Below are 144,179 nucleotides of genomic sequence, written 5' to 3' on the forward strand. Positions count from 1 at the left end.
TTGGAAAAATCTCGATTTGCAGATTCCAACCCAAAAATGATTGGTATTAGCGATGATTTTTAACATGCTTTATTTTGAAAACCTCCAGACCAAATCACTGATCACTTGATTTCACTGTTCAGCTGGTTACACCAGCCCCAGGGGGTTCCCTTGAAATTTAAAAAATGTGGCAGTCTGATAGGTTCTTAAAGCAAACCAAACATCTACAGATGTATTGTCCAATCTGGCTGGTTGGAACAAAAACCTGGTAATGGAGGAGACAGTGACAGTTGCCCATTTGTTTCAAATGCTGGAAAACTGACAATGTCATTCCGATATATCCAGGTTTTTGTTTTAACCAGCCAGATCTGACAAATCTGTAGATGTATCGCCAGCTTTAGTGTTATAGGAAGAAAAAGGTCCAAATCAGCCATAGCTAATATTTGACTCAGGCAGCATGGGCAATACTGACCGATTAATAATTGGACATGACTGTGAAACAACAGTTGAAAACGTAACACATGGAAACATATGTAATAATGTCCCAGTTTGCCGAAGATGTGCTATGCCAGCCAAACTCTGTCTTTTTTAAAGCGAACAGATTAGACAGATGTGATGTTAATTTACTTCATTGTTCAATGTCATGTTTAGCTAAAAACAAAAAAGTATCACTGCAAAACCTCAAAGACCATAAAGTGGATGCCTCACCATCAGTACCCCATGTACTCCTGTTGCATATAGCAGTGGTTCCCAACCCTGGTCCTCAAGTACCCCCAAAAGTGCACGTTTTCTAGGTCACCTGGCAGGTGCACTCATTATTCAGGCACATTTGAAACAATCCACAGGTGGAGCTAATTATAGCGCTAATTATAGCACTTGTGATTCTGGAGTCCTGCAAAACATGCACTGTTGGGGGTACTTAAGGACCAGGGTTGGGAACCACTGGCATATATGGTAATCTGTAATGGCCTGTGAGATGCAGATTGTTCAGGAATTTCTGTGAGCCTGGTCGTATTTTTTAAGTGGAAATCATTTACAAGGCAAAATTGATCTGGTTTTGCATTGTAAAATGATTTCCGCTTTAAAAATAGGCAGACTTACAGAAATTCACAAATAGCATGCATCTTGCAGGCCAGTACATATTGCCCATAGAGTATTCTATAGAAAAATCTGAAGCCATGTGTATGCCAGTTTGTATAGAATATAAAAGTAGGTACAGTACTTGCCACTTTTCCATTGGCCGGTGAGCATTCTAGAACACATGCAATAAAGACATCAGAAAAGCATACTCTTGGATAAATTTATTTCATAATTTTTTATATAAACAGTTAATTCTTGAATAATTTACACTCCGCATGTTTCCTTTGAATAGTCAAAGATATTTTCTGTACATGAAGGTTTTAGCTCTAATATGAAAACATTGAAAAAATAAACCGCTTTTCTTCCCCATTTTCAATCATTTTAATATTTTTTTCTATTATTTATGTCTAGGATTTTTGAAATTTCCTCTCTCAAACATGGCACATAGATATATATATATTATCCTTAAATTTAATTTTAACAGTTCCTCTGCCAGACTGGGAGGGGTTAGACCATACATGCCTCCTCTGGCAGCCTAGGAAAAGTTAAAATGAGGTATTTGATGGGAACAAGTAAAGAGCATAAAAAGCATTTTTCAGGGGTTGAGTACAAAAAATAAAATAAAAGTACAAAAAGCAGCAAACAATAATAACCTACTAAAAAAGTGAAAAGGTTAAACAAAGTGACATACAAATGTGTGATTAGCAGGAACATTGCAGAGTTATTTTAAAGTAATGAATTCAATGTCAAATTACCATAGGCTCTTAACACTGAACACATTAGTGAGCACATTTCCCCCACTCTAATTCACATAAACAGATTACATAAAAAGAGCAATAAAAAGGCAGAATTAGGGGAGGCAGTGAGTGAAATGAGGCAGAAAGCCCTCATTCACAAAGCAGATAAATTCCAAGTTAACATCAAAGTATAAATATACATATTATGTATGGATGGGTACTAGTGACTGGTAGCAGCACATGGACAATACCATAGACCAGACAAGGAACAGTAGTGATGAATCAGCACAATTGATATACAGACTGCAAGAGATTGGAGGTAACTACACTAGCCACACACGGCAGATAGTGTTAGCCAAGGTAATGGCATGTATGCAATATCAAAAACACCAGATCTGCCCTATGAAAATGTGAATACGTTCATTGTGCAGTCATCAAATGTGGCTTATTGCAATTACTTGCCAAAAAGCCTCATGTCCACAATATGTATTTCCATCTCCATTTAATTTGTACAACAATTTGACAGAACTGCCCTATGAGGAAGGGGGTTCTTGGAGAACTTTAAAAAACAGAAATGGCATATGGTAATTGTGTAATGAGTCAGCGTGCACACAATGCCAAATGAGTTGAACATCTATGGAAAAGGACAACCGCTTATTAAAAGCATTCCAAAATTGCCTAGCCTTAGAGGCCATGCTATAGTTGTTCATATAAGAACAGTTAGCTATATGCTAAATTAAAACAAGTGTCTAGAGATATGCCCAAATTTGGCCACACACAAATAGCTAGGTTCTAGAATGACCACAAACCATTACTGACCTCATTTACGTTCTGTTCCATTCAACTGGACATTCCCAGTTGGAATCAGTAGTCATTTTGTATCCATGCATTGATTTACTGCCATTCAAATGTTAAATATTCTTATTAGCCATTAAAATCTCAGTGTATTGAGTACAGGAATACGATCATCTCTCTAGAGTCTTTAATCTGACACACGTTTTGATATTTAAAAATAGTTCAGGGTTAGTGGCACCTCCCTTTGATATACATATACTGATGTAACTTATTTACTAGGGGGGGGGGGGAGGGGATTGCAGAAGAAAGAGAGAAAGCAACACATTTCCCATAAGGTGCATCTTTAAATATTTAGGGGGTATTCAAACACTGTCGTGCTCCCGCAGCCATCTCCCGACGGGGGAGATGGCTGCGGGGCCCTATTCAATGCTGTCTTCCCCGACAGCATTGAACAGGGTTTCTCCGCAGAACGAGCCCGACATCACAAGCTGTCGGGCTCGCTCTGCCAAGAAAAGCCGGAAATAGGCGAGCTCCTGGCTGGAGCTTGTCTATTTCCACACTCAACTCGCGGCCATGCCCCCTTTCTCGCCGCTCGGCGGCCGGGACATTGAATCCCGACCGCCGAGCTCCAGACGAGCAAAGCGAGAACGGAACAGGGGCACGGCTGTCGAGCTTGCTCAACAGCCTTACCCCTGACATTGAATATCCCCCATAGACTCATGGAAAGAAGGGGAAGCATTTAATTAATTAAAACACAACGTTGCACAGGACATAGTTCTGCTCTCTGACATGGACAGCACAAAAATTCGGAATTTTAAAAACATCCTGACATTACTATTAATTACACGCATATACAGTGCACTCCTTGGAAAAAAAAGCATAGCTTGGAGCCACCTTTACACATTTTTGGACTCTATATATAGAAGAAAAAGCTTGGTTCGACAATAATAGATCTGTTATAAAGGAGCAACAGGTAACAGAAATTAATAGAGCAGAGAATAGGTCAAAACCAGCCAAGTGCTTTATTTTCATAAGAGCAAAAAAGGGATCTATCAAGTTAGAGGAGACCTCCACTTGACAACAGAAAATGCAGGAGTAGCAACACCTTGCTGTAGATTTGATTAAAGATCCAAGAGGTAATCAGTTTTTTTTTTTTTTACTCTTTTCTAATAAGCTAATATCAACCGGCGCAAACATTTTTAAAATAATTATAATTACATTCACATTAATTATACCGCAACAACACAAGCACTTAACATAACTCTGCAAGACATTTTCTTCCGGGTACCATACGCAAACAACTAAAAAGCAGCAGTACTGCCAAAGAAACACTTCTTGCATCCATCACCAAATTATTGTGGATTGTAGCTTGAACAACAAAGTTGGTTGAAATTGTTGCTGTGGTAACTTTGAAGACAAGCTTCAGAGAATACATGTTGATATTCAAAAAAATAAACGTTCAAAACTGTTTTATATCCTAATAGAAGTGTTGATGCTTTCTCAAAGCAGTCCTTGAGAGAACATCTGCACTGTAATAGAATGACATGAAGTTACAATCCATGGATGTACTGCTGCTTTGCAAAATTGTATACATTAATTTCAATGGAGGCAGCAGGATGCAGCTCATGCAACAACCTAACCATCCCCATTCATTATTCCATCCTTGCCCAGGTGCACTCACAGATTTTAGGGAGCAGAGCTCAACAAGATATACGGCATGTAAAAAAAGAAAAAAAGAAAAAAAAGTAAGACAAACCTTTATAATAAAACACAGAAAAAAAAAATGAGAACCAAATCCTGACTCACAGCTATTAAATCGAAACGGTGTGCTTAAATGTGTCTTTAAAGGGAAACTAACTTGTATTTTATTTAATTGCTTTCCCCTAAGTAGCAAACTGGTAAGGATGCCGAGACGTGGGTGAAGTCTCTTCTCAGAATAATTTACCAGAGTGCAGTCAAATACCCAAAATGGATCTGCAGGATAATTATAAAATTCTCCAAGTGAAGGTGACTAGAGAATACAAGTTTGGAAAGGCTGCAGCTCTTGAACTGAAAGCAAATTCAAAGATGCCCGGGGGATAAGAAAATAAATGACAGAAAATACAATGATACTTTCCCTTTAATGTTTTGCTGTTCTTTGCAGTAAGACCCTCGTTAGCACCTAAGGGGTCTCACACAAACACACACATACATAATGGAACTGCTGGATGTAACATAAAAATAAAAAAATAAAATCACCACCTCTGTTTCTCACAATCATTGACCACTCACTTCCTCATGTAGGATTTTCAACCACAAAATCCTGACTATCAGAGCACTTCTAAATAAACTACTTCTGCATGGCTTCATTTCTAGCCCGGTAGTGTACATTTCTCACAAACCGTATATGATGAACACTTACTCTTCACATGATCAAATCAACATAGTGGTTTCCAACATAGTACTAAATTTAAATTATCTAGAAATCCTAAAATAATCTCAGCTGGATGAATCGGATTAACAAAAATGGTTACATTAGTGCTATTTAGAAAGATGTAACATACATACTTTAGGAAAGATCAAGGATTTAAGATTGTAATTCACTGATTTTGAATTGGCAAGCAGTCCTGAAAATCTGAAATGATGTAATTTAATTTACTGTAATTATTCTGGCAATGCCCACACAAATAGGGTTATACCTTCTCATTTCCATTTAGAAGTAATGGAAGAAACATGGAAAGGTACGGATTTAGAAAAAAAATTTAAATTGTAATACTGTTTAGGAGATCAAAAATCAGTGAGTAAAAGGTCAAAAATACAAAAAGGTCAACAGAGGTATAATATTAAAATACTCAACCTGAAAAGGTCCTTTTTTTAAATAATAAACTCATTAAAAGGGGAAATTCTTTCACATATATCTATCTTTTATGGGTCAAAATTATAGCATAGCATTTTGGAGATGCCATTGGTCTTGATTTGTGCAGATGCAGCTCCATTTCAGAGAAATGACATGGGTTTGTACATAAAGATGCTGTTTGCAGAAAAGCGCAAACTTTTGTCTGGAACCCATATTTAAAAAATAAAGAAAAACTATTAAAAAAAATAGTGAATACAGGGTACAGTACAAAAGTATTTAAGTTGTTAAATTCATACCATTTATTTCATTATACCTAAACTTTAAAAAGTAACACTAAAAATCAGACAAAAATGAACTCCACTGTTTATGAATTTGCAAAAGCGATGGTCAGTACTTAATGCAAATGTTTAGCTACTGTATGCTACAATATCTCCTTTAAATTTTTAGGTAGAGTTTGGGGACGTATTAGGAACTGACAGCTACATGTATGCACAATATGCTCTTTAGCAACCATCTATGGAATGCATACTTGTGATTCCACAGGAAACAGATCTCTACTAAATATCTGGATGTGCAACATTGTATCCCCCCAAAGGAATGAAGACCAGTCCTGCGCCCAGTCACATTAGTAGACACATTATTTTAATCGATAGAAGAGCTAAAACCCAATTAGTGTAAAAAAAAAAAAAATGGAATCCGTGTTTACTCAACAAAAACAGTATAATACAATCCAACCCATCCACCAATAAGATTATTAAAAACTCATGGTGCAATATATTGGGGAGCGGTTTGTTTTTTACTACAGAAGGTGCGTTGTTTAACGGCATCTCTTTGATGCCTACTTTTTTAATGTACCTTTCGGTGCCAAGTGAATTTGTCAAAATTGGTGTGAAAATTGCCAAGCAAATGTTTTTATTCACCATAATGACCGTTAATGTTTACCTTATATAGGAAATATAATCTTTTTTTACACAATATTTTTATTTGAACTTATATAACAAATGTGAGCGATGCTGGCATTTTTAGCGGATATTTTACACATCTCTCACAGAGATGTTTGCACTCAAAGGGTTAATGATAAGATCACCTGCCTCATAATGATAACCTCCAAATGTCCAAAATAAAAAATGTTGCTAAACGTAGAGAATCATACCTTCAGAAACAAGAGAATTAAAAAAAAATAATACATAATTCTATTCATCCAAACATGAGATTGTTATTAAGATTTCCAGAGAAGGCATTACAACATGGTGGAGTGCTCGTAACCTAAACCGATTCATTCAACTCTTTATTCAGTCCCACCTGGTAAGGGGCATTTATTGTGAAAAACTTGAGGTGCAAGAATATAACCCCTGGTCTTCCAGCACAGCAGGGGTTCATTTTATCCATTTACAATATACTGAGGTAGATAGTGTGCTAACAAAAAACAGATTAAAAATAAAAATCAATCCTCCTGCGCCTCATATCGATTAATAAAAAATGTACATGATATATATATATATATATATATATATACACATATACACACACACACACACATACATAATATATATATATATATATATATATATATATATATATTATACATACAAACAAACATACATACATCATACAAATACAAACAAACATACATACATACATATGTTATCAGGGCTGCCCACCCTCCTGGCCCCAGAAATGTGGGCAAACCTCCCGGAATGTGGCCAGTCTCCCACGAAACAGCCACCCCTCACCCTTCCCGCGTCTTTGTAGCCCTGCGCACCCCCGCTATGCAAAGCCTGAAATACCGGCATTGCACGACGGGGGCGTGGCCACCAGGAAGAGATCGTGCTGACCACGCCCCCACTCTGGATGATCCGCCGGCCGCCCCGTCCCTCCTGCCTCACTGAACTGGCTGCCCATTCCCGAAGGGGGCAGCCAGAAAGTAGGCAACCCTAATATATATAGGCAGCCAGAAAGTAGGCAACCCTGATAGATATATATATATTTGATAGAAAGAGAAATGATATATATATATATATTTACTATGAACGCTAATTACGTGTCTGTACAGTGATCTTCATTATATTAAAATAAATACAATTTTCTCTTAAGAAAAATCTCTTGAATTACAAAAAGGTAACCTGCCAATATATACTTTTGTATTTTTTTTCTCCCATTTTCACTAAACATGTAGTGTTTTGTTTTATTTTATTTTTTTCTTATTTTTTATCTTTTTTTTCCTCCAGAGACTACAAAGGTATTTTCCAACTTTCTATAGGCCAGGGAGAGTTAAATTAAAGGAGAGATTAGGACTTTGAAGTATAGTTTTGTAGGCACTATGAAATAGTATGACAGAGGTTGTGAAATACTGGGACTTGCATATAAAAAGACTGTCATGGAGCAGTGGAATATTAATTTAAAATTAGGGTGCAAGAAAAAGTGTCCATAAGGGGCATTGAGAATGGCTCCAACGCAAACCCCTTGTGGACTAACTGCTAGATTGTCATTTATATGGTTCATAAACTATATTGTTGGGAGCAAAGGTGGTAGTGTTAACACATACAATCTGCAAAATGTGTACTAGATGTGTAATAAAAACCATACAAAGGAAAGGATACCGTTGTTTTGTCAGTTAACCCTTCAGCTTTTTCATCACCCATGGTTGGTTGAGGCAACAGCAAGATGCAGTACTGTGCTCATTCTAACCTCTTTAGCTTTTGGGACCAATCCGTATAAACTTATTATGAAATTCACTTACGCACCTAAAAAATTCCTCATGTTTTCCAAAACGAAAATTAGTTAGTGTAAAAGTATATCAAGTGACCTAAAGTATAAATCTTATATGCAAGCATATGTATTAATAAAATAAAGGATTTTAAATAAATGGGATATGAGTGATAAAGCAAGATAACAGAACAGAGGTAGTTATGTCATCAGGTCAGAAATTATGGAACTGAAAAGATGTCAGCAGTTTGACACAAAATGTAATATGGCAATCAGTCATAATGCAAAACCAGCCTCATAACGTATTGGAGCTTTACATTGAGTGGTGAACTTGCTGAAATCTCTTAGGTTTCATAGTAAAACAAAGGTTTGTGGCTTAAACAGCTGGAAGATCATTATGCACAAGATAACGGTTTGTATGGTGTTATACGGATCTATAGAATATACCGTTCTGTTTAAATAGTAGGATAAAATTATAAGGTTCAGAATTTTAGGATGAAAGATATACGTACAAGCTATATACACCAATAATTAATGGCACATAATAGAAGATTAATGGAGAAAAGCTTAACTGGGAGATAGTACAATGATCAACAGAAGGATCTACAGTAGGATTTTATACAGTGCAGCACAGAAAGCTGAATGGAGATGTCGGGGGGGGGGGGGGGGGGGGGGGGGATTATGCATCCCAACCATAGTCCACAAAGTTATAGAAAGTGGTTTTGTACTATGTGGATAAAATCCCATCTAGTGTATAGAATATACATATAGAATAATTGTATAACCTACAATTGCACTTTGTGAGATACAATTAAAATGCCATAAATGCAAAAAAAAAGGAGTTTTGTTGGATTTTCCCTTTGTTACACTGCATAATATGTTTCATGGGAATAACAAGGTTTTCTAATGTGGGCTTCGATAATGAACAAAAAAAAATATATATATATAAATATATTTTTCATAAATCTGGATTTTGAAATAAAAAAAAGTTTGACCACCGATTAGAGCTTGTATAGGGATATTACAACCAACAAAGAGCGTATTAAAAAGTATATCAAATACATATGAGAATTAAAGCAATGGCTATATATGAGCCGTAATGGTTATAGAAAGCATTCCAGGCAAGAAACACATTTTTTTTAAACTTTACATAAACCACAGACACAGTTAGTGACTAGTAACCTCCCTTACTTATATGGGGAGAATAACTACTCCACAAGTTTTACATTATTAAATGTATATCACTTGTAGGAGTACTGGTATTCTCTTAAAAAAAAAAGAAAAAATCAATTTGTTTGCCAAATCCCAGTTACAACAATAAAAAAAATAAAAGAAATCATAGTACATAAGTAGTTTAGGTTTTAGGTGGAGAGAAGTAAATGGCCAGATTGCCCTTTTTGGTCTGATTAAAAATATTCCTGACAAACTAAATATCAACCATTTCAAACTTTTGTTTCCGTTTTTACGAGCAAAACTCGCTCCATCATCATCATCATCATCTTTGAGATCCATAACCACTTGGTGACTAACAGGAAAATCAAACGCTATCGTCGTAGAGGGAACATGATTAAACTAGCACAGTTTATGCATCTCAAGTCGAAGTTCAACAAGTGTTATGTTTCTGGTGGGAAAACTCAGCAGTTCATGACAATGATTAGACAGTGGGGCAACATGTCGGCCACATGTACTTCAACTTATGAAACAGTCCACATGTGGTACCCTTGCTGGCTTTTTTTTTTATATATAAGAATATCTTCATTTCTGCAAGTTGTTTTCCCAATCACGTTATAGTAAAGCTCCTTATGCTCTCTCTTAACCAGAACAGCTCCACAAATATCAAGGTTCACATTAAACCTTAATCCATTACACATATAAAAAGGGATAGCTTTAAATTTTGCCTTCTTCAAGAGCAATAGTTTTATTATGTTTTGTTACGCACGTGTGCTTTAAAGTAATCCAGATGTATCTGCTCCTCATCCTCTTGTAAGCATTGCACACCTTTACTTTTGCTAGTAAAAAGCCACTGGAAATAAATAGGCAATAAAGTGTAGGTGAGTAGAATGGAGTTTCCTCCCTTGCTATGTATGTTCACAGTTTCACCCTATAGTCAGCTTGTCAAAAACAAAACAAAACTAAAGAAAAAAAACACAAAAGACTATATAAAGTCAAGAACCCGATGGGACAACGAAACATTCAAAACCTGAAGAGGGTGTTGGCGGTTTGATGGTCAACCCATGGGTATTAGTTCTGTCCTGAGATTTGACGGAGGATAGTTATATTTTCAGAGGGGTGGGCTGTGTGTGTTAGGATGGGCTGGAACGAGGCAAAGATAGAATGCGTCCGTTTTTCCTACTCCCGTTCATGTGAGTGTAGGGTATGTGTTCCTCATAGAGGTTTCCTCGTCCATCCTCCCGAAGTGAACAGGAAGATGGGTCAAGAGGGGTGCTTTCCATGTTTTCAAAATCTATCTCCAGATCATCTGTCTCAGGTGGTTTGTTTTCATCACTGTAGTAGAAGGACAACTCATGGAAACTTGGATGGATGTCATCCTTTAGCATATCGATGATCTCCAAGAAAGTAGGCCGCATTTTGGGATTATATTGCCAGCACATCTGCATCAGACTATGACTAACAGATAAAGACAAAAGGTTCAAGTATCAGATATATATCCCAGTGATGTAGAAGTTATTTATAGCTTTTTAGGCTTTGAAACTTACAGTCTATGGTGACAGTTCTCTGGCTGTTCAAGGGAACCACCATCCATAACAAACTTGAGCACTTGCTCATTCGATAACCCCTGATACGGTTGTTCAGCCAAACTTGTTATTTCCCAGAGCACTACGCCAAAAGACCTGATAAAAAGTGGAAAGACAGATCTTAAAGTAATGTACATTTATGTCAATCATTTTTTCTTATTCAGGTTATATTGTATAAGCACATTTGTTTACACCTGCCCACAGTAAATAACAATAGTTTCAAGATTTTATCGAAAGTTTTATTGTTAATTAGTAATCAGTTTATTTTCTAAGAAAGGTGTTGCAACATTTTAAACAAACAAACAATATATATATATATATATATATTCTTAATTACTAATATAATTATAATATAATTATATTAGATCAATTTTCTTTAATTTGTCTTATTGTGCATTCTCTCATGCACCGTGTTTTAACCTATAGCTTAACTTCGTAGCTTATTTTAACCACTTCCCTAGATGATTAGCGACTGGTGTGTTGGGAACTGCTCACTTTAAAAGCACAGTCTGCTGTGAGCTTTAGACCAGATAGCATACCTAGAATAAAACATTAATATGATAGCTTGGTTTATTGTAATGATTTTGAGCAATAGTGTTAGGACCTTAAAGCTGGTCTCCCTCTTACCTACATAAAACTTGCTGCAGGGACAAAAATAATATAGATGACAAACTTAAGCGTTACAAGAGAGATAGTGATTGATGGGAAGCTTTAAGGAAAGGATGGCAAATCACAGGAGTGCCATTAAGAAAGCTATATTGAAAGGTCACAGCGACCAACCAGTGGCACGCCACTTCCTTGAGGTGCGTCATCCGTTGACCACCTTGAGGTATCGTATCATTGATCAGGTACCTCATAATACTAGAGGGGGAGATAGGGCTCGTAAACTATTGCAGCTAGAATCCAAATGGATTTTCCAGTTAAAGACCCTAGCACCAATGGGTTTAAATGAAAATTTGGGTGTCAGCTCCTTCTTATGAATGATACTGTTTAGCATTACATGTCTCTTTGTTCTAATATACATCTAATGTTATTTTCTCACCTTAGCGGCAGTGCCGGTTAGGTACATATAAATAAAGTTTTTCTGCAATTCTGAGGAACATAGATCCCACTTCTCTCTACTGAACACTAGAGGTAGTTATCCTCCTGGATTGTTTTACCGATATATTGGATTTCATCACCAGGAGTCTAAAGAATTTCAATACCTGTTTTCAGTACATGTAACCTTTCGATGTTGTATGTATATGTATGTGAATTTTTTGTACACGGTTTTGCACATATATATATATATATATATATATATATATATATATATATATACACACACACATATATATATATATATATATATATATATATATATATATATATATACACACACACACACACACACACACACACATATATATATATATATATATACACATATATATATATATATATATATACACATACATACATACATACACACACACACACACACACACACATATATATATTGCTATTTTATATGTATTCTTTTGGACATAATATTTGTTATTATGCTGTTGCATTTAAGAAACCACGTTCTGATAGCTGACCACCTCCAGCTGTGTCTGGTGGGTGGAGTCGGCTGATCAGCTTACACATGGGTTGGGGCTATATAAGGTCTGCCTTTTGTCTATTCTGTATCCTGATGAAGAGAATTAAATTCTCGAAACGTTGATAAGTAACAGGTCTACATTTATTCAAAGACGCTGGAGTGCCGCCTTATTTCTTTGTTGCATATTGGAACCTTGTGGGGTTACCAAGCGAAGGCACCTGGTGCCATTACCAGGAACTGGGCTGTGGAGTGCGCCCTGCTGCAAGCTAACAATCTATAGGGACATAGGAGGGAAACACAAGGACAGGCATCAGTAATAGCATAGCAGTCCCACCAAGTTACAAGTCCAGAAGGGAAGCTATATAATACATACAGTAAGTGCCTCAGAGGGTTATGTGTATGGAATTTAAATATGATAAGCTTGCCTGAAGAGGTGAGTTTTCAGGGAACACTTGAAAATTTGGAGGCTAGTGGAGAGTCTTATTGTAGGTGGAAGGACATTCCATAGGATGGGAGCAGCCCGATGAAAGTCCTGTAATAGTGAATGGGAGCTGGTGATCCGTGCAGAAGAGAGACGCAGATCTTGTGCAGAGCAGAGTGGTCGAGATGGGAGATATTTTGTGATAAGTAAAGAGATATATGCTGGTGCAGTATAGTTAATAGCTTTATACAGTATGCAAGTAGAAGTGTTTTATATTGAATATGGTAAGATACAGGCAACCAATGGAGGAATTGGCAGAGCGGATCAGCAGACGATGAGCGTCTTGCAAGGAAGATCAGCCTAGCAGCAGCATTTAAAATGGATTGCAGTGGCGAGAGTCTGTTCTTGGGAAGACCAGTTAGGAGACTACTGCAATAATCAATGCGGAATATAATGAGTGCATGGATAAGAGATTTAGTAGTGTATTGTGTGAGATACGGTCCTATTTCGGATATGTTTTTTAGATGCATGTAACATGATTTAACAGATTAAATGTGGCGAAAAAGGACAGTTCACAGTCGACAATGACCCCTAGGCAACTAGCTTGTGGGATAGGGTAGATCAGTGGTAGCCAACCCTAGCCCTCGAGAGCTATCAACAGTTCACATTTTCCAGACAACCTAGCTGCTGCACAGCTGCACTCATTAATCACTGACACATTTTAAAAGATACACAGATGGAGCTAATTAGCTCACTTGTGATTCTGTAAGGAGACCTGCAAAACATGAACTGTTGGTAGCTCTCGAGGACTAGGGTTGGCTACCCCAGGGGTAGATCGTCAAGTTGTCAAGAGTTATGGAGATATCAGGGTGGTAACTGTTCTTGGTTGGTGGGAGTATAAGTAATTCCGTTTTGGAAATATTGAGTTTAAGTTGGCGAGAAGACATCCAATTTGAGATGGCAGAGACATTCAGAGACTCGCCCCAAAACCACTGGTGACAACAACTCTGCGGTTGATAGATAGATTTGAGTATCATCCGCATATAAGTGATACTGAAATCCGAAAGAGCTGATTAGTTTGCCAAGAGAGGAAGTATAGATTGAAAAATGCAGAGGACCTAAGACTGAGCCTTGCGGAACTCCAACTGACAGAGGTAGTGAATAGGAAGTAGAGTAAATATTCTTATTCAATACTTTGTTCTTTACATAGTCGAATGTGCTGACAACAAAATCACACAAATTATCAATGGAAATCAAATGTATTAACCCACAGAGGTCTGCATTTGGAGTCACACTCAAAATTAAAGTGGAAAAACACACTACAGGCTGATCCAACTTTGATGTAATGTCCTTAAAACAAGTCAAAATGAGGCTCAGTAGTGTGTGGGGCCTCCACGTGCCTCTATGACCTCCCTACAATGCCTGGGCATGCTCCTGATGAGGTGGCGGATGGTCTCCTGAGGGATCACCTCCCAGACCTGGACTAAAGCATCCGCCAACTCCTGGACAGTCAGTGGTACAACGTGGCGTTGGTGGATGGAGCGAGACATGATGTCCCAGATGTGCTCAATTGGATTCAGGTCTGGGGAACGGGCGGGCCAGTCCATACCATCAATGCCTTCGTCTTGCAGGAACTGCTGACACACTCCAGCCACATGAGGTCTAGCATTAGGAGGAACCCAGGGCCAACCGCACTGGCATATGATCTCACAAGGGGTCTGAGGATCTCATCTCGGTACCTTATGGCAGTCAGGCTACCTCTGGCGAGCATATGGAGGGCTGTGCCGCCCCCCAAAGAAATGCCACCCCACACCATTACTGACCCACTGCCAAACTGGTCATGCTGGAGGATGTTGCAGGCAGCAGAACAGTCTCCTTGGTGTCTCCAGACTCTGTCACGTCTGTCATGTGCTCAGTGTGAACCTGCTTTCATCTGTGAAGAGCACATGGAGCCAGTAGCGAATTTCCCAATCTTGGTGTCCTCTGGCAAATGCCTAACGACCTGCACAGTGTTGGACTGTAAGCACAACACCCATCTGTGGACGTCGGGCCCTCATACCACCCTCATGGAGTCTGTTTCTGACTTTTTGAGACTTTCAGTAGACACCTGTACATATGTGGCCTGCTGGAGGTCATTTTGCAGGGCTCTGGCAGTGCTCCTTCTGTTCCTCCTTGCACAAAGGCGGAGGTAGCGGTCCTGCTGCTGGGTTGTTGCCCTCCTACAGCCTCCTCCACGTCTCCTGATGTACTGGCCTGTCTCCTGGTTTAAGTCTTCCCTTTATTTTTTGGAGCAGTGCATATAATTAATTAGAATACTTTCTAAACTTTAGTAAATGAAACAAAAAAAAAAAACACTACATTTTCTGAGCTGTTTTACGGGAAAATATGTCTGTGAACCAGGTGGTTAACCGGGGCATGTGACTGGTGCTGTCACTCTATGGGCAACACTGTTGCTACTTGATGGCTACTGCATCTGACTAGGTCTTAACAGTTAATGAGTGTGGCACTTGCAGAGTGCCATTTTTGATTAGCATACTGAAGCAGCTAATGGCTGCTTGGGCAGGGAGATTTTAACAAAGGAGTAGACTCTAGGCCATGGGTGGCCAAACCGGTCCACGTTTTCCAGATCACCTAACTGGTGCGCAGCTGTAGACATTACTAACTGTCACATATTCAAAAATGCTGCATTCATTCCTACTATAGAGCCACAGGTTACCTGAGATACATTAACTGCTGGTAGATCATGAGGACAGGTTTGGCCACCCCTGCTCTAGGCAGTCTGCTCTGTGCAAAATAATGCCTTTGGAGCCCACCATTTTACAGTGAGTAATCAGTACTGTGCATGAATGGCAGCCATTTTATTAATATTATTATTTATTAATATGGCACAAGGGTTCTGCAGCACCTAACAATACACAAATAAGCAAAAAAATAAAATAAATAAAAATCGCTACAAGTGAATTTTGGAAAAGCACATATTAAGTAAAGAGAACTGCATCATTTGACAGGACACTGATGCAATTATCAGGGTGGCAGAGAAATATATATTCTAAGAAAGGCACATGAGGAGAGAGGGCCCTGCTCATGAGTTTACCGGTGGGTTTTGCTATGGTTGCCAACTTGGGACTCTAGTAAGGTAATGTAAGGTGAGGTGAGAAGCGAACACTGAAAGAGCGATCAGATTGGTAAGATGAGAACCAGGAAAGGGTTTGCATCATTAAGACCTAATAGTGTTTGTAAGAGAAGAGTGTGATCCACAGTGTCAAATGCAGCAGAAAGATCTAGAAGAATAAGTAGTGATTAATGGTTTTTAGACTTAGCAGTTACCAGATCTTCACCACTTTAGTCAGTGCTGTCTCAGTGGAGTGTTGGTAACGAAAGCCTGACTGAAGTGGGTCTAATAGGGCGTGAGAGTTAAAGTGTGTGAGGCGAGAGTAGACCAGTCTCTCGAGTAGCTTGGAGAGGCAAGGGAGCTAAATGATAGGACGGTAGTTAGAGAGAGAGTTAGGGTCAAAATTGTGTTAGAATGGGAGTAATCACTGCATGTTTAAACAGAGAAGAAAAAGTACCAACAGAGAGATTGCAGATTTTAGTTAAGGTTGGAATAAGAAGAGGAGATAGAGTTTTAATGACTTGTGTAGGTATATGATCAAGAGGAGACGTAGCAGAGTAAGAGTTTAAGAAGAGTGTGGATACTTCCTTTTCATTTGTGGGCTCCAATGAAGAGAAAGTGCCAGAGGGTTCAGCTGGGGAAAAAAGGTTGAGGAAGAGCATACCAATACATCTTGGATGTTATCAATCTTGTCCTTAAAGTAAAAGGTAGCTAGTCTTATATGTGAGGAAATCAGTCATACAGATGTGGCCACATACATCTTTTTTTTTTTCTCAATTTTGTCACAACATGTAAAACACGGCTTAGCTGTTTTTCCAAATGTAGCAAGTAGATAGAGTCTAAAAAATTTCTGAGGCAGTAGAACGTATAAAGTAATAGATTAGAGAAGCAAATTTTTTGAAAAATCACAAAGCGTGACTTTTGCAGAGTCCAAGGTGTGCCATATTGTGCCATACATGGTGCAGTACGTGGACACATCTGTATTACGAGATTTACGCCATGGCCGTTCTAATTTATGTGACTGATTTCGTAGTTGTCCTGTTGTTTTGGAGTGCCACGGTTGGCACCAAAGCCTACGTGGGGTGTAATGGGAGGCTGGAGCCACTTTATCAAGGGCTGTTTCAAGAGTCTGGTAGAGGTGGGAAACAGCAGAGCCAAGAGAGGTAAATGTAGAAATTAGTGAGAGCTATTGTTAAAGGGAGGTGGAAAGTTGTGGAAAATTAATAGCATTAGTATTTCTGAGGGTCAGAGTAGGCTTGCAATATTTCATTGTCAGTGAGCTTGGGGTAATGGAGGAGAGCAAGAGGGTAATGAGATTATGATCAGAGAGAGGGAAGGGAGATTTTATATATATATATATATATATATATATATATATATATATATATATATATATATATATATATATATACACACATACACGTAGAAATCGCACACTGACTGAGATTATTGTTGTGGGTGCCAGACCAGGGTTGTATTAATAAGAAAACTGTATCCACAACGGTACAGATAGGGCCGCACTCCACTTTATAGATGAAATGGAAAAAGCCTTCTCTTTATTTAAAGCCACCAGCGTCACAAAGTCAGCATACGAATAGTGGGACACAATATATTCACCCATCCATATTCTGGCTGTATGGCAGTCGACGAATCCGTTTCGACACGCTTTGCCTTCTTCCGGACTGACTCCAACACACACACTGCAGTGTATATAACGTTGGTGGTTTTTGCACAATACAGTGTTTATTTAAAAAAAATTCCTCTGGGTGCCCCTTCCTTTCCATGGAATATATATATATATATATATATATGTATGCAGGCTTAGACCGGCACTTGGTACATTTACTCATATTATATATAATGCATGTAAAGTCCGGCACTGCCCCTCTCGCTCTTAAGTAGTCAGCTGGCCCAGGTGCCCATCGAAGGTGGAAACAGTTCCACTAGTATAGCGTAAGGAAAGCGATGTCACTCCAGGTCTTTTTCAAAAACAAAAGCGTTTACTGATTACAGTACACGCTTTTGTTTTTCAAAAAGACCTGGAGTGACATCGCTTTCCTTACGCTATATTATATATATATATATATATATATATATATATATATATATATATTTTATATTATATTATATTATATATATATATATATAAAATATATATACATATTATATTATATATACACACATATTATAATATATATATATATATATATATATATATATATATATATATATATATAAATATATATATATGCAGTGCTCTGTGTAGGTTTGGAGGAGATGATTTCATTCTGTGTGGAATGTATGTGTATTGAAAATTAACGACACTGTAGACAAAACTGATTGGACATCTAAAAAAAAATATATATATATATATATATATATATATATATATATATCTAGGAAATTTTATGGACATCAGTACTTTGCAGACAACAGGTGGTATGTGTGGCCAACTGTGACATTGAAGATGGACTTGGCCTAGAACGCACTTGTCTATCCAATGGGGTTAAAATCAGGGGCAGGATGTAATGTACAATTAGTTATAAAAATTAAATAAAAAAAACCACTGGTATATTCAATTCCTCCTCCTACGCGGCACAGAAGCCGTGTGATAATTTAAACACACGGTCCCCTAATCCACATATATAAGGGGAAAAGAATCACCAAATGATCGTAAATAAAGTAGTTAAGTAAATAAGTAGATGGTGTCAATTCTTTTAAGGTATCATCTGCAGCTCTCAAATGAGGACCTCTGTGTCTCTCAAAGAAATCAAAGTTATACAGATATAAACAATATATTGTTTAAGAGAGCGCACATATGACACCTATTGAATTTTTAATTACCAATAATAATTTATTAATAGATCACATAAAAAATCCAAAACATGGATACATATCACATATAAAAAAATATAAGAAAAGGCCATATAGGGTAATAGTATTCTGGAATATATTGCAAATATGCTGTAGTTTAGAGCCAAGTCTCTAAATAGTGACAAATGGTTTATAATATTAACAGTTGAATGGTCCATATAGTTAATCACTCAGGTATAGCCGATTCCATGAAATTAACCATTAATAATATTTGTATTCCAAATCTGATATAATTCTGTTATAACTGGCGACTCCGTTTGTGCTGTAACTTTAAACATGCACAGTTACTTCTGTAAGCCACAGACACAGTCTTGTATCAACTTGATTAGAGATTGGTGATAATAATCATTTATGATGGTAAAGATCACTTTTAAAGGCTGCTGACATACTGAACCTGGGTTGCAGAAAGCCACGGGGGGGATACATGCTGGCAGTGGGTTTGCTGTAGAGATGATCAGACCGCAGCGTGAGACCAGCTCACTTCCAACTGCGTCTGCGAGTAGTCCGCTCGCACTCAGCCGGGGGCGGACACTCGTGAATGCAGTCTTATTACCACTATTACCAGCACTCTCCTGCTCCTCCTCCGCGGCACTTTCAGGCAAACTCCATTGTTATTTAGCAGGTATTTTGCCGGAACCAGGGCATGGACACAGATGATGCAGGTGTATTATTTGTATTCCGTACCCGATGGTACCAGTTATAACAGAATTATATCAGATTGGAATACAAATATTATTAATGGTTAATTTCATGGAATCGGCTATACCTGAGTGATTAACTATATGGACCATTCAACTGTTAATATTATAAACCATTTGGTCACTATTTAGAGACTTGGCTCTAAACTACAGCCTATTTGCAATATATTCCAGAATACTATTACCCTATATGGCCTTTTCTTATGTTTTTTTATATGTGATATGTATCCATGTTTTGGATTTTTATATGTGATCTATTAATAAATTATAATTGGTAATTAAAAATACGATAGGTGTCATATGTGCGCTCTCTTGAACAATATATTGTTTATATTTGTATAAAAATAAAATCACTGATTTACCCTTTTAAATACAGATAGATAGAGTTTTTTTCAAAACATTTGAATTTGATCAACTTTGAGGACTGCATTTAAAATGGCAGCAGCAATACACACATACGCGCTGTGATTAGTAAGTTTAACAGTTCGTACCAGACGTCTGAAAATGTAGTGAAGACTCCATCTTTCAGAGATTCAGGGGACATCCACCTCACAGGTAGCAGCCCCTTCCCTCCCTTCCGGTAATAATCTGTCTCATAGATATCACGGGTCATCCCAAAATCTAAGTAAAAAGACATAATGGTTGGCAAACTGGGGTTAGTGGTTCAGTAAAACAATACCCTGTATACAATTTAGAGGAATGAGCAATAAAAGTGAAATCAAAAGTTAAACATGAAAGTTTCAAAGGATAAAAAAAAAGGGTACTTATATGTTAGTTGGCCGCCCACTATAGTTACTATGCTCATACCCCCACTATCCATGTCCGCGTGGAGTTGATTTTATATAGTGTGGCGAGAGCAGCGAGCCGCCGAGCCCGAAGAGTGGCAAGCCCCGCGAGGGGATGGAAAACTAAGCAAATGGCTTAGTGGGCGCCCCACTAACATATAAGTATAAAAAAAAAATCTTTAACCCTTTGAGTGCCACGTGAATTTGTCAATATAGGTGTGAAAATTGGAAAGCTAATATTTTTTTTGATTTAAATTATAACAAAGATAATTATATCATAGTAGCAACTAGGTCCTTAAATTTCAGAAAAGCAAACTTTGGAAAGTTTAAGGAGTCCTTAAAGTATATAAACCGGAAGGAATAATTTAGAGGTATGGATACTACGAAAAGGTGGCAAATTTTAAAAAAAAACTGCTGGAGGGCACGGATAAAAGAACAAATGTCAAAAGGAAACTGATGTGGCTTAACAGCAAAGTCAAATTCGAAATAGCTAAAAAAAAGCGTTTTAAAAAAGATGGGACACCTAAATCATTTACTGCATAAAAATAATGTAATAAGAAATGTAAAAATACAATCAAGATGGCTAAATTAGAGACTGAACGTAAAATAGCCGCAGATAGCAAATCTAATCCCCAAAAATTCTACAGTTATATAAACGGGAAGCGGTTAAGGAAGGAAAATATTGGCCCACAAAAAATAAGCAGGGTACCCTGGTAATCGAAGGAATTATTCAATGAACTTTTTGCTTCAGTATTTAAAAGGGAAGGATCTTCAGAAGATCTCCCACAGATTAAATACTCGGCTCTTGATTGCTCCCAAACTGTATGCTCCCAAACTGTATGTTTGAGTGAGGAAATAGTCAAAAATAGATTACAGAACCTAAATAGTAACAAATCTCCTGGCCCGGACTAAATACACCCTAGGATACTAAAAGAATTGAGTTATGTCATAGCACTACCATTATATCGGATATTCGAGGAATCAATAAACTCGGAGATGGTACCAAGGGACTGGCGCATAGCTAACATAGTACCAATATGGAAGAAAGGTAGCAAAACTAACTTTGAAAATTATAGACCGGTCACCCTTACATCCATTGTGGGGAAAATATTAGAAGGAATAACAAGAGATACAGTAGTATCCAAAATTTCTCAGAACAGGAGAAAGTGAGAAGTAAGGCTCAGCATGGATTCGTCAAAAATAGATCCTCATAGAAGCTAATTAAATTACTCTGACATGAAGTCAGTAGGGGGCTGGACTTAGGGAAATCTGTTGATGTAATACTGCTTGATTTCGCTAAAGCTTTTGACATGGTGCCTCATAAAAGGTTATTACTGAAACAGAGTAATTTAGGGTTAGAAGATAAAATTTGTAATTGGATTAAAAACTGGTTGCACAATCGGGGACAGAGAGTGGTGGTAAATGGCATACATTTCAGCTGGGGCAAGGTCCAAAGTGGAGTCCCACAAGGTTCAATATTAGGACCTACCTTGTTTAATATATTCATTAATGATATTGGAAGTGACATAGTCAGTTAAATTGCAATATTTGTGGACGACATGAAATTGAGTAAGGAAATTAACTCAGGAGAGGATGTGGAAACACTACAAAGTGACCTAAATAAACCGGAAAGGTGGAAAACCCAGTTTACTGTTGCAAAATGTAAAGTAATTAATTATAGGAACAAAAATGAACAAGCTACCTATAGGCTAAATGGAGTTATTATAGGGAATTCTGCTGTAGAGAAGGACTTGGGGGCCATCATAGATGAGAAATTGGGTAATAGTGCACACTGCTCAAGTGCAGCAGCAAAAGCAAACAATACACTGGCATGCATTAAAAGGGGTATGGATTCGAAAAGCCGTGCCGCACACTGTAGTTAATAATGGACACAACGGTGTCCAGTCACACGGGACGGCCACGGCCCGGCCGCCCGGTTGCAGCCGGATCCCACCACTGAAAGAGACGGCTGCCGGGCTGTGGCCATCCCCACCATTCTAAACTCCTGAGTGCGGCACGGCTTCTCGGCCGTGCAGGGTTTCACCGCCCAGCAGAAGCCGGAGCGTGTGAATTAGGATTCAGTAAGGAATCCCGGCGGTCGGAATCCTGGCGTTCAAAATCCCGACAAGGGGGGGGGGGGACGTGGGACGCTGAAGCTGCGCTCGCCATGCAGCGGGCCCAGTGCCTTGCTACGCTTGCTAATTTATTCTCCCTCTATGGTAGTCGTGGATACCCACGGAGGGAGAAAGTTTCGGGATTTCGGCGGTGGGATTCTGAACGCCGGGATTCCGACCGCCGGGAAATTGACTGCATCCCATGAAATAGCCCTTAGAGCAGTAACATTCTGGAACTCATTGCCGGTGGGGGTGATTACACCAACTACTGTTTCTGAATTTAAATCAAAACTGGATACATGTTTGGCCACTAAGGGAATCCTATAGTTACAGTATGACTTACTCCTCAAGTCAGTAGTTACAAGTTAGACAGGTTGAACTCGATGGACTAACGTCTTTTTTCAGCCTTAATTACTATTTTAATCATCATAATGACCTGTAATGTTTAACTTATATAGGAAAACATTATTTATTTATTTTTTTACACAACATTTACTTTCATTTATATAACAAATGTGAGTGACACTGGTATTTTTAGTGGATATTTTGAATATCGCTCACAGAGATGTTGGCACTCAAAGGGTTAATAGTCAAAATAAAAAGTCTGCCTTCTCAGGAAACAGCTAAATTAAGTTTAAACTGTGTGACTGTCAGTAGACAGGAAACTTTCTCTTCTTACGCTGAAGAGACTCAAATGAAAAGATCACATGCATATGTTTATTCACATATGAAGTGTAAATAAGGAGCACCTCATTGTTAAGGTTTAAATAGCCAACCTACTACTATTACCAGCTTTATTCATGCCACTTTACACATGTCTTTATGCCACTTAATGAAATGGAGAGAAAATAGTCAAAGAGAAAATGATAAATCTCCAATTCCAGAGATAGTAATAATTGTAGCACAGCAAGGAAATGCATATTGCTTCCCACCTACCTCCAATTTTCACTGTGAAATCCTCTGCCACCATACAGTTACGGGCAGCCAAATCACGGTGTACAAATTTCTTGGCAGTGAGATAAGCCATGCCATCAGAAATCTCTGCAGACATCTGAATCATTTCCTGTATGGTAGGAGCTGGCCGGCCTGGGTTATTCTGTAAAGGAGAAAATAAACAAAGGGATATGCAATAAATAAAGTGTTCTGCATATGTTGTTTTTCCCCAAGTGCTGAAAAATATTTGTACTGAAATGGTCCAATCCTCTCCTTTTCTAAAGTTTCTCAAACACAACTTTATGGATTGGATTATACCAGGGCCGGATTAAGGTCTGTGGGGCAACCTTCCCCCCACATGGCCACAGTGCAACCACCCCCAGTGTCATCTGGGTACGCCCCTCCTGTGGCAGACTGCTTCCTGCTCTGTATGCAAGGCAGAGCAGCTCTCAGGTGCACTTATCAGCTGTACAAACATGAGGAGTCATGTGCCGCTGATGAAAGAACTCGGGAACTGCTCTGTATGCAGTCTGTGCATGTATGACACAGAGCAGCAGTGGCCACTGTCTGGGAACAAGCGCGGCCAAGTCACTCTTAATTCAGCCCCGACTTATCCCCAAGGGTAGGTTTTACGGGGCTCACCTCTGCATCAGGGCGCAGTGAGCGCAAGTAACTTTTTAGGTCTCCATGCCCCATTAGCTCCATAATGACCAGTGTAGGTTGACCTTTAGAGACAACACCTAAGAGACGAACCTGTAAATAAAAAAAAAAAGCACACAGATCTTTAGTAACTAAGCAAAGTTATTTAGTGTTAGAGAAAGCTGTGTTCACCTAGGTGAACAGATACAGGCGCTAAAGGAATGGGATGTGAAGCCAGCTGCTCACACCTTGGTGGGGGGGGGGGGGGGGGGGGGGGTGTCAGTCCCCTGATATCAAATGACAAGGAAAAAAAATAAGAAAGTGGTGGAGTGCTTTAACTATAAATTAACACACATTGATCAATTGGGTATCACTTTAAAATAAAGATTTATTATTAAGCAGTATATACTCACGGCAATTAAAATATGCACAAATAAAGTTAATGCTTTAAGCGCTCCACCACTTTCTTCTTTTTTTCCTTGTCAGTTATTTAGTGTGTTTGTATGTCTCTACACTCAGCAAGAACACTGCAATCCACACACTTCCTCCCTTCACAGATGCCCCCATCCTTTCCACACAAACAGACTCCGCAGTGGAAGACTACGGGCAGGTGTACATGATTAACAAATTGTAATGCAAAAACAAATCTAACAGAAAAGTATATCAGGTCTGTTTTGTCTAGCCACCTATACAGAACAATGTATGTAGCACTTTGCATGGGTACAGATCATCTTTGCTAGGCCTTGCCCTTACTGTCTGCTTTCCACAATAGTATCATTGATCCAACAGCACCATTTTAATGGACTAGCAATGCTATTTGTGCTATTCAGCTCAAACTTGATAATGCAGGATTTAGGATGCTCCATCTGTGACCCAAGAATAGGCAGATACCTAAATACATATGAGCCACTAAAGATGGACTTGTAATAGGATAAGAAAGTGCAAGGGTGACTCTTATTACCAAAAAAAAAAAAATTTATATATTTATATATATATATATATATATAAAAAATATATATATATATATATATATATATATATATATATATATATATATATATATATATATATATATATATATATATATATATATATAAATAAAATAATAATAAAAAAGTCCCTTTAATGAGCATACTATTAACAAAAAACACAAAAAAAAAGGTGGCTGCGATGCAAACAAACATACTTTGGGTTCTAAGAGAATGATTAAGTTATGAAAATGAATCTATGTAAGTTTTCTTTATTCAATTTCCTACCACATGGTGGCAGTTGAATCCCTTCATGACGGAGGCCTCATTCAGGAACTCAATTCTCTCTCGAAGACTTGCTGACTCGTTCACGGTTTTCACAGCCACGCGCACCTCAGCCTCTCCTTTTATAATGTCCTTGGCAATCCCTTCATACACCATACCAAAAGAACCCTGTCCCAGCTCTCGGAGTAATGCGATCTTATCTCGTGGTACTTCCCACTCGTCCGGAATGTACACTAAGAAAATGACATCAGGTGACCTGGGTGCCATGCATGCTTGTCAACAAACCAAATTGTGTAGTTCTCATAAGAAATAAAAGTCATTACTGTGTACAAATAATGCCAAATATAACATACAATATATATTTACACACATAGTATTTACACACATTATATATATATATATATATATATATATATATATATATATATATATATATATATATATATATATATATATATATATATATATATTCACAGTTCCCACAACGTGAGATAAACCAGCACCAGTCCATGTAAGCAAAAAATTCAATACATATTTATTGTCCACAGACAGCAAAAAGGACCAAACATGGTCATGTCAGAATCAGCACCCAATAGGCAATATAAATGATACTTAGCATTCCTGCATCAAGTATAGGCAGCGTCTCCTCGACGGCCGTTTCGGTGCCCAAGCACCTTTTTCAAGAGGGTCACCCTATACTTTATGCAGGAATGCTAAGTATCATTTATATTGCCTATTGGGTGCTGATTCTGACATGACCATGTTTGGTCCTTTTTGCTGTCTGTGGACAATAAATATGTATTGAATTTTTTGCTTACATGGACTGGTGCTGGTTTATCTCACGTTGTGGGAACTGTGAATGTACTTAACCGGACCTGGCACAGTCAACTATACATAAGTGAAGCTTGTATATATATATCTCCAATAATGAAGGCACACGACACAGGCAATAGTTTCACAGCAAGTGTATTGGGCTGTATTGGGCTAGTTAACATCATGATGTTAACTAGCCCAATACAGCCCAATACACTTGCTGTGAAACTATTGCCTGTGTCGTGTGCCTTCATTATTGGAGTACTACATGCATCGTGGGAAGTGCACCGACCAAGTTGGATCAAGAGTGGAGATTGGAGTGCCAGCATATTTGGAGGAATATATAAATATATATATATAGACCAGTCCAATAAGGGGGCACCCGTCGGCTTTTACAGCTGTAGTAATTCACAGGAACGCCAAGTTTTGGCTAATTGGATCTATATATATATATATATATATATATTTTATTTATTTTTTTCTTGAAGGATACAGTTTATCAAATGATACACCTCATTAACAGTATGATTAAATACCTACATACAAAATAAGAAATAAATCAGAATCTTCTCAATCTAAAGCAAAATGTATCAAATCTTCTAAAGTGCGGAAAATTGGGCACATTGCAAGTAATGAGCGTCTAACCAGCCTTTATTATATACATTCTACAACATGTAGGAAGCATCTGATTGGATGCCATGGGCAAGATCTGAATTTGTTACTTTACAATTTTTTATACATTTCCCCCTTCTGAATCTTATCACAATGTATTTATGTGCAAAATTGTAACACATTTATGGGTGTTACTAGTCCCAGTTTTAAACAGTATTAAATGAAAAGTAGCAGCAACTGTACGGATGACCCTTATGGTGTGTACACACGTTAGATGTGCCTTAAGATCCTATCCATGATCTGATCAGATAGGCTCTTAAGGCACATCCGATTTGCATCCTATCTTGACTATATAGTGCAGATCTGCACTATATAGACAAGGCAGCCAAGACTTTCTGGCTTCCGATACGTGAATTCGGGATCGGATCGGGATCGCAAGGGTTAAAACCCTTGCGATCTGCATCCGATGCTGATCCGATGTTGACTATATCGTCAACATCGGAAAGGAAATCGGACCGTGTGTACACAGCATTAGAATTCATGCAATAAATCATAGGTCTCAACAAATCATCATTACATTTAGCTTGTATTTACATAGTGCCAAATGTTACCATACTAACTAGTAAAGCCAATTTTCTTAAAAATATGTTCAATTGCATTCATCAGCTAAACTACCCTATAGTTTTATATGAATTCTTGCACTTTTAAGCATACTTGCCTACCTACCCCTTTCCATGAGGGAGAACATGCTCTGTTCCTGGCCTTCCCTGGTAGTGTATGATTGCCATCACCTGGGATGAAACACCTTTCTTATCAATTACCTAGCTCCCCACAGGTGATGGCAATCCTGCATTACCAGAGATGTCCAGGAACAGAGCATTCTCTCCCTCATGGAGAGGCTCAGGTAGGTTATAGTTATACTGCCTTTTGCACATATTTTTCGGGCAGAAGGGGGGGGGGGGGGGGTATAAAGCCAAGGTTGGAAGGCCAAATATTGGGTGACTAACCATTTGGGAAGTTGGAGGGTGGCTATAAATCTGTGACATTTTCTTGTACGTAAAGTGAATGTTTTTGATTATGAGGCAAATGAGAAAATGATTTTGCCATTATTCTCTGGTTACCAATACTGTGGAGTCTAAAGTGGATCTAAAAGCAGTTTAGTATAAAGGTGCGTACACACGTACAGATTTTCTGTCTGATCTATCTGGTGGGAACAAAAACCTGGAAATGTATGGGAGCGTATGAAAATCAAAAATTTCCACCCAAATGCAGGAAAACAGAAAAAAAATGGGTACTTGTTTCCTAGCACGGCCACAATCTTATGGATCGTGTACCTTTAAGTTAAGGTACACGATCCATAAGATGGACCCGATTTCCTTTGAAATCAGGTCCATTTTGCCGGCTAGGACACAATATCGGGGGCATCGCATCGGTCGGGACCATTAACATTGGTCCCGACGCGACCGACGCGATGCCCCCGATATTTCCATAGGCTTCAAAGTTAAAAAAAATTTTAACATTGAAATCGTGTCGGGAAAGGTAAAATATCGGGGGCATCACGTCGGTCGGGACCATTAACATTGGTCCCGACGCGATGCCCCCGATTTTTCCATAGGCTTCAATGTTAAAATATTTTTTAACATTGAAATCGTGAAAAAATGTGAAAAATGTGAAATGGGCCAATATGACCCATTTCACATTATAGATGTCCCCGTCGTCACCCCACGATAGACGCCAACCCGAAGCGTGGCGAGCGCAGCGAGCCCGCGAGGGGCGGCGGTGCGCGTCCTCCGACCTTTTCATTCCCCTACTATCCACGTCGGCGTGGAGTTGAGAATAGAATAGTGTGGCGAGCGCAGCGAGCCACCGAGTCCGAAGCGTGGCGAGCGCAGCGAGCCCCGCGAGGGGACGCGTATAACTTCACAGGTATACGCGTGCGCTCGCCACGCTTCAGGCTCGGTGGCTCGCTGCGCTCGCCACACTATTCTATTCTCAACTCCACGCCGACGTGGATAGTAGGGGAATGAAAAGGTCGGAGGACGCGCACCGCCGCCCCTCGCGGGCTCGCTGCGCTCGCCACGCTTCGGGTTGGCATCTATCGTGGGGTGGGGTGTACGCCGTTAAATTTGGGGGGGTTGGGAATATTTTACATTGAATCCAATGTAAAATAGGGTCCCAGGGACCCGATTTACATTTCATTCAATGAAAAAATCGGGTCGAAAATCGGTCGGTCGCGTCGATCACATCGCATGTTATATCAGAATGATTTAAATAATTTGTCTGACTGATCACTGTCTGTTTTCAAGTGTTTGGGGACAATTTTTTGATTTTCAGTTGCTCCCATACATTTCCAGGTTTTTGTTCCCGCCAGATAGATCAGACAGAAAATCTGTACATGTGTACGCACCTTAAGCTCCCAAGACCATGCATAGAATGTGAGCACAGATACAGCTACTGTACACTGCAGGTGGTCAGAAACTGGTTAAAATCAAAAGTACTCACCTTCACTGGCGCTTAGGTATTCAGGATTAGGTGATGCATACAACGGACCTGTAGGGCCTTCTGCATCTCTGAGTAAAATATGCAGATAGGAAAATTGGTCACAAGGAAATCTACAAGACAGCACTGTACATATCCTATTATATTAACATGATTTAAAAAAAAAAAAAAGTTCTTTAGAGATTGTTTTGTTGTACTTTTGTATACTTGGTAACTAGTAATGAAGACATGTTAAAACGAAATCCAGGGAATCCCAAGTACACACCCTGATAAAGCCCTAATTGACAGAAAAGTGTGTGATGACACCAACAAATATGGCTAATCCTTGCACAGACCAACTGCTACATTCTTGTCAACTTTTGGGGTATCCTTCCCAGGAAAAGCCTGGCAAAGAGATGCTGCTGGTCAGGACAGGGCTCTAGTGTCATTAGGCCGCAAACTATCTTGGCAAAATGATGCTAGCTGCTGATCTGGAGGGAGGAGGCGGAGCTTTATTATACAAATTTTATTTAGCCCAGTCCATCCAAACAGCACCACAATCCCCATCATTACTTCCCCATCCTGCTTGTATACTCTTTCGGGGTTTGGGGGCCTACTTCCAAGAGAAAAGGCAAGTATAAACTGCTGCATTCTACCACCATCTGATCAGGACAAACGACGCTGGAGAATGAGGAAAATCTCTGCAGCCACAAGATACTGAACCAGTAGCCAACATACGTGCTAGCAATTGTTCATTTTATCCCAACTTCTATATCGTACATCTTGACTTTTATTGCTTATTCGTTTGGTAATTGATGTATGGTCTAAAGCTGCCCATACACGGCCCAAAGCGGGCGTGCGTTGTGGGCTTAAATAGCACAGATCACATCACATTGCATTGCATGTGCATGCAATGTGATGAGAACTAAGTACAAAAAGTATGTGCAAGCACATACTTTTTGTACTGTGCGATGAGCTGCGCGGGAGCGCGCACCTCAAAGCAAGGAATGCACAGCCCGGCATCGGGCCGTGTATGGGCAGATATATGCCTTTTTAAATCAATATTTACAGCCAAATATTAGTTAATGGTTTTAACAATTTCAAAAACACTATATTGCTCAATATCCCAATTTCGTCAGCGACCAGACTTGGTCGCTGATAAAAAGGAGACACTGCCGGGGGAAACAGCTGACCACAGGAGCATGCTTCTCTGACCAGCGACCACACCAAGGCTGGTCGTGGGAGCGCGCTCCGGCGACAGTCACCCCACACACTTAACGACCATATCCCCGGTGATATAGGCTAGAATTGCACCGTGTGTATGGGGATTTATATAGATCAGTACGAGAAGAATGTTTCACTAATCTATTCACAGGTATGTTGTATCGGTGCATGGCTTATGTAATATATTCTGGAGAACAAAACATTTTACTATGACAATGGAACCAATACACAAGGACACCACAAATACACCATTGAGGTAACTTCTTCCCTCAACAGCATTAAAGGGGTGTATACACTGAGATTTTGGCAGGAGATTTTGACTAGTCAAAATTTCCTAGAAGGTTAGCAAAAATCTCCTAGAAGGTTAGCAAAAATCTCCCAGTTATTCTAATGCTTAGTCAATATTGTCTAGCATAAATTGGTTAGCATAGATTGACCATGCAGACAAGGCAATTTTGACTACATCATAAACCATCATTACTTAGACAAAAATCGCTTAATCAAAATGTCTCTTGCATCGAGTCAAAATTGCTTAATCAAATTGCCCATTAGCCAATATCTCATCATGTGTATGGGGCTAAAAAGATATTACAGCAACCAGACCCACTGACACCAGAGTGTGTTTCAGAGGTGGGGCATACAGGATGGGTCACCACTTCACTAGACTGAGCACCCCCAGATACAATCAGGGTCCTGGCATGAGTCTACCATTAAACATTCCACCCAGTGGAACTAATCACACCTTGCCTGTGGTGCAGTGTGTCCCAGGACCGACCACCCCAGCGATCCCTTTATCCCATCTACATACTCATCTCCGGACAGTGGATTTCTCACTACACATCCCCTATTGTAATCATTACATATTATGTTTTCTAGCATGCATCTGTATTACATATCCAATGCACAGGTACAGAGTAGATTACAAACAGACCTTTAGTAGATGTCACATTTACATAATTATATTTATATTATCACTGCGACAAAGACATACCTTATGCCTAATTAGATTGCGGTTCTGTGTAACTCACTTTAAAACTAAAAAGAACTTGTTGACATTAATGATAATGGTTCTACAGAATGGGTGTCTTGTGAAGTTTATTCATAAGGCTGCGAATTTGCAGACTTGCGTGTCCACTAAACCCCGCCTTCCGAATGGTGGCCTGGCCGCCACCCATTCGTAGCGTGAGTTCGCATGCACTGGCTGCGAATGGATGCACCTGTCACCATGGACGCACGTACCGGCGTATACACGTGCGCAGAAATGACCCTGCGCATGCGCAAACACCCACCATCGATGCCCTTGCAAAGATTCTGGTCCGTGCAAAATGACCAAAACAAGGGCCTATGTAAAAAGATAAAGAGCAACCCATAATTAAAAGCAGCTGTTATGCTAGTCTAATGGCAATTCTGGCTTTTGCTGGTTGTACACTTGTTTGTAAGTTTACACAATATAAACTATAGTCCATACAGTGGTCTTTGGAAAACATCTGTAGCAACTTTTGAAAATCGTGGCAAATACAGTTCGGAAGTAGGCTTCCCAGGGAGACATTAACTATGGCGCCACACAGCTTCTTCACAGCTTGAACATGCTGCCAACCTTTCCAACCAAGGGCCTGGATAAAATGTAATAATGGAGGTGGGGAATTGGCAAAAGCTCAATGACAACCACCAGATGTACTTTACATTTGAATAGTGAAAAGAGGGCACATCCAGGTGGTGCTGCAGTGTCGGCGATTAGCATGTGCCCGGAAATGTGTTGTTGCCTAGGGGATAGCTGTACTGCAATGTGGCTGCAGGCAGCTGGTTTGCCTGGGGGTACCTACTTTATAACGCAGACATGGGGGTTGGACACCCAGGGCAGGGGGCTTTGTAGCCGATTAATGTGGTTGCGGATAGGTTCAGGTTTTTGGGCAGGACGGTGGTATGGATCCTACAATTTTATCCTGGCTCTTAGATTTTAGAAACATGCGTCAAGCCGTTCATTAAATGATCATCACTATTTGTCATTCCAATACGGCAAATCATGCCGATAATGACTAAGAGTGTACCCAGCCTAAACAACGTGATGTTATAAATGTAACAGAAGTTACCTGTAAAAAGGCAAATAAATCATCAATGATCACTCACTTCTTTTTCTGGATCATGCAGGCAATCAGGATGACCAGAAAAACAATAAGTAAGATGATGGGACCAATGACAATCTTCAAGATACTAATTGGAGGGGCTGAAAAAATAGAAAATATACAATGATATAGGAACATACCATTTGAATAGCAGAGCAAAAATCACAAAATAATAAATCAGGCAACAGCATTTAGGAAGATAAAAGTATAAAGCAAGGCTTGGACTATTTCCCAAGATATTTACAAAAGGGTTAGACAAAGATGTAATTTTAAGCTGGTTACACACTATCTCATTTTAAGGAACGATATGCACAATAACTATATAGTTACCTGAATTGATTGCACATATTGTTCAGTGTGTACCCACTGTATTGTTAACTATGCACGCTCCTGTGGATCGTTAATGATAAGCCCAATTATCTTAACATGCAGTCCAATCTGCCGATACAGTCATAGACTGATGTTCGGCGGAGGTTCCGGTGAAGTCAGCGAACAATACTGATAGCGATAACGTTACGTATTTACCTCCGGGTCCCTCAATTTTGCGACACCACCGATATCCTAAGTATATCAGCGGTGCCGCATATCATACAGTGTGTACCACCTTAAAGCGGAAAATGTGTTATATATAGTTTATAAAACATTTAAAATAACATAGAAAACTAAAAGACAAGTTAATTCTAAATATAAAACATAAAATAAACCAAAAAAAACATCGTATAAAAAAGAGAAAAATGTAAATAAAAAAAGTCTGAAAACAAATTTTGAAAGCATCTGTGAGAAAACAAATCATTATTAATGAAAGGTAGCACTTCATCTAAACGAAAATTAAACGAGTATGTATTTGTATAAACATTTGTCGGAAGAAACTATTATGCATGCCACATTTAAAAACCGATACTACAAATGCAGATATAAATGCAGATATCATAGGGTAATGGGAAACGAGCAAAGCCGAGACTAGGAGAGAGAGTGTGGCTCAAACTGGGAGTAGCTTCGGTGAGAATTGGGAGGATCTGATCAACAGATAGGATCTCCGAGAGCATTTTATGGGGCAGTAAATTATGCATACGGCTCAATGAGAAAAACAAACAGCACAAATAAAGAGAATTAGGTTATTAGCAAAAACCTGGTTATTCTGCCCCAATGAGTAGAAGGCTAGAGGCAGAGTTTGACTATGTGTTGTAGGGAATTTGGGTGGTAAAAGGTGGTACTGCGGGGCAAATTATTTCACCCAGGGAAGAAGGGAACATTAACTACACAAGCAAACAATAGGAGAACATTTAGGGAAACCACATGCCAAGTTAGACAATGACAGCCAAATAATGTAAACTAAATAAACGTGTGAATGCTCACTTTGTTCTTGCACATAAAAATAAGAAGTCTGTGTCCAAGAACCATTTCCAGCCAATGACGTGGCCCGGACTCTCACACTGTAGTTTCCCGGGCGTAGTGAGCGTAGCTTTGCTCCTTTATCCATGGTGTACTGTTTCTGGGACACACAGACATTTTCCTCCTGCAATATGGTTAATATAACTTCATTATTATTACAAACATGCGCGACAACAGGAAACTCATATGGACAGCTATTATAGTTAACTTGCCACAAGCCACAGGGTGGCCCACAGCACCACATACTGGAGAAATCAGGACATATATTACACAGGGATGTACTGTACAATGTAGACAATTATCAATGTAGCACTGAAAAGAAGGAGCAGAAAAGGCCCCGCTCAAGGGAGCGATTATACTCAAAGAAAAGGACACAAGGAGTGAGACTGGCAGTTGTGAGGGTGCACTAATGTAGGTAGTAAAGCTGGGCATAGGAGTAGAAGACTTAATAAAGCAATGTGTTTTCACTACAAACCCTACCAGAGTGTCTCCAAGCCGGTTATATTGTACTTCATACAATATGGTTAGGCCATTAGGGTCTTTGGGCTCCTTCCACATGATGTGAATGTTGTCCTCTATAGTCTCATAGGTGACCAGCTCCTCAATATTATCAGCTTTCACTGTGGATGGACATTTCGTGTTAACAACGAACAAATAAACACATTTCTTTCCAAACACTCAGTGAAATGTATTTTAACTGTATAAGAGTAGCAAAAAAACAATCCTTGTTGATTATTGTTGCAATTAAAAGAAATGGATTATATATTATATTATGTATGTTCCTCAACAGTAAATGAGACCATTATGTAAGCATTGTGCAATTAAAAGCAATTGAAAAACTGAAGACTGACTGGGTATTACAAATCGATACGAAAGGATGAGCAAGAGTCATGCTTACAAACTTTCAATCTAGACTTAAAAACAGGGATGGGGGTATGGGAGGAGGTCAGTCGCACTGGATCAGTACAACAAATTCTAAGATATAGTATAGACGGACCCTCAGTACGGTTATAGTGGGTGTTTCCACTTCATCAATTGCAGGAGGGTGTGCTACCACTGGACACGGAGGAAAGCATAATTCAAAAAGAGAGAAGAGGAATGTCTCTGTGTGGTGCACCTCAGAATAAAGAGTTTATTCAAATGTAACCTTTATTTCATTTTTATTAAAAGACAAGGAGGCAAAATATTGACAAACAAGTAAAAACATTTAACACAGACAGTGTAATAAAAAAGGATAAAGAATTTATCCTTACTCAGTGTGGCCCAATTCCCCTTGCGTCCCCTATAGATGTAAATAATTTGTGCTGCTATGGCACTGCTGACAGGCAAATGAAACTTTTTAAATATATGAGTGCTTAACACTTCATTCAATGTCTATCGGCAATTGATATGTGTACAGATAGCTAAACTTGCCTGCTACTTTACTAATAGCTGATATTGGCTTAGCCCAGATTTAAACAGTGCTGCTAGAATCCCACCGGGTGTGTGGTGGACCGGATTATATCGTTAATGTCACTCATTAACCCTGATGGGGGAAGATCGGCACAGATTCAAGGGTGATTGGCAAAGTTTGATGTGTATATATGGAGTTCTATGTGTATATATAATTGCCAATCTTAATTAGTGTACATACAAGGGGCTAAGCGCCTTCCCGGCGGGTGAGGACTGACGAGAACTGCCACTCCTTCGCCAGTCTCACACTGCTGCAGGGAGGCGAATGTGGTAGTAGCGGCTAAGTGACACAGAGCTGTGCGGTCGGCGTGTATATAGCAGCGCCGTCCGTCTCCCGTCTGCTCTGTGGTCAGCAAGCGGCGGTGCAGACGTCACACACCGCGGCTTAAGACAGGCGTGCGATCTCAGTAAAAACTGGCGTACGCTTGTCCTTACAATTATCAGCTAGACACAAATCAATTCAATAGCATAGTATACATGTTGAGGGAAAAAGGGAGTCAAACACACTGAGTTTTCAGGTCAGTGTACACTTCGCAAAACGGAGCTTCATCAGGACCAGTTTGTCAATATTTCGCCTCCTTGTCTTTTAATAAAAATTAAATAAAGGTTACATTTTAATAAACTCTTTATTCTGAGGTGCACCACACAGAGACATTTCTCTTCTCTCTTTTTGAATTAAACTTTCAATCTACACTAATATAGAAATTTGATGAAGTGTTTATTGCGTCTATAAAATGAAGATTATGTTATGGATCATGAAGTATCAAGCAACATGTAAACCTTTATGTTTAGTAAATCTATTTATTTTGATAACAGCATGTGTACACATAAATCAAGCCTCCTTTTTCAATAACCAGCCCTTGTAGACAGGCTGTGACTCCGTAGAGCTACGGATCTTCTGTGACTTTTTTCCATTAAAATGCCTCTTATTTGCAAACCGGATGCACAAGCAGCTTCTGGTGATTAAAGCTATAAGAAGCATGCCTATATTGTGTGTGAATCGCAGCTGTATCGGCATATGTAATGCTACGGTACCATTTCTTATGCAGAATGATACAGATGCAGCATTTGTTTATGCACAAGTAATGGTACCATAACATTTCTTATGCCGTATACAGCTGTGCTCATAAGTTTACATACTTTAGCAGAATTTGTGATTTTCTGGCCATTTGTCAGAGAATATGAATGATAACTCACAAACTTTTCTTTCACTTATGTTTAGTGGTTGGGTGAAGCCATTTATTGTCAAACAACTGTGTTTACTCTTTCATAATGACAACATAAACTACCCAAATGACCCTGATCAAAAAAGTTTACATACCCCAGTTCTTAATACCGTGTATTTCCCCCTTTAACATCAATGACAGCTTGAAGTCTTTTGTGGTAGTTGTGGATAAGGCTCTTTATTTTCTTAGGTGGTAAAGCTGCCCATTCTTCTTGGCAAATGCCTCCAATTACTGTAAATTCTTGGGCGGTCTTGCATGAACTGCACGTTTTAGATCTCCCCAGAGTGGCTCAATGATATTGAGGTCAGGAGACTGAGATGGCCACTCCAGAACCTTCACTTTATTCTGCTGTAGCCAATGACAAGTCGACTTGGCCTTGTGTTTTGGATCTGTCGTCATGTTGGAACGTCCAAGTACGTCCCGTGTGCAGTGTCTAGGCTGATGAGTGCAAATTTTCCTCCTGTATTTTCTGATAACATGCTGCATTCATCTTGCTATCCAGTTTGAACAAGTTTCCAGTGCCTTTGTAGCTCACACTTCCCCAAAACATAATCAGCGATCTACCTCTGTGTTTCAAAGTAGGAATGGTGTACCTTTCATCATAGGCCTTGTTGACTCCTCTCCAAATGGAACGTTTATGGTTGTGGCCAAAAAGTTTAATTTTGGTCTCATCACTCCAAATGACTTTGTTCCAGAATTTTTGAGGCTCGTCTCTGAGCTGTTTGGAGTATTGTAAGCGGGATGCTTTGTGGCATTTGCGTAGTAATGGCTTTCTTCTGGCGACTCGACCATGCAGTCCATTTTTCTTCAAATGCCTTCTTATTGTGCATCTTGAAACAACCACACCACATCTTTTTCAGAGAGTCCTGTATTTCAGCTGAAGTTATTTGTGGATTTTTCTTTGCATCCCGAACAATTTTCCTGTCAGTTATGGCTGAGAGTTTTGTTGGTCTACCTGAACGTGATTTGGTTTCCACAGAATCCCTAATTTTCCACTTCTTAATTAGAGTTTGAACACTGCTGATTGGCATGCTCAACTGCTTGGATATCTTTTTATATCCATTTCCTGTTTTATACAGTTCAATTACCTTTTCCTGCAGATCCTTTGACAATTATTTTGCTTTCCCCATGACTCAGACACGTCAGTGCAGCACTGGATGAAAGATGCAAGGGTCTTTCAGGAGACCAGAAACTCATTGACCTTTATGCACACACAAACACACACACTGATTATAAGCCAACAGATCAAAAGGTGAGGATGGTTACCTTTAGTAGCCAATCAAACCTGTTTGTGTCAACTTGTGTGCATTATCAGGCCAAAATCTCCAGGGTATGTAACATTTTGATCAGGGTGATTTGGGTAGTTTCTGTTGTCATTATCATTTAAAGAGAGTAAACACAGTTGTTTGACAACCTGCATCCCGGTCACAACCCCGTCCAGATCCGCAAGAAGCTTCTTTCCGTTAGCCGTCCATTACCTGAACAATCCAATCAAAGCGAATGCAATCCCAATATCAACGGCCAACCAACGTGTCACTACTTGGCGACCTGACCACCGTAGTCGCAGCTAGTAATGGAATGCATGTAATGTCTTTATGTTATACATGTAATGTCTCCCCCCCCCCTTTTCATCCCTGCTTGATGCTGCACCGTAATCCACAAAAAATTCCTAGTGTGCACAAGCATACATGGCCAATAAAGTTAATTCTATTCTATTCTATAATTGGCTTCACCCAACCACTAACCATGAGTGAAAAAAGGTTTGTGAGTTGACATTCATATTCTCTTCCAAATGGCCAGAAAATCACAAATTCTGCTAGGGTATGCAAACTTATGAGCACAACCGTACAGCAATCAATCACACACAGAATATAGGCGTGCTGCATATCATTTTAAGTTGGTGGAATGAGAAGCATTTTAATGTAGAAAATGTCACGCAAAAACACTAGAAATATAAATGTCACAGTATGAAGCTGTATTAACAGGAGTATATAAGGTGTGACATGTCAAAGGAACACAAGAGAAACAGAAATATTGGGTCCAAGCAATTGGTCATTAGATGGATCAGCAAGGGAATATAACGAGTTCTACCACAACGACCAGATCTTCTCAAACTTTGGAGGGACATTTACTCTGTTGATACATGCTGCAAACCTCTCATGAAATATATTAACTTTAACTAAAAATATTTAGGAGGGGAGAGAAGGGGGATCAAATCCTATCCAGCCATGAGTAATACAGACCATGGCCAACATTAAAAGATTATTCACATATAGACTTAAAAAGGAGCAGTGAGGGATTCTTCCAGACCTAGGCCAAAATACAAATGTGTAATGAGGTATGGTAATACCAGTGATACATATAAAGGCAACAACCTTGTCCAAAATGAGGTCACTCTAGGACATATCCACAGAAGATGCCAGAAGTCAGTATATGAGGCAGAGCAATTAGGACACAAGTCAGATGAGGATCCTCCAAATTCACAAAACAGAGATGGGGTCTAAATAGACCCTATACAAAATAGAAAAATATATAAAATATAAAACTAATAATCTGCTGAAATGTATGGGGAATTAGACAGGGGTTAGCCCTTCCCACCAACATGAGGTTGGCTTGGGGAGTGTCACCCAACCCCTTCAAAGAATTTTGTGTTAACAAGCAGGATCTTGGCTAATTTGCATCGACAACAAGAAGAAAAAAAAAGGACAAGGAAAGGGAGGGGTGTGGAGAACACGCTAACAACTTAATAGTGAGTCGGAGAGATACGGAGGAGTGTCATCATTTCTATAGACAGGGTGGTTATTTTTAACCCAAATTACATATTCCCAAATGAGTGCGGGTTTTGACAAATTTACAGATTGCAGTTAAGAGATTGGAGTATGTTTGCAATGAGTCCATGACATTAACTAGATTGGAAAGCAACACTGATTAATTAGCAGTTTTTGGATATTATGATATAAAACTACACAATTGACTGAAATATAGCTTAAAAGGTTGTCCGTATACAATATTAAAATAATTGTTAATTATTAATGGCTCACCTTCTGGCATGGTTCTGGCACTGACATAAGCAGCTACACTGCATCCTATTTTAGGGTTACTGTTGCAAGCGTGGATTTCAATCCTATAGGCAGTAAAATGCTTGAGGCCGGAAATAAGAAAGGACTCCTTGAACCAAACCTTCTGAGAGAATTTCTTTGGCTCTTGATCATCTGGTGTGGATGTGGAGGTAGCATTGGATTGAGGAGTGAAGGTCACTTGTTCCGGAAAAGTACCATTTGCAACACCAAAGGTATCACGTCGTTTTCTAGAAGGTCTAGAGGGTTAGGAACCATAGAGAGAGTCTTATTACAACATATTGCTTTCACACACAACATATTGCTTTCACACACATCCTAGAAGAAAGCGCTTTCCCCAAAGGTTTGCAAACCAAGTAGATATTTTGTCCAGTTCACTTTCTATCTAGCTAGTGCTTCAATGGCGCACTGACATTGTACTTTACTAGGACTTTCTGTTTTTAATTTGCTAGCACTAGATTATATCTGAGTACACATATTATACTGGTCTTGAGTTCTTTTTCCCACCCTTACCTTGGAAGAAAGACCTCATTGTGCAAATAATTCTCAAATGTTTTCCGGAATGCCAGTTCAATGTGCTCATTCATAATCTGCGCCTCACTCTTAGGGCATGAACAGCAGGCTGCGTTTGTATCCTCCGTGTCTGTTCCATTAGGTTTAGCAGAATCTTCTGTGTCCTGAGGAGGTGTCCAAGTCCTGGAAGGCAACTTTATACCTGCAAAAGGACAATATAGGATCATCACATGGCAAAAAGCCACCACATGCACTCCGGAGTGTTGGTTGATAGAGCACACTATTTTCTTACTTTCCCTTTGTGGCAAAGTCAAAAATTCAGAAAAGATGTATTAAATGCACTCAGTTAATATGCCAGGCTCATATACAGTACATACATTAATGTCATTTCACAACAAGAAACAAAACAAAGGTGCTTGGAAACCCTCTTTATCTACTGGTACACTGTCCTACGCCATAGCAGACTCACCCTTCGTACAGTAATTCAATTCCAGCAGCTCACTATCTTCTGGTTGCTCTTGCCAAAACACCAGGTAGTGTGTGACATTTCCATTGGGTTCAGATGGTGGTTTCCATTTAAGAAAGATCTGAGATGATGTGTTAGACATTGTTATTGAAACAAGTGGAACAGAGGGTGCTGTGAATAGAAAAGCGTACAGTCATTTTATGAATTTAAAGATGACCCAAATCATATTAAATAAAATTATTATAATGGCCAAGAAAAGGCATGCACAATCCTCATCAGTCACTTACTGGCTTCCTCTGTCTGTATATAAATTATATCACTCTTCGCTCCATATGTTCTCCCTCTTTCATCTGAAGAAGACACTAAGGTCTTCACAAATACTGCATACTGTGTCCAGGGCTTCAAGTTACGCAAAAGATGTCCTGGAGGATTGGGTGTCTTTCCATCTGTAGTCCGTAATGGTGGATCCACATCCACCACTGTCCAACTGTTGGAGCCACAGGCGTCCTGACCATCAAACTCTGTCACATTTTGGTATGGTCTGCAACAAAGAGAAAGAGGTGATAACAAATTACCCCAAATCCATTAACATAGTGAGTTATATACAGAAATCCATTTGAATTGAGCCTGCTAGGTAATAAATGGATTTTCATGACAAGAAAAGTACTAGACAACAGTTCAATTAAAAATACCACAAATGTTGTGTGTGTTAAATCTGAACCTGTCAGTCACAGGCAAAAGTTCTGAGGGGTAGATGTATGAAGCAGTGATAAGGGAGGAGAAGTGATAAAGTGTCTGGTACTTTATTACCAGCCAATCTGCTTCTAACTGTCCCTTTTCAAACCCAGCCTATAACTTATTAGATGATTGGCCGGTGATAAAGTACCAGGCACTTTATCACTTCTCCTCCCTTATCACCGCTTCATACATCTACCCCTGTGTTGGCAGATTAGCAAATGCACAAATGGTGCATATAAAATGAATCAATGAAGTCCAGGAAAGAGATTATGACATTGCGACGAAGACCGGAAAACAAAAAGCTAACGCTAGACAAGACTTACTCAACCCAGGCATCACATGTCGTATGGCATACTGAGCCTAGGTCAGAGTTGCCTACCTGACCCTCTCTATGAGGGAAAAAATGCTCTGTTCCTGAACTTCCCTGGTAATGTATGATTGCCATCACCTGTGGTGAAACCCCTTTCTTATCAATTAGCTAGCTCCCCACAGGTGATGGCAATCCTACATTACCAGGGATGTCCAGTAACAGAGCATTTTCTCCCTGAAGGAGAGGATAAGGTAGGCAACCCTGGCCTAGGTGTATTAGGACCGTACTACTGCTGGCACTAGAGTACGATCCACTGTTAGAATTTAGGGGGTGGACCTTGTCCTTTTTAAGATAAAAGGAGAAGAGTACATTTTGCAATCACAAGAAAAGTGTACATTTGCAATTATTCTTTTAAGAATTATTGTATGTATTTAGTGTGCGTTTGAAGAAAAATAAACACGTGCGCCAACAACTTCAAAAAGGCTCTGAACCATTTGTGAATACTTACGCTTCCTTATAAAGAAACATGAAGCCCAACAAGTCCCTGTAGTCAGGTGGCCAGTATGGGTCCCATTTAATTACCACCTTATCGAAGGATGTTTTAATAAAATTAAAGCGCAGAACATCATTCTCACCTGTAAGAGAAAAGCAGTCCTGTATTAAAAAGAGAAGTTTCTGATAGTTCAACCAGAGTTATGTTTTTTTTCTACTCATTTTTGCAGCCTCACGGATACAACCACCACTCTATACCATTATACATTGAAGACACCGAATGGTGTTACAGCGGATACGTCCTCTTTTCTGAAGTGTGGGCCAGAGAACACTGTCGAAACCCATTGTTGTAACAGTGGTAGCAGAATGTGCACTGCTGTCTGGCATAAACAGCAATTGTCACTCCTGACCTCGGAGAGCTGTGCTAACAACAGGAATTGCACTGCCACTATAGGGTATGGCTTCTGGCTTCCTGGAGTGGACTTTAACTTGAAACTGGGCACTAGAACTCAGAGATTAAATGTTGGAGTCAGATCCACTTAAACAGCGTAATATCATTACCTTGCTGTAAAAGCTCTTTTAAGAGCTACTAAGCAATAAACATTTTTCCGTCTAACATTCTGCTTTGCTTCCTGTGTACAAAAGATTAAAGCCAATACTATAATCCATTTCTAGGCTGACCTGTATTTAAATCCAGGTGCCCTGTCCCAGCATTTTACAGTTTACAGACTACCCAGCAGTCCAAAGTAAATGGTCAGGACAAAAAATAATCGCCAGAGTAACCAGCACTGAAGTGATGTGGCAGCTACGGTACCCCGAAATGTAAATAGCGCGAAGTGCTGTGGTATTGGTAACCGTAACAATACTCTCATAAAACCAGGAGCACCATGGGCCTGATTCAGATCCTGAAGGATCCATTTAGCAAAATACAAATGTTCAGTGTTTTGCATACATGCAGGACCTGTACTGCGCATGTGCTGTACAGGTCCTGCTTCATTTGATGCAAACAGTTGCAGATGTTAGTTGATTGACAATTTGCAGCCATTTTAGGGGTGTTGCTTTGCCTTTGTTTTGGGAGAGTGGTGAGGCCAGGATCTCCATTAGCCAAGGGAGAGTTCCTAGGCTCTTTGTAGGTCCACCCCCCCCCCCCCCCCCCCCAAGAGGGAGAATATAACCTGTGGCGGATACAGCAAGCCACCGAGCCCGCAGCATGGCGAGCCATTCGGAGGCCCGGTCATCGGGGTTCCGACATCTAACTGGTAAATTGTCTAGTAAGACACTCCCATCACAGACCGTGTTATTCACGAGAGAAGTACCTGCATCAAAAGAGAACTCGCAAGAAAACAAAGTGGATCACGAAATCCAGAGCCAGGGGAAAGACGTCTCTCAGTAAGAGTCAGAAACAAGTTTACTGAATGTGCGGGAAAAATAGGGATGTGGTCACTAGGTCCACAGTATGAATGTCGACCACTGAAGGTTGACAAGGATTAGGTGGACGCATGAAATAGGTCTACATACCTAAGTGTCTGAAGGTCCACACAAGCATTAGGTCGACAATGGGAAGGAAGACATTGGAGATAGAGATATAGTACCAGCCAATCAGCTCCTAACAGCAACGATACAGGCTGTGTTTAAACAATGACAATTAGGCACGGATTGGCTGGTACTTTATCTCTCTCCGAGGCTTAGTATAAAGACCTTTGTATCTATTAACAAGGTGAGCTTTAAGCTGCATCTACAGAAGGACCTGCCGATATCTCTGAAAAGGAAATGGCAACACAGTGACAAAGATGTTAGCACAGGGGCCTCACATCACTTATATGCCATTAACCCAGAGGATTAATTCATGAATAGTCAAAATGTGCTGTCAATTCTGAAAGTAATCTAGATATGCAGAGCCGGTAAACTCCACCAGTTTTAGAATAATAGCTTTCATGTAATAAGACCATTCTTGTGTTAAAAAAAAGAAAAGAAAGACCAGCGCTAAGTAATCTGGACGTAATTAAAACCCATAAAATATATATGTTACTAGTGTTTCCACCACTGCTGCTGTTTTTTGGGACTGCTCAATAAATCCCAGTAAGAACAAACAGAAAATGGGAAAAAAAAACTGCGCAAGGGTAAAAACTAATGGTTAGTAATCAAATGAATTTATTATACAATATTAAATGTACATATGGTATGTGGCCACAACCTATAAAAACTTAGGATATAAAATACATCCACATAAAAATGAAAAAAAAATATATATAAACAAAAATAAAAATATATAAATATATATAGTATAAAAACTACATAGCACAAATCACACACAATATCAAGCTTAGTAGGTGCCTCTAAGCTTGATATTGTGTGTGATTTGTGCTATGTAGTTTTTATACTATATATATTTATATATTTTTATTTATATATATATTTTTTTCATTTTTATGTGGATGTATTTTATATCCTAAGTTTTTATAGGTTGTGGCCACATACCATATGTACATTTAATATTGTATAATAAATTCATTTGATTACTAACCATTAGTGTTTCCCCTTGCGCAGTTTTTTTCCCCATTTTCTGTTCATTCTTGTGTTAGGCGGTCAGTACTGGCAAATTACCACAATGAGAAGAGGTGAACCTTTTTATTGGCTGTGACTACGAGATGATATAAATAACCAGTTCTACACAGATTTCTTAGGTTTTGGTATACTGGATTATGGTAAGGATACTCACAGGATGCCTGGTCTCCATTAGTCTTGGTCGCAATATCATTTTTGTCCTGTCTGCCTTCTGCTCCAGTGAGGTTTGCCATATCCCGAATTTCTTTTAGACAAAGTCGTGGGTTGTAATGAAAAAAGAGCTTTCCTTTTAGGATTGTTAAATTGTGCTTTTGCCAGTCCCACAGTTGTCGCAGGTTGGCATTATCCAGAGCATAGAAGGAGTAATCACTGCAATGTATAATACATTATATTCATTATCTCAAAAAGTCTTTAATCGTGATTCACTTACTACAGTCCTTTGATTATATAATCGAATCAACACAACACAATAGAATATAATCCCAGTAACTCGGAGTGTGATCTATATGCATATTATTGTTTTATTATTATTATAATACTTTACCCATTGTATGTGTTGGCTCCTATAGATAACCTAAAATGTCATCTTGTCCAGCTCTAGGTTTCATGTCTACATATAAACACATTACCTATTGACCAGTTATTTATATAGCGCACACATATTCCGCAGCACTTTACAGATAATATTTGGCCAGTATGTTTTTGGATGGTGGGAGGAAACCGGAGTACCCGGAGTAAACCAACACAAGCACAGGGAGAATATACAAACTCTGCACAGTTAGGGCCATGGTGGGAACCAAACCCATGACCTCAGCACTGTGAGGCAGTAATGCTAACCATTAGACAGTCAGTGCTGGCATAGTATAGCTCCCAACATGCTCTTTGGAAAATGTTCTACATAATATGTAGATTATAAGTCTACACACATGTTGTGCCCAAATCACAGCCCAGTCATTAATTTCTATGGAGACCCATTAAAATCAAGGCTTTCCCCTGAAAACCAGGCATGTTATCGGGTATGACACAGCACATGCCATGCAATTGCATGCATTCTGCTTAGCTCAGACACAGATTTGTTAATATCCTCCACCCTCGCTAGCTGATATTTTTATTCTAAATACACTGCACTACATGCAATGTGATCCCAGCCACCTGTTCCACCTTCCAGTCTGACCTCTTCAAACACATCATTTGTACAATACACAAGATGAACCCCTTCCGTCTCTCTAGCTCCGATACATATTAATTTCTCTATAATATCACTGCAATGTACAGGTCCGTACATTGCTATTTAATAGGGTAGATAATCTGCACTCATTTTCTTGAGTACATAGGGACTGTCAAGGGTGTAACTACCATAGGTGCAAGGGGTGCAGCTGCTATGGGGCCAAGAACTGAAGGGGGCCCATCTTAATTTATAAGTGATATGTTTTACATACATTGTCATCATCAACTGCTAAATCGGGTGCCCTTAAAAACTTTTGCTATGGGGCCTACGAATATCTAGTTACTCCCCTGTAGACTGTGATGAACAAAAAGCAGATTCTGGTTGCAGAGTGCCTTTACCTGACCAATCTGGTGGCACTCTGGCAGGTATTGAATCATTCCCTCCGAGTCTAATCTCAGTACTGTATTTGATGATGTTTTAGCAATATATCTTAGCGATAATTAAATTCTATGACACTTATGTAAACAAGCAGACATTAATGTTCAGTTTCCGTTCACGGCATGGTGGCATAATTTGGTAATATGACAGATGTAAATGCTGATGAAAACTTCATTATGAAATATACTTTGCAAACAAAATACACTTGCACGTATGGTGCCTGATCCTGAGTTGGGAGTAAAGCAACACAAGTGCAATTTGTTTTATTTTATTCCATGCAGGGTAAATACGGACTGCTTTTGCATGCTATGTACAAATACTGGACAGCTTTAGTTTTAAACTGTAATGTGGATTACATTTTGGAGACAACCCTCTCATATCTAAATGTTTCTGCACATTACATCCATTTCATCTGCAGTGCAATATGCTTTAACCAGGAACACATACCTTTGATCATTATTATTGCTTTGATCCCAACTTAGAGTTGGTCCAATAAAATTCTCCTGGAAGGTGAGCCATCTAGAGCTGTCCCAAAGGGACAGCACGGTTGGGGCAAAAGGTTAGCCTCACATAACTGAGGTCATGGGTTCAATTCACAGCTTGGCCCTAACTGTGTGTAGCAGTATGCTAAATATTGCTACAACACTCTAAATGCCACCTAAGTCCCCAATGTCAGATCCTCTTTCTTTCCCCATAAGGACTGGGTTAATGCAAGTGGTACAAATACTAGTGGAATAAAACATAAATTTTTATAAATTACCCTACTCCCCTGAATATTAACGAACACTCACCCGGTCTCTAGGGTATCTCCCCTAATTAGATGTAGCTTCCGGAAGAAAGATAAAGAGACTAAAGCATAGGATCGCCTGATCTTTAGGTATCCGGTAATCTCCTCTATAAGACCAAGATTTGCTTCTAGCTCTGCAGCGATGTTATCTGTGGGAATAAAGCAATTGTTCTAGACACGAAATCAAAAAGGTTTCCCCCATCACATTTTACTGCCCCCCACCCCCAAATGACAAATTAGATCTGTAAGAGAAAAGGCTTTAATAAAAGTTATGAGTCACTCCAGGTTCTTCAGTTGCTTGTGATGCAATGTCTTCTTTCAGGGACAAAATACTCTTGGGTCTTTTGAAAACAGGAAATGAGCACATCCCTTTGTATAGGTTTCTGCAATATCTCTAATGTCAGGACATGCTGCAGGAACCAAAAGAGCACAGAGTGGCTAATACAAGAGAAGTACAATATACTGTAGTATAGAGAGGCAGTAAAAGCATGCCACCGGCTGGCAAATAGGGATAGATCTAGTATCTAGGTGGCAAAAAAAACTCTTAAGACCCACACACTAGGCAACTGAGCTGAAAGAAGCTCAGTTTCATGGTTTGAGTTGCTTTCAGCTCCAAAGCCGCCCAGTGTGTACGGGGCAGCGATGAGCGGCACCGCAGCTTATCCGCTGGTATTACCAGCAGATGAGCGATGGGGTGGATGGCTTTCCATAGCACCTTGCTTCGGGATGACGTGGATAGTGGGGAGGGTGGGGGCCTAAATAAATGACATATGTCATTTAATGGTATAAGAAATTAAATGGCATTATTATAGGTTCAATCAGAACCGATATCTCATCGATCGCATGCCATACAATAATGGCATGCAATGCGATTTTTTTTTATCGCACACCATCGCATCGCATGCCATACAATAATGGCATGCGATCGCACCCTATCTTTTTAATGGATTCACTGACACAGAGCAGTGAATACATTATATATGAAAATTGCATCGCATGCCTTACAATAATGGCATGCGATTTCACTACCGTGAATAGCCCACTACGCAAATGCCGTAGTGGGCGCCGTGATAATACACCAGTTCCAAATCGGCCATTGTGTCTGGACCTTTACTATGCATGACTGACCTTAACCTCGTATTTTAGTATGGGGTACATATCGTACACAAAATATGCTATGGTAAACCCGTATTTAGAAAACCATATAGAGAAAATAGTACTCACTGCCTCCACGGATGTTAATAGCCAAATTTCCACTGATCACTGTGCAACCTCGGAGCTCTTGCGCAGATGTGACAGAATCTATAACCTTCTCCTTCTCATGGACTGTACAGACTTTTGGGCATGGTCCTGCGCATGGTGCACAGGTCAGCCTGTTAGAACCACAAGACAGACAAGATAGATTAAAATAGGACTCCGATATCTAAAGTATAAAAGGTCGATAATGTAAAGGATGTATAAAAATTATATATTTTTTAAATGAAACAGAGAAAGTCAGCACTTAAATATAATGACATTTGAGCTTTAACTACTTTACATTGCTAAAAATCTTTTATGACTTTCAGACTTATCACATTGGCTGTGCAGCACAGCACAGCACAGCAATCTGCAGTTATATGTGGCCATTTGGCTGTGCGTAAGGGCAGTCCACAGACCTCCCCTCCACTTGTTGCGGGGTGGGCGGACATCACTGTTGAGCAGGCAAATTTAAATGCCCATCCAGCTGGTAGTTCTGACCAACAGGTTGAGTGGCCTATCGGTACCGAGATCAGTCACTCGGTCAGTGTGACAGCAGGTCTGGCGATGTGTCTTTTTTCAGTGTATACCCACCTTAAGAAAAGTGAAATCAGGCATCACTGTGCCATCAGAAAATGCTGCCATATTAATGGAGTTTCAGCCTGTACACTATTTGCAATACCTTCATTAAGGGCCTGATTCAGACCTGTTTGCTTGGCTGAGTACACTCGCAGACTAGAGAACAGTTCGGCGCCGCCCCATCAAGAACACATCCCCTCACATGAGGTCGAAGGAGTGAGAATTGATTGCTCTCCACTTCGGAAATGTAAGTCAGTCTAAACTGACTTTTGTTTTCTCCGCAGATCGCTGAAAAGGGGGGGGGGGGGGGGTGCTGATGGTCAGGGGAATGCCCAGTGTTCCCAAGAGGGCTGTAATGGACCAAATTAAGTGAATGTTCCCACAAGAGGATGTTTGGTGATCATTAATTTCAGACTGTAAGAGGTCATAATTTTTGGGTAATTATCTTACTCAATAAAATAGCCTTTTTCCAGCATCTAAAATTGTGGATTATTGTGTAAAACCACACCAATTGTGTGTTCTTTGCAGATTTACAGGGTTCTCCACGTGTGAACCACCAATTGTGCACTTTTCTCATAGTGCCGGAGTAACTACAGAGAAAAGTACCTCATACACCAAAGTTTCATGCCCACGGCATCCTGCAATTAGTTAGATGTCTGACTGCCTAATGAGCAAACTCTGGTCCCCTGAACGCTAAATTGCAAATAAGGAAAAACCTATATTGGATATGTCAGGATCTAATGGAGCTGTGATTTCAAAACTAAATTTGCTCTTACCTATAAACTTATTTTGTAGCATACAATGGACCAGATGCACTTAGGCCTTATTCTAGTTCACTCTGACAAAATCCTTCTTAGATGGACAAAACCATGTGCACTGCAGGGGGGCAGATGTTAAATGTGCAGAGAGAATTAGATTTGGGTGAGTTATTTTGTTTCTGTGCAGGGTAAATACTGGCTGCTTTATTTTTACACTGCAATATAGATCTCACTTTGAAGTAAAACCCCACCCAAATCTAATTCTCTCTGCACAAGTAACATCTGCCCCACCTGCAGTGCACATGGTTTTGTCCATCTAAGAAGGATTTTGTCAAAAAGAGTGAACTAGAATAAGGCCCTAAGCTTCAAAAGTGATACAATGGAGAGTGATAAACAACCAGCTCCTGCCTGTCATTTCCAAACACAGTCTGTGATATGGGAGGTAGGAGCTGATTGGCTGGCTGTTTATCACTCTCAATTTCATCACTTAGTCCATCTGGCCCAATGACTTTCAAACTGCCAAACATGGCTAACCATACCGGTGTTTTTTGCAGAGGATATGAACAGACCACTCCTACTTATCAATATTTTACTTATCCATACGAACAGATGACGTGCAGTAGTATAGTTATTCATTTCAATTAAGTATTATACATCTTGCATACTCAGTCAGTGGTACTCCTATGATGATGTTTTTTTTGCCAGGTGTAGCAAGGTGCCAACCCTGTAGCAGCCCGACATGAATAAAAAAAAAAAAAAAGGTAATCTTGCAAGTTACTTACGAGCTGGAGTTGGTGGTATATCCAGATGGGCATTCCTTTATGCACTCGCCTTTGTGAATGACATACGGAAGGCAGGAGCTGTCCTGTGAATTTTGACACTTATTGTGGAGATCCTGGCATTCATTGAAGGTAATGCAGCGCCATCCCTGCAAACTGTAAGAGCCTGGCGGGCAAGAGTCTACGCACTTTCCCTGGTGTAAGAAGTTGCGGCATACTACGCATTTAGAAGGGTCGTTAGGCTCCAGGCAGCTCCCAAGACACTCGCTGTGGCAGCATTGCTCATTAGAGGTACAGCCATGGTGCTTACATGCAGCAGGGCAAACTGCAAGCAAAAAAATATATTATATAATATTAGATATCAAAAAGTACTGTACATATATTAGATACATTGCATGTTTTGCAGATAAGAAAATCTTCCACAGAACAGTAACAAAAAGGGAACTTGTGAAATAGCACATCCAGAGCTAAATCATAGAAATGATCCTGTACACCCTAGAATAATAACCTCCCCCCCCCCATTCAGCTCATCCATTCAATTTTGTCTGCAACATAAAACACTATTAGGTCTAATTAAAATGATATATTTTTGAGATATGGGGAAAAAACAAAACAGGGGTAACCAAAGCACTCCTCTTCACTTTAAGCATGTACATGTTGTCGCCTTGCTAATATATAGACTGTTGCATATCGCACAGTCTATGTATTAGCAAGGAGAAGTAACTCATTGTCAAACAGATGCAGATGGGAACAGAACAGTGTCAGAGCAGGGGCAGGCAGGACTATGTGAGGTCACATTACCAGCAAGTGTCAAAACTTCAGAGCCCACGTTCTTCATATAACGAGGACAGTTTAACAAACAAGAGCACAAATATGAGCACAGCAGTGAAAATGAACCTAGATTTCACCATAAATTCAGTTAAAAACAGATTAATCTATATGTAGGATTGGGTTGATCTCTATAGAACTAAATGCGAGGAGATAGACTTCTCTCCCTTATAGTAATGCATTATTTATAAAGAATGTGGATAAAAAGGTCTCTTGTGAAATACAATTCAGAGATATTTATTGGACATTACTGCCGACACTGCACACCTATGTAAAGTAAGAACACTTTACGAGTACATGAGCAGATAAGGTCACTGTGAGCACAACACACATTTAGCTCTTCCAGTTCCTCAAACACTCCACTCCAGGACTCCACAGCTACCAAAGCGCCGCCCTTACACTTAACCAATCATGTAACTGCTGGAAACCGACCAGCTTGGGATCTGCCCTCCCTCTTAAACCATCCTCTCTTCCAAAACGCTCCCCCTACCCACTAAACCCTTGATGTGCTTGGGTAAATAAAACTAGTCATTAACCTTTTAACTGCTAGCAGGGAAAGAAATAACTGTCAAGTCACTGAATGGAGGAAAAAACACACACACACACAATTACATTAAACCACGGCAGTATGCATTATAAACATTAACAGAAGTCAGCCATGGAGCTTCAGACAACATTTTCGATTTATATGGCATATTATTGCTGGATACACACCATTAATTACTTCTCTCAAATCTATAAACACCCTGACCTGACTGATTATCAGAATGTCGTGCATCCACCCACACAGAAATGAGTGCATATTCCAGAGGTATTCAATAGGATTGGGAGGTTGGGAACAAGGTAGCATGTGCAGGACAGCAAAGCAAATCCCAACTTCCTGATAGGATCACTGCAGGAGCATTTGAAATCATTTATCAACTATCCCTCTTACATACACAACAGCAAATCATCAGGCCAATGAGCCCATTACAGATAACAGACAATTGGATAGTGTGTTCCCAGCTGGAGAAAGGGGATGTGAGGGACAAATGTAGGCTGCTATGTAGAGCAATATATACGTTATGGGGAAAATCGAATCCAATTCTTAAACAGTGGTTTCTATTAAAAATAAATTTTTTCTTATGTTCCCTCCGATTGGTAGAAAGAGCACAGAAAATAAGGGTGCCCTTTTAGCTTGAGAGACATATGGCATACTGCCCTGTCATCACTGCAAGGAGGCTTCCTTCCTAGGTCACAGTCCCCAAATGTAAGCAGAGCTGAACAAAAAAGATACACCTGCGGGAGGAGGCAGAGTTACCGTGTTTGTATATAGGGCACACTGTTTTTGTAAGCCAGATGAGTGAGTAAACAAAACAGTCAGACAGACTCACCTGGGGCACTAGGCCATCTACAAAACATATTTCCTCAGAGCAGACAAGTCCGCTTTAACAAGGTCAACCCACATTTCAGCATGTTGTTATAATAGATTTGTGTATGCAAAGGGTTTAAGACTGCTTCTTAACAAACATTTAAGTAAGGGTGCATGCATTGTAAACAGGAAACAAAACGCTTTTAAATTGTATTGTGTGTATTTAAATATATTCTGGTATAATGCAACAAAACATAATAATAATAATAATAATAATAATAATAATAATAATAAACAGCAGCAGTGAGCATTAATGTTATTGTCCTTTCTGAATGAACCTCATTAATGGGCAAAATTTCTCATAGCAAACCAATCCGCTTCTGTCATTTTGTGCAGCCTACAAAGGTTATAGGTATACTAGAACAATGAGCTCTATAGCAGCCCATACACGCTGCGATGCGGGCTGTGCGGTCTGTGCTTTGAGATGCGCGCTCCCGCAGCACCTCAAAGCACAGTACAAAAAGTATGTGCTTGCACATACTTTTTGTACTTTGTTTTCATCACATTGCATTGCATGCACAACGCAAGCACAGGCAATGCTTGTTAAGCACGGAACGCACGCCCGTATCGGGGCGTGTATGGGCAGCATATGATCTTCTATCACCAGTACCCACATAGTATTCATAGCACCTGACAGCATTCATAATTACAATAATTTTGTGCTGCATGGTAATGAAATCAATTATGACTAAACATCAATTTTTTTTCACCCTATATTCCTTAATACCCAATAAGGTGCAATTATTTAGGTACTCTTTACTTAGAAGGGCGCCCATCTCGGGCATTGAATGCACTAAAAAATCAGGTGCGATGCGACAGACGAGATGCCCGAGATTTCCCATAGGGAACAATGTTAAATGTCTCAATTGACCCGATTTTTCTGTTCAATGCCTCAATTGACCCAATTTTTCCATAGGAAACAATGTTAAATGGGCCACAGAGGCCAAATAGGCACCCTGAAGTGAATAATGGCCACCCGAATTGTTAACGCCACCCCACGATCAACGTCAACCCGAAGCGTGGCGAGCGCAGCGAGCCCGCGAGGGGCGGCGGTACGCGTCCTACGACCTTTTCATACCCCCACTATCCACGTCGGTGTGGAGTTGAGAATAGAAAGTGTGGCGAGCCCGAAGCGTGGCGAGCGCAGCGAGCCCCGCGAGGGGACGCGGATACCTTCACAGGTATCCGTGTCCCCTCGCGGGCTTCACAGCTGTCCGCGTACCCTCGCGGGGCTAGCTGCGCTCGCCACACTTTCTATTCTCAACTCCACGCCGACGTGGATAGTGGGGGTATGAAAAGGTCGTAGGACGCGTACCGCCGCCCCTCGCGGGCTCGCTGCGCTCGCCACGCATCGGGTTGACGTTGATCGTGGGGTGGCGTTAACAATTCGGGTGGCCATTATACACTTCAGGGTGCCTATTTGGCCTCTGTGGCCCATTTAACATTGTTTCCTATGGAAAAATCGGGTCAATTGAGGCATTGAACAGGAAAATTGGGTCAATTGAGACATTTAACATTGTTCCCTATGGGAAATCTCGGGCATCTCGTCGGTTGATCGCACCCGATTTTTTAGTGCATTCAATGCCCGAGATTTTTTACTAACGATGCCCACGATCAAAATCGTGGGCGCCCTTCTAAGTAAAGAGTACCATTATTTAAGACCCTAAGAACAATGATGTCTCATATAGTGTTTCCTTTTAAGCTTCTTTTGCAGAGTGCCGCACCTGCCCGTTTTTAAAACCTCAAAATGCATCCTGCCCTATCTGTGTGTGGTACTGTGCGCCCTTATGCTGTAATGGGCATAGCAGAGTATGACCAGGTTTAATGGGTGTAATCCTAGTGCAGTGTGCAATTCTTTGTGTTTTTAAGGTTTCTAATGTAAAATTTCTAATATAAACTGCGCCCTCCCTATGGAAAAAAGTGCCCTGCCCAGTGGTCAGCGCCCTGCATGGTGGTCAGCACCCTGCCCTAAAAAAAAAACCTTAAGAGTGAACACTTTCTCATTGATACCATCACCCCTACAAATTGTCATAATTTACAATCAGGAATGCTTGCTACACATAAGCACCGCCTTACGTTCTTGTAGCCAAAAGGATTTCAGTTCAGTTTTCTGAGGAGTACAATGTGATGAGCCAGGAAAAATATTAGCGTTATTACTCAGCAATGTGCAGTGATCAGTAGTAGTAGAGCTACCGGGACATGCACTGTAGGATCATTACACCAAAAGCAGTCTTTATTCAAAACATTCTGGTTTATAGATTTATATATAGACATAGAAATGTGATGAATGAACATTGTGAGGTTATCAGATTCACTGTAAATCTGTAATTACTATATTTTATTAGGTGTAGTAATTAATGTACTATTTTAGTCCGTCGGTACCCTCTTGTTCTCCATATATGTCTATATACTCCCTATATGTGTGTGTAGTTCCAGATCAGATCGCTCTCGCCCTAATATGGTCTGCCAGGAAATACCCAGGAAATAAGTCACCAAAAGGTTATGTCCCATTACCATACTTTTGTTCCTGCTATCACAGGAGGGTGGAAGCTGAGGGGCAATCTCCACAGGGGGGTTTACAATTCTTTGCAAACCTCTGGGCTCTAGCAGACTTTGTGGAACCGGCCACCACAGGGGGTGATCAGCCCATAATGTAATCAGCCGATTATTGTTCCTGCTGTTTACATGAGGGGGATAGCTGAAGGACAATCACCACAGGGGGTGATCAAATTCCCCTACTATCAACAGGAGGGTTGTCCACAGGGGGTGACCACCACATAATGTAATCAGACTGTGTTTTATATCTTGGGTTGACTCTGCTATGCATATCTTGGCCACTTCCAGACTTTCTGGAACCGACCCCAGCAGGGGGCAGAAGCAGATGGGCAGCAGCAGTACCTGGGAGGGGGGATAAACCTGACTTGAATCCACCAATAGGGATTGAGTGCAAGCCCACTGATGGTATGGAGAAGCGTGGGAAATTGGAAGTTTTTAAAATGACTGGCACACAAGCCAGGAGGGAGAATTGATGGACTGTCCTGGACTAAGAGGTTATGCTCTGTCTAGGTATCGTGTGGACTTATATGCTATCACTGCTGTGGGCTAAGTGATAGTTTGCCCTGTGGAACTGATCTGGGACTGTGACTATACAAGGACTGTCTGTTTGGGCCTGCTACCTGAATATCTTTCTACTCTGCAATTTACCTTTGCCACTGTTTATTGTCTATTTGTGCGTGCTGTGGAAAATAAACCATTCTTCTGGTTTCATCTGCTCGGTGTCTGAGTGATTGAGGAACTCGTACCCTCACATTTGGCGGCAGCGACAGTGGGATCATTCAGACACCAACCATCGAGCACAGAAAGCACAGAGAACAGAGGATCAGACCATATGTAAGGAAACGGAAAATGCAATAAGGTGATGTTCAGCAAGTGAGCAGGTGTCATTCCTGTGGAAAGGGAAAATGTTTCCAAGGAAAGAAAATCGATGCCTCAAGACCCCTGTAGCAGAGGAGCTCAGGGATGGAGGTTCTTCAGTGTATCGGCAGGCTGGGAAGCCGGATCTGTTATTTATTGTCAGGAAAATGCAGTATATCTGGAAGTACTGGGAAGACGCTCAGCAGATGGTCAGCGGGTGGAGAGTATCCAGCATACAGGACAAAGTGTGTTACCTGGGGGATGCATTCCTGCACTGTAAAGGTGAGGCCACTTCTTGGAATCTGCTAGGAGAGCCAGAGTTTGTAGAATTTACAGAGGAAGTGATTGCTACAGTTACCCAGATGCTACAAAGAGGACAATATTCTGAGGCTGAAGGACAAGTCCAGAATAAATTGATGCCCCAGATAGAACCAGAGGAAAGGTCTAGAAGGGGGCTACTGCAATCTGGGCAGACAACCGAGGGGTCTGCCACAGAATTAATTGTTACCGCAAGAGAAGGGTCGTTGTCAGGGGGGCCCCTAACTGCCCTTGAAGAAATGAGTATGGAGGAGCTGATAGCAGAAGGTCAGCTGCGAGGTATACCCATCCAATCCTGCACTCGCGGGGAAATCCTTCAGCAGATCCTTCACGATCAGGGAGATCCTACAAATGCATTTGCTGATTATCGAGCCTGGATCCTCCATTTCGGTGCCCAGTTGAGTGTGTGGGAACAATTGCAGTGTCTGGAGGAGTGCTTCGTGGTGGCAGAGGAAGAGGCGATTGATCGGGGGCTCCTGGATACCCCAGCATGGCAAGATCAGTGTCGCAGGGGGCGTGATGAAAGGCACCGTTTGCAATTGCTTCTCCCCCATCCTAGGGAGGAGCTGCACTACTGCTTCCCTTTTGCTGAGGTGGGAGATGCAGAGCTATTATCCTGCTGCCAGGGGATCTATGAGGACTGCGTCCAAGAAGAGATCGCCGTGGTTAGAGGAGTATCCGACAACATCCAGGCCACCAGCCCACCAGTCACAGATGACGTCGTGTTTCGGGCTGCCCAGCATACTCAGCTGGGGAAGGAGGCTATCGCGGAGAAGGAGGTGTGCGCAGAAGTAGCTGCAGGTGAGCATCTGGCTTTTAAGGGGACAGAGCTGACACAGCCTGTCCTGCAGCCACCAGCGGAATTGTTTGTGATGGAGGGTCCCTCCTCAGCCCTGGACATTGAGACCAAATGCTGGACTGAAATGTGCCATGCCCCTAGTTTGGGTTTGGGGGAGGAAGGACATGACGGGGTGGTGGAAGTGCCAGGGCCAGAGCCCCTATATTGGCCTGCTGTTTGGCCCCTGTTCCTTGGGCAAGAGGGGGAGGTGGAAAGTGGTCCCTGCCCCATTGTGCCCGAGGCAAAAGTATTAGTAGGTTACAATGTTGCAGAGGGGGGGTACCCAGAATCCGAAGAAGAGGAATTGCTACAGCCCTTGTTAGTTCCAATGTATGACTTAGACTGTAATCATGCCCTTGCTGGTTCTGCAAACCAGCCGCCTTTTACAAGATGGGTTTGGTATGATGTCACCCTGTGGGACTCAGGTGGTATATCCAAACCCCAGATTCTCGGCTCTGCATCCCGCTATTCCAGGTTGTTATTGGTTCCTGAACAGCTGGGTACCGGGACTACAATAGTAGGGGAAGGAATGTGAGGTTATCAGATTCACTGTAAATCTGTAATTACTATATTTTATTAGGTGTAGTAATTAATGTACTATTTTAGTCCGTCGGTACCCTCTTGTTCTCCATATATGTCTATATACTCCCTATATGTGTGTGTAGTTCCAGATCAGATCGCTCTCGCCCTAATATGGTCTGCCAGGAAATACCCAGGAAATAAGTCACCAAAAGGTTATGTCCCATTACCATACTTTTGTTCCTGCTATCACAGGAGGGTGGAAGCTGAGGGGCAATCTCCACAGGGGGGTTTACAATTCTTTGCAAACCTCTGGGCTCTAGCAGACTTTGTGGAACCGGCCACCACAGGGGGTGATCAGCCCATAATGTAATCAGCCGATTATTGTTCCTGCTGTTTACATGAGGGGGATAGCTGAAGGACAATCACCACAGGGGGTGATCAAATTCCCCTACTATCAACAGGAGGGTTGTCCACAGGGGGTGACCACCACATAATGTAATCAGACTGTGTTTTATATCTTGGGTTGACTCTGCTATGCATATCTTGGCCACTTCCAGACTTTCTGGAACCGACCCCAGCAGGGGGCAGAAGCAGATGGGCAGCAGCAGTACCTGGGAGGGGGGATAAACCTGACTTGAATCCACCAATAGGGATTGAGTGCAAGCCCACTGATGGTATGGAGAAGCGTGGGAAATTGGAAGTTTTTAAAATGACTGGCACACAAGCCAGGAGGGAGAATTGATGGACTGTCCTGGACTAAGAGGTTATGCTCTGTCTAGGTATCGTGTGGACTTATATGCTATCACTGCTGTGGGCTAAGTGATAGTTTGCCCTGTGGAACTGATCTGGGACTGTGACTATACAAGGACTGTCTGTTTGGGCCTGCTACCTGAATATCTTTCTACTCTGCAATTTACCTTTGCCACTGTTTATTGTCTATTTGTGCGTGCTGTGGAAAATAAACCATTCTTCTGGTTTCATCTGCTCGGTGTCTGAGTGATTGAGGAACTCGTACCCTCACAAACATCACAAAGGAGATCTCCCCTAACATTTTATTGGAAAAATCTCTATAACTTGACTTGCACAAGAACTATTTGATGCAAATTATTTGTAGCATTTAATTGAACTACTATTTTGTATCTACACTAAAATACAGAGCCAGATTCGATATATTTGGTTACAGGATGTGGACCAGCCTGTGCTGGGTGTATGAGTACATATAGCGGGTGACTGATGACGCTCCGTCAGGGGGGACCCTGACAGTCAGTATCCCAATGTCGGAATCCAGACTGCCGGTGCTCCGACAGGCGGGATCCTGACTCAAAGGGGCAATTCTCCCTTATGGGGGTCCACGACCCCCATAGAGGGAGAATAGAAGCTGTGGTGAGCGTAGCAAGCCAACGAGCCCGCAGTGTGGCGAGTGCAACGAGCCAGCAAGGGGCTTCTTTGCGCTCGCCCCCCCGGTCGGAGCACCGGTAGTCGGGATCCCCCCCCCCCCCCCGTCGGAGCGCCATACCACACCCCATATAGCTGGGGGCCCATGCAGAAAATACAAAAAAAAGTATGCTTACTACATAAAGATATCCTGCAACTCCACAAGGGGGAACAGTGGATCTGCAATCTGATCCAGTGCCTCTGAAAAGGCCGGTAATTCCAGCCATACTACATACCAAAAGGCATGGGTATCTGTCAACTGCAAAATTGAGCCAAAACACAAAGACTGTATGGCATTTATTTTATGAAAGCAATGCTAATTTTTTTTTTTTTTTTTTTTTAAGTCTATAAAAATGTAACGTCTTCTGTATTTTAAATTGCCACATTAAGCCAAAGAACAGTTACAATAGTAATACTTGTATTAACTACAATAATAAGCCAAAGCACAGCTACAATAATATGCTATGAAACATTTAAACAACAATGAAAGTCAGTGTACAACTGTTAATAAAAATAATGTGACAAAGCTCCTTGGGCTGGTACATGTAATATACAATGCCCACCCTTCAGTCTCTGCAAACTTCTGCTGTTTCTAAAACATTGCCATCTTTTCCCACAATGGTTCACTTTGGCGCAAATCAATACAAATTCGCATACGGGTTTAATATCCCTTATCCAAAATGTTCTGGACCAAAAGCGTTTTGGATAACGGATTATTCCCTGTTTTGGAATATTTTTATATCTCAATGAGGTATCTTGCATTTATGTTGTATAAACACATCAAAACACATGAAATACACACAAATTTTTATTTTATTTGAGCCTGAAACAAGGTTTCAAAACATGAAACAAAGTTTGTGTACTCTCAGGCACTGAATTTGAATGCCAAACAATCATGGTCTTGCCCATATTTATTTATATTAACATATGTCCCCAGTAGTGCCAGTTACACATCATGTCCCTAGTAGTGCTTATAACAAAAAAAGAAAGAAAAAGGACATTCTGGAAACGGATTTATGTATATCAAGGATAAGGGATACGCCGCCTGTACTGGTACTGAAGATGACTTTCTACTTTGCAATGGGTGATTACATTCTAGTCCAGCAGATCCCAACCTTTTTTCTCTCCCGTACCCCTTGATTAGTCTTTTCATTTATGAATACCCCCTAGCCTCAATTATAGTATCCACAGTACTTACGAGTGGAGTGTAAGTGAGCCGTATGCGTGTCCTTATATTAAGGAGTAGCTGAGAAGTGTGCGGTCAGGAATCAGACCCTCTGTGTCTGGCCGCTGGCTGTGTACGGTCTCCGATATTATTTTCAAGTATAAATGCAGTGTATACCCAGGGGTACACGTATCCCGGTTGGTACCACTAGTTCATAACCCATTAATAATAAATACCTAGTTTCTGAACAGCAATACATTTGAGTAGATTACCACCTTTATATCTTAGCTTATGTAACTGTAAACTATTTGTCTCCATGCTATAACTTGCCTAACAAACCAACCTTCAGATAAAGAAGTGTCAATCTGAGAAAAGGATCTGCAATACATGTGGGCACAGACAGAGAATCCATACATATTTGGAAATAAAAACTCAGTCATGTATGGGAGGCGGCTGGATCTTTTAAGGAGCCATGGTAGATATACTGTATATTCATTGATATCAACAGTAACAGCAGTTTTTTTTATTTAAGTGCACTGGCATTATACCTCGCATCATTGGGCTGTGTCAGGTTTAATAGGAATGCAGTGATCAACAAACTATTTCTGACACTCATGGCCCACTCTGTATTACCACTAAATTCATTTTTATTATTTACAGCTTTAAAAAAAAATTATATTATTTTATGTATTTATGGTTCACCGTGTTTGTATGGAGTGTATGTTTAGACAGTTTCTAAATGACCCCAACATTTAAGGGAGAGTCTCTTGTTTTAAAGAATCCTGGGAGATGTGTGTCCAAACAAATGTCCTATTTTTATAGGCTTAAAGTTTTCCAGATTTAATTCAATTCTTATAATATATTAATTATAAACTTGATATCACTATGAGGGGTATTCGTTGCTCGACAGCATATTGACAGGCAAGATTCAATGTCCCGCTTGGCGATCTGCGAAATGGGGGCGTGGCCGCGTAAACGGCTGTGGATTGTCGAGATTCGGCTGGGATTGTGACAATTCATGGCCGTTAACGACAAAACAGGCCCGACAGCTTTAAAAGCCGTCAGGCCCGTTCTATTGATATTCTATTGTACCTTTTCAATGCTGTCAGGCAAAACAGCATTGAATGGCCCCTGCGTCTATTTCCCCTGTTGGAAACAGCAACGGGTATTGAATGCAAAACAGGTTATTAAACCAGGTGTTAGATTTCTTAAAGCTTCTAAAAACAGATGCCTATGGCAACCAACAAGGTTTTCTAAAAGGCAATGAATAAATGATTTCTAGAATTTGATTGGTAGTTATGATAGATATACTTTAATTAGTGAAAGCTGTCAGAAGACCAGAGGGTTGTATGAGCTATGGTAAAAGAGGGGTAAGCAGATATAATCAGGCATATTCATGGCATTTTAGGGATAGTAAGCTTCAATGAACCCTTTGAGTGCCAAGTGAATTTGTCAAAATAGGTGTGAAAATTGCCATCCATCATAATGTCCTGTAAGGTTTACTTTAAATAGGAAATATTTTTACACAACATTTTTTTATTTGAATTCATATAACAAATGTGAGAGATGCTGGCATTTTTAGCGGGTATTTTGCACATCTCTCACAGAGATGTTGGGCACTCAAAAGGGTTAAAAGGTGAAGCACAGAGAAGGTAGAGAGGAAGGTGCAGGCATGGAAAGACAGAAGAAATGGGAGGAGGAAAAAGAATGGATCACAGCTGCAAACATTCCATGCTTAGAATTGTTGCTTTTGCTAAAAGGTCAGTAACCTCTTCAGTGCCAGGATGTTTCTAAAAAAACATTTAACTTTATACAGTAACTGTTTACACAATTTTCAGTGGTTTTAGAGATGTGTAACATTTAAAAGGAGGTAGTAAAACAGCCCCTCCTCCTTATCATACCATTGTTATCTACCATCTCCATGCTATTAATGGTTGTTTTTCTCTTGGTTTTTTTCTCCGATTAGCTCCCTTGTCCTGCTCTTGCACAATGCACCATGTTCACACAGTTGTACAGTATTTATGTGGTTCCAATATTTTCCACATCTGTGTAAAATATTATAGTACAAATAAATAAACTATATTAAGGAGGGTTTCAAGTCCCTGCCCAAATAAGCTTACAGTCACACTGATAAAGGGATCATGTGAGACATGAGTTACATGGGAAACAAGGTCATTCACTGAAGAGGAGATGTTAAAATGAGAAACAAGCAGAACTCCTGCACAGAGTAGAAGCAAACCTATCAAAAGCGCAGAGAGGTAGTAGAAAGCAGAGTGTGTGGATGTACAAATCTGCACGGTGCGGGGGAAAAAAGGACCAAACTACATTTACACAGATTATGCCCATACTTGCCTACCTGACCCTCTCCATGTGGGAGAAAATGCTCTGTTTCTGGACTTCCCTGGTAATGTATGATTGCCATCACCTGTGGGGAGTTAGGTAAAGGTGTTTCACCACAGGTGCTGGCAATCATACATTACCAGGGAAGTCCAGGAACAGAGCATTTTCTCCTGCATGGAGAGGGTCAGGTAGGCAAGTATGATTATGCCAAATATAGAAGTTGTGAAGAAATCTAATATGTAAATAGAGAAAATGCACATAAACTATAGTATGTTTAATAAGCATTGTTCACGTGTCTTGTTCTCGTACTGTATGCCACATGTATACAGGGAATGGTTTGGCTTAGCAGCTTTGCTAAATTTGGTTGCAACAAGACAGGGAGAATATGAAAAAAGTCAGCTTCTAAATCTTATGGTGCGTACACATGGGTACAATCAGCATGAGATTTTGACTATATAGTAAGAATCTCATCGGGATCGCATGGGTTCTTAACCCTTGCGATCCCGATGCGCGTTCACGACATATCGCAAGCAGAAAGTCTTGGCTGCATTGACTATATAGTGCAGATCTGATCGCAGTACAAATTTGTTCTCAAAATGGGCAAAACCATGTGCACTGCAGGTGGGGCAGATGTAACATGTGCAGAGAGAGTTAGATTTGTGTGAGTTATTTTGTTTCTGTGCAGGGTAAATAATGGCTGCATTATTTTTACAATGCAATTTAAATTTCAGTTTCAACACACCCCATCCAAATTTAACTCTCTCTGCACAGGTTACATCTGCCCCACCTGCAGTGCACATGGTTTTACCCAATTTGATTTAAAAAAATTGTACTGCGATCAGATCTGAATAAGAGCCATTGTCCAATGAGGATATGGAAACTAGATCCTTTGAAAAAGTTGCCAGTTTGGGTGACGAAACGCGTCAGTATACAGAGATATATTATCATTGGACATTGGAGCACAACAAATGAACACTCCCCCACTACGGCTTGTAAAACCTTGGCCACCTGTTTGAGACTTTTTGCCTCCTACACTGGAAGAGAATTTCAGGACACCACCACCATCTTAATTATTGGGATGCCTACTACCAGCCTGTGAGTCTGTCACTCAAAGCAGAAGACAGCTATACCAAAACACAGCGGCGAATTATCCCAGCATGGTATATGAATACACACTTCTTCAATTCCCAGTAAAGAACTAAGGAGGACAAGTCCAGTCAGAACTACATATAAGCTGGAGATCACCATAAGTATATTGCCCGGTCTAATTTTTTATCTTTGAATTTTTATCATTGAATTGAATTTTATTCCCTTTTTTTTTAGATTGTTTATAATTAATACATTTATTTAAGTGTATTGGTCAATAATCCTTTATATTAGGTATAATAAATATGGTTATATTTTGTGATACCCAGTTGATCATTTTTTAGATAATAACTACCATATTTTCATATATTTTCCATATTCAGCGCTCCACTTTTCTTTCTCTTTTTTAGGATATGGAAGCTACCCTGAAATGTCTGATAGCATAAAGTAATCATGTGAACTCTGAAACGTAGATATTCACATTGTATGAATGCGAGAACTTCTTTCAGGTAAACTTTTGCTTATATAGATCTGAAAATCTCATGAATTACAAATTTATGTAAAGGCCCATACACACTCAAAGATTTTCATTTCAAAAGACTTTGCCAAAATCTTTGATAGATATATCTGTCACCAAAATAGTGCGTACACACTGAGCTATTTTCCCAAAACGCGAGAGATTTTCAGGAGGGAAAAGACTTTGCTGAAAATCTTTTATATAAAAGGCTATTTACATAATGGGCAGGGTTTGTATTTCAAGGGTGGGAGCAGAGGCCATTTTATTCAGTGCATTCCTGTTCTTGGGGCCTGAATCAGAACTGATCGCTGGGCTGTGTATATTCGGAGCCAAGCGATCAGGTGAAATCCCGGTGTCCCAAGGACCGATTACTTTATAAAGCTACGGTGCTATTCTGCCGTTTTTGATTATCATCATTTTAATGCTTTTGAGCTCCCCTCCCCCCACACACACACACTCTCTACTGTCAGGTGAAATCCCGAAACGCCATTGGCAGCGCAGTAAAAGTACTGTACGTTATGGAAGAAATGAACTGTATGTTATTTCTTGTGTGTGTGTGTGTATATATATATATATATATTTAAAAATCACTGATATATATATATTTATTCATTCATTCATTGGTGGGTAGTGGTGCCAGTAATATATACATTGCTGGCATGTGCCAGTAATGTATATATTATTATTGGCCAATATATAAATATTCATTGGTGGGTAGTGGTGCCAGTAATATATACATTGCTGGCCTGTGCCAGCAATGTATATATTATCACTGGCCAAAATATAAATCTTCATTGGTGGGTAGTGGTGCCAGTAATATATACATTGCTGGCCTGTGCCAGCAATGTATATATTATCACTGGCCAATATATAAATATTCATTGGTGGGTAGTGGTGCAAGTAATATATACATTGCTGGCTAATAGCATTGGCTAATAGCATTGGTGGCCAGTGTACAGTATGCTCCGTGTGGAGCAAGTTGGAGGCAGCAGGGCGGATGGAAGCCTGGAGGCGTCAGCTGACTCAGCCTGTGGCTGGGCGGGAGCAGCTGCAGCCTGGAGAACTATGGAGCCAGGCAGAGCAGGGCACACGAGCGGGGCCGTGCTTCAGCGGCGGTGAGTATGATCTGCTGCCGGCGGGGGAGTAGGGGGAGGGAGCGGGGCGGTCAGCCGGGCTGAAAGTGTATAATCTTTCAGCCCGCGCTGCGTACACACCTGGCGATGATGGCTGAAAAACCAGCCATAATCGTTAGATGTGCTGGTAAAACCAGCAGACTGCCCACCTCGCTGGCGATGATGCGGGAGCGCGCATCATCGCCAGTCGGCAGTCGGGGGGGCATACACACCAGGCGACTTTCAGGTGAAAATCGCTCAAAACGGCTGTTTTGAGCGATTTTCAGCTGAAAGTCGTCTAGTGTGTATGGGCCTTAAGGCAACTTCTGTATTAGAAGTTGTAAGAAATGTTGTTATCTTGCATGGTAATCAAGTCTGAAATAAAAATGCTTTGCTAGACAGTTACAGGCAGGATGCAGCTCATAATTGGGCGGCAGGTGATCTGTGGGAAAAGGTTGAAAAGGCGGAGCATACCTGAAAGTATGTTGTAAACTGTGACTCATGTCCGCATTCCTGTTCACATATCCCCTCAAGCACTAGCACAAATGATTGAATGTGCAAGGAAACATAAGCAAGATTCTACAGATTTTTGTTATATACAGCGAATGCGCTCAGTGAAAAATGTGGTGTCCCAAGGACCGATTACTTTATAAAGCTACGGTGCTATTCTGCCGTTTTTGATTATCATCATTTTAATGCTTTTGAGCTCCCCTCCCCCCACACACACACACACTCTCTACTGTTGCTACAGTGAATCTTAGGGGGAAGAATAAAGAGTGAGCGCATTAAGAAACAAAGAGGGTGTCAGGGAAAGAGACAGCGAAAAAAGAGAGGAGCAAAAGAAAAAGAGGGATGGTCAGGGAAGTAGAGGGCTTCATTGAAAAAGAGCACATGAGAGAGGTGCAAGAGATGGTGTCAGATACAGAAAGGGGGAGGAGCAAGAGGGAGCAGTGTGAGCTGGAGTAGGAGAGAATGTCAAGGAGTAAGGGCTATTTCACATGTTCCGGCTCCTGCCGGACGGCGAAATCCCACACAGCAGTTTACAATGGAGGGGATGGCCACAGCCCGGCAGCCATCTCTTCCAGTGGTGGGATCTGGCTGCAACCGGGCGGCCGGACCGTGGCCGTCCCGTGTGAATGGATACATTTGTGTCCATTATTAACTACGGTGTGCAGCACAGCGTGCTGGGTGAGACAGAGAGAGACAGGAGCAAGAGAAAATGGTAGTGTCAGGGTGAGAGTGGGTGCCAGGGAAAGAGTGAAAATATAAGTGTCAGGCAGAGAAAACCGTTAGAAGAGAGAGACAGCACGAAAGAGAGAGAAAGAGAGACAGCACGAAAGAGAGAGAAAGAGAGACAGAGAGAGAGAGAGAGAGAGAGAGAGAAAGAGACAGCACGAGAGAGAGAGAGTGTGTGTGTGTGTGAGAGGAGGGGGTGCATGGGAGAGACTGTCGGAAAGAGACAGGGAAAACATGGGGAAAGAGGAAGGGAGAGTAAGGGCAGGGAGAGGTAGAGATGAGATGGAGGGCGAGTGAGCGAGGGTTGAGAGAAAGAGGGAGGGAATGGGAAGAGAGCAGATGAGAGAGAGACAGACAGGGAGCGAAAGAGAGAGACATAATTTATTTACATAAAGACAGTAAAAATAAAAATATTTTTCCATACTTCAGTCTCAAAATAGCAATCCACCCTTAAAATGTAAAGGCTGATTCCTATTTCAGTCAATATCAATTAGCCACCGTACTTAACGGTGGCTAAGTGAGGCCTCTGACAATAACCAGCCCCATCAGCCTGTTTTTTTTCTGCAAACACACATAGGTCTGGGAACTTATCCCAAGTCTTGTGGTTTTTCAAGACAAAAATTGAAACATTTTGCACTAAAAATGCAGTATAATGGAGTAGCCTTAAGTGACACATAGGGCAAAAAATGACCATAAAGATCCATTTAAAGATCCAATTTATCAAGCAACTGAAAACACCAACAAAAAAAAAATACATAATGAAATCAATTATTTAAAAAATAAATAGATTAAAAAACAAAAACCACAACATTTCTGGAAAAGAGCCACAAAATATGTTGCAAGTGTTTTCAGCCCATACTTGTCATAAAAATTAACATATAAATCTAGAGGTGGCAAAGCAGACAATAAAAAAAAAAGTAAATATAAAAAGTCCCTCTAAATAACATGCCTTCTAAATATTTCTCCTGTAGCAAACGAAGACAATTTGTTTCCCCTTTGAGCATGACAGATGATACATCAATAAGCACATTCCCCTCCTGCTGAAAGGAATTCCTTTGCCAAACAGTGTAAGATCTGGATAGGAAGTAATCAATAGGAAACAAAACCCAAACAGGAAACAGACAAAACATACACTATACTGCTCCACTGCAGTACTCCATACCTCAGGCTAGCTTTTCCCTGGAAAGGAAAAAATATGATAACAGCAATGGCCTTCATGACTTAATCATTAAGATTAAGGTGAGGCGTCTGGTATTTTGGTACTTGTTACCTAGCACGGCGCCCATTGCATCGCATACCATAAGGCATACAATGTTATACAGCGACGTGGATAGTGGGGGTATGAAAAGGTCGGAGGACGCGTACCGCTGCGCTCGCCACGCTTCAGGTTAACGTCAATACTGGGGGTGGCGTGGGAGTGCATTTAACATTTTAAGCACCCATGAGGGTGCTTATACAATTAAAAATCATATAGGGGCTTATACAAATTTAAAATTGCATGCCATACAACTTAATATTGTGGGCGCCGTGCTAGGAAACAAGTACCGGTATTTTTTACACTTTTTTAAACTACATAGAAAAGGAACAAAGACAACAACTATGGCTGACTAATCAAAATATTCATATAGTTGTAAAGCACAATGGAATCTGCTGCGCTATATAAGAAACTGTAAATAAATATGGCCGATTTGGCCATAGGCCAAATACATTGTGCGTGTGGCAGACAAATTTGCCTTGCCTGCTATCTATTTTGCTGTGCATCACTATCGGCCACAGGGAAAACACTGCAATTTTGGCTAACTAGCTAGAAAATTTGGACTATATAGTTAAAATTGAATGCCAAATCGCACCATGTGTACAGGGCTATAGTGCGTATGGACATGTCGCGACCCCATGCTGAGAAGGCCGGGACCCACTTTGGAGTCAGGACCCACAGTTTGAGAACCGCTGTTCTAGACAATGATCATTAAGGCACTCTGGGGTATGAGGAAAAATGACCAATGAGCGTAGCAGAGTGGTGCTTTGGACAAAAAGCCAAGGTACCTCACCATAATAAGTGGTGAACTATGCAGCTGGACTAGGCACTGAATTCCCCCCTTACAAGTTTGAGCTGGTTTCAATGAAAATACAATAAAGTCACATCAAGAACAGAGCACATGCAATGAAAGGCATTAGTTGTAAAGTGAAGCCCTCACAGATAACCACTCCAAAAACTAGAAGATAAGAAAATGACTTACTTCTCTGACAATGATCCTGAGTCCAGCAGCGTGCACCAAACACAGAATTAATTACAGTTGATGGGCAACTGTTCTTTCCCTTTATAGCACCAGGACAGACGTCGCCACATTCCTCATTATCATCTTTGTTGAGGCGTATGTAGTTGTCTTCTACAGAGTCAAGGATTTTGGACCAATCAATAGTGGAAAGGTAACATAGCTCATTGTTTTTCTCAATCCTGACAGAACCCCTACTTATGTGCATTAGGCTGTGTAGCCCAATTTCCCTTAGATGAACCATCTCAAAAATTACAAGGGCATAGTTGAAAAAGAGTCTAGTACCACGGATCACTGTGAGGTTTGGAAAAAGGTCCTTGAGACTTTCCAGGCCATAAACTCGGAAGAGAAGGAGGTAGTCCGTTATCATAGTAAGTTTGGGAAAACTCAATGTTCGGAAGTTTTCCGGTTTGGTGCTAAACATGAGCAAAATTTGTAGGTGACCTTCAATAACAGAGCAGTCCTCCAGATCATAGAACTTGGTCAGGTTATTCCGGATATCCATACTGGAGCAAACTGAGGAGAGAGTGTAAAAAAGGGAAACCAGTTCAATTCAGTACAAACAAACAAACAAATAGTACAAAGTAGTGATTTTATTTGTAAAGAAACTAATATAATATTTTATTACAGACATGTTGCTAATTCCACAAAACTATGGCATCTTTATGCAATTCATTGCAAATTAATTTGGTTTTCAGTAAAGAGAAAGCAAATCCTGTATAATGTATGTTAAGTACAGTTGCACAACGGTTTTCAAATTAAGGGGTATATTCAATCGATGCCAGATCCATTCCGAAATTCTTTTGCCGGAATGTATCCAGCATTCAGTTTTAAATGCAGCGGCCAAATCCGGATGTCGTATTTGGCCTCTGATTGATGTATACCCGGCCGGCACTGGGACCGGTTGAGCGCGGTGGGAGGTACTGGGAGCCTGGTGAGCTGCTCTCACCCGGCCTGACGGCGGATGGGTACGGGAGGGTGCAGACGCCGTGTAAGCTGCTGCTGCTTACCCGGCGCCATCCTCCCTGCCACTATCCGGCATCTTTTCATGTTGCATAGAGAATGCCAGACACTTGGCCAAAACCTTTTTGGCTGCGTTTCCGTCAAAAGCAGGTGGATTAGCGGCTATTCCGTCAGTCCACCTGGTTTTCGGCAGGTTGAAAAAACAACAACAACAACAACAACAACAACAACTAGCAATGAATAGATCGGAACCCCTTCCTTTTTATTCATGTTGAAAACTGATGTCTTTTTGTCAAGATGGCAATTTCAACATCAACTGAATATACCCTTGCTATAAAGAATCATTCTAAAAATTGTTCAATGCTTAAGAATCTCATTCACACAGACATATAAAAAGGAGCACTCTTGCTTGAAAACAGATTTTAAGCATTTTAATAAATAAGTAAGTTTTCAAAGCCCATATTTGAATCAATACTTCCTGGACATGCCAGCACACCTGACTTTTCTAGCAACAGCTCGGAGCAGGTTGGAAAGGGGTGGGAGGATTTTTTAAATTGATGTTTTAATGGAGAAAAAAAAAAAAAAAACTAAAATCATTATTAGAAACCTTGATCAATGAAATCTGCATGCTTTCTAACATTATTATTATTAGGTTTGATTTAACGTATTTCAATAAAACCATAGGCGTCTTATATATACATATATTCAGATATAAAAGGTAAAACTGTAAATACATAGTCACTTGGGACTGATTTTTATAGTAAATCCTGTAAAGTAACACTTTGTTTTATATTTGGTCTCCTTTTGTACCTTGCAATCCACTCCATTCAACTGCTTATCATGTGCTTTTCCATCTCTCACTTACTACTCCATTCTGTACCTAACCATCACTTTCAGCGACCCTGATGCTTATTTCAGTGTCATGGCCATTGACACAGCAATGTTATATATGTTGTACTTGTACTGCAAGGTCACTGTTGTTGCTTTGTTCATATGTTTATGCACTTTGTTATGTACTGCAGAACCCTTATAGCTCCATACAAATGAAGAGTAGTAGAAATAATAGTAATAAATACACACAATGTGCCCTCAGATAAAATTGAAAACAAGTCAAAGTTACTACTTATACTTTATTATAATAATTAAATATGAATAGTAATACAAAATGGAAAATGCAAAAGCACTTTTCAAGGAAGCAAAACACATACACACAAACAGGAAGCGTTCAGCTTAAGCACTGGGCATGCCACGGACATTAAACTTTCTGAACAACAACACTACGGTTTTGTTTTTTTTAGTAAAAAGCTATTTTAAGAAGTCACTTTACTCTGCCAGTAGTCATAGTATAATAATAATAACAATAATAACAACAACAACAACAACAACCTTTAATCTGTTTAGTTTAACCCTTTGAGTGCCAACAGCTCTGTGAGAGATGTGCAAAATATTCGCTAACAATGCCAGCATCGCCCACATTTGTTATTTAAATGAAAAAAAAAGTGTGATTTTTTTTTATTATACTGTATAAAGGTAAATATTACAGGTAATTGTGATGAATAAAAGGGTTTTCTTGGCAATTTTTAACACTGATTTTGACCAATTCACTTGGCACTCAAAAGGGTTAAACCACACAACCCTGGTACATAGGTAATCTGTATTTTTTTTTTTTTACTACTGTGACACTGAATTCTATTGGCTGAATACATCACCTGACCTTTTTATTGTTTCTCATTCTTACAACATGTTCACATAGGCATTGTATTTCTATGGACAGCTCATACTTCAGGTAAACTTGTTTGATTGGTTTTCACTTATATATGTTCGAGAACCGACAAAAGGCCAAAATAGTAGAACACTGTTCAACTTTGCCATACATACAGCAGCAACCTGTTTGTATTAGCTCTAAAAAAAATGTCAGGTGCTTTTCAACACTGCATTTTTCCAGCCCAAAAGTATTATAAAGCTGTCAGACACGCATGTACTGACACATTAAGTGAATGGGAAATTATGTGTCCTTGTCTTACAATTCAAAAGCAAGCAATAAGTACTAAAGCGTCTATTTACATTCAACATGTTGTTCCACTCGTTTTGAAAGTATATAAAAATGAGTAAAAGCCTAACAAAGAAAGGTAAGGACCGAAGCTTCCTCACTTTGCTAAAAATAATCAAGAAAAATGGATGTTGTTCTATTACAAAGGTATAAGAAACACAAGGGGATGAGGTTGTTAAGCAAATAAACCAAAACATACAATTTTAGCAAGAATGTCTGTATTTTTAAAGCAGCAATTATTTAAAAGGTAAAAAACAATCTGGCATTGCCATTTAAAATCTGTCCAGTCTTACCTGAATTCCGCCTGTGCGTGCATCTTGCAGCGTAATACATAAACCTAATGCCCGGTACACACCAGGACGATGGTGCTCGTGAGCGGGTCATCACAGGAACGTACGACCAGCTCACGAGCTGGCGGCGCTGCCGACCCACCACGAAAATGCAGGTGATATGATCGCGATCTGATAACTACCCCCACCGACTGCAATGGTTTGTTCTGAGATCCTACCTGCAGCAGGTAGGATCTCAGAAAAGATCGACCGACCAGCGGGGGCCGTGCATCGGATCGGGATCGCATCAAAAGGACACTGAAATGGCCCAAAACATGGCCAATTTACATACAATCGGTTGAGATTGTATCTAAATTGACTCGTTTTGGGCAGGGCTGTGGAGTCGGAGTTGGAGGCAATTTCAAGTACCTGGAGTCGGGGTCGGAGACAATGCACCGACTCCGACAATTATATTAATGACTTCTCTACTGTAAGAATAAAGACCAATGCATGCAGTGCCTCACGTAACCGCAAAACGAACACGTTAAGTGACCGTGAAAAAGCATGCTTTTCATGTGCTTCACTATATGGCGCGCAACGCACAATTCGGAGCACCAATACTTATAAATGTATTCTCCCTTGTAGTTTACAACTTATTTCCAACGTTCAATAAGGTTTTCAATACCTCGTTGGTAGAAATCACCTGGTGTAGACTCGAAAAATTCATTCAACCAAGCTCTCCCACCATACACACGTCTTTTTCCACGGATGAAGATCTTGTGTCATGCGCGGGGTCGTTTGTTTACCTTGGCTAAGCCATTCCTTACGCTGGTTCATATTGATGTACAGGCACCATTTTTCGTCGCCAGTAACGATTCGGTAAAGAAATCGTTCCTTGTGTCCATGAATTGAACGGTGACGAGCAAGCAAACCAGCAGAGATTGTGGCTCATTGATTTTTGTTGTCGTCACAACGCATGCGGAACTCATGCTCCACACTTCTGAACCTTTCCTATTGTTACTATCCAGCCATTTAATGAATTAATAAAAAAATTTATAAAACTTTGTTTTCATTGTGTTTGTCCTTTGCTTAAATCAGGCATGTCCAACGTTGGCCCTCCAGATGTTGTGAAACTACACATCCCAGCATGCTTTGCCACAGTTTTGCTATTAGAGAATGCTAAAACTATTGCAAAGCATGCTGGGATGTGTAGTTTCAAAACATCTGGAGGGCCAACGTTGGACATGCCTGGCTTAAACTATTCAATACAGTAGACTGTTGGCTTCCCAGCCTCCAGTTTCTGTAGTAATAATATGTAGGTTGCCTTTCTTTCCTTCAAGGAATGTATCAAATACATTCTCATATTAATACAGAGGAGTTGGAGTCGAGGAGTCGGCATCAGAAGTACGAGGAGTCGGAGTCGGAACATTTATCTACCGACTCCACAGCCCTGGTTTTGGGCCATATCGTCCTGGTGTGTACCCCACATTACTCTCTTTCTTCATGAACAACTCATAGTTCAAGACTTATTTTAATAGTATTCCTTATTACAAGTTTCCAGTAAATACATCCAAATGTATTCTTCTAGACGGACACTTCTGTTTCCAGAACCATGAACTTCCTGGTGGTTTCCACAATGTACATCTTCCATAGGGGCCACACATTAAGGGTAGCTTTTATTCTCAGAGCCAGATGAACTAAGCTTGAAATACGATAAAACGGAGAGTGGTAAAATGGAGAGTGATAAACCACTAATCAATCCTAGTGGTCATACTACAGGCTTTGTTTGAAGAGGACAGTTAGAAGCGGATTGGATGTTTATAACGCTCCATTTTAAATCACATTTTAAGGCTTAGGGCAACATTTATCAAAAAAATATATTTGTGGCTAAATCCCTGTAAATGGGTTCACTGCAAATATGAAGTATCACCCTAATGTACCAAAGGGCCACAGCAGGAATCTCCGATCCCTGCTGTGAGCCCCCCCCTGCACCACCGCTGGCTGCATCCCCCATAGGTTTCTATGGGCTACTGATCGCACTGCCGCAGACCCACAGGTAGCCGGCTCAGCACATCGCATGGACGGGCTCCTATCTGAGCCCTGTACGTGCACTTGTGGGGTGATACATCCCAGCACTAGTAACGCATTTTACAATGCAATCCTGGGCGTTAACATTCTGGCGCAGATCGCATTGTAAATGCGATACATGGTAAATGGGCCCCTTCGTACATCTGGCTCTCAGTGAAAACACTAAATTAATTACATAAAGCGATGGCTACTAGCACATGCCTGCATCCAAATCTTAACTCATGCAGATAATACAGTGGCCAAGATACCCTTCTCCAAAGTGGACTCCATAGAAGTTGTACCTGGTGACTAAACGGATGGAGAGTGTCGTTATTTAGGACTGTAATTGAATACTCTCCCAATTCATACAAGAGAACTGCATGAATATTAGCTATTCCTTATAGCTCTGGAATGCTACACACTAAGAAAGAGTCCAAATATGTAACATATGCACTACTCCAGAAAGGATTACAATAATAATGCCTTTAAAAAGGGCATTAGGCTAAACATTCCTACCATTTCCAACTATTGAGGTTTTAAACCTAGTCATTTTAAAGTTTGCACTTTTCTTCAGTTCATATTTCTCCTATCTAGAAAAATGACAAACACTGTATACTTCTGTTCTAGGAAACAGGAACTATCCTAGCCCCTATGAATGCTCTCTTGGCGTACCTAACTAATAGGAAGCCTGTAGGAAAGGCAACTTCGAACGCAACTCTGTGAGAAAAGGTCCATGGGAAAATACGATTTCCTGAGAAGAAAACCGGTTTATGATTTTGTTTATTATGATTAATGTTACGGGAAAGTTGAGAGATATTTGCAAGAGAAAATAAGGACTTCCGTGTATATTACCTTGAAAAGCATTAGCTACACAAATATACTTGACAAACAGCAATAAAATTAATAGTGCCATCAGTAGTACAATGAAGTTGCACAAAACAGAATTCTTGGATACAGTTAATAAAAACAAATCATCTCATCTTCATGTAGTCATTGTTTTTAATGGCCTTGAATAAGAGAATGGGTTGACTGCCAGATTCTCATATGTGAACATATATATTTATCACATCCGATCACATTTACTTAAGAGCTTTCGGTTCTTGTTTCCTAGCACGGCCACACCGATTTCCATCGGGGTGGTCGTGTCGGAAAAATCGCGACCCAATTTTTTAATTGAATCAAATGTGAATAGGGTCCCTGGGACCCGATTTTACATTGGATTCAATGTAAAATATTCCCTAGACCCCCAATTTTACACCGTAAACCCCACCCCACGATTGACGCCAACCCGAAGCGTGGCGAGCGCAGCGAGCCCGTGAGGGGCGGCGGTGCGTGTCCTCCGACCTTTTCATTCCCCTACTATCCACGTCGGCGTGGAGTTGAGAATATAAAGTGTGGCGAGCACAGCGAGCCACCGAGCGGACGCGTATAACTTCACAGGTATACGCGTCCCCACGCTGCGCTCGCCACACTTTATATTCTCAACTCCACGCCGACGGATAGTAGGGGAATGAAAAGGTCGGAGGACGCGCACCGCCGTCCTTCGCGGGCTCGCTACGCTCGCCACGCCTAGGGTTCACGTCAATTGTGTGGTGACAACGGGACATATATAATGTGAAATGGGTCATATTGGCCCATTTCACATTTTTTACTATGTGAGATGGACTTAATCAAGTCCATCTCATCTTGTGCCATTATAATGGCACAAGACCGACGCGATGCTCCCGATTTCAATGTTAAAAAATATTTTAACATTGAAGCCTATGGCAAAATCGCGGGCATCGCGTCGGGGCCAATGTTAATGGTCGCGACCGACGCGATCCCCGCGATTTTCCCTTTGCCAGCAAAATGGACCTGATTTCAAAGGAAATCGGGACCATCGCGGGCATCGTGTACCTTAACTTAAAGGTACACGATGCCCGCGATTGTGGCCATGCTAGGAAACAAGTACAGAGCTTTCTTCTAATAAATGATGTGTTCTTCCATTCCTCCACATATACCAGCCTACATACAGTGCTCCAAAAGAATCAGACTTCACACCTTTATCCCACAATCCCCAGCAGTTACCACGGCTGCCTTCCATTTTTTAGATTAGAGATGTATGTATTATTGCTGCACGTTTACGCTATGATTCAATAGTGCAGCACTCATGGTGCTAAAGAAAGCAGGCCATGGGTGACCGTTTAAGCTGGCCATGGGTGACAGTTTCTCTGAAAAGTTGTCAGGCAGCAGATATCATTCACATAAAATGCCATCAAGAATGATCACCACCAGGGCCCAATACTGTTTAGCAAGTTACAACACTGGGGGCATGCGAAGAAGTTATACAACAATTATGGGTACTTGCAGACTGCCCTTCATCCATTCCAGCATTCGGAACTGGCTTATTGTGACTACATGCCTGTGAATACCCTAAGCCAGAGGTTCCCAAACTTTCTTGAATCAAGGCGCCCTAGAGTATCAGAAGTTTTTCACGGTGCCCCTAGGATAAAATTATTTCAAGATCAATTTTGGTACTTGTTTCCTAGCACGGCCACAATCGCGGGTAATTTTTAGTGGCCTGCGATGCGACCGACACGATGCCCGCGATTTCCCATTAAAATGCATTGAAAAAAATCAAAATCGCGTCGGTCGCATCGCAGGCGGCTAAAAAAGGCTTAAATGGTCCAGACGCGATGCCCGCTGTTTCCCATAGGGAACAATGTTAAATGCCTCAATTTACCCAAATCATCATAGGGAACAATGTTAAATGGGCCAGAAACCCCCCAAAACACCCCTGAACAGTGAAATGGCCCCCCAAAATTAGTTAACGCCACCCCACGATCAACGTGAACCCAAAGCGTGGCGAGCCCGCGAGGGGCGGCGGTACGCGTCTTCCGACCTTTTCATACCCCCACTATCCACGTCGGCGTGGAGTTGAGAATAGAATAGTGTGGCGAGCGCAGCGAGCCACCGAGCCCGAAGCGTGGCGAGTGCAGCGAGCCCTGCGAGGGGACGCGGATACCTTCACAGGTAAACGCGTCCCTTCGCGGGCTTCACAGGTATCCGCGTGCGCTCGCCACACTATTCTATTCTCAACTCCACGCCGACGTGGATAGTGGGGGTATGAAAAGGACGCGTACCGCCGCCACTTGCCACGCTTTGGGTTCACGTTGATCGTGGGGTGGCGTTAACTAATTTTGGGGGGCCATTTCACTGTTCAGGGGTGTTTTGGGGGGTTTCTGGCCCATTTAACATTGTTCCCTATGATGATTTGGGTAAATTGAGGCATTTAACATTGTTCCCTATGGGAAATCGCGGGCATCGCGTCTGTCGCATCGCACCCGATTTTTTAGTGCATGCGATGGCCGCGATGCCCGCTATTTTTTACTAACGATGCCCATGATCATGATCGGTGTGGCCGTGCTAGGAAACAAGTACCTCAATTTTAAATGCAATAAGAAATGAATGGTGCTTTCACTGTCATCATTAGGTTTAGTTACGTGGTGGTGCACATTTGTGCTTCGGATTGTCTTATGTTTTATTATTGGCAGCCACTAGCACTGGTTTTGCCTATCACTTTAATCCTAAATAATTTGAATGTGTTCTTGACCACCTGGGTGCCACGGCACACAGTTTAAGAACCACTGCCCTAAGCACAAAATAAGTAACCAGCACAATAGAAGATACTGTTGGGAATTGCTTACAAACCAGGAAGTACCTTGGCTGTAAATACCCAAACCAACCAACCAGAGTCCACTGCAGTCGGTGTTTTTGGGGATGCTACAATAGTCAGTAGCAAGTTAGTGCCTGTAGAAATCATCTGGATGTGACAGAAAACAAGAAACGTTCTCTGGCTCAGTGGCTCTATTTTTAAATCAATTGTAAAACTATGATGATCCTAAAGCTGCACTTACAGCCCAGATTTGGATGTTAGTACAAACCTATTATTATTAATCACTTCTGTATGCACACTACTTCGCTAACCTCTTTCTGGGTCATTCATAGAATGCAATTGTTTATGTCAAGTAGATAAAAACTGGAAGTATCAGAGTTAATCCAAGTAGTTCAGGAACAAGTGTCTTTTCCAAGAGTAAAGGAACAAACAGAGCAGAGAAGTCTTGGGTTTCCTTCCCACAGATTGGGGTGGGGGGATGACATCTGTTATTCAGAGATCTGCCACGTACTCTCATCAGTACTACTGATTTTATTGCCACTGTCCACAATTGATTGGTGACAGATAAGACCACACCAACCATTATGTGTGTGTATATTTATATTTTATATAATACAAAAAAACCTGGATATGTACATAAGTTTTATTACTTTTACAGTTTCTAGGAGACAACTTTGTAAGTTAAGGCCCCCATACACTATGCGATTTGGGCACGATATCACCCTATTCGGATGAATGGGGCCGTAAAATCATCCCAAATCGCATTTGTAGACATCCCAGCTGACCCAATGCGCGGTGCCGTGCGCATCGGGACAGAGTCAGGAGGTCGGACGGGCTGCACATAAGATTTGCTAAGAAGTGCCAGCGGGAGCAGGGCGCCAGGCAGTAGAAGACGCTGGCTGCCGGGCAGCGGTGGGTGGAGCAGAGAACTTGAAAAAAGATAAAAAAGTCTATACAGATGACTAGAAAGCCAATCAATTGTTTCCTATTCATCTGTATAGACTTTTATATATTTTTTTTCAAGTTCTCTTCTCCTCCTACCGCTGCCCGCGTCTTCTACTGCCTGGCGCCCTGCTCCCGCTGGCACTGCAAAAGCATCCTCACCTGCCCGGCTCCCTACGCAGCCTCCCCATGCCTGGATCTCTATTAGCCGGCATCCCTCGCCCGCTGACATCCTCCGCATGGCTCACTCCTGCAGCTCCCCGGGGATGCATATCATAAATCCATGCGATTTATCATATGCAAAACTTGGCACCTCAAGTGCCTAATCGAGTATCCCCCTCCCGGGGAGCTGCAGGGGAAATCAGGTCTGACAAGTCGGACTAACGTATGGTCCAGTCACATAAAATTAAGTTTACAATTAGTTTTAGTCTAAAACAGTACCACCAATATCCTGCATTTTAATATTTTGTATCCAAAACAAAATAAATGTCCTGTGCAGTGTAACATGATTTTTTTTTTCTTTACGCACTGAAGTTGTCATTTATTTTAATAAATTCTAATTTTTCATATTTGCAATCAAATAGTCACTGTCCAGGGTGAGATACTGCAAGGATATGATCACACTATACGATTTTTTATAACAATATGCACAATGATAACCTTATTAAAGATATCATTGTGCATATCTTTCAGTATGTACCCACTATATCGTTAACAATGCACGCTCCCACAGATAGTTACCAATAACCACTTTTATCTAAACATACAGTAAAAACTGAGGAACTAGTCATTGACTTAATTTTAGTTTGGTTCCTTGTGACATCACTGAACAATACATCATTAGAGGTTTATTCGGAGGTTGTCAGTTTTCGTGGCACTGCTGATATCGTGCCGCATATTGTATAGTGTGTTCACAGTGCCCTGTTGTGAGGATCGCAAGTTGTGCGGCCAATGCAACAGCAACTCACCCGTCCCCACCTCTAACTGCCCATAGCAACCAATCAGATTTTAATTATCTATATAGCACAGTCTATAAACCGGTTGGTTATTATAGGCAACATTTCCAATACTAAAAACATACACTTAAGTAAATATACCCCCTAAGTGTCTGAACCTGAACCACTATTTATTACAAGGGTTACTTGCAATACTCTTATGCTGCATACACGTGGGTAGATTTAAGCTTAATTTCTAAGAAATCTGGCTAGAGCGCTTAGAAATTAAGCACAAAATCGCTCAGTGTGTATGCCCCATAGCAATGGCGATATATGGTCCCACTGGTTTAGATCATTCAAGCATGCAGTACATATATATCTAGTCCGATCACTTAGCAAGAGACTGCAAATCGCTTGCATTTAAAAAAAAAAGATCGGAACGATTTACGTCCACCCTCCTATAATACTCACCCAATACTTAAATTTTTTTTTTTGCTTAACACAAATCTCCTATACTAAAATCTCTAGCACAAATCTCTGTGTGGGAGATCTAGCCTGTGGGAAATCATCCACACTAAATTTCTCAAATCTCCCTGTGTTTATGCCCCATTACATACAACACAGGAAATGTATAAATATCTATTGAAACATGCCCCTGATGTATCTTTTTAATTTTTGACAATCTGAAACAAATCATATTAAAAGAAAAAAAAAAAAGGAGGAAGAAGGTGGTGTCTATTTTGATGCAAACAAATGTTTGGAGATACAGACAAGCCCAGAGAGATAGATACATTGATAAGGGCGGCATCTTTTTAGAAAGAATACAGACCACACGGGTTCAGTTCAACGTTTCAGGATCAGATTAAATCTCGAAACGTTGAACTGAACCCATGTGGTCTGTATTCTTTCTAAAAAGACGCCTATGTGCAGCCCTTATCGACATTTGTATTGGGCTACCCCTTGCAAAGGCTCCAGCCTGGTGCAGATATCATTGTGCAGAGCAGTGGAGTGAAGGTTGACATGGTTCTAGGTCGACACAAGCATTAGGTCGATAGTGTCTAGGTCAACAGGTCGACATGGGGTTTTTCAGTGTTTTTTTTACCCGAACGTCGACATGGGCACGTGCCCGAACCTATGCGTATCCCAGATAGATTTAATTACACTCAAGCAATGAAGTGGCAATGAGGAGACTGAAGACTTGGTAAAACAAATTCTTTAGTGCATCAAATCTTATCAACGTTTCGGGCTCAATAACCTGTCATCAGGATAAGAATACAGTGCAAAAGTGCCGAAGTATGGCGAGTATTGAGCGAGGGGACACTGTGCACCTATACAGTGTCCACATTGACATGTGAACATAGCCATCAAAAACACAGAAAAAACTCATGTCAACCGTGCGACTGTCGGTGATGCACCTGTTGACCCAACGCTTGCGTCTACCATTTATTACGGTCAATCTAGATGCGGCATCAAAATAAGGGCAATCGACCATAGCATGGTCGATCTGGTCACCGTCGATCCACTATACCAGGGGTGGCCAACCGGTCAGAGGTAAAGAGCCTGAAAAATATCGGTAGTTAAGCTGAAGAGCCGACATCATGCGAGCCGAAGGCGCATGCGCCAAAAAAGGGGGCGTAGTTTATTTTGACCCCTTGGGTGGGTGTGATACAAATATGCCTCCAAAAGTGCAGTACCATATATACATATGCCCCCCACGGTGCCAGGAATGCACCATACAGTGCTGGGTATGCCCCTATGGTGCCAGAAAGCTGGTATGCCCCCACAGTGCCACAAACTGCTATGCCCCCACAGTGCAGATTTCCCAGCAGCAGCACTCACTGTTGTTGCTGCTGCCGGGCGGGGAGAGGACAGTCTGGTGTCCCCCTGCAGTCCTCCTGTCATGTCACTGATGGGAGTAGAGCACAGCACACCGTGTGTCTCCTTCCCCCTCACTTCCCTGTGACTGGGCTGTCCACCAATCAAAGCTCGCTGGCCGGCTGCTGGCCCGCGAGCTGATTGGCGGATGGCCCAGTCACAAGGATGCACAGTAAGGGGTAGGAGAGATGCGCGATGCGTGCTCTCCTCCCCTCAGAAGGAGAAGGGATTCAGGGAACCGGCAGCAGGGGGGACTGGGATGGACAGTGGGCGGCGGGCAGTAGTGGGAGCAGGAGCCTCACTTTACAAGGGGGAGAGCCGCATGAGGCTCAGGAGCCACAGGTTGGCCACCACTGCACTATACCAACAGCAAGGAGAGTCGGATATCCCAGTATTTAGAGATGATGTCATCTCCACAAATCCACAGATGAAAGACTGCACCCACTTGCAGAGTAAATGGCACCAAACAAGGAATGGCCTCGTCATAGCCAGTGTGACTATTAGTGGTTTAGCAAAAGTTACACATAGAACTGGAAGTAATATTTATATTTGGATAAATCCAATTGACAAAACTTTATACAGACTGCTCAGCCTTTGTTAAAACAAAACACAAGGCAATGTACAGTTGACCATAGTGTCTTGTTTTGTTTTCCTTACTTTAATGTTTGAAGTGGTTTTAGCCTTGTTGCTCATTTGACATTCCTTGAATTGTTGGGGAAAATGTAAAATGGGATTGTTGGAAATGAAGTCTCCACAAACAGGCAAACTATGTAACATAGAATGGATGTCTTTCAAGAAGGCAAAGGCAGGAGAAATATGCTGAAGAAATGCTAGAGGACATCTACAGTATTAGTAGTGTAGGAACAACAAGGAACTTTTAAAACAAGGAGACAAAGGGCATTTGGTTCAAAAGCTCCACTTAGTCACTGACTGTTCTAATCTGTTACCCAATTATTGGATTCTCAGACTATACGGTTACTCAATAGCTCCCTATTTTGCAGTTACTTTGTTTGCAAAGGACTATTTTTGAAACTAATAAATTCCATTTATTGGTCAGCCCATTTAAAGTGCTATTTTTGCTGCTTTATATATACTAGATATTTTATTCCTGCACTATCTTCACACCAAAATATATATGGACATAATTGATTTAGTCAACGGTCTGCTGGCAGCTTGTAAATGAAAAACATCTTGAAATCTAGCCTGTCAGGAATGTAAGGGGGGTTTAAACAATAGAAAGTTCTCATAGATGATCAATATAACATAAACAACCACCAGGATATAGACACAGGGGTAAAACAAAGAGCTTAAAGATTTGGCTATTCAGCCAATAAATGTGCAGGGTTAATATTTTATATTTAAAAAGAGACAACACCAGGTGAGATGCAAATTATCAATACACTGTAATAAATGCCTGAGGCTGTGCATCAAGGTATGAAGATACATAAGTGTGGAGAAGCCTCAATGTGACCTACATCCCAACTGTCCCGATTACAACAGAACACTCAAGCTTTTTGTACATTTTCCTGCAGTTCCACCGTGGATGTGGGGGTGGGGGGAGAGTTGGGGGAGCCAGGGATCACCGCTGCTCTCAAAGCATGTGGTGATTACAGAAATCTATCATTGCTGGCGGGGGAGACAGGGGCTGCCCAAGTAGCACTGGGCACACCTACAAAATGACGTGAACGGGGGTAGTGATGTGAGACCCCACCCACTCCAAGGGCCCACATCCTCTTCAGCCATAGATGAGCCTATGGCAATTCAACTCCCAACTTCTGGCCACCAGCAGTTGGAAGGTATGCTGTGGAAATTTGAAAGAAATGAAGTATCCCTAATATACCACTAACAACAACATTATAAAGGTGTGACTACATCCAGGTAAAATAGCACACAAGCTGTATTCATCAGCCTACATCAGTTAAAAGGTCAAAGGTCTAGAATACCCCATGCTAACATGTGTAGAAAAAAAAAAGCAGCATCAGAACCAATTGTATACCATCATACACTAGGTAATCATTTGTACCACATACTTATGTGTAACCTTTTTTTGGTACTTGTTTCCTAGCACGGCGCATTGCATGCGACCTGATTTTTGAATTGTACAGACACCCTAATGGGTGATTACTATGTTAAATGCACCCCCATTTTTTAACGCCGCCCCCACTATGAACGCCAACCCGAAGCGTGGCGTGCGCTGTGAGCCCGCGAGGGACGGCGGTACGCGTCCTCCACCTTTTCAAACCCCCACTATCCACGTCGGTGTGGAGTTGATTTTATATAGGGTGGCGAGCGCAGCGAGCCCGAAACGTGGCGAGCCCCTGAAGGGACACGGATTACTTCACATGTATTCCGCGTGCACTCGCCATGCTTCGGGCTCGCCACACTAAATAAAGTCAACTCCACGCCCAACGTGGATAGTGGAGATATGAAAAGGTCAGATAACGCGTACCGCTGTGCTCACCACGCTTCAGGTTGGCATTGATAGTGGGGGTGCATTTAACATAGTAATCACCCATCAGGGTGCCTGTACAATTAAGAAAATCGCATTGCATGTAATGGTAGCGATGCGATATTAAAATTGTACAGTGCGGGTCTTAGGACCCGAAAATCGGATCCCATCGTATTCCTTAATTAGTGGTATGCAATGGCATACGATGGGCGCCGTGCTAGGAAACAAGTACCATTTTTTTAAGCATCCCTACTACAGAGGAAAAAGAGCTAACTAGATTGTGATCTCTGGCTGTTCTAGGTTGTTGGGCAGTGTTCTGCTTGCTATCCTGCAGGCCTGATCCAAAGTAAGTAGTCAGGAGGATCATGTCAGGTCACTAGCACAGAGCTGCTGTAGTAGCTTAACAGAACATCCAGAAGTAAATGGTTCCAGGTCCTGGGAACACAGCCTGCTGGTAGTAGCAGCAGCTCCTGCTCTCTTCTAGAAAATAGTATAAAGATTGCAATTGGATGATGAGTAAACCAGTAGGAGTGGTCAGTAATATCAGAATACTGATTGTGAAGTGAACCCTAAGATGAATTGGTAAAATCAAACCCTCTATTATACCCTAATAGGCCACTGTCTGAATATCCAAATCACCTTAAAGAAAATAGCTTAAAGCACTATTACATTTATTGTATTTCATGGCAATGAGACTGAAATGAAGGACAGGTGAATATGTATGGTGGTGGTTGACATTATTAGAAGCCAGAGAGCCTTTCATAAATTCCATATTCTTCAAAATATTAGAGCAATTCTTATTTTCTTTGGAGTTTTTAAGATTCAACCCAGTGGCAGTGGCCATCATTTTTGTGCACTTCTTTAACAAGCAGATACATAAAGGGCTCTGGTCACACAGCAGAAGCCGGGCAGCTTCTTCCGATGCTGGGCTCATGGCTGACTGAGCCTGCAAGTGTGAACAGGAAGTCATGTGACTATGCGCTGTGGAGGAGCTAAACCAGCACTCAGACATGGGAAGAGCAGCAGCCCAGCACCCAGCCACAATACATGTACTAAAGGAGCAGCAACCCAGTCAGCAGAGGCTCAGGCAAGTTCTGCTGCAGACAAAAGAAGGGAGTGCCAAACTAACAATGTGTGCCCTGGGAGATAGTGGCATATTAGGATTTGTGGCACAATATTAACTGTGTGTGTGTGTGTGTGTGTGTGTGTGTGTGTGTGTGTGTGTGTGTGTGTGTGTGTGTGTGTGTGTGTGTGTGTGTGTTCTGGTATTTATCACATTGTGGGGACCGGAATCTGTTTACACAGTCACGTTGTGGGGACCTTGTGCGGTTTGAGGACCAAAAACCCGGTCCCCAGAAGGGAAAGCTTTACAAATGATTACAGGGGGTACTCGGAAGGTGCTAACGTGATTTTTAGCATTGGCCCATAATGCATGTTTATTAGTGAGTGTGTGTGTGTGTGTGTTGCTTCATTGCGCCCCCTTATAGTTTCTGGTTGGTAATGCACTCACTGCCTCCCACACACACATATTCCAAATATGGTCATGTACCACCCACTTCCTGGTCCCCGCTTCAACTGCAATATATGTTTTCTGTGTTAAAGGTGGTTGCAAAAGGTTTTTTTTTGTTGTTTTTTGTTTTTTTTTACAGAAGTTGCCTGCTAAAGAACTAAAATGTATACAATTTAACAAAAGTGGAAGACATGATAGGTACATTTGTATAACAAACCAATATAATCAGCGTTCAGCCTTTAAATTAAGTTAATTAGCTTTAATTATTTAGCAGGATAGCTAATTAGCTAGCTAGGTGCATGCAATTCATTGATAAAGGAGTATACTTTTGGAGGGGATATGATCACTAGGTCGACAAGGGGAAGGTTGATATGCATAGGGTCGACATGTCTGAAGATCGACATGAGGTTAGATTAACAGGGATATTAGGTCGACATGGGCTAAATCAACAGTCAAAAGGCCGACATGGTTGGTTTTTTTAGCCGACATGTGCCGACAGATGGTATTTCATGCCCTACCATCCACTAGGGAGTGGTGGGAGAATAGAATAGTGTGCCGAGCGTAGCGAGGCACCGTGCCCGAAGCATGGTGAGCGCAGAGAGTCATGCAAAGGGATGCGGTGCACTTTTTTAGTGTCCATGTCAACTGTGTTGACATTCGGGATAAAAAAGGTGAAAATCCTCGTGTCGACCTAATGACCCCGTGGACCTAACCCCATGTCGACATTCAGACATGTCAACCTTAATGCATGGCAACCTTCAGTGGTCAACCCAATGCATGTCGACCATCTTCTTGTCGACCCTATAACCCATACTCCTTTTGGAAGATATGTGGTGAAATTGAGTGTTAATATTTTGCTTTAATGTATGATTTTAATTTTACCAGAACTAAATATATATTCCAGTTAGAGGAGTTGGCACACTCCTTACAGCAATCCATAAGTGCCTGGGGTGTCCATCCAATGGTTTGTCAGGCCAAATACATAAACAGCAGGTAGGGAAGAATGCACTTTTAGGTACTTGTTTCCTATCTGGGCGCCTGCTAAATTAATTGCGCACCATGCTATTCTCCGTAGAGAAATCTGATCGCATCGCATCGTACACATACACGATATTGAACGATGCGATGCGATGCGATCCGATTCGATTTCCCATAGGAAACAATGTTAAATGGATCAATTTACCCAAATCAGCATAGGGAAGAATGGTAAATGGGCCAGAAACCCCAAAAAAACCCACAGAGCAGTGGAATGTCCCCCCAAAAGTAGTTGACGCCACCCCGCCATCAACGTGAACCCGAAGCGTGGCGAGCGCAGCGAGCCCGCGAGGGGCGGCGGTACGCGTCCTCCGACCTTTTCATGCCCTACTATCCACTAGGGCGTGGAGTGAGAATAGAATAGTGTGGCGAGCGCAGCGAGCCACCGAGCCCGAAGCGTGGCGAGCGCAGCGAGCCCCGCGAGGGGACGCGGATACCTTCACAGGTAAACGCGTCCCTTCGCGGGCTTCCCAGGTGTCCGCGTCGCCATGGACACCTGGGAAGCCCGCGAGGGGACGCGTATAACTGTGAAGGTATCCGCGTCCCCTCGCGGGGCTCGCTGCGCTCGCCACGCTTCGGGCTCGGTGGCTCGCTGCGCTCGCCACACTATTCTATTCTCACTCCACGCCCTAGTGGATAGTAGGGCATGAAAAGGTCGGAGGACGCGTACCGCCGCCCCTCGCGGGCTCGCTGCGCTCGCCACGCTCCGGGTTCACGTTGATGGCGGGGTGGCGTCAACTACTTTTGGGGGGACATTTCAATGTTCAGGGGTGTTTTTGGCCCATTTACTATTGTTCCTATGATAATTTGGCTAAATTGAGCCATTTCACATTGTTTCCTATGGGAAATCGAATCGGATCGCATCGCATCGCATCGTTCAATATCGTGTATGTGTACGATGCGATGCGATCAGATTTCATTACGGTGCCGTACGTAGAAAACCTGGGCGCCCAGATAGGAAACAAGTACCCACTTTTATTCTCTCATGTTAGTCACAGCGACATCCTTTGGTCATGTGTCGACGTTTCGACCGCGCACAAGGCGGCTTTTTTGAAGACACCACCACAGTATCGCCTCCCACAAGCAAAAACTTGCTTGTATGTATATATAGATAGATAGATATAGTAATGGGCAAAATATGACATAGTTGAGTCCCGTCGCCCCCCCCCCCCCCCAGAAACAACCTACCTTTAAATAATGTAACCAGGTAACCAAAGTGAGACAGATAGGAGTTTATTTGTGCTCTCCCTAGTAATAATTAGAGCAATTGAAAAATGTGAGTAGGTACTGTATGTGTTCACTTAAGGATTATGCATAAATGTACATCATTGAAAAGTACTGATGCCATACTATATGGCTACATTATTTCTGAGATTTGAAGTGCTTCACAACATGGGGCACATATATATATATATATATCTGGAAAAATAGTCTTGTCACTCCAGGGGACTTTGTTCAGCAGTTTTTTATGTAGAATACAAGGCAAAGTTACATGATATCAGTCAATATATATATACCTTAATATACAGAAATCTAGATTTCAGCATTGTTTGCAAATAGTTATCATTGAAAGTAGGCATAACCATGGAGATATACAGAAAAGCAAGCACAAACAAAAAAAGTACTCTAATGTTGAAGTATGCAGTATATTTTAAGCCACATTTAGAGGCTACTACTGTAAGTGCAACGGAATCTGCTACACTATACGGTATAAGTAACTGTAAATAAATAAATATAGTACCAGAGGTGCGATCGCACTTGGCCAATGGTGAGGCCAGTGTGTGTGTGTTTTCTGGTATTATCACATTGTGGGGACCGGCATCTGTTTACACAGTCACGTTGTGGGGACCGTCATCTGTTTACACAGTCACATTGTGGGGACCGGCATCTGTTTACACAGTCACATTGTGGGGACCGGCATCTGTTTACACAGTCACATTGTGGGGACCGGCATCTGTTTACACAGTCACATTGTGGGGACCAAGAATCTGAGCCCCCTAAAGGAAACCTTTTCAAATTAATACAGGGGGTATTCTTAATCTGCCATTGTGATTTTTAGCAGGTCTACTAGTCAGTTTGTTTGTGTAAGTGTGTTGCTTCATTGTGCCCCCTTATACAGTAGCTTCTGCCTGCATAGTGTGCATGCGCAGGGTCCACTGTTAATGCAAGTTAAAAATTAAAAAAAGAAAAAATTACATTTTTATTTTCTTTTTCTTACTGCACACCATGGTAACTGTGGATTGTGGATGTAATTGAAGATAATAATAATAATAATAATAATAATAATAATAATAATAATAATAATAATAATATTAATAATAATAAATTCAGTGATTTGTATCTATTTTTAAGATTTTTTTTTATAATGCAGAACTAAAACCAGAAACACTCTCTCAAGTGCACTATTGTAGGTGAGAGGTTGTGATTGAATCAACAAATAACATGTCTGGTCAGTGCTGGTGTAATGACAGTCTGCTGCTACTGTTTGTGTGTATATACAAGCTGACCAGACACCCCCTGCAGTGAAGCTTCCAGAGTGGCTTCATCACAGAAGTATGTATATAGTATAGATGAGCGCAGGAGCGGATTGGGGACTAAAAGTGGCCCTGGAAAATTTCTGAAAGTGGCCTCATGTGGGCGGCAACAAATCAATAAAGGGTGGAGCCAACATAACACTAGGTTGGATTATTACATCACTATACTTAGATACATAATTGACAGGCAAAACTAATGCCACACACTGTAATGCACATTACACATCATGTCACGGCTTTACAAATTTTTGTAAAACAGGGACAACAGGGATAGTTCGTGCCGCAGGCACGCGCCAAAAATTCACACCATAATGCCTATCACACGTCACACACCCATTACATAGTATACCACATGCAACGATGGCCTGCCAGGCTTGCTGGTGCCGGCCCCCCAACTAACAACTACACTACAGCACTATGGCTAGTGCCGTACAAGAACCGTTGTTAGTGTTACCTATGATTTTAATGCTAGCCCACAAAGCAACTTACTGAAGACTTTTTTTGAACCGTAATCCTGTATTAAAACATACATCGCTCTCATACATACTCCGCCACTCTCATACATACTCCGCCACTCTCATACATACACCGCCACTCTCATACATACACCAATCTCATACATACACCGCTGTCTTACATACAACACCGCCACTCTAATACATACATACACCACTGTCTTACATACAACAATGCCACTCTCATACATACACAAACCTTAATCATGTATTAAAACATACATCGCTCTCATACATACTCCACCGCTCTCATACATACATACACCGCCACTCTCATACATACATACATACATACATACATACACCGCCACTCTTATACATACATACACCGCCACTCTTATACATACATACACCGCCACTCTCATACATACATCAATCTCACACATACACCACTGTCTTACATATAACACCGCCACTCTCATACATACTACATGCATACACTGTTCCATTTATCCCATCCCTCCCTTACACTAGTGCACGCACCGTAATCCTGTATTAAAACATACAAGCAGCCCTGGGAGAGAGGCAATCATTTTGCATATTCAGTGATGCTGGGCTGCTGGCAGTGTTGCTTGCAGTTAGTTGATGCCACAGCCACTGGACTGCTGAGAGCAGTCTTCTGCTGCTGTGAGAGAACTCGGAGCAGGACAGCAGGAGCCACGAATGAGGACTCCAACTTCTGCGCAACACAGGCTTCTCCTGTTCTCCTCCCACCCTGCCCCAGCACAGTTTGCACCTCTTGTAATGTGCGCGGTGACGTCTAATGCCGTCCCTTTTTTTGGTACTTGTTTCCTAGCACGGCGCATTGCATGCGACCTGATTTTTGAATTGTACAGACACCCTAATGGGTGATTACTATGTTAAATGCACCCCCATTTTTTAACGCCGCCCCCACTATGAACGCCAACCCGAAGCGTGGCGTGCGCTGTGAGCCCGCGAGGGACGGCGGTACGCGTCCTCCACCTTTTCAAACCCCCACTATCCACGTCGGTGTGGAGTTGATTTTATATAGGGTGGCGAGCGCAGCGAGCCCGAAACGTGGCGAGCCCCTGAAGGGACACGGATTACTTCACATGTATTCCGCGTGCACTCGCCATGCTTCGGGCTCGCCACACTAAATAAAGTCAACTCCACGCCCAACGTGGATAGTGGAGATATGAAAAGGTCAGATAACGCGTACCGCTGTGCTCACCACGCTTCAGGTTGGCATTGATAGTGGGGGTGCATTTAACATAGTAATCACCCATCAGGGTGCCTGTACAATTAAGAAAATCGCATTGCATGTAATGGTAGCGATGCGATATTAAAATTGTACAGTGCGGGTCTTAGGACCCGAAAATCGGATCCCATCGTATTCCTTAATTAGTGGTATGCAATGGCATACGATGGGCGCCGTGCTAGGAAACAAGTACCATTTTTTTAAGCATCCCTACTACAGAGGAAAAAGAGCTAACTAGATTGTGATCTCTGGCTGTTCTAGGTTGTTGGGCAGTGTTCTGCTTGCTATCCTGCAGGCCTGATCCAAAGTAAGTAGTCAGGAGGATCATGTCAGGTCACTAGCACAGAGCTGCTGTAGTAGCTTAACAGAACATCCAGAAGTAAATGGTTCCAGGTCCTGGGAACACAGCCTGCTGGTAGTAGCAGCAGCTCCTGCTCTCTTCTAGAAAATAGTATAAAGATTGCAATTGGATGATGAGTAAACCAGTAGGAGTGGTCAGTAATATCAGAATACTGATTGTGAAGTGAACCCTAAGATGAATTGGTAAAATCAAACCCTCTATTATACCCTAATAGGCCACTGTCTGAATATCCAAATCACCTTAAAGAAAATAGCTTAAAGCACTATTACATTTATTGTATTTCATGGCAATGAGACTGAAATGAAGGACAGGTGAATATGTATGGTGGTGGTTGACATTATTAGAAGCCAGAGAGCCTTTCATAAATTCCATATTCTTCAAAATATTAGAGCAATTCTTATTTTCTTTGGAGTTTTTAAGATTCAACCCAGTGGCAGTGGCCATCATTTTTGTGCACTTCTTTAACAAGCAGATACATAAAGGGCTCTGGTCACACAGCAGAAGCCGGGCAGCTTCTTCCGATGCTGGGCTCATGGCTGACTGAGCCTGCAAGTGTGAACAGGAAGTCATGTGACTATGCGCTGTGGAGGAGCTAAACCAGCACTCAGACATGGGAAGAGCAGCAGCCCAGCACCCAGCCACAATGCATGTACTAAAGGAGCAGCAACCCAGTCAGCAGAGGCTCAGGCAAGTTCTGCTGCAGACAAAAGAAGGGAGTGCCAAACTAACAATGTGTGCCCTGGGAGATAGTGGCATATTAGGATTTGTGGCACAATATTAACTGTGTGTGTGTGTGTGTGTGTGTGTGTGTGTGTGTGTGTGTGTGTGTGTGTGTGTGTGTGTGTGTGTGTGTGTGTGTGTGTGTGTGTGTGTGTGTGTGTGTAGGGGCCATACTAAAAATGTATGCAATGAGGGTGAGTTGTAAATGTGTGCTGCATGATTTTCCTATAAACAGGGAATACTCACTATACTGTAAATGAGAAGCTCTGATGTTTTGTTTTTTTCCTAGGCCAGTAGATATGGAGGACATTAAAATTACCTGTACTTGTTTCCTAGCACGGCGCCCTCCGGGTTGATCGTATGCCTTAAGTTTAAGGTACTTAAGGCATGCGATCGACGCGATGGACCCGATTTTCTGTCAATCACCAGTGTATTTGCCGGTAAAAGAGAAAATTGCGTTGATCGGTTCATCGCGGCCCATTATAATGGGCCGCGATGCGACCGACGCGATTTTCCCATAGAGAATAATGTTAAATTATTTTTAAAGTTAAAATCGGGTTGATCGCGGCCCATTATAATGGGCCGCGATGCGATCGACACGATCAACCCGATTTTACATAGGGAACAATGGGAAATGGGCCACTATGGCCAATTTCTCATTGTATATGGTTATAAAGTATGGTTATTGCCCCCCCATTGTTAACGCCACCCCACTATTGACGACAACCCAAAGCGTGGCGAGCGCAGCGAGCCCGCGAGGGGCGGCGGTACGCGTCCTCCGACCTTTTCATACCCCCACTATCCACGTCGGTGTGGAGTTGATCTTTTAAAGTGTGGTGAGCGCAGCGAGCCACCGAGCCCGAAGCGTGGCAAACGCGAGGGGACGCGTATACCTGTGAAGTTATGCGCGTCCCCTCACCACGCTTCGGGCTCGCCACACTATATAAAATCAACTCCATGCCGACGTGGATAGTGGGGGTATGAAAAGGTCGGAGGACGCGTACCGCTACGCTTGCCACGCTTCGGGTTGGCGTCAATAGTGGGGTGGCGTTAACAATGGAGGGCCATTTCACCCATCAGGGAGGGTTTGCTATTAAAATGGGGGGTTTGGGGTCTCAGGGAAAATTTTATATTGATTCCAATGTAAAAATCGCGTTGATCGCATCGCATACGGTTGGCATGCGATGGACGCGATTTTTCTAACGCGATCAATACAATCAAAATTGTGGGTGCCCTGCTAGGAAACAAGTACCAAATTATCTAGTTAATGCTTGGTTTCAGTCAATGGAATGCACTATGTTGTGTCAAGGTTACTACCAGCGACAGATTTTACCTATGGGCCAATCTCCTTGCAAAATCTGCCACCAGTAGGGACTGATTAGCAGTGGTACCGACTTCACATACCAACACTCCTTGCTAACCAGGCAAACAGGGCAATCTCAGGAACAGGTGTGTTCTCGCATTGGTCATGCCAGTCTATACTTTTTGTGTTGTTATTTTGTTTATGTTAATATATTTTTTTCTTCTGATTAATGCAGTCTCCCACTGCCTCTCCATGACCGTCACCTCTCTCTTGTAACCCACTAACTCTTATTCTCTTCCCATCACCTTCTTTTGCCCTATGCTTGCCACCCACGGCCTCTCCCTAGCATCACTCTGCCCATCTCCCACTTCCTCTCCCCTGTCATCTCTCTCTCCTGTCACCCCCCACCACTCCCTCTCCAAGTCACCCTTTTTCCGAATGGTCCACTTGTGGGTAGGATGAGAGTGGTTGTATTTGTAAGAGGGTGCAAAACGTACAGTTTGCAGGAGGGCACTGTACACCCTAGTACCGGCCCGGGGATGGTAGCTCCTTTGCCTCAAACATGCCTCTGAATTCCATCCCCGCCCACAGCTCAGAAATGCTGCAAGTACAATAGAAGCCATCAGCTGTAGTTACACATACATGCTGCTGGCTGGAGTGAGGTGCAGGTAGTGAGCAAGGGAAGTGGAGATTGATGTCCAGGGATGAGTGGTGGAAAGATTGAGGTTAGGTGAGAGGGGGAAGCAGCCAGGAACTGATGTGCTGGAGTAAGAATCATAATCTAATATGCTGAGGGGAGGGGGAAGCAGGGACTGATGTGTTGGGGTGAGAGAGGGAATTAGTGATTGTTGTGCTGAGGAGAGAGCAGAAAGCAGGTACTGATGTGCTAGGGTAAGCGAGGGAATTGGTGATGGATGTGCTGGGGGTGAGAGCGGGAAGCAGGGACTGATGTGCTGGAGTGAGAGGTAGGGGTTCAGGAAGGAGTAAGATGATTTTGCGTTATCAAAATAACTAACGTTTCTGGGGTTCTAGCTATAACCCAGACCCCCAGCCATTCTTTAAAAATGTACATACCTCCTCCACTTCTAAATTCCCGCTTCGACCACAGATATAACCTTGGGGTTTTTTTTATTTCCAGAAATGCTGTAAAATCTAATCTTATGCTGTGCCAGAGGCCCTAGATTGTAATTTGTGAAAACCTCCACCATAATGTTAGAATGTGTTTGCATTGATGCCAGCAATTTAATCACGTGTGGAATTGTTGTTGTTTGAAACGCACCACTCTTAAATTTGATAGCTTGTGTGTGTTGATGAATTCCACATCCACTCCTGAGATTTAGCACCTACTGTATGATGCATTTTTTTTTGTGTGTTGTACTGTTTTTGTGTGTGTTGTAGTGTATGTGGGCATGTGTACTGTGTGTGGTGTGTGTGGTGGGATTCAGTATTGAATCCCGGCGGTCGGGATCCCGGCGTTCAGAATCCCGACGCCGGAATCCCGACAGCCGAAATGCCGACAAGGGGGGGACGTGGATCGCCCCCCCTTGCGGGCTCGCTGCGCTCGCCACGCAGCGGGCCCGGTGCCTCGCTGCGCTCGCCACACTAATTTATTCTCCCTCCAGGGGTGTCGTGGACACCCACGGAGGGAGAATATGTCGGTATTTCGGCGGTCTGGATTCCGGCGTCGGGATTCTGAACGCCGGGATCCCGACCGCCGGGATATTAACTGCATCCCGTGTGGTGTGTTGTGTTGTGTGTATACCTGTCCAATGTGTAAGTGTGTGCAGTGGTCGAGGTGGAAATTTTGAAGTGGGGGTATGCCACCCGGATTGAGCAAAAATTCACATTATGCCACCCGGATTGAGCAAAAATTCACATTATGCCACATGGCGGGATGACACCTGGAAAGAGACGGTGGGTGACAGGGACAGAGATGGCGGGGTGATGCAGGGACAGAGATGGTGGGGTGACGCACGGACATGCACCTCTAAGTCACACTACATGTCACATTCATCTGACCCGGCTCCTGTTTACCAATGGGGGAAGCCCAACCTCTGGACCATAGCATCCTGCAGTCAGTATGGAGGAGGTCGCACACAGCCTCCGCTGCTGTCTGCTGTACACTGCAGACAGCAGCGGAGGCAAATGGATGACTGTGAGCGGCATCCATCCACCTCGTGGACGTGGGTGGGGCAACCCAGCAGCTTACTTTGGTGCAGGCATGATCGCGGTCCTAGCTCTTGAAGATGATGTCATCTTCAAGCGCCACCTCCATCTACACTGCAGGTAGACACCACAGTGTAAACGGTGCAAATCCCGGATCAGACCTGGCTTGGATTCGTATTCCAAATGCTGGGTCGGATCCGGGATTTTTGGTGTAAAAGGTGTATAAGGGTGTGTTGTGCTGTATATCGGTGTGTGTGTGTTGTACTGCTTGTGGTGTGTTATGTATGTGTATTGTGTGTATCTGTCCAATGTGTAAGTGTGTGAGTTGTGCTACGTGTGTGTGTGTGTGTGTGTGTGTGTGTGTGTGTGTGTGTTCTATGTATTTCCCCTACAACTATTTCCAATTTTTGAAAGCCTCCACCATAATGTTAGAATGTGATTGCATTCATACTCAATGACAGCAATGTTTGTCTTCGGTTTCCCAGATTGTCAATCTTTTTTTCCAGATCATCAATTAAGGCAAATTAACCCTTGGTGTTTGTTTACATTTCTAAGTGAAATTTCCCCAAAACGGCTTCGAGTTGCACACCACCAATTTCAGAGGTACCTTGTTGCCGAATTTGGCAGCTCTGAGTGCCACAGTGTGCCCGCAATGCAACAGACACACACTCTTCAACTATAATATATAACACATCCAAAAAATGGCACTCTGGAGGCAATCATAGAAGCAGTGAAAAAGAAGTGTATAGTTTGGGAGAGGGTAGGGATTGTCACAGGTGTGGTGCACCAAGGGAGAAATTAATTTTTGACTCATAAAACATACCTTTTAATAGGTTCATTTAAAACTGCGAAATATACAAACTAACATGAAACATTAAACAGTGAATACGGTGGTTTAAAAGATGCACGTGCGGTATTGGCATGCAATACCTCCTATTTGATTGATCACTTCTCCTATTGACACCTCTTATTTACCAACCCTGAAGCGTCTCTGATGGCTCAAATTGGCCTATATTACAGGAGATGGCGGGTGGGGTTATCGAGGTTATAGTATTGGGTGATCCTTTATATGTGCCTATCTGTGTCTGAAAAATTGCCGAGTATGGTGGTGTCTTTGGATATATGCCAATATTAACAGCAGTACATGGATAATAAATAGAAAAAAATGGTATTATTGTTTGTTGGAGTAGGAATTGGTTCAATTTCCAAATCTCCTGGTGTGTATGGATTTATTGCGTGTGGAGTATAGGACAGAGAGTGAGTGCAATCTGGGGTTCGTGTGGGGGGGATAATGTCCCTGTAGGGTCCCTCTTTACATATACTCCCAGATTTATTGATTTTTGCACTGTCTCATTCGCACATAAAGGTCTGTGCGGTCTGAGTTCTTCTCCGGGGGAGGTAATATCCCTTGCGGGTCCCCTCTTATATGGGATACTGGTGGTGTGTTTATTCATTCACATATAACGGTGGTTTATTGAGACCGTAGATCTGATCATCTTCCTACACACTGACCGATAATTGGTCTGTGAATCTGATCCAATACTCGGGGGGTATAGTATCCCAGCAGGGTCCCCTCTTATACGTGGTCACAGATATAGGGATTGTACTGTTCCTTTTATATAGGGATTGTACTGTTCCATTTATAAACATATCCTGTACGGTCTGTTTTTATTTATTCAGAGGGAGGGGTTGCCCTGAGGAAGATCTGCGAAGCGTGCGCCGGCCAACACAGCCGTGCGGTCGCTCCACATGCATACCTCCTTCTGTGCCTGAATACAGTCCTTTTCAGGACTCTCATCTATACACTCCGTGTCTGATAATACTAGTCCTTATTAGGACTCTAATGTTATAATGCTGTTTGTTCTTTTGTGGTGCCATTATATGCCTCCAATTCACTGGTGAACAAAATCACCCATGGGACTCCGTTGAGCACCCATAACAATTACCGGATCTGGCACGCCATCGTATATGGTAGATCCTAGTGTATTAAATAGCCCATGTTTAGAAATAAAACTGAGTGGCAGTTTATACAATCTTTACCTAACATTTCTTGCGCTATTCTTGGAGCCTACTATTAAGTATCACACTAACTGATCGCCGGTTCAAATGAGCCCAGAACCGTTCAGATTATTGAGTAATCAGCACCAATTTATTGTGTACTTGACAACCACTATGTGTACAAATAGTTACGGCAATAAACAGCAGTCGATAATTGGATAATTGTATAATTGTGTATATATCTAACCAACAAGTGTGTATGAGGGAGTATACCAATTTATGGAATAACTAACAGTGGGATACTACCGGTGTAATAGTGCTCAAACATACACGCACGTACCTAACAAATAAGAAGGGACCCGTTTGGGATATTTCTCCCTCTGAATAAATAAAAACAGACCGTACAGGATATGTTTATAAATGGAACAGTACAATCCCTATATCTGTGACCACGTATAAGAGGGGACCCTGCTGGGATACTATACCCCCCGAGTATTGGATCAGATTCACAGACCAATTATCGGTCAGTGTGTAGGAAGATGATCAGATCTACAGTCTCAATAAACCACCGTTATATGTGAATGAATAAACACACCACCAGTATCCCATATAAGAGGGGACCCGCAAGGGATATTACCTCCCCCGGAGAAGAACTCAGACCGCACAGACCTTTATGTGCGAATGAGACAGTGCAAAAATCAATAAATCTGGGAGCATATGTAAAGAGGGACCCTACAGGGACATTATCCCCCCCACACGAACCCCAGATTGCACTCACTCTCTGTCCTATACTCCACACGCAATAAATCCATACACACCAGGAGATTTGGAAATTGAACCAATTCCTACTCCAACAAACAAGAATACCATTTTTTTCTATTTATTATCCATGTACTGCTGTTAATATTGGCATATATCCAAAGACACCACCATACTCAGCAATTTTTCAGACACAGATCACAGGATACATATAAAGGATCACCCAATACTATAACCTCGATAACCCCACCCGCCGTCTTCTGTAATATAGGCCAATTTGAGCCATCAGAGACGCTTAAGGGTTGGTAAATAAGAGGTGTCAATAGGAGAAGTGATCAATCAAATAGGAGGTATTGCATGCCAATACCGCACGTGCATCTTTTAAACCACCGTATTCACTGTTTAAGGTTTCATGTTAGTTTGTATATTTCGCAGTTTTAAATGAACCTATTAAAAGGTATGTTTTATGAGTCAAAAATTAATTTCTCCCTTGGTGCACCACACCTGTGACAATCCCTACCCTCTCCCAAACTATATTCTGCCTAACCATTGTCCGTGGTCGCACACCCCTGCATCTCTATTGGATACCCAACAATATCGATACTTACAGGGGGCCTAATTCAACATCTTATACCTCCAATGATTAAGTCTTGTGCGACTGTACCCCCAAAAAACCCTATCTCGTGAAAAAGAAGTGTACAGCCAGGCTGTAGGATTGTGTCCTGAGGAAGGGGGTTAAACCCCGAAAGCTTGGCATTAATGTGAATACACTTCCTTTTTACTGCTTCTATGATTGCCTCCCGAGTGCCATTTTTTGAGATGTGAGGTTTGTTGTTTCTGGGCACCGGGGCCAGCTGTGTTTGAATATTGGAGTGCCGGCAGTCTTGAACACACTCTATATCTATCTATCTATCTATATTTTGTGGTGGTATCATCTGCTAGGGGGCGCCAACAAAAAGCTTGCCTAGGGCATCAAATTGGATAAGGCCAGCTCTGGAATGAAGCATGTAAGAAAAGTATTGTGAACTTTTCCGCTAGCAATGTAGCTAATCTACAGTAGCACATCTAGCAATGTACAATGTTATCTACATAGATTCCATGTGGGTCAGCTTAACAGGCACTTGCCTAGGTAGGTAGGTATGTATGTATGTATGTATGTATGTATATTTGGGTGCATAGCTATGGAAAGTGGCAGTACACTTAATGTATAATTCTAGCTATAAAAGTGACTACGAGATATATAGTGTACAACACTGCATAACACGCTGTGTTACATACAATGTCTTATCTAAATACTACCCATATGTAAATATAGGGATTTTGGTTTCAGATCCAGATGTTTTGAACCATGTACTTCAGTGTGCAGCCTTTAATAAACTGTGCAGCTACAGTAGAACCATAAAATAAAAATGCATGAAAACATAGTTTAAAGCCAGCGATTACCATTCCCTGGTCCTCAAGTACCCCTTACTGCCCACGTTTTCGAGGTCACCAGTGGATTTTTAAAATGTGACAGTTGGTCATACACAGTGCATCGGCCGAGTGACTCTGGAAATGTGAATTGAAATGGCATATTAGTGGGGGATTAACAAGCGTTTGGGGTTTGCATCACAGATAGAGAGGTGTCTGTTGGGTCCATTTCTTTTATGTTTTCAGATTTTTTTAGTTTGTTTAGTATAAATAAGTTACATCCGAGCTTTTTAGTCGTGTGACCAATTACATCATACAGATCACAAGATCTGAGTCTAATTATTGTCCATGACACCATCTACAGCCACACTGCAGACAGACTGCATAACACAACAACTGCAAGCAGGTTTCAACTTAAATTAGCAACATACATTTACATCTGTGAAAGTCCCTTTAACTGGTATTTAGCAGCTTCAAATAATTAAACAGTGTAACTGAAGGGCAATGAAAAACACTACAAAGAAATTAAAAGCAGTCAGACCTGCAATTGTATTTGGTTAGAATGAAGGATGTGCCTTTTGTGGTCCTAGCCTTGCATATGCAAACAAGTTATTAAATTACATCTCACCAATTCCTCCTGAAATCATACGGATATTGTATGCATGTATTTAAGTTTTTTACATTTAATAAAGAAACTTTTTTTTTCAGTTAAACAGATTTAATACAAACAATTGTGTATAATAGTAAATTACAACACACAGGGAGATTATGCCATACAAGATACAACTGCATTGAAATTAGTTCACTGACAACTGGTTACAGTATCAGGGCTCAACAAACCCCGGGGGCCAGTTCGCCACGGTGACCAGATTCTGCTTCCTGGCGACCAGATTTTTTTTGGAAGGAATCAGAATCTGGTCATGGCGGGCTTGCGGTAACAGCTGGGAAAACTCCCCTGGCTGTAGGAAAGCAGTTCTGCCGCGGCTAGTACAAAACTCGAGCCAGTGGGGGCCTGGCTTAATCAGCGTGCACAGAAGACTTGTTTCCACCGAGATCCTGCGGGTCCCCGTTGCATCTGAGGTCTGAGCACCCTATACCCGCCGCCAGATCCAGCTGGCTGCGTACCAGGAAACCAGCTGCCTGATCTACAAAAACCATCACAAAGGTAGAGAATTGCTGTGTATTTTAAACACACCAAAATTGCCGGGTGCTGGCCGGTCATTTACCCGACGCCGGGATTCTACAGTCAAAACCCCGACACACGGGGCCCTGACGGCCACCGGCTATTCTGCCTCGTGGGGGTCCACGACCCACGTAGAGGGAGAATAGAATAGGTGGTGGCTACGCTCGCCACCGTGCCCGCAAGGGGCTTTGTTGCGCTCACCATGCTGTCTGGATCCAGCCAGTTGGGATCCAATATTGCCATTGTGTGAGACCATAGTGTTAACAATCCCTTTCTACTATATATAATAATATATCAGAGGCACAGATTGAGCAAGACCTTTTTCAATTATTATATAACAATATAAGCTGTACATACACATCATTGATACTTTAAAATATGTATCTGTTTAAAAGGAAACCTGTATGACAGTTTTGTATTAACTGTAATGTCAAGAATGAAGAGTGAGTCCAGGACACCCAGTCTACTGGCAAGTAAAAGAGTTGAGAAAAAAAAAAGGTATTCCAAAAATACAAGTTCTGCAAAACCATATGTCATGAATACAGAGATCTTCTGTGTTACATAGGTTATATACCAAAGTACAGATTGCATGCAGTGTGTGTGGAACTTTCCACTGGGATGAGCACAAGTCTGAGGCGTCACTAGTGAAAAAGTATTCTGAAACTGTTGCTGTTCATACATTAATGCTAGGCATTGGGCCCTGGTACATTTATATACTGTACCCAGAGGTATTGAGAACTGTTTTGTGTAGATGGAGTAGGTCCATAAAATGTAAGTGCTATCTGCACAGTGAAGGTGATCACAACTGTAGCATGGCAGTAAAATAATGAAGCGTTACAAAGCAAGCATATAGTACAATAACAAACGGCCTATACAAAACTGCAAATCTTGTTACTGTCATTCTGTGACCATCATTTTTTCGGATATGGGTCATTAATAGCCCTTTCAGACAGAAAAGTCTGAAAATCCCAGCAAATACACGGCATCTCAAATGCCTTGTCATTTTGCCAGGAGCAGCATGACCCCCCCCCCCTTCACAGAGAAGAACAAATTACCGGGTTGAAAATGTCTCAGTAATTTGCTGAATAACAGTGGTATTTCTTCTGTGTGAAAGGGTCAACACGGGTCATAAAGCCCGTGTCCTCGACCCTAGTCAAGTCCAGGGTCGGAGACACGGGATTTACGACACAGGCGTGCCCTTTCACACAGAAAAAGGACCAGTGTTATTCATGAAATTACTGGATGAAGCCGTTCTACCCGGTAATTTTGTTTTTGGTCTGAAAGGGCTATTAGTCAATACATCAAAAAGCTATGTCAATCTAGGTTGACATGGTCAAAGGGTCGACACAAGCAAAAGTAGATATGTCACAGGTTTGTTTGTTTGTTGTGTCTGTCAAAATGAACACCATATAAGTGTACCATGTGGGCTCGCCCTGATGTGCTTGGCACACTAATTTATTCTCCCTCTATGCCCACTGGGATGGTATAGTATGAACAAGTAGGTTAAAAAAAACATGGGAAAAAAACTGATGTCTACCTTTTGACCATGTTCACTCCCATTTGTCAACCTAATGGACTACAGACCAATAGTGGATGACCGAATGACTGCACGCCCATTATTTCTAGTTTTTCGTCATGTACTGAACTCCTTATGTTTTCCTCTGACTCACTGTCTCCCTTCCTGGGGTTTCTTTCCCATTTGCAACATCTCTATTGTTTGCTTTTGTCATATCCTATGTATGTAACATTGAATGGACTCTGTATTACGACATCGCTACTGAGAAATGTTGCCGAAATCAATTTGAGTAGGGTTTTATTTTTTAGTTAGGGGTTAAAAAGGGTTTGTGTGGAATGAGAGTTTACACAGCACTTCATATAATATAGGACAGACCCCATAGTGTAACTATGACTAGAACTTCAATACTGTGTGTCCACCTCGTCCCCAATGAAAACGGTTATTCAGTAATATCAAAAAATCTCAATTTCTAGGCAAGCATGTATGCCCTCCTGGGGGGAGGGGGTCGGGGATTTAGGGGTTATTCTGGTCCATTCATATGGACTGTACGTTTGCACGAGGACACATTGTGCGTATGCGCAGCTGCATTTCTGTGCATGTGCATACGCCAAGTGCATGCGGCCACAGTGAACAGCATTGTGGGCGATGGTGGATCATCGCTCCCATGAGACAGACCAGTGTTTCACCCAGTGATTACCTCAGAGTAACCTTAGATGTGCGTGTGCCTTCCACATCATTCGATGGTCAGCAACCATCAAATGATGTGGGTGTTCCCCCACAGTCTGCGAATGGATGTTTATGTAAAACATCCATTTGCAGCCTGTGCGCAGGGGGTGGGGGGCGGTGTTAAGGCCCCCATACATTAGGTCCCCCCCAACAGTAGCGCCCAGATAGCCCCCCTGGCAGTTTGTCCAAAACCCTCCAATTCTGCTGGGGATTTGAAGGAAAATCTGGACACAAATATGTTTGTTTGTGAGCAGTTCTCTCATGTATGCCAAGCTTTAGACAATATCAGGCCAATTTTTAAAACTACAATTTTGCTTATATGACCACCAGAAGACCCTTAGGGCTAAATTTACTAAGGATGGGCATTCTATTGAAGATGGGATTTTGCAGATAGCAAATCATTTAGCTGTTCTATGGATCAAATGCATGCTGGGCAATACGCCAAGAACACAGCCACTGCAATGCCAGATACAAGAGATGAATTACTGTATTTTTCACTCCATTAGATGCACTTTTTCCCCACAAAAAAAGTGTGTGTGTGTGTGTGTGTGGGGGGGGGGGGGGAGTGTTTGCATCTTATGGAGCAAATACTGCAATAAAAGAGTGCAAGTTGGGGACCTTAATGATGCCGTGCAGCCAGATCAGAAAGTGGGCCCAGGCATGAAACTTACAATTCAGTGGTGGCAGTGTGGAGAAGCGGATCCAGGAGATCGTACAGAGGAGGGGGGAAGGCTGCAAGTGAGAAGTGAGGAGTGAGTGCTGTTGCTGGCTGTGTTATCACCGCGCTGGCTGGAGAAGAGTTTGTAGTAGGCAGTGGGGACAGCAGTGCGCATGCGCATTACTCACCATTCAAGAGTTGGGCTTGTCTGAGGTACTATGAATGCTGGCTGGTTCTTAATGCCACTTTTGACTGCTGTTCACTTTACATGGTTCAAATGTTATTCTGTTATAGTTTTTTATTACACTATTTAGTTCAGAATATTTTTTTTCCAGTTTTCCTCCTCGAAAAACTTATGGAGCGAAAAATATGGTAAAATTTACCTACAGTCAAAACTGTAGAAAATACCGACCACCACTGAACGATGGTCCAAACTCCAACAGTTTCAAAATACAGACTTCATCATGCCAACATGGTCAAAATATCAACATTTAAAAAGTCAAGGCCAAAAAGTCAACACAAATGTTCCATGTTTTTTGCTTTATTTATTTATTTACAGTTTCTTATATAGCGCAACATATTTCATTGCGCTTTACAAAAGGAGATAGTGATATAACAAACCGGGTATTTACATACAGTCAAAAGGTAGGAGGGCCATGCCCGCAAGCTTACAATCTATAGGGAAATAGGCATTGATACAGAAGGATAGATACTGAATTTTTTTATTGCATCGATTCCACCAGAATGCAAGGTTCTGTGACTGGTTCTGGAATTTGATAAGCTTGCCTAAAGCAATGAGTTTTTAGGGAACGCTTATAGGTTTGTAGACTGGAGGAGAGAGTCTTATTGTGCTTGGGAGGGCATATTGGGCTTGTGAGGGCATTCCACAGAGAAGAAAGTCCTGCAATCAGGAATATGAGCAAGTAATGAGTGTAGATGAGAGACGCAGATCTTGGGAGGAGCGTAGAAGTCGTGTTGGAAGATATTTTGAGATGAGAAGATATGTTGATGTAGTTTGGTTTATGGCTTTGTGTGTAAGTAAAATAATTTTGTATTGAATACAGTAGAATACAGGTAACCAATGAAGTGACTGACAAGAGTAGCTTAGCAGATGACCGTCTGGCTAGGAAGTTTAGCCTTTCAGCTGCATTCATGATGGACTGTAGTGGTGAGAGTCTGTATTGGGTAAGGCCAATAAGGAGACCATTGCAATAATCAATGCGCGAGATGAGAGCATGGATTAGAGTTTTGCTTTGAAAATTACTTTCATACTATACTATCCCAGTGGACATGGAGGCAAAATATAATAGCGTGCCTAGCATATCAAGGCACCGTGCCCAAACACAGACAGACACCCAAATAAAGAAAAATAAATCATGTCTTTTTGACCTGTCAACATTTTAAATGTCGGCATTTTGACCAGGTCAGTATTTTGAACATCAGCCAATGATGGTCGGTATTTTGACTGTAGGTAAGTCATACTGAACCCCGATACAATGGCTCATGGCAACAGAATTTGGTTGAATTAGGTTATCCTTAATTATTTTGATTTATTGCTGGTTTTCTTTTGAAAAAAAAAAAACCCACCATGTGCAGAAATAGAAATTAATTTCAGTTCTCAGTCAGGAAGCTCCTCATGGGTCACGTAATGGTGGAGAAAGGAGGCATGGGTATTATGCATCACATGTCATATGTCAACTTGCAAAACTATAAATAATTAAGAGCAGCTTGAATAGAAAAAAAAAAAAAAAAAAAAAAGGCAGATCGAGCAATTACATAGTGCTAATGCCGAGTGAGCACTATGCCAGTTTACACAGCACTTCATGTGTGAAATCACTCTGTTCATGCCAGAAAATAGCGATTCTGGCAATTACACCCATCTTTACTTGGAGGGACGAAACAAGGCAAGGGTTCTTCTAAAGCAGGCAGAGTACAATAAATGCATGTACGAGTAATTGCGAATGTGTGGAACGTCAACCAGAAAGTGGTGGGTGGTCAGTGTCAGCTAAAAAAAAAATAGCTATTTCACAGTCACATAATTGACAAACATAATTTACATGTATGTAGAAAAGTTGATAAAGAACAGTAGGTTACTTCAATAAATATTAGCAAATCTTATAGGATATCAATCGAGGACGATTTTGACTATCCGGTCTTAACTAACTGCACTTTAGATTTAGACTATCTTGCTATTTGGCCCTAGTCAAGATAGGATTGCCTACACAGTGTATTTTTCTATGCAATACCGGCAAAAAACAGGGGCATTGGAATTGAATGTGGCTGATTACTGTGCAACGCTGACTAACTTTCTACTCAATTTTGACTACATAGTCAAAATAAAGACAGAATCCCATCTTGTGCATAAGCCTACAAAGCTTTGGATATCCAATGTTTATTTCTGGGATCTCTGCTTTAAAACCTAGCATGAGCCTCTTTCATGTGCGTTGTAAGTTACCATCTTCTCACAGTCATTTCTTCATGCATACCTTTTAGTAGTATATGCAATGTCTGACCTACGTAAGCATGTTACCACCAGTTCCCTACCTTCAATAGGCCAATCATTTGTGCAAAAGTGTATTTTCTTTGGCATTATGAAGTTATATACCAAACTAATCCACTAAACTGCTCACAGCTGCTAATTGTTTACGGGTGATATGGGCAAGACTTTCATTGCCTTCTTTACCGACTTACCAATAGGCTGTGGAAATCTATAAAGGTGCAGTCAGAGAGGTAGAAGCAGTGGAGAAGGCACCTGAAAACTTATAATACTTATTGGCAACTCTACATTTCCTCCGCTTGTTTGATTCTTTCTTTGCCATTTATGCCTAAAACTTTTTGGTTTTCTCTTTTGAAACTACTTAAAATCTGCCATCATTCCCATTTGAATAGTCATTTTTGCTCGGATTTTCAGCCATCTTTGCTTTCTGTTCTATGCCAATATTTGATAATGTTTGATTGTAGAATAAACATGGATGTTACAGTTTGAAATCAACTTCCTTTCAACACATTGGGAAAATGCACTGTAATTGCCTGCAAGGCAGCCAGATGTTAAGCAGCCATAATTTGAAAGTCAAAATTGGGTTGGGACTTGCATTTAAAATTATTGCCGCTTTAAAACAACAAGCATACTCTGCAGATTCACAATACATTTCCAAGGCTATTATATTTTCCCTCATGTGATTTCAAAAAGGAAGAAAATAAAACTTCTAGATTAATTTCATCACTCTTAGGTCACATACAGTACCTGACCAAAGTGACACATACAATCATTATAAAATTCTAGTACTAATCGGGGTTCCCACAATTTTTAGGGGCAGTACGGATGGTGTAATGGTTAGCATTACTGCCTCACAGCACTGAGGTCATTGGTTTGATTCCCATCATGGCTGTGGGTTTCCTCCGGGTACTCAGTTTTCCTCCCACAATCCAAAAATATACTGTTAGTTTAATTGGCTTCCAACAAATTAACCCTAAAATATCTGTGTGTGCATGTACATGTAGCTCGTACAGTCCCTGCCACTGGGGCAGGGACTGATGTGAATGTTCAAATATTCTCTCTAAAGCACTGCAGAACATGTGTGTGCAGTATAAAAAAAAAAAAAACGGTCAATAAATAAATAGAATAAATTATTGATACGATTGTAGGCGGTATCAATCCGGGATTCTGTCTGTCGGAACCTGGCCATTTTAGTCTGGTGGATCGTCGTAAAACGGCCGTGAATTTGACAATCCTTGTCAGTTTCCAACAAAACAGATCTGACTTAAAAAAAAAAAAAAAAATTTAAACATTCCTGGTTTCCAATCTTCCATTTACTGTCGGATTTGAATTAAAGGATCAAGAGTAATGGTATTTAGGGCTACAAAAAAAGAAAAAACACAGGCTATTGCCATTAGAAATATAAAACTTTTTTTTCAGTCAAGTTTCAGCTTCAATTGAAACCAGGAGTGATAAAAAGGATCTCTTTCCAGCGATTTAGGGTGAGAGTAAAACAACAATGTTACATTTAGCCCAAAGAGTTGTTTCTATTTTAATATCGAATATGTATTTTACAAGCAAAACAAAAATTGTTAAAAACAATTTGGCTTGTGGCATATGCCTGACATCAACTGGGCACATGCTATAATGCAAAGCTATATAAATATATAGGAAAAAAGATAGAAGCGCAGTGTGAGTAAATTTGCAAAACAAACTTGACTAGTAATAAAAGCTCACATACACAGTGTCAGGTCCCGCAGCCGCCACGTCTGCAGAGCATCGCGCCCCATCTGTTTCTCACCTCGGCAAGCACTGTCCTCCTGGCTCCATCACTGAGGTCTCATGTAGGTCCCCGCTGTCCTTGCCGGCTCCAGGATTGGAGGTATCACTCTGGGGATCTGGCTATTCCCGTGGTCGACTCCTGGGATGGGCGCCGCCATCTTGGTTGTGGCAGGTCACTGTAGGGGCTGGGTCTGATATAACCTCTGTTAGAGATTGGACCTGTGACATCACAGCCTGGGAGGAATAAAGGCAGGTCTGCCTATTCCCCAGTGCTGCTGCTTCTGCTGATTTAGGTCAGTTCTCAGCTGACAGTCAGCCACACAGTGTTACTCTCCTGGATCCTGTCTGCTAGCTAAGTCTAACCCTGAAAGACCTGTACCTTGCCAAGTGTGGCCTCCTGAGTTCCATTATATTGCCGAGTGTGCCTCCTGAGTTCCGTTATATTGAGTTATATTATTCCGTCAAGTTACTGCCAGAAGTTTTGCCACTCCAGTGGGTTTCCTGAGTACCGTCCTTGCATCCGCCATACAGTTCATCCAAGGCATCGTTATCCTCTGGCTCCTGCCAGTACCCAAGCTCCCCTCGGAGGCTTCCGTCATAGGGCCGCGACCTGCTAGGTAGAAGCAGGGGAGTCCAAATTCCCTTGCAGGAATCCCTGGTGAAGACCGCCACCCAGTTAGACTCTGTGCCTCTGATTGGGAGTTTCACCAAACTCCTAGGGGACTTCTCATATGTGAAGGCAGTATATTAGACTGGCGGTCCTTTCACCACCAACCCCATCCATATCAGATCGACCACTCTCAGTGGATCCACAACAACCCCTCGTGACACACAGTTTATACAGCAGATCCCAGGGGGCCAGACATAAGTATGAACAGTTTCACACTGCAGGTGCAGGCAACTCCTGGGGCCAGACAGATCAAAAGACAGCACTCAGCATCACTACTGGAAGGAAACACACACACACACACCAACCTCAGTATTTATGCATTAACACTAGTAAGACTGATGTAATAAAAAAAAAAAAAATGTTAGAGTGTGTGTGTGTGTATATATATATATATACACACACACACACATATATATATATATATATATATATATATATATATATATATATATATATATATATATATATATATATATATATATATATATATATATATATATATATACATACATACATATACACATATACACACACACATATATACACACACACACACACACACACACACACATATATATACACACACTATGAGATTAACTATTCTTCCTCCACTCGCAATGATATTTATGTGTATGTGGTAACCTGTGTATCAACCTATATAGCCATCTACAAATTCACTGCAGTCTATGATTTACTGCACTAGACTACAAACTAACATTTATATTTCTAGTGTATCATCCCAGATACCAAGTTCCCCTTTCACATCTCGATCCCTGGGCCGACTCGGGTCCGGTATTTTCATATTAAACCCGGGTGACCAAGGTCTTATAACCAGAGTTGGTTGACCCGGATTATTAGATGTGCTGCTTTCACACCGCACCCCAAACCGGGTCAACACGTGAGCAACCAGGCAATTACCTGGGTTATTTTGCCGATGTGAAAGGGGTATAAATGTGGTCCCATCTGCAATCCCTATAGCATGGCTCTTTAAACTGTGGCTCTCCAGATGTTGTGAAACTACAAATTCCAGCATGCCTTGCCACAGTTTTAACACTCCCTTATAGCAAAACTGTGACAAGGCATGCTGGGATTTGTAGTTTCACAACATCTGGAGGGCCGCAGTTTGAAGACCCATGCCCTATAGATTGTAACCTTGCGAGCAGGGCCCTCCTACATTCTGTTTGTTACTACCCAGTTTGTAGTACTACGGTTTCCTATTGTAAAGCACAGTGGAATTTACTACGCTATATAAGAAACTGTCAATAAATATTAGATCAGTCAGATGTTTGAGACTTTCACAGCTCTCTAGTGCCTGAAAATGACATTAGAAAATGAATGGGAAATGTGCTCAGTGTGTCATCTTCCCATCAATTATGTGAACATGCCCTAAGCAGTCAAAACAATCTTTATATTATTTGTCATAGAAAACTTTATAGGAATTACACGATATAAGAAAGCAGGAACCCTGTACACACACAAACCAACACTCAGTAACTAAAAAGAGACCACAGTAAAGAGCACCATATTAATCTCTGCCCTGTGTATCAGATTTCATGCTGCAATAAGGCATGACCTCATCATACACAGTCACACATGCATCAAACACAAAATGTATGTACTCTCCCCACACATGTTCCCCTTACTAGCCCTTTTGCTTGAATAGGGGGGAGGATAAAGGGAAGTTCACCTATCCTATTCCACTTCAGCAGAGTCTGGGGTTGTTTATGTGGCAAAATCATAAGGTGATTGACATGTTTTTAGGCTGTAATGTGGATTCAGACTTAGAAGATAAAATGAGGGCTATTCTATAAGCTAAATTAGCAGAAACATGGCAGTAAAAAGGGATTTTGAAGGTCACTATAAAAGAAACTTATATCCTAGAAATATGTAATCCAATTTAGCTCATCTGAAATGGGTATTGTAAAAAATATATATATATTTATAGGGTCATTCAAATTAGATGCAAGTTTCATAATCATAGCCCCTGGTAGTATGTGGACAACCATTTTGCTTCTGTGCAGCTCAGCTGTATTGTGCACTAAGAATTATGCCAATGAATTGTTACTTGTGCTCGGCTTTAATTTTTCTGTTTGTTATGTTTAGTTGTGTACTCCGTATTGTATTAGAGATGTGCAGGTTCTGATTTACTCTGATTTCAAAGCAGGATCTCATTGGCTATCAACTGTCAACAACTGTTATGTGATTTGGGATAGCCAATAAGATCTTGCTTTGAAATCAGAGTAAATCAGAACCTACACATCTCTAATTCTAATGTGTGCCATATGTACGGTGCGGCAAACCATTTGCACCTTACAAATAAAATATTATATGTTTGCAAAAGGAATTTTGTTTAATGTAGCTTGCATATTGTGTGTGTGTGTGTCCGAGAGACTAAATTAGAAATACCAATTTGCAGTATCCATGAAAAGTGCATGAAAATATGGGGAAAGTATCTCCAAATATAGTACCGACTAAGATCGCAAGACCACATTGAAGACTGTCACTGGTCATAAGGAAAGTATTGTAGGCTATCAAAATGTTTCAAATGGCTGATTTATGTACTGGTTATTACTGGTACAAAAATTTATAGCCAGCAAACGTTTTTCAGCAAAATAAAAAGTATTTCTAGCAGTTTGGGGTACAGAAAAAAATGTTAGGAAGGTGATTATTCAGTGTTTTAATACAGCTTAGTAAAAAGCTGGAATCGCCACCTTTAGCTCTCCTTTGTAAGTTCAGAGACCTCACTCCCATCTATACATCCCCTCTAGAAGTGCACAGGAACATGCCTCACATTGCAATCACAGGTAAATGAAATGTGATCCAGGCCAACCCAAACTGAAGATTTCCATACAAACAAAGGAATCTTTAAATGATAGGTCTGAATAAGGCCCATTGTGTGGTACCTAACCGTTAGCAAGGCTGCAATGATTGCAGATGGACAAAACCATGCTGTACTGAGATGGTGGTAGCCCATTGTAGCCTATGGCAGTGCAGTCGCATATGCGATCTAGTAGTAAATGGGCCCACAAACTTAAAAACATACTTGCCTAACTGACCCTCTCCATGAGGGAGAAAATGCTCTGTTCCTGGACTTCCCTGGTAATGTAGGATTGCCATCACCTGTGGGGAGCTAGATAATTGATAAGAAAGGTGTTTCACCACAGGTGATGAAAATCATATATTACCAGGGAAGTCCAAGAACAGAGCATTTTCTCCCTCATGGAGAGGGTCAGGTAGGCAAGTTCTGTATCTCATACAAAATAAGGCACGGCTACCTGGATTATCAGCATTTGGCATATGCAGGGTAACTTACCTGTATCCTGCTGTGTGTGAAATAGCAGCAACAATTACGTGACTGTGTATGATTCATAAGGCAACACCCAGTTCACTCAATTTCTCATGTCTTATTTATCCAGTTTATAGTCCACAAAAACATTAATGCACTGTAAGGTACAGGAGCATGCAGGAGTGAACAGATTGAAAAAGAATGCAGGCAAAGGAATTGCTATACAGCAGCGGTTCTCAAACTGTGGGTCCTGACCCCAAAGTGGGTCCCGACCACCTCAGAATGGGGTCACATCTCCATGTTGCTGACCATCAGATTAATGTGTCTGTGGAAGGGGGAAGAGGGGATAACTCATTAAGTAAACACCCTCGGCTTCCCCCTTCCATCCCCCTTTCCCATCCCCTCATTACCAACTGCCTCCCTGTCACAATAGCAGGTACTTCAATCCACTGACCACACATGTGGTGGCCAGTCTGTGGTAACTTGCTGGGGTCCTGTAATAATTTTTATTGTCTGAAGGGGGCCCCGGGCAAAAAAGTTTGAGAACCCCTGCTATACAGTATGAGACATGTTTGCGGGAAGGGTGAAAAAGATAGATTGGGACGATCAGGAATTACTTCTGGGTGTAGATATACATTTCACATATTACAACAAGAGGTGCTGTATTCTGGCATCTTCATGCTGCAACACAACAGGTAGGCCATACAGGACTTGCCAAAATGATAACAGTCTACAAAGTGGTTGGCTGTGTGAGATTTATGTTCAGACAGTTGCACAATCATAGAGCCAGATTAAATTCTCATACAGCCAAAGGGAGAGTTGGGGGCAATATGCAATCAATGCTCTTTTTTTGCGCTAATCGCACCCATTAAGGTAGCTATTCACAGCTAAACCAAACAAATAGGTGTGACGCATACAGTTCGGTTTGCGCACTCAAACAGGAGCAGACTTTTTGAAGCTTTCAGCTCTTACCCCCCGAGGGGTAAGAGCTGTAATGCCAGCGGTGGCAGTCTGATGCACCCAAACAGAGCTACATTTGAATAGTTCTATTGGGCACCCTCTAGTGCCTTTATGGCTAACCTTGACACTCCAGATGTTGTTGAACTACATATCACTGCATGCTCTGCTACAGTTTTGCTATTTGGCCATGCTAAAACTGATGCAAGGCATGCTGGGATGTGTAGTTCAACAACATCTGGAGTGTCAAGGTTAGCCATCGGTGCAATCATTTGCATCTGGTCCATAGTGCCAGGTTTAAAAGGTTATATCCTGTGCAGTAACATTATGTGCTGTTTGTATACTTTAATAATCCACATGATAAAATGAATGTGCACCCAAAACCTTGATTAAGCAAATGAAAGAAAAGCCGAAAAATGGGGAAAACATTAAACACAATTGGTGATCACAAATATTCTGATTGGAATTAGCAGCTATCTTGTACCCATATATGCAGAAATATGCTGTCAACTTGCTCTGAATCACACAGTAAAACGAAAACTAACACAAATTTTTGTACTGTCGGACCATACATATTGTAGCCTACATTTTCATCTAGCACTGTGGCTAATGACATTGGTAGGGGTTAAAGTCCTTTAAAATGTAGGCTCCATTAGCAAGGGGTATTAAAACTTTTCGGAGGGGGGGGGGGGGGAGGGGGTAGTAAGAGAATTAAACACACTAAAACTCATTGACCTTTCGAGGAGTCCAATTTTCTAGCAGCTCAAAACTAAAACATTACACCCTGCAAGTGGGTCATAAATCATAAAGGGTGTTAATTGATACTTCATCTTAATCAGTTAATGCTAAAACAGCATGACCCCAAACTACAGATTTGCAGTTAATCTTTTTTTTTTTTTTTTTATCTAACCAAGTTGTTTCACTCCCTCCCAACATTAGAGTGAATGTGCATTTTCTTGCTGTTTGTTGACAGCAGGGAACAGAAGAACTTTGGACCGCAAACTGTGTGTTGAACTTTACATGTTTTTTTGGGCACTTTCCTCCCCCCCTTATACTAAGATGCTAATAACTGAAAAAACAATAACAATAATTAAAGAAATGTCATGCTTAATGTCATAAATATGGTCCCATTAAAAAAAATGCTTACTAAACCAAAATGGATTATGTACGTGTAAGACATAATTATCTGCTTAGTGCACCTTTACAACAGGTGTTTGGTGCGGTGTCTATTAATAAGCATTCAGCAATGGAGGTGTTTGCATATTATTTCCACTACCTTTATAGAAGAACACTGACAATTAAAGTTTTTCTATATATTGTATGTTATATTTTGTGTAAATTGTACACATACAAGCATCCTGAAAACCAACAGCTTGAAGTTGTGTAATTTCACATGAACACAATGTTGATTATGCTGCATGCTAGGTATCACAGGGTCTATTACCAGACAATATGAATACCTGTATAAGCTAGAACAGAAAGTATCAAGCATGACACCATGAAAAAACAGTGATTTAGATTTGTAGTATATACCGAACATAAAGGCTGCATCCTTTCACCACAGAGTAGATTTATGGACTGCCGATATGGGGGAGAAGTAGTATCAGCACATGTTATGTGCGCTGATACCTTGACTTGGTGATTTTTAATACCCTGCAATCCACTAGGGCGAGGAGGGAGAATAAAATAGTGTTCTAATGTGTGCCATAGGTATGGCGCTGCAAACCACTTCTGGTGCCTTATAAATAACATGTAGTAGTATTAACAAGGTGATCTTAAAATACTCCTCCTTATTTTAACCGATTAATAAGCATGATGCACAGACAATGAGATCTAGGTCTGCTACGGCCAGCAAAAGAAAGTGCTGCACGGACTGCAGCAGATACAATCATCACAAAACCACGTAATGAGCAAAGGCCCAGAGAGCACTCGCAAAGTCACCAATCTGTTTACTTTTATTAAAGAGAAAATGATAAGTACTTTTGCCAATAAGGTACCCATTATAGGACTCAATAGCACTAACACAACTAAAGCTTTCTGTTGGAACTGGGCTAATAACAATATCCCGATGGCGAACTGACTGCCCAATTTTGGGTGACATTTAATTGGATGAGAGATTTGGTACGAAATCTCCAGTTTTTTAAAGCGGCAATCATTACATTGCAAAATCAAACTGGTTCTGAAGTGTAAATGATTGATTGCCGCTTTAAAAAGAAAAAAAAAACCCTGGAGATTTCTTACCTTTTTGAATCTATCATCCTATTAAATTTCACCTGCTTTTATTACTGCTGCCAATATAAATGGACCCCTTGGGATTGCTTGCTGTGGACCATATCGCTGTCTGTCATCAGTCCTTTTATCATGTGAGTCTGTCCAATAAATGTATTTTATATTTTTTTCAAACAATGTTGTACTAGATACTGTTTAGTTTCTTCAGGATTCCTGTGGATTGAAGCTAAAGACCCCGTACATGCTATTTGAAATCATTGCACATGTGAGTGCACCTATTTACCATTACCATGGCTAATTGAATTTGCCTAAGCCTGGGAGGGGGGGGGGGGGGGTTTGCAGTTGAAATGACATCTACCAACATTGTTATTATAATAATGCACGAGATAATAAAGAATCAAATATGTCAAGCATGAAAACACTCATTCAGAAAGTCCATCTATCAGTGACAGTATGTAACCAGCAATATGTAGAATATATATCTATACAATTAAAAAAAAAATTACATTCCCCCCCCCACCCCACAAAAAAGGAAGATGTATATAAAGAGATATATTCTGATTAAAATTGAATGTGAAGGTCAAGAAACAAGCACAATATCTATATTATATAGATAAATACACATATTTAGTGGCGTTCGCCTTGAGTATCGAAGATTCAGATCATGAGTAGAAGAGGTAGAAACTTTACTTAACTGCCAAGTGCATTTAGTGTAACATGTTTATTATAAAAAAAATAAATAAAAAAAATGCAATAAAACCTGAAGCATCATGGGTAACAGAAAGAATTGTTTGCAATGGTGCTATTCATCGAAGTGACCTAAATTCCATGAGGCACACATGAAATGAGAACAGAGGAAGTCACAAGATAGGCATGGGGGTTAAGGACCTCTTTAGCAAAATACTTCCTATTTAAAAATATATTTAACATTTTGGTCAAATATAGAACACATTTGACATAGATATTAATATTGAGGAGAATGCTACATTTTTTTTAGGCACCCTGAAGGGGCTGTGCAGAAATGCGCAAAAAGTCAAACTTTTTGCATATTTCCCCTTATCGTGACAAATAGTTTAGATGGATTTAACTGCTTTTTGCAGCTAAACTATTAGGATAGGGTGCTATCTCTGAAATGCGAACAAACTACTGCTACAATGCTGTTTTTTTGCCTTTAGTGCAACCCAACAGCATCATGACAGGTGCTAGTCAGAGAATGCCGGTTCTTATTATTTTATTTATTTACAGTTTCTAGTACTTGTTTCCTAGCACGGCGCCCATCGCATACCATTACATAAGGTATGCGATAATAGGGTAAATGAGCCGGATTGTTCAATTAAATATCGCACATCATCGCATGCCACCAAATGGCATGCGATGCGATTTTTAATTGTACAACCCTGATGGGTGCTTACAATGTTAAATGCACCCCCATTGTCCACGCCACCCCCACTATCAACGCCAACAGGAATCGTGGCGAGCACAGCGAGCCCGCGAGGGGGGGGCGGTACGCGTCCTCCGACCTTTTCATACCCCCAATATCCAAGTCGGCGTGGAGTTGATTTTACATTAGTGTGGCGAGCGCAGCAAGCCACCGAGCCCAAAGCGTGGCGAGCGCAGCGAGAATACGCGGAATACATGTTAAGTCATCCGCGTCCCCTCGCGGTGCTCGCCACACTATCTAAAAACAACTCCACGCCGACGTGGATAGTGGGGTTATGAAAGGGTCGGAGGACACGTACCGCCGCCCCTCGCGGGCTCGCTACGCTTCGGGTTGGCGTTGATAGTGGGGGTGGCGTTCACAATGGGGGGGGGGGGGGGGAGGGGGCATTTAACATTGTAAGCACCCATCTGGGTGCTTGTACAATTAAAAAAGTACCCAGTTTCTTATATAGCGCATACAAATTCCGCAGCGCTTTACAGAGTATATTTGAACATTCACATCAGTCCCTGCCCCAGTGGACCTTACAATCTATATTCCCTACCACATATACATGCACACAGACAATCTAGGGTTAATTTTGTTGGAAGCCAATTAACCTACCTGTATATTTTTGGATTGTGGGAGGAAACCGGAGTACCCGGCCCGGAGTAAACCCACGCAAGCACAGGGAGACTATACAAACTCCGCACAGTTAGGGCCCTGGTGTGGATCAAGCCCATGACCTCAGTGCTGTGAGGCAGTAATGCTAACCATTACACCATCCTTGCTGCCCCAGTTCTTGCAACTAAACACCTTGTTTAAAAGGTGCAAAAATTGTCACCTCCTGACAAGCGATCAGGGCAATTGAATAGACATCCTTCCCGGCACTCTTTATATCTCTTTGAACCAAATAAAATCGTTTTTTAAAAAATTGCACTATTGAGGGTTCTACAACCTCTACAGTGAACTCATTTTTCTACTTCTGCATTTGTTACATTCCAACATCATCTGTAACCGCACAACTACAGTTTGTTTTCCGAGAATAAATATTTTTGCTTAAATATAAAAGTAGCATTAGTCCCATCTCATAGCAAGCACTTGAGCAAGATCACGCTTACCTAAAGTGCAGTCTGCCATGCTTATTCACCCAGGTAAATCCGTTCCCCCTATATGTTTGAGGTGGCCACGTTAGTCGAGGGGACTCCCCTCTTTGAAATGTGGGTGTCCTTTAATTTTTGCATGCCAGAGTAGGGCAGACCTTCCACATTGGACTCCATAAGTTTTTGTAGTGTAAAGTTGATGTTTAGTGATTACCAGATATCAGCTTTATTGGGGACTCCACTATAATACAGGACATCCCCCGGTCATGTCTATGGTTATGATTTAATGTGGATGGTGAGGGGTTTGTGCGGCAAGGATGGCTTTTCTTCGCTGAAAACAAGCCATCCACGCCGCCAAATTCCCTAGCCGTATTCAATGTAAGGGACAAATCCTCGCCGTGAGAGGACAGCGAGGATCCCCTTAAACAGAGAGGTTTGCCGCAAATGCAGCGAGTCCGCTGTACTTTGTAGCTAGGGTTTTAATGGCCACACTTGCCGTTTCCACCTTGCCTCAGGGTACAGGCAAGGTGGAAACAGCGAGTGAAGAGTGAAGAGGAGGGAGTTGAATACACTGATGGCGAGCTATCGGCATAGCTTGCCGTCAGGGCATAGAATATACCCCATAGTGTGCATTGGTTACTAGATTCCATATACCTAACCCTACAATATTTTCACTTGTGTTTTTGTTAATGAAAGGGACATCACTCGGTAGTGGTGGCAAATAGGTTAATTTCCTGTTTTAATAGCCTAGGTTGTTGAAAGAAAATGTAGTTTAAGGCTTAAACATGCAGATGAAGAACACAAACAAGGTACACTGTGCTGGTGGACTATTTAATGTTGACAGGGAGAGTCCTCTTTTTGTCAGTTTGTCTAGGACTATTTAATGTGAAGGGGAACCTCACAATGTTCATGAATATGCAAAACACATTGATTGAATAAATAAAAATCTATGCAGATTATGCGGATGAGGAAAACTTGTTTGCAGCCAAGGAGTTACTATTACTAGAGTAATGCTGCCCATACATATGTGAGATATCACATACAATTCTTCGATTTTGGCCACATCTGGCCGATAAATCGAATGATTGTATGCATTTTAAAGGGGACAATCGACGCGATGCGCGGGCACGCTGGTTGAATGTCGGGTCTTAAGATCTAATGTGCTGCACATAATATCTATTGAATTGCAGGAGCGATTGCATGTGGTTTTTTACCACATTCGATGCTCAAATGCGATCTGCAGGTGGGGGCAGAGGAACACATTTTCATCAGCATGGGGATGGGGAGAGGGGGCCGGAGGGACCGCGGCGTTATGTAGCGCAAGAAGTGCTAGCGGGTGGCGGGGGTCTGTCAGTGGTTGCGGCAGAAGTGTTTAAAACACTGGGCAGCCCTCTGGCTGAGATAGCAAAGCCAATCAGAGGGCTGCCCAGTGTTTAAACAATTCTGCCACCACCACTGACAGACGCCCACCGCAGCGCTAGCGCTTCTTGCGTTACATAACGCTGCCCTCTGCCCGCCCTTTTCCAGCACCAGATGTGCCATCTCCAGATGGCATGCTACATTGCGTGCTGCAAAGGGGACACTTTAGCACCACAAGATGCGATCGGGTTCGATGGACATCTAACTGCGATGTCGCATCGTATCCGATCGCACATATGTATGGGCAGCATTACCCATTTGTCAAATGTGATCCACTCAGTATTGTCAGCACTTGCAATTTATTCCACTGTTTGTTATGATTCTCTTTTATTTCTAATGGTGTGTACACACGGTCAGATGTGCCTTAAGACACGATCGGAATCAGATCGCAAGGCACATCCGATTTGCATACAAGTCTGACTATATAGTGCAGATCTGCACTATATAGTCAAGGCAGATAAGACTTTCTGCCTTGCGATACGTGAATGCACATCGGGTTCGCAAGGGTTAAAACCCTTGCGATCTGCATCCGATTCCGATCCGATGTTGACTATATCGCCAACATCGGAAGGCAAATAGTACCGTGTACACACTATTAGATTTCATAAATGTCAGTAGTACTATACATATAGATTTATAAAGCAAAGCTTATACAACAAAGACTGACAGGCAAAAACAGGAGAGACATGCTGGAAGCATACTAGAAAACACAACCTTAAAGCTGGATTCAGTGTACTCATTTTAGAGCACACTCATTTCACTATGTGCTGTGTCTGTGTTACCAGGAAGAATGCTTATTTCTTTTGTGATCGGGTACATTAGGAACAGACATTGATAAGGATAATCAAGGACACTTGGCAGCTATGGAGTGATTCCATATAGTCATAACAGCGCATCAGAGTGCGGCACAATCATTAACTAGCGATGTGTGCACGCCTGGATGTGCTGCGCAGCCACCTCTCCGTGTGTGTATGTACGTACGTAGGTAGCGGCCCCGGCGGCAGCAGCAGCAGCGGCAGGCCCCGTCCCCTCCCCCACTGTTTACCATTCGACCGAAACTAGCTGCGGGGCCTAGTGCTCTGTGCTCAGCACGCAGCCTCAATTTTGGCTACACCGCCCCCTCCCCCCTATACCAGGGTGAGGCGGCTCATGCCAGGCTGTGTCTGAGGGCTCACTAGGCCCGGGGCACCCGTCTGTCTGCGTGTGGCCTATCAGCAGAAGAACAGAAGCTGTCCCGCCGCGTACTACGCTACACACACAGCGTATACACACCGAGCTACGCAAGTTCCGTACACATGGATGTATGTCAGTGCGTGTCACCACACGGGCAGCAGCCCTCGCTAGTATGGCGTGTATATGCTGCCTCTCTCACACACACAGGCACGTAGTACACCAGTCCTCCTCCATGCATCAGCACCCCGTCCCCGGCCTCTCCCAGCACTGTATATACACACGTACTCACTTTTCCCGTTGCTTTGGCCACAGAGGATGAGTGTGAGGACGGTGAGGATGGAGAGCAGGACGGTCCAGCTTAGTTTGGGAGCGGGGTTATTCTCGGGGTGCCCCACACCCCCCATCACACCCTGTCCCATGCCCGGCGTGCTGCCCGGTGGAGAGCTGGTGAGTGCGGCACAGGTAGGAGTCCAGGCGGGGGCTGGCAGCAGCTGTTCCCCGGCGAGAGCAGTGACCCCGCCGCCTCCTGCTCAGTGAGCGCTGCCGGCTGCTCCGCTTACTTGACGATGAGGCTCCTGTAGCGCAGGCACGGCGGCAGCATGCCGCTTCCAGGGGAGAGACCGCGGCGGCTCCTGCCCGGGGTGCGGGGAGGCAGAGGCCGCTTCTTCTGCTGTGTCCTCTGCGGGCAGACGTACACAGCTGTAATCCGGGGAGAGCGCTACAGCCGCATCCAGCACCTGCGACGGCGCAGGGGTGAGAGCGGGCGGCTTCTGTAGCTCAGGCGGTCACTCCGGGGCATATGCAGCGGCAGCTCCGGGCCTCCCAGTGCGTGAGCCAGTGACAGGCTGGGGGGCGATCGGCTAAAAGTGTCTTCACCCGAGGGGGCCAGAGAGAGAGACGGCCGGGGCGCTGCAGGCTCTCCCGACGCTCCCCCCGCCTGGCAGCCGGGGTACAGGAATAACAAAAAGTGCCGTCACCGAGAACTGTGTATACAGAGCGCTCCGTGTGCGCCGCCGCTGCCCTGTATCTGCCGCACGTACGTTACCAGTCGCCTGCCCCCCCTCTCCTAACCAATATCCAACCAGTAAACAAGGGCTGCGAGTCAGCTGGCAGAGGAGGGACGGGCCCGCGCAACACCCGGCCCGGATCGCAGCAGAGTGGCCGGAATGGAGTCTGACACCAGGAAATCCTGCAGCCCGGCCGGGAGCTTGTTTATACAAGTAGCAGCGTCACTCTGTCACACTGACCGGGCACACATAGATTAGCGACACGGCGGCGTCACATAGGTCCTCTGTAGGCGATACAGGTACGCGGAGGGGGGGTCGGGTATTCAGGGATGTCTGCCCGCAACACAGGGCACAGGCTGTAGTGATGGGTAGTTTGTGAATGATTAGTTCAAAATGAACTAATCTTCAAAGTGAACTAAATCGTTCAGATCACTGCTCTGGCAAAGATTAGTTCATTTAGTTCACCAGGAAGTAAAGCAAGTGGGAAGTGTAACACACAGACAGACAGAGCCCAGCAGCTCCAAGGCTCATTTACTGGATCTTTCCTTCCTGTATCTAAAGTTAAAAGTACAACAAAGCCCAGCAAATACAGATCTAATAAAATGAAAATATGCACTGCCTAGACAAAGTTGTGTGGTGTGTCTGTGAGTGAGCATGTGTGCTCATGCTGCTCACCTTTATGTGATAATATCATTATATGATTAGTTCAGATGTCCAAACACTTGCTGCTGCTTTTGGTACAGGGTCCTGAGCATACTGCTGGGCTAAATCTGCTGCTGGGAATTGTGTAGGTGCTTCTGCAGCAGCCATGTTATCAGCTCTCATGCAATACACAGGAGGCAGTACATGGTAGCTGCCAAAGATGGCAGTGCTGAGCTCACACATGGTCTGGACTCTGCGGATCCAAATGAACTACATTGTCCTGATGACTCATGAGTCCTGCAAATAGTTCAGTAGTTCAATTAGTTCACTGATCATACAGATCCCTGAACTAATCTCTGACTATACACCATAATGAGACTGTACAGTACCTGTGAGCTACCATGTGTGGCACTGCTGTGCTCAGGCATATGTATTGTGTGTATGGAGCAGAACTGTGTGTGTATGGAGTGCACTGCCATGCTGCCTTCCCCCAGTATATTAGGTTACAAGCTACAATCAGCCAAATACACAGTGCTGGCTGCTGCATGTTATACAGTATACTGTAGTAGCTCTGTTTACTCCACATTACAGTCAGAGATGGATATGTATGAACCTTCATGATGCATACAGTGGAGCAGTTGCCCCTAGCAACCAATCAGCAACTGGTTACTTTGCAAAGTCTCTACTTTATCTCTCTAAGGTCAGTTACATTGGGGCAAGGGGACATGTTTTTTTTCTAATTACTGTATTTTAAAAGCAGAAAAAAATTGCCTTATTAAATTACTCTGAATTTGGGTATTTTACTTGCATATTATGGAAGGTAAAATAATAACCACAATGGGATTAATATTGCAGAGCTAAACAATAAACATGTCACTAGAAGGGTGCTGTATAACTTATTGCTTTTCTAAACTAGGAAATAATCTGATTTATTAAACATACAGTATATGATCATTCTAACAAGACTTTAACTCCTACAATGAGCTAGTATTACAATGCCTGCTCTGTGTGTCATAATCTAGTCTAGCTCATCTAGATCCATGCACTCCTCTCAGTCTCTGAGTCAGTGAGGGAATAATGAACTAAATGAACTAGATGAACTAATCTTCTGATCTAATCTTTTGGGTGAACTAGATCATAATGAACTAGTCACCAAAACGAACTAGATTTCCCATCACTAACAGGCTGTATACACGCGGGCGACTAAGGGTGCAGTCGGGAAGCGTTTGCGCCAAATACATTCGTTTTGTGCGTTCCGTTAACGTTCGAACCCCCGTCACGTGCTTTCCCTGGTGCACAGTGTTGCCATAGCAGCACAAGTATGTGGTGACAAGTTTATGGTCAAAAGGAAAATATGAAAAGCTATACAGAAGAACCTGTATAGCAAATATAGACGGCGTTGCATGTAACATTATAAAACTTAATTCGGTACTCTTTACCTAGAACGGCGCCCATCGCGGTGATCGCGACATCGCGGGCAGTACATAAACGGCCGCGACGCGATGCCCGCGATCACCGCGATTTTCCCATAGGGAACAATGTTAAAAAGCCTGATTGACCGCGATTTTGCATTCAATGCCTCAATGCCCGCGATTTTCACATAGGAATCAATGTTAAATGGGCTACAGAGCCCAAATAGGCAGAATTAACCCTTAAATGTCCCCCCAATTTTTGTACGCCACCCCACGATCCACGCCAACCCGAAGCGTGGCGAGCGCAGCGAGCCCGCGAGGTGCGGCGGTACGCGTCCTCCGACCTTTTCATGCCCTACTATCCACGTCGGCATGGAGTTGAGAATAGAATAGTGTGGCGAGCGTAGCGAGCCACCGAGCCCGAAGCGTGGCGAGCGCACGCGGATACCTTCACAGTTATACGCGTCCCCTCGCGGGCTTCACAGGTGTCCGCTTTTCGCCACGGATACCTGTGAAGCCCGCGAGGGGACGCGTATAACTGTGAAGGTATCCGCGTCCCCTCGCGGGGCTCGCTGCGCTCGCCACGCTTCGGGCTCGGTGGCTCGCTGCGCTCGCCACACTATTCTATTCTCAACTCCACGCCGACGTGGATAGTAGGGCATGAAAAGGTCGGAGGACGCGTACCGCCGCCCCTCGCGGGCTCGCTGCGCTCGCCACGCTTCGGGTTGGCGTGGATCGTGGGGTGGCGTACAAAAATTGGGGGGACATTTAAGGGTTAATTCTGCCTATTTGGGCTCTGTAGCCCATTTAACATTGATTCCTATGTGAAAATCGCGGGCATTGAGGCATTTTAAAGTAAAATCGCGGTCAATCAGGCTTTTTAACATTGTTCCCTATGGGAAAATCGCGGGTACACGATTTTTATGTACCCGCGATTTACCCGCGATGACCGCGATTTTTTACCCCCGACGCCCGCGATTCTAATCGCGGGCGCCGTTCTAGGTAAAGAGTACCCTTAATTCATATAAATGTATATATAACTTACAAATAACTTGATCTATAAAAAGTAGAAAAATATAATATATGTCACAACTGTAACATAATTACTTTCCCAATTCCTTCAGCAATACAGCAAGTATTGTATTAGTCAACTATCCAGTTCTGGTGAGTTCACCCTGCAAGGGTTAAGTTATGGGATAATTAGTTACAAGTTGATTTTTATGATATTTTGAGCTGTTACTACAAAGCAAATTCTGCAAAGTGGAATGGTTTAATTGTTGTTTAGCAAACAAACTGACACACTTTTTATTGTTTATATACCCTGAGGCACTGCTGGTCACTGTACCTTCCCTGTACCTGATTGAAAATTCCACCTTACAATGCTTGGTCATGCAGGGTCTTAATAGATTTTAGTTTTTTTTATAAGTTTTTTTATTTGCAGATCAGCACCTCTTTTACTATAGAGAAGTGGTGCCCAAACTCTGTGCTGTGGCACCCTGGGCTGCCTTTGAGGACTTGCAGGGGTGCTAAGACTCATTAAAATGATTTAATGACCAATGTAATAGGCAAATTGTGGACAAACAGAAGTGAATCCTGTCCCTCATTTCACTGACACGTTGAATGTCGCATCGATAGATATTATGTGCTGCACATAATATTTATCGAATTGCATGCAATTGCTCAAATGCATTCAGCGTGGGGACTGGAGCAGGGACCAAAGCTGGCAGCGGGGACCGGAGCTGGTGGCGGAGGAGTGGAACAGGAGCGCTGGTGGGGAGCGGGGTACATACCTGGCTGGGGACTGGAGCTGTCAGGCGGCGGGACTCAGCAGTGGCAGCATATGACTTTGAAATACTGGATGGCCCTCTGGCTGGGGCCACTGAGAGAGAGCTCTCTCAGCCAATCAGCGGCTGCCTGAATGTGAGGCCGCTGATTGGCTGAGAAAGCTCTCAGTCTCAGCGGCCTCGGCCAATTAGAGGGCTTTCCAGTGTTTCAAAGTCCTGAGTCCCGCCACCTGACCGCTCTGGTCCCCAGCCAGATACGTACCCCGCTCCAAGCCAGCGCTCCACACAGCCACTTCCAGCACCTGATGTCTGGCATGCGTCATCGAGTGCTGCACTGGGCATGCCTTGATGCAATCAGATGCGATGGGACATCGCATTGCAATGTCCCATCGCATCTGATCGCATAAGTGTATGGGCAGCATTAGGCATTAAAACACCCATGGAATGAAGCTACTGTACAAACTGCTTTTGATTAAACAGCATTTCTTCAATAAACTTTATTAGAGAGTGTGGGTACATTTACGGAAGCTTCTATGAATTGAAAGAAGTGATTTTGCCCATAGAAACCAATTTAATTCTGTCTATAATTTTCTAGGATGCAATATAGAAATGATAGACATGATCTCATTGAGTGCTATAGGCAACATCACCTCTTAATTTTTGGAAGCTTTACTAAATTTACTCCTGTACCTAAGCAACATATAATAACAAACGGTTCATTATAAATATAAGTGACCCTATTATTCCTCCTCTTACTCAGTAACCAACGTAAAAGTTCAGTCCTGTAATTCTTCTTAATCATAATCAAGTTAAGTTGAAATTTTAATACTATTTTCAATAACAGCAAAAGTGATTCCCCAATTTTAACCTTCCCACGGCTATATAGGTAATACTTGTAACAAATTCTAATATTCTCAGCATACAAAATAAGAACTGATGCTGATAACTTTATTTTCTATTGTAAAGAACCCAAAACAGAACAACTGCAGTGCTCATGGGGCATTTACCAACTTACTATTGAGAAAAGGCATGATACATAATAAAGGGCAAACATTTTGGGACATATACTATTAATCTGGTAATATAAAGTTTACTAATATTATTGTTGATGAACACTAGTGCAGTATAAAATAGTTCTGCAGTAACATACTGAACAGGTGCTAAAAATATCTGTTCCGGCAGCATTTCCCTCAATCGTGTAAACATATATTATCATTCATAGTATAATATAAAATAAAAAAAATAGCTTTATTTTGTTTATAAGTAGCCTGAGAGGCAACTGTTTGTGTGAAAATCCCCATGCAGGATAGAATCATTATTATTTAAATAGCCTTTATCATCTAACCAAGATATTGGGTATTTCAGTTTATTACTTTTTGTTTTATGGGTTTATAACTGGTTAAACTGAATTTGTCTGGGTATGTCTACCTCACCATGACTCGTAAAAGTAACATTACTATGTTATCACTTGATTTTGGTCCAGGAGATATCTATGAAGGTCCTCTGAGGAACACCATGTTAATAGACCAAGTTCTTGTTCTGTCCTTGGAAACCAAGTCCTTTGCACTGTCCATGAGACAGGGGAAGCAGAGAGTAAACAGCTTGATCGTATCTGGGTTTGGTGATAATCACAAGGACAAGTCATACTGCTTTCACATTGCAGAAATGGGTAATGACACGGTATTCTTAAATGGGACTTTAAAACGGGTCTGAGCCTTGAGACCTTTCACATTGCAGGTGAAAACCGTTTTAAAAATCATTTAATACCATTCAAACATTCAACCTGTTTAACCCCCAAGGGACACGTTTCAAGCCATTGAAATAGAGCTGTTCAAACTGCCAAAAAAACGGCTTTAAAACGTGTAGGACTCTGCTTTTTAACCGTGTTGAAATACCGGTTAACTTTAACCGGTAAATCAACTCTGGCACTTTCACATTGCAGCCTTAAACGGTTTAAAATGGAAAAAAAACAGCAATATACCGTTTTAAAAGTGCGATGTGAAAGGGGTATCAGTGTTCACAGTATTTTAGTTAAAAAATAAATAAATAGCTTCTATTGTATTGAAACATGTCATGTTTATATGAAGTGTCCACTTCCATTCTAATTCTATTTAAAGTATTCACCCTCACCTACAATTCTTTGAAGAACGACACCTATACACCTTAAGTTTCATATGGAAATACTGTGCTCTCCCTCAAGTTCTCTTAAACTGGCCATACATTGCTGCTAGCAAGTCTGACCTCCGGATCCCATCCAGTGCACACGGAAACGCACATCGGATCAGATGACAAACACATCCGATTTGGCCCAATATGTCGGAATCCGGACAAATGGGATTAGTGTATTGCAGCCTTTAGAACTGTCACCTCCTCTTCACTTCCATTCTGAGTCGCACTCACAACTCTTGTATCAGCTAGCCCCTTTTCTTATTAGATTGTAAGAAAAACATGTGGTGCAGTAAGGGGTGTAGCCATCTTTTGGAAGGGGCTCTTTCTTAGTGCTTCTAGAGACACCTCTCCGCGATTGTTAATTTAAACACAGTCACTTACCAAGGTATGTCAATCAGGTAAGGTTTTTGGCCTTGTTTACTGTGTATATACCCCATGCCCCAAGTGACAATGCAGGGTGTGGCTTTCAGGGATGGCATATCCTGTGAGGCCAGGTCTCTTCCAGCGAGGTATAACCCCTTTTTTTTGGGTGTGCAAAGGAACTTGACACTAATATCCCCCTTCCCCTATTGTGCCCCCTCTTTCATTTCCTTCTGCATCCTTCCTTGCCTTTAACAACACTTTTGTTGGTAAGCTGCTCATCCTTCCTTGCCTTTAATCAAAGCCCTCCTATTTGGGTATCATCACTGTTAGCATTTTCTATGTATTTTTGGGCAGCACTAATAGGTTAATTGTCTCCAAACTAAAATGAATGCTAGCGTGAATGAGTGTGCATGTACATGTGGTAGGGAATAGGGGCAAATGTAATAAGCCTGGAGAAGTGATAAATTAGAAGGTGATAACACAGCAGCCAGTCAGCTCCTGTCATTTTTCAAACCCAGCCTGTAAAATGAAAGTTCGGAGCTAATTGGTTAGTGAGTTATTACCTTCCACTTTATCATTTTACTAGGCTTAATACATCTTCCACATAGATTGCACTACACTGTGGCCCTCATTCTAGTCTGCACACTCCCCTGTGTGTTCGCGCAGGGTAGCGATGGTGAGTGGCTGCGCATGAATTTTTATGCACACGTGCAGCCGCTTGGTGCGAGGGGGCATGGCAAACTACTTGTTCGCCATCCAGTTTGCACCTAGAAGTGCAGGCGGGGTGCTGCGCCCATGGGAACGCCCATCGTTTCATGGGCATCCCCATGAAAACGCTGTGCATTCCCATGTAAATGTGCCCGTGACACGAGTGTGGGGGAAGGGCAGCAGATGTCAGCTGCCCGCCTGCTTCCCGTGCAAGGCACCCACAAATGTAAGACACCAGAGAGGTGTGTTACATCCGCCACCTTGGGGGGGGGGGGGGGGGACGTTTGTGCGGGCGGTGTTAAAATGACACACAAAGCTGCAAATTTTGCAGCTTTGCATTTCAACCAGAATGACCCCCTGTGTGCAGGGACTAACGGCTAAATATTCTCTCTGTAAAGCATTGCAGAATAATGGTGTGTACACACGGTGGCTTTGCCGTGCTATGCGAGTCCCGATCAGATCGCATCAGGACTCGCATAGTACGGCATGCAGTCAGTGGCACAATTTAGACTATATAGTGCAGATCTGCACTATATAGTCTTGCCTGCCCTCTCTATCTGACTGCCGACTTGCACTCACACGGGAGCCCTCATCGGCAGCGCATCGGGCTCGCAAGCCCTAAAAAAGCATGCGATCTGCATGCAATATGGCTTCCGATGTTCACTATATCGGCAACATCGGAAGCCATATCGCCCCGTGTGTACACACTATTAGTGTGTGCTAAATAAATTGCACTTACAATGCAAATATTAAACAAAAATGTAATCCATAAGTAGAATAGACCAGTCTTAGATAATCCTCCTACCAGAATTTTGAAATAAGATCCATTGAAATAAAAAAATATTTACATGCAACATTTCAACACTCAATGTGGGATTGTCAAGTCAATAAGGCGTTTTTGGATACAGGTTCAAAAAAACACAGATCCACAAATGGTTCCGCTCCACGCAGTGGCCTCCTGGGTACTAACCCAATAGATCTTCCGGCCAGGTAAGGGTGCCTTTTTGGTCATGTCCATCCGTAACCAATATTGTTTCCGCATTTCATGTTTTTTTATTGATGACTATATATTTTTTTTTTTGTAAGTGCAAATTACTACCTGCCAAATACCTGGTGAACTTATTGTTTTACTGCTAACGTGAAATATATTGAAAACTCGCTCAATCCTTAATAATCAAAAAGTAAAAAAAAAAATTCACAGGTCTCAAGAATGGTTAGCTCTTGACTGGAAAAATTAATCCATGATATAAAATATTTATCTGCTGAAAAACATACCCTTTTCCAGCGGTGTAGCTAGGTGCCATGGTGCCCGGAGCAAGGTCATATCCCCCCCCCCCCCCCGGTAATGAATTGGGGGCGTGGCTAACATGTGTTGGCATGTTACATTTGAAATATATGACACTGTGGCAGAATCTGCTGCGCTATCTAAGACGCTGTAACGGAATCTGCTGCGCTATATAAGACACTGTAACGGAATCTGCTGCGCTATATAAGACCCTGTAACGGAATCTGCTGCGCTATATAAGACACTGTAACGGAATCTGCTGCGCTATATAAGACACTGTGGCAGAATCTGCTGCGCTATCTAAGACGCTGTAACGGAATCTGCTGCGCTATATAAGACACTGTAACGGAATCTGCTGCGCTATATAAGACCCTGTAACGGAATCTGCTGCGCTATATAAGACGCTGTAACGGAATCTGCTGCGCTATATAAGACGCTGTAACGGAATCTGCTGCGCTATATAAGACGCTGTAACGGAATCTGCTGCGCTATATAAGACGCTGTAACGGAATCTGCTGCGCTATATAAGACGCTGTAACGGAATCTGCTGCTATATAAGACGCTGTAACGGAATCTGCTGCTATATAAGACGCTGTAACGGAATCTGCTGCGCTATATAAGACGCTGTAACGGAATCTGCTGTGCTATATAAGACGCTGTAACGGAATCTCCTGCGCTATATAAGACACTGTAACGGAATCTGCTGCGCTATATAAGACACTTTAACGGAATCTGCTGCGCTATATAAGACGCTGTAACAGAATCTGCTGCTATATAAGACACTGTAACGGAATCTGCTATATAAGACGCTGTAACGGAATCTGCTGCGCTATATAAGACGCTGTAACGGAATCTGCTGTGCTATATAAGACACTGTAACGGAATCTCCTGCGCTATATAAGACACTGTAACGGAATCTGCTGCGCTATATAAGATGCTGTAACGGAATCTGCTGAGCTATATAAGACGCTGTAACAGAATCTGCTGCTATATAAGACACTGTAACGGAATCTGCTATATAAGACACTGTAACGGAATCTGCTGCGCTACATAAGACGCTGTAACGGAATCTGCTGCGCTATATAAGACACTGTAACGGAATTGCTGCTATATAAGACGCTGTAACGGAATCTGCTGCGCTATATAAGACGCTGTAACGGAATCTGCTGCGCTATATAAGACGCCGGAGGACCTTGTGAGTATAGATTGCTTCCACGGGTACCCAAAGGACTACTTCAGGACCAGCGGACGGATGGACGTAGACCTACCTATGTGGTCAAGATAGGTAAGTATATGTATGAATGGGCTCTGAATGTAATAAACTTTTATTTTTCAGCAGTCAGAGTGTTTTTTTTTTTTATTAGATTTACACGTTATTGGACAAAATGATAAATTAAGTGTTCATTTACAAATCGATATTTCTTTTACTATAGGCACCATTCAAATACGGTAATTGGCATACATAGACTAAACTATAGGGGAGGGTGTCAAAAGCCCATTCTGTAATAGTCAAATAAAAATATAGATAGTAACCAACATCTGCAATAGCCCGTCATATTTTAGAGGTCCAGTATTCAGTCCAGCTAAGCCACTTGATTAATGAATTAGAGGTCCAGGAAGAGTAACGCGCTCATGCGGTCTCATATTCGCATTGATACTGAACCGCTTGTTCTATTTGAGGGATTGTTGGGATTCTGGTGGAATGCCAGCACTAAGCAAGTTTTTGGTGTGATTAGAATATGACCCATAACATATCTGTCATTACTGGAAAGACCTCCATTATTCAAGTGGAAAATTGCCACTTTCGGGGTCGGAGAAATGGGGATTTTCAATTCCCTTGAGATAAGTACAAAGACCGCCTTCCAGAACCTGGAAATACAAGGACATTCCCAGAATATGTGGAATAGGTGTCAGTGTGTTTTTGTTTAACTATTGGTTCTGCTGTGGAACTAAGAGTCCCAGAAAGCCCAAATAATGGGCCACATGCTGGGACTTGTGGTTCTCCAAGTCCCAGTATGCAGCCCAGGCTTTCTGGGACTCATAGTTCCACAGCAGAAACCAATGGTTTTATTCTAATTTTACACTACAATTAGCCCATTATCCACATGCCCAGGGGTACCAGGGACAGCATCAGGCTTCAGCCTTGGTAGGTAAATTCTGTCATTGGGGGGGGTCCCCCCTCCCCCAGGACCCCTGCCCAGGCTGACCGGTCAAGGAGTTAGTGCTTTGACCAGGGGACCTTGTATAAAAAGTCTCCCCCGGCTGTGGCATTACCTTCCTGGCTGGTTGGGCCTTGTGCTGGTCCTTAAAATACGGGGGACCCCCTACTCATTTTGTCCACTGTATTTTGGGAACCAGGACTGGTGCTGGTTTAAAAAAATAAGGGGACCCCTACTTCAATTGTTCCCTGCTTTTGTAAAACCAGGACTAGCTCTTTGAGCCTGGGGCTAATGGAGTAAAAGGGATTTAGAAGAAGAAACTTAGCGCTAATATGGGGGTTTGCCTGTTCTGAGTAGTGGGATATGTCCCCTGATCCGAAAAAACCGAAGTTACAAAAAGATAAAGGTGAACTCTGAACTGAGTGCTCCTCTTATGGAAACCTTAGGATATGTCAATTTAATTAAATTTTAGAATACTCCCCTTCTCTGATGTATTTGATAATTTTTCAATCGGGGGTCTTTGTTATTTTCTCTCATTCTCTCAGTTTTCCCTCGATATTTGTGCAGAAAGGTGAAACAGAAAAAAGGCAAATGTGTAGAATGGTCTTTAACCATTAAGGTTACAATATTATTGAGTCAACCAATCCCTTACCGAGACTCACTATTAACATACTAAAACATACACATCAAGGTATCTTTTCAAAAATGGGTAGCGTACCCTTACTCACGATGAAATATGGAGTTTGTCCATATTAGTCTAGTGCAGGGGTCCTCAAACTATTTTGCTCTGGGACCCCATAAGACATTAAAAATAATTACGGGACCCCAGCAAGTTACTGCAGAAGGTAGCATCAGATCACATGTGTAGTCAGCAGACAGCACATACATGGCAGCATTGTGGAGGCACAGAGTGATGGGAGGAGTCTAAAATAACAGACAATTCAACAGATAAGTTATTTCAGACTCTTTGGGGGGTATTCAAATGTTTACTTTTGGGCGTCATATTTATCACACCTTTCAAATTCACGCATCTGACGTCTTTTGAAGTAATGGTCGGGTTTTCTATTCAAATGTGTTTTCCTTAGACGCCTAATCTGCTGAAGTTGTCTTATTTATCACACCCATTTATTCCTCTCTTTTAATATCACGCCCATTTTATCACTTTTTTTATATCACGGATTGCATATATTTTATTTGCGTGCCATTTTATTCTTTTTTTATTCCCTATTTTGTTCCACCTGTTTTTACCCTGCCCTCTGCCCAGTCATACAAGTTTGTCTCCATTATAAGAGCGCCCCTCACCCTGTTAAGCAGACGCCATTTAATTCGCACTGCCCTCACCCATCTACACCCTGATGTGTCCTGTACTGTGATTCTGAAGGGAGCCAGACGGGGTCCCAACAGTCGGGATCCCAACAGTCATTTACCCGACGTCGGGATCCCGACTGTTAAAACACTGACAGACTGGTTTCCACGGGCACCGGCTATTCTTCCTCGTGGGGGTCCACAACCACCATAGAGGGAGAATATAATAGGTGGCGAGCCCACAAGGGGCTTAGTTGCGCTCACCATGCTGTCCGAGTTCGGCCAGTCGGGAATCCGATGTCGGGCTAATGACTGTCAGGATCCTGACTGTCGGAACCCTATACCACACCAGATTTTGAAAAGCAGATGTGCGAGCAGGCGGATGCCACATTCAGGGAGCTGCTGGGGAAGACGAATAGATGTGTGCTGCAGCCTGCCGCCCACTGGAGAGAAGATGAACCGCTGCACTGTGCATGGAGCCGGCAGCCGCTGACCCACCAGGGTGATACATCTGTCTCACACACACTTGGGAGACTTGTGTGTGAAGGAGTTGGGGGGGGGTTGCCTGTATACAGTCATTATGTCGACACTATTAAGTTTGACATGCATTGGCTCAACCACTGAAGGTCAACAGGGCTTAGGTCCACATGGAAAAGGTAGACACAAGCATTAAGTCGACATTGGGAATGTCAACAGTTAAAGTGTCGACATGGGTTTTTCACAGTTTTTCTGAGCCGACTTGTGCTGACATTGGCGGTATTTCATGCCCTACCATCCACTAGGGCATGGAGGGAGAATATAATAATGTACTGAGTGCAGCGAGGCACCGAGCCCAAAGCATGGCGAGCACACACAGGGCACTTTTTCAGTGTCCATGTCGACTAGTGTATGTCAACATTAGGGACAAAAAAAGTCAAAAGGTCAACATTTTGACTGTCAACCTTCCCATTGTTGACCTAATGCATGTGTCGACCTTTTGAGCCTGACATCCTTAACCATGTTGACCTTTTCCAAGTGTCGACCTAAGCCCTGTTGAACTTCAGTGGTCGACCCAATGACCCATACGCATTTTGCCGATGTGCTTACACTCTATGTGGGAGGTGTGCCTATACTCTATGGGGGGATGTGTGTCTATACTCTATTACACAGGTTCTCAAACTCGGTCCTCAGGACACCACACAGTGCATGTTTTCCAGGTCTCCTCACAGAATCACAAGTAAAATAATTAGCTGCACCTGTGGATCTTTTAAAATGTGTCAATGAGTAATGAGTGCACCTGTGCACCTGCCAGATGACCTGGAAATGTGAGCTGTGTGGGGTCCTAGGGACCGAGTTTGGGAATCCCTGCTCTATTGCATTTTATTATTTTTAAAGTTTATCCGTAACCCCTTATAAAAAAAGGAAATTTCATTAAATAAGCCATTCATTTAAAAAAAATAAAAAAATAAAAAAAATAACACTTTTATCACCACCCGACACCCAGGTGAATAAAATGTAGAGAAATTGACCCATTTTAAACGACTATTAAAAGGCGTGAAACTTATCACCAAACATTTGAATACGAAGCCCATTGAAAATGACTGTGAAATAAAAGATGTTTAAAAAACTGTCAACTTTTAAAAGACGGGGAAGAATTGAATAGCAAACTAATATCACGACACATAAATGTTGTGAAAAAAAGGGAGAATAGGCGTGAAAAAAAGAACAGACCAACATTTGAATACCCCCCTTTGAATCACTGACTGAGATTAAAAAGGTCATCAGCCTGATGGTCAGCAGCATGCAGTCGCGACCCCATGCTGAGAAGGTCGGGACCCACTTTGGGGTCAGGACCCACAGTTTGAGAACCGCTGGTCTAGTGGATACCCATCTGCGAGGAACCCATTGAGGATTGAGCATGTGTTTTGGATCCGGATCCCCTAACAGGTGCGTTGGCCCCACATCGTCACTTCCTTCACTATGGGAACTGAGCAGTTTTATGTATTTTTATATTTGTGTATCTTCTAATAAATTGAAAAATATTTAAAGAAACTGCTACGGATGTGAAACTCCATATTTCATCGTGAGAAAAGATACCTTGATGGGTATGTTTCAGTACGTTAAATAGTGAGTCTTGATACGTGATTGGTTGACTCAATAATATTACAACCTTAACGGTTAAAGACAATTCTACACATTTTCCTTTTTTCTGTTTCCCCTTTCTGCACAAATATCGAGGAAAAATTGACAGACTGGGGTGTATTCAATGCTGTGGGTGAGCGGCGACAGGGAGCAGAGCTTCCTGCTCACTGTCACCACTCACCCTGTCAGTATTCAACGCAGCCCCCTCATACGCCAATTCCCCCTCGCTCCATTTTTTGAGCGAGGGGGAATTGGCGTATGCGGCTCCAGAACCAGCGAGACTCTCGGCTAAAAACAGTGAGTTTTCTGCATTAGCCGCGGGTCTCGCTGTTTTGGGTAATTCTCGCCGTCCTGTGACGGCGAGGATTTCCCCAGAACATTGAATAGAGCGTGCGGCCGGCGCGGGGGTTAAACAGCGAGGATTACTGGTTTTCTGCAATCCTCGCTGTTTAACCTCCTCACCGGCCGCATTGAATACCTGCCAATGAGAGAAAACAACAAAGACCCCCGATTGAAAAATTATCAATCAAATACATCAGAGAAGGGGAGTATTCTAAAATTGAATTAAATTGACATAGCCTAAGGTTTCCATAAGAGGAGCACCCAGTTCAGAGTTCACGTTTATCTTTTTATAACTGAGCCTGGGGCTGGTTACAGCTATGGGGGGGGGAGGGGGGGGGGGACACCATACCTTTTTTAAATTATTTATTTTTATTTATTTATTTTACACTGCAGCCAATACGAATTTGTATTTAAAATACAAATTCATATCGGAGAAAATACAAATCCTTACGTCATCGGAAAATACGGAGCAGTCAAATACGACTGCTTTGTAAATTACGCTCCGGAATACGAAGTTGTAAATGAAATACGACAGCGATGCCAGCTGTATTCATTCGTATTTAGAATACAAATTTTCGTATTTGTACTCTTAGTTAATTTCCACCATTATATTCTAGATGGTGATAAATAAAAAATAAGTAGATTCTGATTGGTTGCCCATAGCAACATCCCATGTGAAATAGGACTTCCATTTTTTGTAAAATTCCCCTTAACTGTGCATGTGTGATGATCGATTAGCGTTTACAGATGCAGTGAGGATAACTTTGCGAATTGAGTGACAGTTAGCAACTTTTTTTTGGGAGGTAACAGGATGGCTTAAAAAATCCAGGCATTTCAGGATTTCAGGAGTGTGTCTGAGCCTGCAACTGTGAATTGATATGGCTTACTTGCAATTGCAACTGATTAAATGCTGTCAGTGGGTGTTTCTGTACAAATCCCTGTGGAATAGTTACAAACATATTTTTGCAGACTTAGGGGTAAATTTGCTAAAACTTTTATAAATGAAAGAGGCATAATTGACTACCCATCTGAAATGCCTGGGAAGCTCCCAAATATCGCCCCCCCCCCCCCCCCTTTTAGCCCCATACCTAGACCCACAAATCGTGGTATTGCGTATATTTTATTTACCTAAGTCTACAGGTATTGCCTGTGTGTTTGTCATCACTGCATTTGTATCAAGGTCTGTGCTGTAGTGTTGTATTCTGTGAGACTGTAATGCCACCAGAATGACCCAGCTCACAGGAAATGTAAATGTAAACATACATTACTATTCAATACATTCTATAGGATTTTGGGGGGTAATTCAGGACGGATCGCAGACCAAAATCTTTTTCTAATGGGAAAAATCATGGGGCAAATTCAGGGCCTGATTAAAGGTTCCAGGTGCCCTAGGACAATACACATGTAGCTCCCCTTATAATTGTACTTGCCTACTTTAAGTTCCTGCCCCCTTTCATGTAAATGCCATGATTCACGGCTGTTTGGGGAGGGGGTGGTACTAAATGACAAGATTTGCATCATTTTAGCCCCACCCCCTTCCCAAACAGCCATGAATGGTGGTATTTGACACCATGGTGGTATTTGGCAGAGGGAGGGTGTGTGGAGCCCCGCTAAATGTGGGAGGTTTGCCCACCCTTCCTATGGGCTGGTAGGGGGACCCAATTTCGGGACCCACCCGGCAATTTTGTAGGTAGCTATGCTTGTAATGCTGCTAAACACATGTGTATGGGCGTTCTGGGACTCGCCATTTATACTGCCCATGTGCATCTAATGAAGGTTATACAACTGGCACAGGTATGCGTCATAGGGTCAACAGTATGAAGGTCGACATAAATTATGTTGACCACTAAAGGTTGACAGGTCTTAGGTCGATACATGAAATAGGTCAACAGGTCTATGGTTGACAGGGTCTGAAGGCCGACACAAACAAAGAGTCGACATGAGTTTTCACTTTTTTTGCCCAGAATGTCAACCGGTTTTGTCAGGGACCCTGTATCAGTGTCGCACATTCCCTCGAACAGCTCACTACGCTCTCCATGCTTCAGGCACATTACTCTATTCTCCCTATGTGCTCTAGTGGATGTAGGGTATAAAGGTATGAAATACTGACTTTTTCATAGAAAAAAACGTGAAAGAGTGTCAGTCAGTTTAAGAACTTTACCCCTCACAGTACATCGGAAAGGGTGATAGCTAACAAGCCTAATCAGCCTATTGGTTAATCATCAGGCACTTGGCAAATGTAACATGTGCAGAGAGAGAGTAATGGTGGCCATACAGTAGGACGATTTAGTGCGATCCGATATCGCGCTTCGATTTCACTTGACTCTCCCCATGCAATAAATCGCATCTGAAGTGCTTTTTCCCTCATTTGATGTGCATACAATCATGCGATAAATCGTAAGCACAATGTGACCTGAAATCCAGTGATGTAATAAGATCTGGGCTATCTGGGATATATAAACTGACAGATCGTACAGTGCATTTTGTTAAATCTTAAGTGTTTAAAAAACGTGTAAGAATAAATATTAAGTGCAGTACATAATATCTTGAGTTGCGAGATTTGACCAGCGTGGCTGCGCATCGCATCGGGGGACACATTCGATGTGCATACATTCATGCGGTTTATCACACTGATGTAGTCGAAATTGAATGATTTTATGCAATATTGCCCTAGTGCATGGGCACCATCAGTGGCGTAACTAGAAATTTTGAGCCCCCTGTCAGCGAGTTTCATGCTCGTTGCCATGTGTTGCAGGCACTGTACGCACTGAGCTTCCCTGACAGAGAGGGGGAAATATGCTGGACAAAGAGAGGAAGGAGAAATGAATGGCAAGGAGAGTGGAACAGATGGTGGGCAGGGAGAGGGGGATAGATGCTGGGCAAGGAGAGGGTGATAGATGTTGGGCAGGGAGAGGGTGGTACATATGTGGGGAGAGAAAGTGGTACAGATGTGGGGAGAGGGAGCAGTCTCAGAGGGTGGAGAGGAGACATATGCTGGGGAGGTGGGGACAGGTGCAGGACAGAGAGGGATTGGGGTACAGATAATGGGCAGGGAGAGGTGGACAGATCCTGGAAAGAGAGTGATGGGGGACAGATAATGGGCAGTTAGAGGGGGACAGATGCTGCTTGCTTGATGGTCACTCACCAGCGAATGATTTTTCTTTGCTAGTCTAGACTGACTGGAGCGAATGGCCTGGTGCGTGTAAAACTTGCTTAAGCCATTCCTTTCCGGGATTTGGGGACGGGGACTAATTCAGCCCAATACGAACGGGTCTGAATTGACATGAGGAAGAGATGGGGGGGAGGGCTGTTGCAATCAGACAACAATGCAAAATACATCCAGCAAAGAATAGCCTCATATTTGATCAGTATTGCAGAGGGCACGTCTTCCAAAAAGACAGGTGTGGGGAGCACACCAGGAGGATGCTCGGACAGGAGGTAATTTGTTGGGGCCAATAAGCCCAGTGGGATACGGATAGAAGACCATAGGCTTATTTAGGGTGACTCCAGAAAAAGCTGCCGTTACCCTCTGCATTGAAAACTTTGATATATTTATAAATGCGGTAAAAACCCAGAGATTGGGGTGTTCATTTGATACATGCCATCTTACATGTGATAGATTTAAAATAGGATCTGGTAAATTTCCATGCTACAACATACTGTACATTAGACAGAGGACATACTAATGGATGACCGTCGGTCCGAATACCGATGGAGAGAATCTCAACAGGGGCCAGGTAAGTATACTTACCCTCCACCTGCCCCCCTAACCCTTCCTTCCTGCAGCCTTACCCTAACCTCTCCCACTTTAGCCTGACCCTAACTTTTACCCGCAAGCGCCGAGCCCCCCAGCCCGACAGCCTTACCCTAAATGCCTTTTCTAAGTGCCTAACCCCCCTCCCTGCACCCTAAACCCAACCTTGCCTCCCCTGTAGCCTAGGGCCCCCTATAGTGCTTAAACCCAACCACACCCTCTTCCCTGGCATCAGGATAGCACTCCATGCATACTTACTGTTTTTTTGGCTCTGGCATCCTAATTGATGTTGGAATTATAGCTCCGGTAGGTGGAATGCTGGTCTCAGTATGGCATTCTGATCGCCAGGATGCCAGAACAATGGTGGTGTAAGAAATAAAAAGAGGTATAAATTATTCTTGCCACTGATCTTCTCCTTCATATTGTCTCTTCCTCCTTATAGAAGAGTAAACACATATTTGGAATTACTTCAAGCTGACTGTAAATTAAATAAGTTATACTTAAGTTCATTCAAACAAAAGCAGCCAGCCATCTGGGGGTAAAGGTACCTACAGTATTTGTTCAGTAGCAGTTATGTTGTAATATGCTTTGTGGTCTGTATACTGTATGTTGCAACATTCAGTTGATGAAATCTTTAGTGCTTCTATTGTGTACTGGCTTCTGACAATAATATTTAATCAATCCTAGATTTACAGGAACATACGATTGGACATTTAAAAAAACAAAACAACAACCCTGTTTTTTTACCTAATCAGTACATATACAGTATCTTCTTAAAGCTGACCATAAACTAGATCATTTGGATGCGATTTGGCCACTTTTCATGCAATTGCATGTACTTAGCAGGTCCCATGCGCATCGCACTGGAGAGTCACCAGGTCAATGAGCACTGGGATGGTTATAGGCGTGTGGGGGGACCCCATGCCAGTTTTTTTAATTACTTATTTTTTTTCTTTTTTTTTTACACGGAGAAGCCTGCACGGATTTGACTGATCATTCAGGCTTCAGCCAAATATGCCTGGAAAATGAGTATTTTCGAGGCCTATTTTCATATGGCCTGGTAGTACATTTGGAATCACCATTCGAATGTAGCGAATTACATTCGAATTCTTGCGATGGCATATGCATTCATATTGTTACTCACCGCCGTCCGGGATCTGCGGCACCCGGACGGACGGCAGCTGCGGCACGGAGGCTGGAGGCAGGGGACGTTGCTAGGCAGCGTCCCAAGCCTCGCTTTAAGGACGGGCGTCGGGGCGTTGCCTAGCAACGTCCCCGAGCTTCCGCCCGGCAGACAGGGAACACACGCGCGCGCCTGAGTGACGTCAGGCGGCGCGAGTTTCAGATAAATAGCCGGCGTCTGCTGGGCACAGACGCCGGTTATACAGGTTGCTTCCCCAGAAGCTTTCTTTGACCCGGTCCCTGGAGCTGTTTAAATCAGCTCTGCTCTCCAGTCTGCTCTGCTCTCCTGGTTCCCTGCTGCCCAGCTAGCTCCCGTGGATTCCTGGCCTGAGCTAGTGCCTGCGTCTGATCCACAGTCTTCCATCTACTTGTGGGTCACGTAAGTGCTCCGTTGGAGCCTGGTGTTTACTATCTTTTGCTATTCTGTTGCCCTCCGTGGCATTCCCCCTCCGTGGGGCCCGTCTTTATCCTATTGTGTTATTCTCTCAGTTGCCCTTTCTGTCCAGTTATTCTCTGTCACCTTAGCTCCCCTCAGGCAGGGGTGTACCCCTCTTTGTCTGCACCCGGCTTTGGGGAATCACTTGCCTTGGTGTGCCCCCATTCTGAGATTCCCCTTTTGTAACTCTTGTGTCTGCGACTGGGTCGCGATCCCCGTCCTTGACCGGGTGTCGGTTAGTTAGGGGTCTCTCCCAGCTAGGCCCGTTAGCCAGTCATCCTTTTGAGATACTCCCTGGCGATCGCTCACCCCTTGTCTTTACGTAACACCTGGCTGCATCGGGGTCAGAGCCGGCTTAACTGGCTCTGTCGAACGCGGCGGCTACAGGCGAAGCCTAGCACTTGCAGGGGTATTCCATCTGCCCGGGGGACTCAACAGAGTCAGTGTAGGTTTTGCTGTGGCCGTCCTAAACAGCGGTCCCAGCTGCGGGCTCACGCCTGACCTATTGTCTCTTGCCAGCTGTCATACTCCCCATTGCCCTGCCGAGTCCCGTAACATTATAACCGGCCATAACAGACAGCCTGGTAGGGTCATCTTTGTGTATTTGCATCCCTCCTGTTGTTTTTTGTAGTGGATATGAATCCGTCAGCACAAACTTTTGCTGATCAGGTCCAGGGGTTAACCCAGATGGTGCGAGAGCTCTCGTTGAAGGTGGCTTCTCAAGAGCAAAGGTCACGCCCTCTGGAGCCAGGGGTTTCCGAACCCAAGGTGAATTTGCCGGATCGGTTTTCAGGAGACCGCAAGACCTTCTATAACTTTCGTGAAAGCTGTAAGTTATATTTCCGGCTTCGCCCACGGTCATCCGGGTCTGAGTCCCAGCGAGTAGGCCTGGTCATCTCGCTGCTTCAAGGGGATCCTCAAACTTGGGCTTTTGGGTTACCCGCCGATAGTCCGGCTTTGTCCTCAGTGGACAATTTTTTCAGTTCCCTGGGTCTGTTATATGACGACCCTGATAGGGAGGCTTCCGCAGAGACTCATCTCCGGGCCCTTAAACAAGGGAAGGACCCGGCGGAGGTCTACTGTACAGAATTCCGTCGCTGGTCCAATGACTGCGGATGGAACGACCCTGCATTACGCAGTCAATTCCGCTGCGGTTTGGCGGATGAGATTAAAGACTGCCTAATTCAGTACCCCGCTCCTACCTCCCTCGATAAGTTAATAGAGTTATCCATCCGGATTGACCGCCGTCTCCGTGAACGGAGGTCGGAGCGGAGTTCTATAACTCGGGCGGTTCCCTATGTCCCATCTGTTCCCGAGGAATGCGAGGAACCGATGCAGCTTGGAGCAGCCCGCATTTCTCCAGAGGAGAGAGCCCGGCGACTTGGCTCTGGCTTATGTCTGTACTGTGGCAACAAGGGGCATATTCTCCGTAACTGTCCCAACAGACCAGTAAAAGCCCGGGCCAAGTGAACGAGGAGAGGGTTCACTTAGGCCTCCAGCTTTTTTCCTCTCTTAACTCGTTATTAGTGTTGGGGTGTATTTCTTTTCGGGGCGCCAACTTTTCGGGGTCCGTCTTCGTTGATAGTGGTGCGGCCGGGAATTTTTTAGATTTCACGATAGCCCAGACCTTGGGCATTCCCCATATCAAACTTCCTATACCTGTTACTTTACGTGGTTTAGACGGTAATGTCCTCTCCAACGGGGCTATTTCATTCCAAACTCCTCCCCTGCAGCTGTCTATCGGTCTATTTCATCAAGAAGAGATCTCCTTTCTGTTAACATCTTGTCCTGCAGTTCCCATTGTGCTGGGGTTCCCATGGCTGAAAAGACACAACCCCATCATTGATTGGAATCAAGGGGAGATTGCTCGGTGGAGTTCCACCTGTACTGAGCATTGTTTCAACACCTCACTCCCGCTTGCTTCTGTCTCCCTCTCCAAGATTCCCTGTCCCTATCAGGACTTCTCAGATGTTTTTTCTAAGGGGAAAGCGGATGCTTTACCACCTCACCGTCCGTACGACTGTGCCATTCAATTAGTCCCGAATGCCCCCTTGCCCAAGGGGAGACTGTATGCCCTGTCAGTTCCGGAAACTAAAGCCATGGACGACTATATCCAAGAGAGTCTTTCTAAGGGGTTCATCAGGCCGTCCAAATCTCCTCTCAGTGCCGGATTCTTTTTTGTGGCCAAGAAGGATGGTTCATTGAGACCCTGTATCGATTTCCGGGCTCTCAACAAGATCACGGTAAAGAACACCTATCCTCTCCCCTTGATTGCGGTACTGTTTGACCAGCTACGGTCCGCAACCGTCTTTTCCAAGATTGACCTTCGGGGTGCATACAACCTCATAAGGATAAAAGAAGGGGATGAGTGGAAGACGGCTTTCAGTACACAGACAGGGCACTATGAGTACCTGGTAATGCCCTTTGGCCTCTCTAACGCCCCAGCCGTCTTTCAGGATTTGATTAACGATGTCCTCCGTGATTTTCTCGGCAAATTCGTGGTTGTCTATTTAGACGATATTTAAATTTTTTCTCAAGACTTAGACTCACATAGAGCTCAAGTTCGTCAAGTTCTGCAGAAGTTGCGAGAAAATCAGCTATTCGCTAAACTGGAGAAATGTGAGTTTGAAGTAACCCAGGTATCCTTTTTAGGGTACATAATTTCCTCCCAAGGATTCCAAATGGATCCTAAGAAACTGCAAGCCGTGGTGGATTGGGTCCGTCCCACTAATTTGAAAGCGGTCCAACGGTTTCTTGGTTTCGCCAACTATTATAGGCGGTTTATCCACTCATTTTCTTCCATTGTGGCACCTTTGGTGGCCTTGACCAAGAAGGGTGCTGACCCCTCGGTATGGACGCCTCCAGTGGAACAAGCTTTTAAAACACTCAAGCAAGCCTTTATCTCGGCCCCGGTCCTCAGGCATCCTAATCCTGATCTGCCTTTCATTGTTGAGGTAGACGCCTCCGAAGTTGGAGCCGGGGCTGTCCTGTCCCAAACGGATCCTGAGTCATTGGAGTTACACCCATGTGCCTATATGTCCAGGAAGTTTTCCCAGGCTGAGTCCAACTATGATGTTGGCAATAGAGAATTACTCGCAGTCAAGTGGGCGTTTGACGAATGGCGACATTGGTTGGAAGGAGCCTCACACCAGATTCTTGT

At 42.3% G+C, this 144,179-nt stretch overlaps 1 protein-coding gene across 1 annotated transcript; it reads right to left on the minus strand.

Moving 5' to 3' along the window:
• Positions 1 to 1,265: 1,265 nt before the first annotated feature.
• INSR (insulin receptor) lies at positions 1,266 to 121,512 on the minus strand. The gene is made up of 21 exons (XM_083181986.1): positions 120,640 to 121,512; positions 68,985 to 69,536; positions 50,530 to 50,851; positions 48,399 to 48,547; positions 47,179 to 47,323; positions 44,936 to 45,150; positions 42,233 to 42,359; positions 40,964 to 41,217; positions 40,680 to 40,847; positions 40,211 to 40,412; positions 39,662 to 39,936; positions 34,423 to 34,562; positions 33,907 to 34,066; positions 32,555 to 32,651; positions 29,228 to 29,295; positions 25,304 to 25,533; positions 24,051 to 24,161; positions 23,412 to 23,571; positions 20,068 to 20,197; positions 10,851 to 10,985; positions 1,266 to 10,761 (listed from the first exon to the last, which is right to left on the minus strand). The coding sequence occupies exons 1-21, from the start codon at positions 120,767 to 120,769 to the stop codon at positions 10,437 to 10,439; spliced, it is 4,095 nt and encodes a 1,364-aa protein (XP_083038112.1). The 5' UTR covers positions 120,770 to 121,512; the 3' UTR covers positions 1,266 to 10,436.
• Positions 121,513 to 144,179: the final 22,667 nt, after the last annotated feature.

Source organism: Crinia signifera, chromosome 1, assembly GCF_055691185.1.
Source record: "Crinia signifera chromosome 1, ASM5569118v1, whole genome shotgun sequence".
NCBI lineage: Eukaryota > Metazoa > Chordata > Amphibia > Anura > Myobatrachidae > Crinia > Crinia signifera.

Bases quoted from the DNA above. Each gene is read 5' to 3' on its own strand.
- INSR (XM_083181986.1), bottom strand. From the start codon at position 120,769: ATGGGACAGGGTGTGATGGGGGGTGTGGGGCACCCCGAGAATAACCCC. The intron at 47,324-48,398 runs GTGAGTACTATT...TTATTCCCACAG, and splicing joins TATTAACATCCGTGGAGGCA to ATAACATCGCTGCAGAGCTA. The intron at 23,572-24,050 runs GTGAGCCCCGTA...TCTCCTTTACAG, and splicing joins CACTGCGCCCTGATGCAGAG to AATAACCCAGGCCGGCCAGC.